The sequence below is a fragment of the Paramisgurnus dabryanus genome, chromosome 10 (genome assembly GCF_030506205.2).
Source record: "Paramisgurnus dabryanus chromosome 10, PD_genome_1.1, whole genome shotgun sequence".
Lineage (NCBI taxonomy): Eukaryota > Metazoa > Chordata > Actinopteri > Cypriniformes > Cobitidae > Paramisgurnus > Paramisgurnus dabryanus.
This window is the reverse complement of record NC_133346.1, coordinates 17,464,371-17,608,549: the sequence shown is the minus strand read 5'-3', so window position 1 is coordinate 17,608,549 and position 144,179 is coordinate 17,464,371. Positions and strand designations below refer to the sequence as shown.

General features: G+C 37.4%; 8 protein-coding genes and 1 long non-coding RNA gene across 14 annotated transcripts in view; 2 read left to right on the top strand and 7 right to left on the bottom strand.

Annotated features, from left to right (window-relative positions):
* The window catches only part of zmat4b (zinc finger, matrin-type 4b), an 18,635-nt gene extending 6,957 nt beyond the window's left edge, over positions 1-11,678 (bottom strand). The window contains exons 1-4 of one of the 2 annotated variants that reach the window (XR_010544890.2): positions 11,509-11,678; positions 8,512-8,613; positions 5,078-5,167; positions 734-890 (exon numbers count right to left, since the gene is read on the bottom strand). Coding sequence is in view for 1 of the 2 variants with exons in the window: in XM_065290771.2 (XP_065146843.1) it covers positions 734-890; positions 5,078-5,167; positions 8,512-8,613; positions 11,509-11,583 (424 nt within the window). In the remaining variant the exon portion in view is untranslated. The remainder of the gene's footprint in view (positions 1-733; positions 891-5,077; positions 5,168-8,511; positions 8,614-11,508) is intronic. The other variant, XM_065290771.2, reaches the window with a different exon arrangement.
* An 8,727-nt stretch (positions 11,679-20,405) lies between these two features.
* On the bottom strand, positions 20,406-28,699 carry sfrp1b (secreted frizzled-related protein 1b). Its single transcript, XM_065290504.2, has 3 exons — positions 28,029-28,699; positions 25,253-25,333; positions 20,406-21,273 (listed from the first exon to the last, which is right to left on the bottom strand). The coding sequence occupies exons 1-3, from the start codon at positions 28,525-28,527 to the stop codon at positions 20,948-20,950; spliced, it is 906 nt and encodes a 301-aa protein (XP_065146576.1). The 5' UTR covers positions 28,528-28,699; the 3' UTR covers positions 20,406-20,947.
* A 5,304-nt stretch (positions 28,700-34,003) lies between these two features.
* Positions 34,004-36,659, top strand: golga7 (golgin A7). The gene is made up of 6 exons (XM_065290506.1): positions 34,004-34,095; positions 34,485-34,607; positions 34,887-35,039; positions 35,139-35,240; positions 35,448-35,504; positions 35,584-36,659. Exons 1-5 carry the CDS (start codon positions 34,087-34,089, stop codon positions 35,490-35,492), a joined length of 432 nt encoding a protein of 143 aa, XP_065146578.1. The 5' UTR covers positions 34,004-34,086; the 3' UTR covers positions 35,493-35,504; positions 35,584-36,659.
* A 589-nt stretch (positions 36,660-37,248) lies between these two features.
* Positions 37,249-40,717, top strand: r3hcc1 (R3H domain and coiled-coil containing 1; the record flags this gene model as incomplete). Its single annotated transcript, XM_065290182.1, has 7 exons — positions 37,249-37,394; positions 38,187-38,324; positions 39,002-39,482; positions 39,558-39,730; positions 39,817-39,887; positions 39,961-40,056; positions 40,244-40,717. Coding segments are annotated over 7 exons (1,230 nt in total), but the record flags the coding sequence as incomplete, so codon positions are not given.
* A 12,923-nt stretch (positions 40,718-53,640) lies between these two features.
* On the bottom strand, positions 53,641-87,595 carry loxl2a (lysyl oxidase-like 2a). Its single transcript, XM_065290507.2, has 14 exons — positions 87,429-87,595; positions 84,127-84,414; positions 83,133-83,308; positions 71,191-71,399; positions 67,367-67,583; positions 66,378-66,561; positions 60,305-60,456; positions 60,032-60,199; positions 57,387-57,552; positions 55,931-56,171; positions 55,088-55,203; positions 54,667-54,803; positions 54,481-54,592; positions 53,641-54,388 (listed from the first exon to the last, which is right to left on the bottom strand). The coding sequence occupies exons 2-14, from the start codon at positions 84,392-84,394 to the stop codon at positions 54,324-54,326; spliced, it is 2,211 nt and encodes a 736-aa protein (XP_065146579.1). The 5' UTR covers positions 84,395-84,414; positions 87,429-87,595; the 3' UTR covers positions 53,641-54,323.
* Positions 87,596-88,448: 853 nt separating this feature from the next.
* On the bottom strand, positions 88,449-91,412 carry LOC135779701 (uncharacterized). The gene is made up of 3 exons (XM_065290511.2): positions 91,086-91,412; positions 90,004-90,117; positions 88,449-88,941 (listed from the first exon to the last, which is right to left on the bottom strand). The coding sequence occupies exons 1-3, from the start codon at positions 91,132-91,134 to the stop codon at positions 88,733-88,735; spliced, it is 372 nt and encodes a 123-aa protein (XP_065146583.1). The 5' UTR covers positions 91,135-91,412; the 3' UTR covers positions 88,449-88,732.
* A 141-nt stretch (positions 91,413-91,553) lies between these two features.
* On the bottom strand, positions 91,554-124,687 carry tacc1 (transforming, acidic coiled-coil containing protein 1). 3 transcript variants are annotated; one of them, XM_065290510.2, is made up of 14 exons: positions 124,498-124,687; positions 108,188-108,291; positions 101,723-102,725; positions 100,824-100,859; positions 99,943-100,003; positions 98,683-98,839; positions 96,594-96,646; positions 95,752-95,874; positions 95,328-95,404; positions 95,185-95,228; positions 94,910-95,073; positions 94,704-94,810; positions 93,057-93,177; positions 91,554-92,969 (listed from the first exon to the last, which is right to left on the bottom strand). In XM_065290510.2, the coding sequence occupies exons 1-14, from the start codon at positions 124,560-124,562 to the stop codon at positions 92,901-92,903; spliced, it is 2,184 nt and encodes a 727-aa protein (XP_065146582.1). In that variant the 5' UTR covers positions 124,563-124,687; the 3' UTR covers positions 91,554-92,900. The 3 variants fall into 3 exon arrangements, with proteins under 3 accessions (XP_065146582.1, XP_065146580.1, XP_065146581.1); XM_065290508.2 differs by lacking the exon at positions 124,498-124,687 and adding an exon at positions 110,596-111,215; XM_065290509.2 differs by lacking the exons at positions 100,824-100,859; positions 124,498-124,687 and adding an exon at positions 110,596-111,210.
* A 7,158-nt stretch (positions 124,688-131,845) lies between these two features.
* On the bottom strand, positions 131,846-139,908 carry ddhd2 (DDHD domain containing 2). 3 transcript variants are annotated; one of them, XM_065290515.1, is made up of 17 exons: positions 139,759-139,908; positions 138,455-138,597; positions 138,146-138,358; positions 137,944-138,033; positions 137,739-137,853; positions 136,373-136,462; positions 136,083-136,224; positions 135,790-135,998; positions 135,652-135,719; positions 135,261-135,380; positions 135,089-135,175; positions 134,758-134,877; positions 133,237-133,392; positions 133,041-133,146; positions 132,808-132,948; positions 132,377-132,521; positions 131,846-132,282 (listed from the first exon to the last, which is right to left on the bottom strand). In XM_065290515.1, the coding sequence occupies exons 2-17, from the start codon at positions 138,467-138,469 to the stop codon at positions 132,207-132,209; spliced, it is 1,893 nt and encodes a 630-aa protein (XP_065146587.1). In that variant the 5' UTR covers positions 138,470-138,597; positions 139,759-139,908; the 3' UTR covers positions 131,846-132,206. The 3 variants fall into 3 exon arrangements, with proteins under 3 accessions (XP_065146587.1, XP_065146586.1, XP_065146584.1); XM_065290514.1 differs by having other exon boundaries at positions 139,653-139,771; XM_065290512.1 differs by having other exon boundaries at positions 138,146-138,342; positions 139,653-139,771.
* Positions 139,909-140,212: 304 nt separating this feature from the next.
* Positions 140,213-142,542, bottom strand: LOC135779866 (uncharacterized). The gene is made up of 3 exons (XR_010544891.2): positions 141,790-142,542; positions 140,931-141,008; positions 140,213-140,375 (listed from the first exon to the last, which is right to left on the bottom strand). It is a non-coding gene; the product is annotated as an uncharacterized lncRNA (long non-coding RNA).
* Between the last annotated feature and the right edge of the window lie 1,637 nt (positions 142,543-144,179).

The following is a 144,179-nucleotide window of genomic DNA, read 5'->3' as shown; positions in this document are numbered from 1 at the left end:
GAGTTGGACCCTAACATTAACTCATTTCCTGCCAGCCTTTTTTAATTGCCCTACAGCATTTTTTGTGATTTTCACCAAATGCCTTTCAGGAAAATTTTCTTCTATAAATATATAAACAAACAAATATATAACATGAAAGAAAAGACCCTCTGCATTTAAACAAACAAACAAAACTCTAAAAAAAATTATAACCTCTTAAATATGGGTAGGTTTCTTCAAAAATACCATATTTTGAGCAAAAAGCTGAAATAATAAAAATGTTGTAAAGGAATTTTGTTAGAGATCAGATTCAGAATGATTATCAAAACATACACGTAGTTTAAAATGTTGTTAAACTCGTTTTTGCTTTAGTTTTTTATAAGTTTGGTAGGAGCGCCATCTAGTTGATAATTGCAGAATTACAGATTACCGTAAAAACTCGTCAGGAAAGCGTCAATGGCTGGGATTGTTTTCATTTAATTGACAAGATAACTCGTCAATGGCGGGAAAAGAGTTAAACTAAAATTAAACGTAATAATAATATGATTATTAATAATAAATATTCTTTATATTAATTATATTCCTATATTCTCGTATTTAAAGTCCATACATGGTTAAACATGTCACTTCTTCAATGGCTGCTTTGGACATCATTTGTGCGTTAAGCTCATTGAGAATTGACTGATCTAGGAAATTTTTTCCCCTATTTAAATATGAGATATAGTGACCATAGACCTGATCTTGGATCTCCTACCTTTGGATATGATGGCAGGTTGCTCCCCCAGCAGTAGCCTCAATCTCTTGGCGTGGATCTTGCCCTGATAGTGAGACTGGGCCACGACAGCTGAAGTGAAGGACATATTGCACAGCGTGCAACATTTGTTCTTATCTACATCTCCATCCGTACTGCCCTGGATGACACAGAGGCAGAAATGCATTTACATTTATGCATTTGGCAGACGCTTTTATCCAAAGCATCTTGCTGTGCAATGAATTTGTACATTTTTTATCAATATGTGTGTTGATCGAACACAAGACTTTCGCGTTGCTAATGCAATACTCTAGCAAGTGAGTTAAGGAACACTTATACCAATACAGACAATAAAAACAATACAGTTTATTATATAAGGTATTTATACACCACTGATAATGTAGTTATGTTGTATATTATATTGCATTTCTATCAAGAGATCCTTCTAAAAGTCCCACATTGAATCACTTTAATCACTCCATTAGAAAATAATATAAAACAACATAAGACATGATAAGGTTTACCCAGGGTTTGAAATTTACCAGATTAACAATTTTAAGGGTGATGCCCCTCCCCAGTTATTATAGGAAAAATGCTTCTGTAAGGTACATCAGCTTTGTTAGATTAATAATGATTCACTATCATCTGTCAGACCGATTTCATTAAATTCGTATTAATAATCTGAAATTCCCAACGGCTTGCAGCACTCCAGTAATCAACAATGTGAGCATTGCACTTGCAAGTCACGCACGCAATAAACATGCAAAAGTCACCAAGTAATTTGGCTGGGATTCTGTAACAACCAAAGGATGTGATGCAGCTGAGCTGAGCAGAGGTCCGTCTCACCTCTGTACCAGAAATGCCACGAGCGATTGATCTACATCCATTCGTTCGGCTTCTTGTTATTCCTCTCCTGACATGCCATAATGTCTTTATTTACTCTCCCCAAAGGGAAAGACCTCAGTGATCTGACTAAACCGTCCCTTCAGACATTGACCTTGGCAGGAAAAAGCATCACATCCAAACAACAGAGAGTCGAGCTTTAAAAATGAACACTTCTAGAAGCAGTGAATATTCAACCCAGACCTGTGTGAATCCTTAAAGGATTACTCAATTTTCTTAAAAAAAATCCCCGATAATTTACCCACCCCATGTCATCCAAAATGTTGATGTCTTTATTTGTTCAATCGAGAAGAAATTATGTTGTTGGTTTTTTTTTAAGAAAAACATTCCAGGATTTTTTCAATTTAATTTTTGACTTTATAGGACCCCAGTTTCAATGCAGTTTCAAAGAGCTCTAAACGATTCCAAACGAGTCATAAGGCTCTTATCTAGCAAAAGATTGTCATTTTTGGCAAGAAAAATAAAAAATATGTATTTTTTAACCACAACTTCTCGTCTTGCACCAACCGTGAGCTGCACCAGCGCGGCCTCACGTAATTCGTCATCACATCAAAAGGTCACGCATGACGTATGCGAAACTACCCCCCCAGTGTTTAAGTGTGAAGAAAGAAGACCGGTTTGACGTTGTTGAATGTGGAATGATACTAATTAATGTCTTTGTGTCAGTTAACCGTTTAAATGGTCCGCAAATGTGCGTTTTTACATATGTAACGCGTAACCTTTCGACGTGCTTACGCATTACGTAAGGTCGTGCTAATGCGTCACACGTACGGCTGGTGCAAGACGAAAAAAGTGGTTTAAAATAGGTTTAAAAGTGAATATTTTTATTTCCAAAAATGTCAATCGTTTTGCTAGATAAGACCCGTATGCCCCGTTTGGGATCGTTTAGAGTCCTTTGAAGCTGTGTTGAAACTGCAATTTTTAACTGCATTGAAACTGCAAACTGTTGGGGTCCAATATAGTCTATTAAATTGAGAAAAATCTTGGAATGTTTTCCTAATTTATTCTCGACTGAACAAAGAAAGACATCAACATTTTGGATGACATGAGGGTGAGTAAATTATCAGGATTTTTTTTTTAAGAAAGTGGAGTAATTCTTTAAGATCATCCTTTGATTCAATTTTGTAATACAGTTTCAATGAGTCAAACTGATGTATAAAATCTGACCCTATCAGTGAAGTCCAGACTAAAGTTATATTTTTACAGAATGTTCTTTATATATATATAGGATGATTGTATGTAGCAAATCACCAAAAATAAGATGGGTTTTCACAGGCAGGGTCACGTATTTATTTATATGCATCCAGATAGACCAAACTTTTGAGGACTGAAACTTGAAGTTGTTTGGTGACAGATGGAAATTTCTACCAGACAGGACTGAATTTACGGATGCGAGAGTGTCGTGCATTGGGCACAGTGATAATAAGCATAACAAATGAAAAACAATAAAAGACCACACACCCCGGATGCCAACTCAAGCTTTGGCAAAGCACAAAACATTTGGGATGTGAAACTGGGTAAAACCCAGGTGCAAAAAAAAATGATTGCAATTAACTTAAATAAAAAGACTTTGTTATGCCATCTGCAACCCAAAAGACCCCTCCTTCATCTGTATTCAGACATTCTTTTAGAATGCCTGTCATTAAGTTTCTGGATTAGATCCAAAATGTTTTGAACACACGATGGTGTCTCTGGCACACAACTCTTACAGACTACCAAATACTAGTCAGGATGCAAGCAGCAGGGTCTAACAGCTAGAGATTACAATTAGGTAAAGATGAATTAACTAAGGCAACTACAGTAGTCTGCATGAGATGAGTAACCTGGCTAAACTTTTGTTAAGTCTTCCATCACATTAAACTTGTACATTAAACAATGTATTTATCATTAGTAATATGTGTTGCTAAGGACTTCTTTTGGACAACTTCAAAAGGCGATTTTCTCAATATTTAATTTTTTCTGATATACAGATTTTAGATAGTTGTATCCTAAAAGAGATCAAGCCTCAGCCAAGTAAGAAAAAGTAACGCAAAAGTAACTTAAAAGTAATGTAAGCATTACTTTCCATGAAAAGTAACTATGTAACGCAATTAGTTACTTTTTTGGGGAGTAACTTAAAGGAATATTCCATTTCCTTAAAAGAAAAATCCAGATAATTTACTCACCACCATGTCATCCAAAATGTTTATGTCTTTCTTTGTTCAGTCCAGAAGAAATTATGTTTTTTGAAGAAAACATTGCAGGATTTTTCTCATTTTAATGGAATTTAATAGACACCAACAATTAATACTTAAATCAACACGTAACAGTTTTTTTCAACGGAGTTTCAAAGGACTATAAACAATCCCAAACGAGGCATAAGGGTCTTATCTAGCAAAACGATTGTCATTTTTTACAATAAAAATAACAAATATACACTTTTAAAGCACAACTTCTCGTCCAGATCCGGTCGTGATGCGTCAGCGTGACCCCACGCAATACGTCATGACGTCAAGAGGTCACAGAGGATGAACGCGAAACTCTGCCCCAGTGTTTACAAGTTTTGAGAAAGAGGACCGTTCCTACGTTGTTGTATGTCAACTGATAATAATTAATGTCTTTGTGGCAGTTTATTGTTTAAAATGGTCCCCAAATGTGCGTTTTATATATGTAACACGTGACCTCATTACGTCACTACTACGCATTTACGTTAGGTCGCGCTGGACCGGATTTAGACGAGAAGTTGTGCTTTAAAAGTGTATATTTGTTATTTTTATTGTCAAAAATGACAATAGTTTTGCTAGATAAGACCCTTATGCCTCATTTGGGATCGTTTATAGACCTTTGAAACTCCGTTGAAAAAAACTGTTACGTGTTGAGTTAAGTGTTAATTGTTGGTGTCTATTAAAGTCCATTAAAATAAGAAAAAATCCTGCAATGTTTTCCTCAAAAAACATAATTTCTTCTCGACTGAACAAAGAAAGACATCAACATTTTGGATGACATGGTGGTGAGTAAATTATCTGGATTTTTCTTTTAAGAAAATGGAATATTCCTTTAATATTGTAATGCATTACTTTTAAAAGTAACTTTCCCCAACACTGTATAAATCTCAAATTCAAAAAACTAACCCTTATGACACAAATTTGGTCGTTCTTTTTACAGTACTTCTAAAAGCTTGACTTTATCACTTGATCCCAGTAATGTGAGAGACATAAGACTGGACAGCAGTGATCAGCTTAGATGAGCAGGTCGTCCTTGTCAATCAATACCTTGTGGACATAAATCCATTATTCTTGGGTAGCTCTATCAGTATTTCTCACTGCAGTAATAAAACTGTCTGCTTCAGTTTCTAAGAAGGACAGTGGTATTTTTGTCTGTAATGTAGTTCTATGTCTGTGCAAATTGATGTTTTGTGATAGACCAAGACAACTTTAAAGATCATACAGAGTATAAGAGACTTACGTTATCTGTCCGGAGTTTCTTTGCAGGACAGCCGCCATCCGTCGGGTGTAACATGTAATAAAGCCGAACTTTGTTTGCATGCTTTCGACTCTGCAAGTGAAGGAGGATATATAGAGATGATTTCACAAATATCCTTTTTTGTATTTGTATAAAAATATTATTCTATATTTATAAGAGATTTCAGACATCAAACAATTCTCATCTGTGCTACAGGAACAAGATTATGGACCACTGCTTTCATTTCTCAAAGCAACAGCAGTGCAGCCTGTAAATGATTGTTTTGGTCGGTGGAAAAAGGTCTTTATTGATTGTTGTGTAACAGAAGAAAGCCCAGCCTTATGAAGAGGCAAAGTTAAAGTCATTTTTACAGAGGACTGGACTCATAATCCCATTTTCAACCATGCAGGGAGATATTTGACCCAAAACAGTATACTCAGTAAATCTCCATAAAGCATATGATAAAGATTTGTTATTAATGATCGGATACAAAATTCTGAAAAAAAAAGGCTAAAAATGCCAGACAATGACCTTTAAAGAGTCAATACAGCACAAGTCTATTTGATGGCTTTAAGTCGACAACAGAACAAAATTTAAATCAATATTCACTGAAAATGTTGCTCTCTACGTACATTAGTTTGACATGTACAAAAACAGCATCAATATTATCCATCAACTTTTTGTGTGCCACAGAGGAGAGAAAATAACATGAGGGTGACAAATGAAAAATGAATGAATTATGGATCAGCTCTCATTTTAAGCGTGAGCTATTCTTTTTAGGGCTGGCAGTAAATGTTTACATTATTATACAAACATACTGGCAATAAATGTGGTAAAGTTTTATGTGTTTAGTCAGGCGATACTTGTGGCAGTTTCCCTAAACTCCCAATATTCCTCCTGTCCCATTTTCATCTCTAAATTGCTTTAAAATAGAGCTATAAGGTGCTAACTTATCTTGATCTCAGTTACTCACCTGTACCATGACGACATTAGGGTTTAAAACTGAAAATCTTACTGTATGCCTCTTTAAAACAACACTGAATAAAGTGCTATTAACATAGTCATTAAACTGAGTTTGGGCATTTCAAGCAACAGTAGGTGTTGCAATCTATGTGTGGGCATTGCCAACACCCTCTGCATTTGTATAAAGTTTAACTTTATGAGATATTTGCCCCAAAATAGTACAGTAAATCTCCATAATTGTGACTCTGGACCACAAAAACAGTCATGATGGTATTTTTTTATTGAGATTTATACATCTGAAAGTATAAATAAGCTTTCATTAATGTATGGTTTGTTGGATATAACAATATTTGGCAAAGATAAAACTATTTGAAAATCTGGAATTTAAGGGTGCAAAAAATGTAAATATTGCCATTTAAATGTAAAATTTAAAATTGCCACTTTGTAGGTGTGAGCAAAAATCTGCAGTTTTTGGGTCTGTCCCTTTAAATGCAAATGAGCTGAGCTCTGCAATAAATGGCAGTGACGATGTTGGATAGTGCAGATTGGGGGGGGGGGTATTTTCCCCTTCTGACATCACAAAGGGAGCCAAATTTCAATGAGCAATTTTTTCACATGCTTGCATAGAATGGTTTACTAAAACTAAGTTACATGGGTTGATCTTTTTCACATTTTCTAGGTTGATAGAAGCACTGGGCACCCAATTATAGCACTTAAACATGGAAAAAGTCAGACTTTCATTATGTGTCCCCTTTAAAGTTGTCCAAATAGTAGTAAGTTCTTACATCCACTCATGAAAATGAAGTTTTGATATACTAATTGTAGGAAATTTACAAAATATCTACATGAAACATGATCTTTACATAATATCCTAATGATTTTGGGCATAAAAGAAAAATTTATAATTTTGCCTCAAAACATGTATTGTTGTAATTGGCAAAAAATAGACACATGGAAGTTCGTGGCCCAGGATGACAAATGTGAAATGAAGCAGTGTAAACTACATGCTTGATGAAGATTTGCAAGTTATGATAGTTGCAATATTTTGAAAATATGAATTATGAGGCACAAACATGGATAAATACTAAAAAGTTCGTCTTTATGCAAATTAGGACTAGCTATGGGAGTGAGGGCCACAGAGCTCACACGACCCGTCTCCTGTTTGCTAGTAAATGGAGAAACTAGTCTAAGCTATAAGCAATTTACCCATTTTAAATTAGGTTTCTGGCCACATACAGGGAAGAAATGTCTAAAAATCAAGTGCAAATGGTCCCAAAGTCATCATTTCTTTCAAAACACAGCATATGTTTGTGACCATTTAGCAATAATGCATAAACACAAGACCACAAATTCCCAGTTAGACAGTTCTGACAAATATTTCGCATTGGCCTTAATGTCAGTTCTCTCTGAGAAGTGAAAGAGTCAAGGCTAACGTTGACTTTGTTTACTTCTAAGTTGATATTTCTCAGTAGAGTAGTGGTGTGGGGATCGGCCTCATTAAATGCATGACCACACCATCGCTCTGCCTCCTGCAAATTTCTATCGTCCTCATTACCGCACCAACCAGCTGACAATAACAACCCTCCACCTCAGGGCTTGTTTTTTTCACATTATGAGATTTCAACTGTTAAAGAGAAGCAATGCTGAGAGGATGTCTCTCTGGTGACTTTAATAAAGAACACATTTCTGATGAGGAATTTTGAGGAATGTTTGTAACAAAACGTTTGTGAGTCCCATTCACTTTCATAGTTGGAAAAGAATATATTCTAGGGGGGCATTGCCCTCCCAAAATTGGCAACTATAAAAAAATTAAACGATGACCACGTCTTATTTAGATTGTCTATTAAAATGTGATGGTAATATAGATGTCTCCATTAAATGTTGATGTAATGACACAACAATGTGCAACCAACGATCCATACGCGTCCTGATAATGACTTTTCCTGCTGGGGTCTAATAAATAAACTGCCACAAATAAATAAAAGCCGTTAGCTGCTTTAAAATGCTCACACAAAGATTGCAGTTTGTGTAATACACTTGCTCTGTCAGCGGTTTATTCAAGTTAAAAATAGTTGTAAAGATGCTCGATAAAAGATTACATACTGCTAGAAACTTTCAAGATGAAGTTTGTGCCTTGATGACTTCCATCCTTCTTACACTAGCCGTCAGCTTTCAGACCACTGATTTGAAAAAAATACCAAGTGGGATTTATCATTTATACGACTGACCTACTCGCACACCGTGCTTGATATTATCTGAAACACATTTATGTGCCGTGATGTGTGGCAGGTGAAATTTTACACCCCTTTTTTAATTGCATATGAATATTAGCAGCCAAAATCTAATTAACCTACTTATCTGCCCTCATTTAAGAAAGCGTGCAGCAAACCGCGGGAAATTATTGACAGCAGATCAAATTAACGTGTATAAGTAAATGTTTATGCTGGTGTGTGTATGTGTGTAGCGTTTCTCACCTCATAGTGGGCGACTCTCTGTGACTCAGAGATAAGCTGTGCGCTGCATACTTTGCAGTAGATGTCTGTGAAGAGCCCTGGGTCCACATCTGTAGACTTCATCTTAAGAAAAGCATCATATTCAGCATTAATATGCAGAATTTTAGTAATTAACTATTATTTATGACACATTACTAAGGAGAATCCAAATTAAAAAAGATATACTGGAGAACTTTGAAACTCTGATTATTTTAACTGATCATTATTAGCTTCACCATTTTATTACAGTTTTATGTACAAAATAAGCAAATGACAGTGGACACAGATAAACCACTGAATATCCCTTTACAGTCTAAAAAATGATGGGTTATTTTCAACCCAGCGCTGGGCCAAAAAATGGTCGAGCCCAGCTTTTGGGTTAAATTAAACCAGAAAGTGTTTATATTTGACCCAACATTGGATTAAAACAAATCCAGTATTGGTTAAATGGGCTGGGGTTTTGACCCAGCAATGGGTTGAAAATAACCCAGCATTTTTTAATGTGTAAGATGTCATCACTGTGACATTTTGGGTTTTTCATATGGTGACACTCTCCATGCAAACTGAGGAAATCTGTGACATTTGCATTTGGCTAAAGAAGATGGATGTTGGTGGGCTTATAATATAGACAAGATGAGAGATAAATCTGGCACCACTACGTATCAGATAGTCTCCAGCTTGCTACCATGCTGGATGAGAAGGAAACGGTGGAGACATGTTTTATAATAATATGATACCAGCTGATGCCACCATATTGTGAGCTTTAATATCACAGTCTGTGAAACTGATATAAGATCATCAGCATTTTATAATGACTGAAGCAAGAGATTACATCCATATATACAGGAAAAACAAAGTTATGATGACAACTATTGCAGTTTTTGTCGCAAATGTGATCCTGGACCACAAAACCAATCATAAGTATGGATATATTTGTAGCAATAGCCAACAATACATTGTATGGGTCAAAATTATTGATTTTTAATGCCAAAATTCATTAGGATATTAAGTAAAGACCATGTTTTATGAAGATATTTACACTGTAAAAAATACTTTGCTGCCTTAAAATTTTTTGTTAAATCAACTCAGATTTACAAGTCATATCAACAGAGATGAGTTGTCACAACTTATAAAATATAGTTGAGAAAAGTCAACTTAGTTTTATAAGTTATAACAACTCGCCTGTAGTTATAACAACTCATCTCTAGTCAAGATAAATAATAGTAAGTTGAAATAACTTGTAAATCCCAGTTGATTCAACAAAAAAATTTAAGGCAGCAAAGTATTTTTTACTTCCTCCCATAAATATATGTAAAAAATTTATTTATCATTAGTAATATTGCTAAAGACTTCATGTGAACACCTTTGATTTTTCTCAATATTTTGATTTTTTGTTTTTTTTTTTGCACCTTCGGATTACAGATAAAATGAACTAATTTAAAAATATTTTTTTCTTTAAAAAAAAATCTATAATTCTGTAGTTTTAGTGCACCATTTCTAACATTTTGAAACTGCATCATGTGAGATATTGGTCTTGATATATATTGAAATGTCAGATCTGAAAATAAAATGCTTAGGGCTCATGTGTGATTCAATTAAAATTTGCATTATGATGAAAGAGTTTTACATCTCTTTCCTCGAAAAAGTAGGGTTACCCAAGGAGTAACTTCATACCATCTACAAGTTCCAAACCTATTTTTCAAAATACGTTTTACTCACCATCTGTGACACTCTGAAATCTTTTAAAACTAAATTACACCCACCAGCAACCTGCAGTACATGACTTTACACTTAAAACGTCATTACTTTTATATGTAAAACAAGCCATCTGTCTATCTAGCGACACATTCCTGCTGTACCAAAGGTATTTCCCTTCCTCAATAATAAATAATTACTGAAATTAATTAAATTATGGATTGAATTGAAGCATTTGTCACAACAAAGCCCTTCTAAATGAGAATCAATGGGTCAAATAAAGTTCAGAATAACATCTGGTCCTTCCAGTTCCTCTGAATGAAACCTTTCATTTAGATGTGCAGCTTGTGAAATCAACCGGGAATGATCCAATGATTAATCTGACAACGTGTATGTTAAACTTTAATTTAAATTGTAAGTAATGGCGTTATGATACATTTACGAAAGATGCCACTTAAAACTTTCAAACTGGCAGTCAATAAATGTTAACACGCTTTTGTCAAATCTTTGTTCCAAATGTTCAAAATTTGTGTCATTTAAACTACAGCAGCAGGAAGGAAAGGAAATAGTCCTGATCCTGATCATTTTTTATTTTTACAAGATGTTATCAGAGACCGTTCTGTCAAAGTTAATCTTCATCTAACAAAGGCCCAAGCAGATGAGCATAACAGCCTTCTTTCATGTGAGAAAAAATGATTGCTTGCTTTGAGATAGCCTCATGGCCAGATATTGATTTTTCTTGTGGTGAGCTCAACTTAGTAAAAATGCTATTGAATTATTTCAATAAATGTTACAATAGAGAATAAAACTACAAAAGAAAGTTACATTATATTTCCTTTATTTTTTATGTAACCAAACGATGCAGACTAAACAACTGACGTACACCAGCATTATAGTGAAGTTTTAGAATCAGACAGGTGAAAGAGTATTGACTAAGGTGAAAAAAATAAACACAAATACACATTTTGTTACATGTATGATATTTCACTTTGAAAAAACACTTTTGTTGACTCTGCAAAGCAATATTTTTGTTTTACATATAGCTAATTTTACAGTTCAGCAACATCTCACATCCACTTGTAGCCTACATATTTATAATATTACAGATTAATTCATACAGATGAATGAAAAAAGAAAGGAAAAAGTGAAAGAAACATCAAATTAAAATAAAAACACTTGTATGAATCCCGAAACACTATCCAACACTTTTCTTTTATCTTTCATTTCGTTTAAGTTCATGATTTTGAATAAATGAGAAATGTAAAAGTGAAAACAACAGCTTACCTGTAATTTCAGACTGTAACTCTGGTGCATGTGATCGGGATGTACAGTAAGATGAGAGCTGATCGTACAGTCCATCTGTGTCTGTGTGATGTTTGGTGATGCTGACTGACGCGTGCTGGTACTGCATCACCATCAGTTATTCAGCGGCACGTTACACTATGAGGCTCCGCCCCGCGCCGCGCTCATTGGCTGCTGCCTTCACAAACATCAACACCGAATTTACGATATTATTCATTAGATGATTATTAAATGTCATTTATTTCAATGCCTGCGTTGATGGAGAAATTTAAATCGCATTTTGAACACTTCTACGTCAGTCTGTTGTTATTCATTCGTCTGTGACAAACATTTGATTTGTTAATGGAAAAAAAAAACGTCGTCTTACGTTTATGAGGTAGGCCTATGTGTGGGTCAGTTCAACTATGCAGCATATTTTTTATGTAATGTTATTTTGCAAAATAACACCCTACATGCAAAAACAATGTAGAATACGTTACTATTAACTATATAATAGTAAAATTCATGGATAGTGTTTTTGAACCTTATCATAGCATATATTAAAATATACTGTGGTATTTACTGCAGTTTATTAGTTTACTGTAGTGTCCTGCAACACTACATTATAATTAAAATTATAATATTATTGATTCGTTTTTAACCATGCCTCAATGAAATAATATATGGATTGATTTTAAATAATTACTTATATATATAATTGTTTCTGTCTTTATTAAAATGTTTAAAATATGCAGTCATCTGATCAAGTAGGTGCTGCCCTCTATTGGGCATTTGGTGTAAGTGCACAGATGGAGATCACTGATACAGCTGTATAGGAACAGTATTGGCTTGCAAAATTGTATTGGCTATACATCCTTTTTTGCATTAACCCCTTCAAACCCTGCGTCCAATGAAATGGACTTCACATGTCAAAAAAATAAATAAATGCTGATCAACCAATCAAAATAAGGCACACTGATTAAACACTTGAAAAATTAGGTCTGAAAAGGTTAATGGCATACATCATGGCATACAATGTTGTTCTTTAGTTCACCTTTTTGCACATCTATTCAATTTCTTTTTAGGTATTGTATAGTTTTTTTTTCTTTAATCTTATCAATTTATTCTCAATTTATTTTATAGCTTTTTTATGAAATGTCTTTGTGATGTTTGTAATGTCGTATATTTATTGTTTGTTTGTTCATGTTTTGTGAGACTTGCAATATTGACCACACCAATTTCCCCTTGGGGATAATAAACTTTACCTTGACCTTGACATCATATAATGCATTCGTGACACTGATATGTCTATTAGGATTTACAGACATCACATTTAAGTTTTTCAGTATAAAGGTCAATGCCTGTTTATTGAAATGGGAGGCAGATAATCTCATGACTATAGAATTACACTGAAAAGCACATCGGTCATAATTTTGGTCAAACTGTTTTTGTATTACACATATTTCTTGTGGTGAAAAAAACAATCTGAGATTTAGAGCTTGATTTATTCATTATTTGGGGGTTTGTTATTCCCAAACTGTAGCATATGCAGAAGAAACTGTAGTTTTTCACTTCTCTTAATCTCTAAACCAACTGTAATTAAAGAACAATACAAAACGTTCAAGAGCAGATGAGGTAAAGTCTATTAAATTCAAATATTTACTTCTCTTGTTAGTGCGTAACTGTAACACAACTCCACAGCATTACTTCACTTTAAATTTGTCAGTGTCATAAACGAGACACATGCAAAAGATGTGTTTATATCCGAGAGGTTTGCAAGGTCATCGGCTGATTTATGAATCGCAACCGTGTTGCCAAAATCTGCTTCTTTCAGCTCACAGTAGGGTCCAGGCCTACAGCAACTCGAGTTCAGTATACAGCTCCAGTTTCTGCCAAATCCATGATGCATAACCCCCAAGCCAGATATCATCTACCCTGGTTGTGTTTAAATGGAGATGCATGCTGTCCATTTTTAAATGGACCCGGTTCAACACTGATTGTCTGCCTAATTATGACATGCGGGTACAGATATGATTATTGTGTTCTTGAATATATCTAAATAAATCTTTCTTCTGTCACTTTGATTACTCGAGGTAGTCCAAGTTTGTGCAGCAGTTTGCTTGCTACAGACAGTAGTTTGTTTGACGTGGATGTTAAACAAACTAGAGTTGTTTTTCAGCCAAGCTTCTGATCAAAAAGGGATTTGGACCCATGAAGATTTGGTTTATAATCTAGATCACGCATATTGTGCAAGCAGAACATTCGTTTGGATAATTTCACAAAAAATCTAAACATAAAAATCAAACCAAAACTCTTGATGTTGATATGAAAACAGTAAAGGCTCATTTACTGTAGCTCATTTATGTATTCAACTCAACGAGGATTTATGTTTGGCAAGTGTGAAATTTTCCCTCCCATGCGAAACTGAGCTGATCGTACTTCAAATGCTGTCCGGTGAGAGCATCATATTATTTATGGCTTTTAGATGCACTTTTCTCCCGCCAGACCGAAGGCAAAAAGCAATGCTTTATCATTCAGTGAAGCTGAGAAATATGCAGCAGCCAAGCCAACAGCTGCTTTTAATGATCATCCCATAGACTTTGGCAGTCAGTGTCATCCCAGTGCATTAAACATAGCTGTTTGCTTAATCTGCATAAACCATTACTAAAGTTATGCGTTGAGCCGTCCGTCGACTTTCCTTGAAGGTGACGCATGCATGTGTGTTTTTTTTCACTTTATATAAGTTTACTTTATTTAAAAAAAGTTCTCCATAGCAGATGTCTTAATTAAACCTTGAACAGACCCCAAAGGAAGACAAAACAAAAGGTTCGGGGGGTCTCGAATGTAACTAAACAGTTTCAAAGGAATGTTTCGGGTTCAGTACAAGTTAAGCTCTATCGACAACATCTGTGGCATGCTGTCTGTTACCAGAAAATAATGCACGCTTTTTCCTCGGTTTGTAAAGCCATACAAATTCTCTTACAAGTACATGACTGTTTGAAGGCATTACACTGTATGTAGCCTGTACTTTTGTATACTGTGTCATGCAAAAGTGAGTGCTAGACAACTTTGCTATTGTTTTATTAATTTTTGTAAATTAAGTCATTTACATGCACTTGGCAGATGTTTTGAAGCCATACACATTATGTGTGATCTCTTGGATCTTTGCTGCTAATGCAATACATAAAGTGAAATGCAGTATCCCATATTCATACACTGTAAAAAAAATTTGATTTGTTACCTGCTTGCCTTATAGAGCTCATTCAACTTAAAAATATTTGTCCTAAAAAAAAAAGTAATCAACTAATATTTTAAGTAGAATCATGTAACTTACTTTATTTGAACCAACTTTTATTTACAGTAGACGGTTTGATCGGACGCACGTGCGTTGTCACGGTTCCGCGTCTGGTCGGAACTTTACTTCCGGTTTGTTTAATGGCTAAAATGAACTCTGGAACAAATACCTCGTCGAAAATAACAAATGTTTTGGTTTCCTAAAGACAGGGGGAGACTGCCATCATGAATCACCACCATGTGAATGGAGGTAAGGTGGCCGGTTTGTAGTTAACATTGTATATATATTATAGTACACATTTTACACAGCAACGTGAGCTCAGTGTCGTTTTTATACGCTTTAGCTATGAAATGTTAACTAAGGTAATCTACTTGTTGTTTATTTTGCTTGTTATCAGAAATAAATGTAAAAATGACTTTGTTGTTATTGATTCTTAGCAGAGTTTACCGGAAGTTGTGTTCCACAAAAGCCTTGTTTATGTTTGTGTTGTTACTGCCGTCTCTTTAAGAAATGTTTAAATTGTTTTCAACATAATTATTCAACATAATCATAATTACCTTGATACACTGTCATAAATGTTAAACATAAGGCTGTCACTAGGGGAGTACTTTTTTAAAGGTCCCATTATGTAACACTTAGGTACAGATACCGGTATGTATACTTGGGTATCAATGCTGTGACAGCTAGTGACCATTTTTGGCAATTTTTTTCTGATATACAGTATACATGGCACAGAAAAACTATATACCATGAATTTTACACAACAATGAAGCTGTTGTTTATTTTTTCACATATAAACACAGTTACGCTGTGCTCTTCAAAAGCAGCACCTGTGCGTTCTGTCTAGAATAATTTCATGCCATTCGCACAGCCATCTTGTCAACACCCACACTATCTGAATCTGATGTTATCTCTACTGCACACTTTATGATCTCTGGAATGTAAACAGCTGTTGCGCCAAAGGCAACACGAGATACTCGCTTTCACAGACTTGTGTATCATGAAGGTCGTGCACATGCGAGTGGTCAACATCATTCAACAGTGCTTGCGTAACATATTACCATCTTCTGCATGACTTCCTTTATGGCCAGATAACACAAGCAACGCTTTACCGGCGTAACGAAAATGTAGAGTAATTGCACATAAATCAGGTGGATGAAAGCAAAGACCAAACAACTTTTTGGGAGCAGTATGCATTATTATTGCACACTCTGGTAATTTGAAAGCAAGGCCTGTTTTGGCATGATAGTAAGATAACACTACTACAACAGCTTATCAGCAGAAGATATGAACCCATATGATAGACATTACATCACATATGTTTCCATGAGAAAAGCAATAAGGGTTAGTTAAATAAATCATACAAGTCATTCGATTTCAGCATCTTTCAAGTTAGCTGAAACATTGCTACAGAGTTCCCACGGGTTCTTGAAATCCTTGAAAGTTTCAAGGCCCTGGGAAGTTTTTGAAAATATAGAAAGATACAGGTTATAGAAAGTATTTGAATCTATTTTACGCAAAAGGTTTTCTGGAAAAAATTAATATTGTTCCCTGTGTAGTTTAGGAAAATATCATAACAATTCTAGACTTTTTAACCCTTAAGTTAGAGGGACATTTTGATTTTTAAACCATCTTGACTGTGATGATTGAATATTGCCCAAATTTGCCAAAGGTTAATCATTTTTGATACATTTTAGAATTTTGGTGTCAGTTTTTTAAATTAGCTTAAAATGGCTAAGCTATGCAAAAAACGACTAATGTGTTCCTAAGGACAAAAAATGCCCCATTGAAAACCATTATGACTACCATTTTTGACCCCCCCATTTATCTTAACATAAACTAATACATACCTTTATGTCAATATATCATTTTGAACTACTGGCCTTGAAGTTTTAATTTTTATACTTGTCCACCAGGTGGCGCTACTTTTTACCATTTCATGCATTCATCAAAATGTCACAATTTTTGCTGTTTTCTGTGGATCGCATATCTACTGAAAAGATAAACCTTAAATGTTGAAAATTGGTGTGTGTGTGTGTGTGTGTGTGTGTGTGTGTGTGTGTGTGTGTGTGTGTGTGTGTGTGTGTGTGTGTGTGTGTGTGTGTGTGTGTGTGTGTGTAAAAAGTGTGTCTGAGTGGTAAGGGAGTGGGGGTGTTGTCGGGGTGGAGTAGGTGTTGGTCAGGGGGGCATATTCAACATATCCAAATTCTTCTCTCTTTGAAGGGCACAATTTGCATTATAAACTAATTCAGTAATAAAAACGATAAGAGGCCAGAACCGTAACAAAATCAATCTTCATTTTGGTTCTCGCTCATGTTGTTTATGCAAGTACACTGCTATAAGTATGAACAGTATAGCAGAAGTAGTGAAAATAGCAAGGCATTATATAATAATCATGCACTTCAAGAGCAAGGATGGCTCCTCATCTTCCTCCGAGGATTCTGAGATCGACACGGAGGCCTCAGAGGTGGGAATAGACCAGCTGGAGTCTAATTCATTAGAGGGATCTTCAGAAGACTTGTCAGAAGGTGAGAGCGGAAAGGAGATGGATGAAGTGGCGGCAGGATGGACGTCAAAAATTGAAAAGTCTTCTGGTCTCCCACAAACACGGAGACCCTCCGGTACTTCCCAGCAGCCACAGATTTGATCCCAGGGCTCACACACTATGCCACTTCCCGAATCAGTGCCCTGACTTCAAGCTTTTCATTGATGCTGATGCATGAAATCCTGCAGCATATTGGGGCCATGACAAACCTACATGGGAGACAATCACAGACTGGAGAGATCTTGAGACAGAGAAACTGCAGGCTCATTCTGACCGGTGTTTACAGATAAAAAAAATGAATCAGCCCTCAGTCTCTGGAGTGAGAAATCAGGACAGGTCACTATCCGGGCTACGATGTCCCACAAAAGGTTTCACAACATCAGCCGAACACTGTGGTTCGATTAATGTTAACATATTGGCATATAAAGGGTTCAAATTTAAACCAAATGTAATTAATATTTGATTTGTATGTTTCAGGAAGAAGTAGTGTTAAAAGATTTAATAGTTTAAAGTGGAATATTTTTTTTGATGTATGATATTTTTAGAGCAGTTTTTGGGAAGGTGTCATTTTGGCCTTAGGATCACCAGTGTGAGTTTTGTATAAAATCTGACCCTGTTCAAAAAATAACAATGCATCAAAATCAATGTTGCTACCAATCTTTGACCCATCCTAGGGTCTAATGATAATTATAATCAAATGGTAGTTCAAATGGTTTTTGGGGGGGGTAGTTTAGTTTAGTAAATTTTCTTTTAAAAAAACATGGGTTAATGTAAACAAACTGGCATGTAAAGGGTTAAAATTTCCACAAATTTAATTAATATTTGATATGTATGTTTCAGGTAAGACTGAATTGTTTAAAGTGGAAAAAATATTAACATATGATATTTTTAGAGCAATTTTTAGGAAGGTGTCATTTTGTGGCCTTAGGAACACTTAAGGAAGTATTTTATAAAATCTGACCTTGTTCAAAAAATAACAATGCATGAAAATCAATGTTGCTACCTATCTTTGACCCATCCCAGCGTATAATAATAATAATAATAATAATCACATGGTGGTTCAAATATGTTTTTTGGAAATATTTAGTTTTTTGTTTTTTCTGTTAAAAAACATGGGCTAATGTAAACAAAAGGCCTATAAAGGGTTAAAATTTCCACAAATTATATTAATATTTGATATGTATGTTTCAGGCAGAAGTAGTTCTAAAAGACTGCATCGTTTAAAATGAAAAAAATATATGGACGTATGATATTTTTTTAGCAGTTTTTGGGAAGCTGTCATTTTGTGGCCTTTAACACTTAAGGACGTTTTTTTATAAAATCTGACCTTGTTCAAAAAAACAATGCATGAAAATCAATGTTGCAACGAATCTTTGACCCATCTCAGGGTATAATAATAATAATAATCACATGGTGGTTCAAATGTGTTTTTTGGAAAATATTTAGTTTTTTTTCTTTAAAAAAAACATTGGCTAATGTAAACAAACAGGCATATAAAGGGTTAAAATTTCCACAAATTTAATTAATATTTGATATGTATGTTTCAGGCAGAAGTAGTTCTAAAAGACTTCATCGTTTAAAATTAAAAAAAATATTGACGTATGATATTTTTAGAGCAGTTTTTGGAAAAGTGTCATTTTGTGGCCTTAGTTTTTTTAAGGAACTCTTGAGGGTTAAGCACACATGCTAAACTGTTCGCTTTAAATGCTTAAATCTTCTGTATGCGAATGTTGATTCATACCAAAATGCTTTTTTGCATAATTTAAGTTTGACGCATGGAAAAGTCTCGGGTTACGTATGTAACCCTAAGCCCGGAACGTGACGCTGCGTCTCCCTTGCCATACTTCCTGCGTCCCTGTTATGCCGTCTTTGGCAATATTACAGATAACGATACTCTTCCTGGCTCCCGCGTCACCCTGTCTTTCTTGTTAAGCCTCACCATTGGTTGAATTTGATATACACATTCAGACGCATTTACCCTGGAGGGGTCCCTAAAGTGTCACCGCAGTGACGCTGCATGAGTTCCCTTGAGGAAACTGTAACAATGTATCTTAAAGGTGCTCTAAGCGAATTCAGGCATTTTAGACCATAAAACATTTTGTTGTTACATACAGCAAACATCTCCTCACTATCTGCTTGCTGCCTGCCCGCTGATCAAACTGTAAAAAACACGATCTCTGTAGACAACCTAGGCTTCACAAACTGCAATAACAACAAAGTGGCCAAACCTACCATCAGAAACGATAACAAAGTGTTCCAGCCAATGAACGACAGGAAGGAATTGGGAGTGGGGGTTAGGCGCGTTCATGGAAGCACGGAAGGGAGGGGGAGGAGTTAGCTACGCTTCGTTTGTTTGAAAACAGTTCAAACATCAACAAAAATTTATGTCACACAGATTCGCTTAGAGCGCCTTTAAAAGGTAACACAATGTAACCTTGCTCTCACTTGAAATGTGTCCCCACATTTAGTCCTTGAATTTGAGGGTATTGGACCTGGAAAGTCCTTTGACAGGTCCTTAAATTTGAAGTTAACTAAGGTGTGGGAACCCTGTTGCTAGCAAATGAATACCTTTCATTAATATATTTTTGGCCTCATCTTTCCATAGATTATAAACGGACGGTGTTGTGAGCCTCTTTAATCCAAAATAATAATAAATTGTATGAGATTTATATACAGTGCACTTTTGTACGTTTGCTCACAGCAGGTGAAGAATAAAAAAATCTTCGATCCACATTTTAAGTAGTGTTGCATGTTCACCCACTTATACACTGTCAAAAAATAATGATCAAAAAATGGTCCCAGTCTGTCACTGGGCAATACCCTTTACAAAGGTCTGGTAGAGGTTTGTATACATAAGCTACCAATTTTGTACTATTTTGCACTCTTTGTTACTGGTATGTACCTCTGATGTACTAATATGAACTCTTTAGGTGCAAATGTATACTTTTTGAAAGGGTACCGTACCGGCACAGCTGGGGTTTTTTGTTTGTAACTCTGTACAGAAGTCACTATTTCTGTAACAAACCACAATTGTGATTAAAACTCAAATATAGTCAAAGATAGTAAAAATATGTTTTGTTTTAATGTTCATTTTATGAGTACAGTCCATCAGGCATACCACATCTTTCACTTCATGATGAAGCCAAACTAACAAACTGTCAAACAAAGTGTGTCCAATGATTAATGCATGTGTTATGATTGAATCGAAACGGCAGACAGCTGTTTATGAAACATAAAACAACAGATTGCCTAAAATATAATTAATCCAACATGAAAGCGTCAAAACATATAAAGACCGTGTTCGCAAAGCAGAAATCACACTATATAGACACGGATAATGACCTGAAATGTATGAATGAATAATGAGTGCATTTTGCAGCATAATGGATGATTATATTTTTTATGGTAAATGTTGTTTGTTTCTTGTATTGGCTATAAATGTTCAAGCTTGAAATTGCATAAACATATTCAGGTATTTCTTAGGCAAACTCCAAAGCCTATTTTTTGTTTGTATACTGTACAGTAATAAAAAAGATCATAAAATGCTATAATCACAAAAGAGGACTACAATTCAATATCAATATTATCATTTAAAAAACTGCTCATTTAAACACTCCTTCAAATTCTGGACATTTATGGCTTTTAAGTTTTTTAAGGACCTTCTTAAATTCTTGACTTGATTTGTCCCACTTGTGAATTCCAGTCAGAATATGCTGTTTTCCAACCAAGCGACCCATAATTAAGTAGAATTTTCCATGGTTGTCAAGTTGTTGGCAATTACAGTTTGCCCCATTTTTCAGGTAAAGAACAAGCTTCTTCAGTTCCTCCTTTTTCAGGGTTACAGGTCTCAACGGCTTCCTCCTTTTCTGCAGAATGACTTTTCTGTCCAAGTTCTCTATTTTCACCTCCTTAATCTTCGCCTTGATTGCTGCAAGAGAAAATACACAGATTGCATATTTTATATATTAACAACAAGGCTACTACATACAATACGATACAAAACTATCTGGTAACATCTTAAACAGTTATGTAAGTTAAAAAACTTGTGTTGAATACTCAAAAGTATTTTTGCTTAAGGCCCTTGTTGTAGTTTTCTTTTTTTTTTTGCCGTGGAGATGCTGAACACTCTGTTTTTGATCTGTTTTCACATTTGAGCCAAGAACTCACTCCAGCTTATTTCTTTCAGATGCTTTGTTGAGGTAATTGAGCAAAGCTGTGTGGTGCAATGTGTTGTATCGGAATATCATCAAGAGTGCGTGAGGATACGATTGTTGGGTACGGACCAAATTCGAAATCCCGCTAAGATCAATAGAGAGACAACACATTTCTTCTCAAGTTTAGTCTATTAGTAATGTCTAAAACTGGAGGGGGCTTATTACTAACCCCAGGGGCATTCCTTATATTTTTGGCAATCTGAAGACTGCCATAAGGAGGAATATGAGCGTTTTAAATGTATTATGTGTGTATAAAATACATTGTTAAGCCTGACAGCTCTATACTAAAATATACTGCTGACTACTACTTAAATTTGGACTTATATTTCTAGTATTGGAGCCAGTATTAGATTCCAAAAATGTTTCAATTTTTGGAGCTTTACTCCCGTCATCCGTTATGCTATCATCGCCATCGTGATCTGTTATGATGTAAAAACCATACACCGTTGTAATGGATGGGAAATGGTAAAAGAAAGCCCTTAAATGACTTAAAGGAGACATTTCTCAAGACTTTTTAAGATGTCAAATAAATTGTTGGTGTCCCCAGAGTACATATGTGAAGTTCTAGCTCAAAATAACATATAGATAATTTATTATAGCATTTATTTTATTAAAATTGCCAGTTTGTAGATGTGGGCAAAAATGTGCTGTTTTGGGTGTGTCTTTTAAAGTGCAAATGAGTTGATCTCTGCACTAAAGGGCAGTGATGTTGGATAGTGCAGATTAAGGGGCAATATTATCCCCTTCTGACATCACAAGGGGAGCCAAATTTCAATGACCCTTTTTTCACATGTTTGCAGATAATGGTTTACCAAAACTAAGTTACCGGGTTGATCTTTTTCACATTTTCTAGGTTTGTAGAAGCACTGGGGACCCAATTATAGCACTTAAACATGGAACAAGTCCGATTTTCATGATATGTCCCCTTAAAAGCAACACTTTGTAGTTTTTTATCTTAAAATAATGTCTCTAAAATGATTTCAGTGGTAGAACTCTTAGGGGTTGTCCACACGGAGACGTGTATCACCGTATACGTATACATTTTTTATCGTATTGGCGTTTCGTACACACGGATCCGGCGTTTTGGGAGATTAAAACCACTATTTTTTGAAACCAGGTCCTAAAGTGGATAAATCTGAAATCGACACCCTTGCGGTTTTGTGTGTACAGCCAATCCGTATATTTTGTGAAGCGAAAACGTCATCACATCACGTGTCGGCAGCGTCACACATAACAGCAACAACAATAATGGCGGACTACATGATTGTGTTCGTGCTACAGAAGCTACTAAGCCTACTAGCTTTATTACAGCAAAATCTATTGCATAACAACATTTTCGTCATCAGGAGGGTCAGTGGTTGTCTGCGCGCACCGTCAGTGTACAGCCCAAAATTTAAGACTGTGCAGATATTCTCTCGAGCGCTTGCAGGACACTCCACTATAAACAATTACACTAAGGCAATAGCCAGCGTTTGCACACACACAATGGTCTTTTCTTCTTTTATTTTTACTTCTTCCAAGAACCGAAAGCTGTGGAGTGTTTTCTTCACCATAATGTTTTATTCCTGTTCTTTGTTTTTTGTTGTTTATTCTAAAGTTTGTTTATGTACTGTAATGTCGCGAATCATTGCTGCCCTGATGGCCTGGTAGAGTATTAATTTGAATAAGAAATCATTTGTATTGCATACGTGTCGAACACGGCCATCCGATCTTTCAGATCCGATCAAATCTTTTATAGTGAAGGTTAGACATTTTTTATCGCATCCGGTGAATCTTACTAGTGGGGTTCCTCAGGGGTCCATCTTGGGTCCAATTTTGTTTTTAATATATATGCTCCCATTGGGTACGATTTTTAACAAATATGGCATCTCCTATCATTTAATTGCAGATGATACGCAGATATACTTGCCTTTATTGCCCAACTGTTCTGATCCCTGTGCCTGTTCAGTTAAATAAGCGCAAAACAGAAATTATGATTTTTGGTCGTACATTTATTTTATTTTTAACGTTTATTTTGCTTGTTATATAAATAAACTATGTTTAAATTACTTTATTGTTATTTATTCTTAGCAGAGTTTACCGGAAGTTAAGTGTGGACCACAGACGCCGCTTGTTTATGTTGTTACTGCTGAAACCGTCTATACAATGACAGTATTTACGACACTAGTAACCGACAATTGCGCTTATCAATCACATGGGGGAAACGTGAGCCAGAGTTACATATTGTTGCTTTAAAGCCAAGCGGTTCATCTGTTTTATCACAGATGATTATCACCAAAGCCCGGCAAGTTTCCTATTTATTTTAAAGTGGTCTTATGCAGATTAAATAAAAGTGTTCTGCTAATCTCTGTGGTAATCTTATTCATGTGCTGCTTTTCTACCTTTACCGTAAAACAAATGATTATTACAAATGTTTTTCAAGCATGCAGTGCTTTAAACTTTTACAAAACCACAAGTTTCGAGTGTGGGGGATACGTGCATAGCTTGAGACGTAGTCATCCTGTAATGGCTACAAAAAGCCTTTATTGGGTTGGTGCTTGATAGCTTGCCATAAAAATAAAAGGTCCAATGAAGTTATTGCCACCGGCAAGCTTCCTGCCTTTGACGACATCTCAGATCTTGAAAATAGAAGCCTGCCAGATACTGACCACATCACTGGCTCTTAGAAACTGCAATGGGAGAAGTAGCTCTGCTTTTTGTATATTCGAAATATCTCAATTTGTGGTTGAAATCCAATAATTCACTGTCATGGCTCTACAAAGATGGGGAAAATAAATCTAGACTGAAATATGAAATCTAATGAAATATGAATACAAAGCGGACAACATTTGAGTCGAGAATTTAAAAAAAAAATGAAAATGAAAGAGTAGAAAATAGTAAAGTGAGAATAGACAATACTGAAAAATGTGGACACACATGCTGTACTGTTTAAACACCACCATTAGTTTCATACCCCGTCCTATATTGTCTCATGAGATAAACATACAGCAATTATGGAGTAAAAAGCCATGATGTAATGTTTAAAATGTTTGGGCAAAAATATTATTGGAAACAAATGTGTGGGCCAGAAACCTGGATGTGTGCAGAATCACAATGATTTGTTCTCTTGAAATCATTAAAGTCCGGACGATGATTCAATCGTTTTAAAATCGCTTGCATTAGTAGCAGCATCTTGAAACTGGAGCTTGGAGCAAGAAATGGTTTCCATTGGTTAAGATTATAAAAGATCAGCTCCAAAAGCCTTCACATCTGAATGTCGTTATATGATTTTATTAATTTTTAATTTCTTTTGTTTAGTTGCATTTCATTCTAGAACGATTTCCGTAATAGTCTAGGCAATTTTAGGTATTCATTTTCAGATTCATATGGAAAAAACACCATTCCAAACTGATTTAAACTGTAGGGCCTTACAGATCAATATACTTGTAGTCTTGATGAAAAAAATAGACTTTCAAAGGTAAACACAGTGTGTCAGTAAATGATTTTACTTGCATGTTGTTTATAGGAAACATTAGCCTCATGTCTTAGCAATGTAGTTAAAAAAATCCCACTTATTGAGTTTTGTCTTTATTTATCTAATAGTTATATATATATATATCAGTCTTTTTGGAAAAAAAACATATACTGCTTTTTAAAAATGATATAATAGTAATTGTATTTGACCATTTTATATGACAGAAATAATTTTTTTACCGAATTCACTGGCACACATGTGCTCCAGAATTGCATCTGCATTCATTTCGTTGTCACATGGTGGACACACAGAAGGCTGGCCTGAGAAAAAAAAAAGAGAAAATATGAATATCCTCTAATATGAAATACAATTCATTTCACGGGACTTTTTAAGAGGTAAAATTAAAAAGTTAAAAATGCCACTTTGTAGGTGTGAGCAATAACGTGCAGTTTTTGGTTGTTTCCTTTTAAATACAAATGAGCTGATCTCTGCACTAAATGGCAGTGGCGTGGTTGGATAGTACAGATTAAGGGGCAGTATTATCCCCTTCTGACATCACAAGGGAAGCCAAATTTCATATTTTTGCAGAGAATGGTTTACCAAAACTAAGTTACTGGGTTGATCTTTACAAGTCAGATTTTCATGATATGTCCCCTTTAAATGAATATTTATGCTATTTATTTTAATAAAAAAGCCTTATTATTGAAATTGTATAATTAAATAATATATGTGGCCCTGTCTGTGAAAACCAGTCTTAAATCTAATGATCTTACTGTATTATGAGACTAGCAGCATCAAAGTTTGATTCCGAACATTGAACTGGGCAATAATGGCCTAATGAGTTGGCTTGTAACCCAAAAATTTCCAGTTTGCTTCTAACGGATGACTGAGATGCCCTTTAGCAAGGCACCATTTGCCCAGTTGCTATCCGGGAACTGCAGTAATATATCTGCCCACTGCTCCAGGTGTGTGTGTGTTCACTATACTCAAAACCATACGTATAATCATGCTTTCAAAATGCAATTAAAGGGATATCATGAAATCTGGCTTTCTCCATGTTTAAGTGCTATTATTGGTCCCCAGTGCTTCAATCAACCTATGAAATGTGAAAAACAACAACCCAGTAACTTAGTTTTGGTAAACCATTCTCTGCAAGCATGTGATAGAATAGGTTATTGTAATTTGGCACCCCTTCTGATGTCAGATGGGGATAATACTGCCCCATAATCTGCACTATCCAAGCATGGCACTGCCATTTAGTGCAGAGATCACCTCATTTGCATTTAAAAGGACACACCCAAAAACGATTTATTTGACATCTGAAAAAAGTTTTGTGAAATGTCCTCTTTAAAAACGAACTTCCCGAAACATCTTAAAACAATCATGTACTTCATAAAATAAAATAAACATTAGCGTTAAAGGAGACATTTCACAAGACTTTTAAAAATGTCACATAAATCTTTGGTGTCCCCAGAGTACATATGTGAAGTTTTAACTCAATATACCACATAGAAAATTTATTATAGCATGTTAAAATTGCCACGTTGTAGGTGTGAGCCGAAATGTGACTTTTTGGGTGTGTCCTTTTAAATGCAAATGAGCTGATCTCTGCACTAAATGACAGTGGCGTGGTTGGATAGTGTAGATTAAGGGGCGGTATTATCCCCTTCTGACATCACAAGCCAAATTTCAATGACCTGTTTTTTCACATGCTTGCAGAAAATGGTTTACCAAAACTAAGTTACTGGGTTGTTCTTTGATATTTTATCTAGATTGATACAAGCACTGGAGACCAAATTATAGCACTTAAAACATGAAAGTGAGATTTTCAGAATATGTCACATTTCTGTATGATATCACACTGTATGTAATCTTGATCAGCTGCACATTTAAACATTTTGTTATTGTTGTCTAGTCTCACCCCATGGCGTCAATATTTGACGACACTTGACCATGCGTCAATATGTTGACGCGGAGGGTATACCTTTCGCGTCACTTTTTGACGAACTGGGGACTTCAATACTATCAGGTACGCGAAATTCTCTTTCCTATTTTCTTACCATTTTCTACCATTTTCGCGTCGGTTTAGGGTTAGATTTACATAATGACATCCCTACCCAAACCTATCCCTAACCCCAATGTCAGTTGACAACTGTTTAATTTCGCGTACCTAATAGTATTGAAGTCCCCAGTTCGTCAAAAAGTGACGCGAAAGGTATACCCTCCGCGTCAACATATTGACGCATGGTCAAGTGTCGTCAAATATTGACGCCATGGGTGTGAGACTGTGTTGTTGTCTATGATAAAACCAGTTTAGATACACCTCACAGTTTATTATTTGTTTCCCAAAATTAAGAATAACAGTACAATAATCTAAACTGACAATTTTTTGCTAATTTAAAGTTGCTTCCACTTTCTGCTTTAGATTCATATTAATAAACGTGCTGAAAAAGATTATTTGCAGTGATGCCAATAGAAGAAGTAGTTTCTGGTTCCCCAAAAAAACTTCCAGTCAAGGGTACTTAAAGAACCATTTCTTTCACACCCTTTTATTGTTTAAAGAGCATTTCCCCTATACAAAGAATCTGTGGATGTTAAAAGTTCTTAATGGAACCACACAGCCCGACAAAAAAAAAAAAAACTTTAAGAAACCATTATTTTTAAAAGTATAAAATCCTTGTATTCTCTATATCAAATTGACTAAAAAGGTAAATAAACAGCACTGAGTGCCCATGTATGCTGGACACCTGTTGTCTTTTTAATAACATGGTCTATGTGTACAATAATAATCAGAAGTTAACCTAAAGAAATGTATATCTACACTGTCAGAAAAATGGTCCCTAGCTATTACAAAGGTACATATCAGTACCAAATGTATACATATTTGATACTGCAGCAGTGACAACTTTGAAATTTCTTTCTGACACTGTAAGCACAATTTTAATATATCGACTGTTCACGAGTAGCTCACACAACATCGTTTTATCAGATACAGATTTATCAGCCTATACACACCTGCGGGTTTGGAGATATTGCTGCTGGTCTCGTTCATGGAAATGCACAAATCGTCCTGGGGGAACTTGTCACAATTCAGCATTTCAGGCCACGCGAACCCAAATGACTCCATTAAAGGCGCGCACTTGTCCCGGACAGCCTCACAGAGCCATCGGCACGGATATAAGGGTCTCTCCAGGCATACGGGCGCAAAGAGCGAGCACAGTAACAATTGCGTGCTTGGGTGACAGGCTTTGTGTACCAGAGGAACCCAGCCGATTGCTTGCATCTTCACATCCATTATGCTTTCGTGATCCAGTAAATTGGGAAGCATCATTTTGTTGTAGCCCACATCATAACATAATCTCAGGTCCTTGGGAATGTCCATACACGCTGGGGTTTTGCCGTTACCGTGGCTCTCCATATCCAGTTTCCAATTGAAGTCATCATCATAGTCGACAGCTTTAAGCGAAGGAAGGAGAACCAAAACGATCCACAGGTTGGGGATAAAGTTCTTCATTGCACGGGGAACAAAATAGTCAATCACTGCACTGTTTAGAAGTAAAACTCTCACGTTTTGGTATTGTAGGTCACTAACTAAGTTGTCCTTGTTTAATGAGAGATCCGCGCACTGCCGTTCGGGTGCGGGCGCGACAGTAAATGAACGCGCTCGAAAGAACCAATAGCAGTGCAACCACCGCACGCGCATTTTGGCTTGGCAAACTGTGAAGAGATTGCTCAATTATTTTCGGGAAGCAAAACTAAAAAGTTTAACCCCTAGTGGGTATTCCTAAAGATCTTTAGCACGTGTCACCTCAGAGATTGTTTATTGTTTATGCTATATATTTTGCGCATTAGCCTCTGCTAAAACTGTAAATGCAAGGGCAGTGTCACTAGATATTACTTAACCCAATAAAATTATTACCAAAATTGCTTATACTCATTTGCCCAGATTATCACTTTTTCAGTAACCACATTCATTTGATAATTAAGCTAAAGTTAAATCTAAATCACTCAATGCACATAGAAAACTAAGCCAATTCCAATATTTTGCCATAAATTTGTGGCTTCCCACCATTCAACATAAAATTACATGAGCAATTTTGTCTCTGTTGTAGGCTTCCCTGTTTTATTTACAACCATAGAAGCAGTAAAAACTGACATCCAAGTGCACAGCTTTTAAAGGTTAATGCCTAAGTGAAAATGAGACTGTGCATGGTCTTTGTCACTGGTGCATCTGTAAAACGTCTTATCCAGTTCTATAAAAGTTTCACAGCTTGATATATAGTGTTTGTCATGTTGGTCAAACCGAGCCAGAGGGCTCCTCTGCAACGACACATAATTTACAATGCATAATGATGAAGCATCTGCGATTTTTGGCTTCGTTTTTGCAACTGGGATGCAGATGCTTGTGAGATATCCAGTGCTGCTTGATATGTGCTGTTCACACTCATCTGATAGCTTCTAACCTCAGTCATTATAAGAAACATTACAGCTGATCCCTGATCAGTGAAAGTTTTGCAGCTGTGTTCTGGCTTTCACAATCACAGATTTCAATGAAGTGTTATCTGAATAAAGACTTTGTCATGTCACATCATCACTTATTATTAGGCAGTGTAGGAGTGTTATTGAATTACATTACATTCAGATTTTTGTCAGGATGAATTGGCCCTTCAATGTTTCACACTATGCAAATGAATAATTAAGGGAAAGTCAGTGGTGTTGTGCTGACATCCACCTCTCCTGTGAGAGCATCTGCACTAAGAAGCTTAGAGATATAAATGGAAGTCATTCAAAGTTTTATGAAAGTCTCCACTTATGTTTCTGTTGGAATATTTTTTTTGACAGTCCTTAAATGAATTAGACATTTTCTATTTTGCAAATGGAAATAAAATTGGATAACACATAAGATAGCTTTTTATGCTTCTTTTTTGGACCAAATGTTCTGGGGGTATTCGATACAGGCTTATGTAGTTTTGGGAAAGCTATTGTACATTGAGGGGAAATCACTGGTGTTGAACTGACATGTATCCCTCCTCTGAGACCACCCGTTGTAAGAAGCTTAGAGATATAAATGAGAGTCATTCAAAGTAGTCTCCACTCATGTGTTTGCTGGAATCAGATTTTTTTTTAAAGATATGGGCTTACATGGTTTTGGGCTCTATCTCTAAACAAAATATCTTTATTATACTGAAACAGCCTCAGCTCATACATTAGGTGCATGTCTGACATACTGTATCTTGCTGACATTGTAGATCACTTAGATTACTTTATATGTAGTAAACTCTTTCGATAATTCATTGATACAACATTAACTGCAGGGTTTTGACCATATTGGTTTCTTTAGGTCAATGTATGCACATCAAAATGGCCATCCAAATTCTTTCACTGTCACAAAAAAATATCAAAAATCCCAAGATCCCAAGGCAAAGGGGCAGTACCCTTTAAAATGCCCTATATTTAAATCCTTTAGTTACAGATATGTATACATAGGTACCATTATGTACCTTTGAATTATATGCACTCTTTGGTACCAATATGTGCCTCTCAGGTATCAACTCTTTAGGTACCAAAACTAGTGATTTTTTTCTGACAGCGTACAAGATAAAAATGATTAATAAAAGACTGCATGAGTATTGTGAAGAATATAAAAGAAAAATGTGAGTATAGTTGGGATAGCTCAAAGCTAAGTGCACCTATTTTATTGCTAAAAATAACTTTATTTTGTGTATTTGGTATAATGCAATGTGTTTGTGTGGTTTATGGATAAAAAAACACATTATTTTCCACATACCGTACATTTTTGTAGCTCCAGATTTCCCTCTCTTTCTAAAAAACGCTAATTTTAATTTGAAAAGCGCTGTGTCCCTGATTGGCCAGCTAATCTGTACATTATGATTGGCCTGAATACCTCTGACGTGAGCCGGAAATGTGACGCTTCTTACCATGTTTGAAAGATTCGGTCACAATGCAATGCTAACAGGAGTTAACTTAAAGGCTGTGAGTCAAAGTGGGAGGAATTATGATAATGTCGGTCGTGTCCACGTCAATAGACCCAGGAAGTAAACAATCTGTTGCCTACAATCTGTGTGTTTGTTGCAGTCCAAGAAAAGAGATTTACGTTGGAAACGATACCTCACATCATTGTTTACTTTGAGGTTTGTACCTTTTGCATATTGTTATCATGTACTAATACACACTTACATACCAAAGGAAATGTAAAATCGTGAATCGGACGATAGGTGCTCTTTAACTGGATTTCTTAAACAGCACTTGTATGGAGGAGTTCAAATGATTCAAAACAAAATGTTTTACAGACTTTGCATGATTGTTAGATTCTTGTTTTAATTACAGTGCTAAAGTTACCTCAGTTGAAACTTTTAGGAAAACTTCGGCTGATCATAAAGGCCACATGTGGAGGGAGCAAACTTTGAAACAAATAAACTGCAGATGAAGTAAAAAAATTTTAGTAAAGTAAATACAGATAAAGTGATGTGTGGTTACCCTCTACATAAAAAATAACACTCTTCCAATTTTTGTAAAACTAAAACATTACTGCAGTCCCTACCAATATGCTTTTAATCATGTAAATAACATAATATTGCCAATTGTAACATTGTCAGTGTATGAAAAAACCCACTGCAGGTTGCAATCATATTTTATGTACTAAAACAGTGGTTCCCAAACTTTTTCAGCGTGCGGCCCCCCTTGTGTACACTGCATTTTTTCGCGGCCCCCCGAAAGAAAATTTATGACAAAAACAGTTTTAAAATGTAATATTTTAATTAAACAAAACACATAAACTTATACCTAGTAGTGCTGTTGGTTAGTTGACTTATTATTATTTAGGTTTAAGTACACAGAATTTAAGATAAATGAATGTATTTTATAAAATGTCATAAAACTGGGTCCCCCCTGGCACCATCTCGCGGCCCCCAGTTTGAAAACCACTGTACTAAAACATACCGAAAATGTCTGAAAGGAGGTAAGTAATGGTAAATATTGAATGCTGGAGCCTATTTTGTATCATGAAATATGTACTAGGTGTCTCTTTAGAGATTGCATATAAAACTTCCTGCATTCTCCTGATAAATAATTATCTGCTGAATGTCACCTAGAAGTAAAATTTGGATTTCAAATAGATGAATGAAAAAACGAGAATTGATGCAGTGCTGTACGCTTTAACGGTAAGCTGTAAGCATTTTAAAGAAGGCTGAGATTGCTTTTCAAATGTTAGTACCAGCTGGACAATTAGGGCTGTTTTTTTGGGAATTAAAAACATACTTTTCCATGTTCTCATTCCATTTCCTGATTTCCGAAATGTTGTGACAGTATTGTCTGAATGCTGGCAAACAAATACCTATTTACTATCCAAAGTATGTGGTGAGATCATGTCTGTTTTAAATTAATTCAGTCTGTCATTACTTTCAGATTTTAATTATGCGGGGCTTATCTAGCACCTCTCTGTTTATTGTAGGGGAAACAAAAATGATACAAAGCTTCTGCTAAATATTTCCAAGTTACGTTACATGTTATATAATTCCTGTTTTTTTATTTCTTTTTGAGACATTTAATATGATATGTATAATTGAGTCCTCTCTCTTTCCTAACATTTAATGTGATTTAACACAGATGCCTTACTTCTTTATACGAGTGAATACAGAACTTGACCACCTACCTTAACCCTACTGAAATAAAAGCAAAGTTTAATTGGCCATTTGTGCACCCACCCATTTCCCTCCATTGGACTCCATCTTCAGCAATACACCCCTAAAGGGCTCATTATAGTTGTGCGTACGTCTAATGAGGTCAAATTGCAGCTCACACCTATAATGATCTCTGTGGGTCTCTACTGGTAATGTGTGGAAACCAATAGGGCACCACTAAATCCTACTGAAATAAGTCCCAAAACACACTACATTACAAATAATTTTTTAATGGATAAACTGTTAAACAGCTGATGGCATATGTTAGAATTAAATAAATTAAATTACTATTATTTTGATTATTTTTACAGTATATTATTAGAATTGTTATAATAACAGTAATTTAGTGAAATAAGTGGGGGGTCTAATTTTAAACAGCGTTTATGTGTTGTCAAAATAGTCTTAAAGGGGTCATAGCTTGAAAATCTGACTTTTTCATATTTAAGTGCTATCATCATGTCCCCTGTGCTTCTAGAAAATGTGAAAAAGATCACCCCAATAACTTAGTTTTGGTAAACCATTCTCTGCAAGCATGTGAAAAAATAGGTCATTTGGCTCCCCTTGTGATGTCAGAAGGGGATAATCCCACCCCTTAATCTGCACTATCCTACCACAGCACTGCCATTAAATGCAGAGATTAGCTCATTTGCATTTAAAAGGACACACCCAAAACAGCTCATTTTTGCTCACACCTGCAAAGTGTCAATTTTAACATGCTATAAGTATCAGTAACTTTGTTTAAGTAAATCATTCTCTGCAGGTACGCGAGAAATTAGATTTAGCCTGTTTTGTGAGGTAGGTAGCAAGGCAAATTACAATAATGCCATCCCTTAATCTGCACTATCCAACCATGGCACTGCCATTTAGTGCAGAGAGAAAGAGAGAGAGAGAGAGAAAAAAATAATTGACAGCACAATTGAGTTTCAATTTCAACAAAACACCATCACTGCAATCAGTGTTTGCAATTCAATCAAATCAGCTCATTTGCATTATAAAGGACACACCAAAAACAGCACATTTTTGTTCTCACATACAAAGTGGCAATTTTAACATGCTTTAATAAATTATATGTGGGGTATTTTGAGCTAAAACTTCACATAAGCACTCTGGGGACACCAAAGACTTATTTTACATCTTAACAAAATCTCATAATATGACCCCTTTAAATAACTCAAAACGAATCCGTGTCGATGACACTAATAAGAAATTAATAAAGGGCTTTTTTTAAATTTCACAGTATGGCAAAACCTTGACATTTCTATTTTTAGGACATTAGTGAAACGCGGAATTCATAAACAAGGCAGAGGTTTCTGCCGGACTGTATTTTCAGGAGTACAGGAGGTTGAACAACAGGAAGTGGAGCAGCAGCCACTATGGCGGAGGTACGAAGATAAAAAAATAAAACAACATTTTGTCACTATTTCCACACGTTTATTGGCATTTGTTAAGTACAGAAGTAAAACGTTATATTAGACTAACCTTTATTCTTATAAATTAGATATTTATTTATCTGTGTTAGCGTTCATCTGTGTCCGTCAAATATAATTCGTCGATCATTAACTTTCGCAATATCCAGTTTTCATCTTGCTTTATATCAGTGTGTTTTTATTACATTCAATCACAGTCCTGATTTTAAACGAGCTGTGTGTTGTCGACAGATTTGAGTGGTATTATTTTGATATATTTGGCTGTGATATGCGGGCGTTTGTGCCTGTTTACTGTATGTGTTTATGCGTATTGTATTGAGTAAGTATTATGTTTATTTATACAGACGCACAGCTTGCAAGACCTACGGCAAGCCGCCGTCGCCTCCAAGGTTTTCGTTCAGAGAGATTACACCTCTGGCACCATCTGCAAGTTTCAGACCAAGTTTCCATCAGAGCTGGAAAGCAGGGTGTGTAAAAACGGATTTTTCTGATAGTCAGTATAATAAGACACAGGACTGGTACATGCCCACTTTTTAGTTGAAATAAATATGTAAATGCTAATTTAAATTGAGGATTATCACACATTTATGATGGAAATTGCACCTACTACACTATAAATGGCTTGGTCACTATTTTCTCATTTGACAATTATGTTAGAGAAGTTGTGAAAATTAATATGACAATTATTATTGAGATGTACACTGCACTTTTTTTATCCATGAATTATATGTATGTTTGATTGATAGATTGATAAGCAACAGTTTGAAGAGACCATGCAGACGCTGAATAATCTGTATGCCGAGGCAGAGAAACTGGGAGGAAGGTCATATATGGAGGGCTGTCTGGCCTGCCTCACTGCGTACACAATCTTTCTTTGCATGGAGACCCATTATGAAAAGGTGAATTTGCATGTATTTGACACATTTGATACATTACACTACATCTACATACTTATTATCTATGTATCTGTAATTTGTTACCATGTTCATTTTATTCAGGTGCTGAAAAAGATCGCCAAGTACATCCAGGAGCAAAATGAGAAGATATATGCTCCTCTTGGGCTTCTCTTGACTGACCCTATAGAGAGAGGACTCAGAGTTGTATCCTTTTTGTATACATGTCTCTTAAAAAGTGTTTGCAATTGAGAATATTTTCTTAATATATGGTAGCACAATTACTTTTGTAAATCTTCATCGTGATATTTCAATAATTTATCTTAAATAAATGTTTTATTAGGAGTACTTTTGATCAAAAGGTGACTTGGTAATGGAAAATCCTTGTTCATTTTCTTAACTCAAATTTTAAAGGTGGAGATTACTATTTTTGAGGATAGAAGTATTGGCTCAAGATAAAACACACCCAAGGTGAGTGTTATTAAAATTAGATTTTTCTAAATAATGGTACTTATTGAAGTGAACTACAAAACGTGATTTTTATTTACAGGATCATGTGTGGAACGTGATTATTGGTCTGCTGGACTCAGTACCTGCTTCTCCATCCCAATATGTCCTTACCCTGTTGCTTTAAATGTAGATAGTGTATGCTAACTTTATTTTCAGTTTATTATTATTATTTTTTAAGAAAGTGATTCTATAATGTATCTTACAGAAACTCACCCAATCAGATTTCTGTCATTTAGCAGCCCTCTGATGTCTTATTTTGAATTTATTGTAAATTTATGTTGTCATTTTTTTATAATGCTTATGTTTACTGTATATACTTGTCTTGATTGAGGAGTATAGATTAAGTGCACAGTGTTCTGTCACAAAGTAGTTGCATCATAAATGTTGAAATCGTTTGTGATTTTTACAATCTTGTTTCGGAGAGATCTGATCAGTTATGGTTTTGTTAAAACTGTTTTTCTTACAATACTGAATTTGCTTTGATTTTGTATACACGAAAGTCTGGAAATTTATTGTATTTAATGAATTTTTTATTGTAATCAGGTTATTCCCTACTGAAAAATCCAGCATAAGATGGTGAGCTGGTTTAAGATGGTCTCCCAGCTTGGTTTTAGCTGGTATTGCTGGTGTAGCAAGCTGGTCTAGCTGTCTTTTGATCACTTTTTAGGATTGGTTAGCTGGACTTAGCTTGTAAGGCTGGAAGACCAGCTGACCCACCAGCCATTTTAAACCAGCTACTTATGCTGGTCTTAGCTAGATTTTTCAATAGGGATACCATTATAATCTTTTCCAGTGCTTCATAATGTAGTGCCCCTCTATAGCATACTGTGTTTAATTCCTCCTTCAAGCATTTTAACACTACACTTGTCCAGTGGACTGCTGTACTTTTATCAGGGTCTGCAAAATAATCCTGAAAACACACAAATGCCATAAATAGGTCCTTAAATAGCATGGTTTAATATTGCATAACCTCCTTGTAGTCCTTACTGCTGTCCGTTTAACCTACTTCTTGCGTAAATCTTTTTATCTGTCTTGCATCTGTGTCATTTTTTGAAAATCTTTTGACACTTATTTAAACTATGTATCGTTCAATAAAGTGTTTTCATGAACAAGTTATCTCATTTCTTGAACGTTATTCCGCTCCTGACCACTAGAGTGCGCCACTCACCAATCTCGCCGTCGGTGACGTCTGTCTGTTTGTTTATTCTTAACAGATAATCGTTGTAGTGTTTCTGTCTAAGTTACGTTTTTAACACATTTTTAATAGTTACCGGTGTTGCTAACAGATTTACTACAGACGTGAGTTAATTATTTGTCTATTACATTTGTAGTTTTATGTGACATTTGAGAGATATGCTAGCTGGCTAATGCTAAAGATAAGTAACGTTAAACTGTAAGGGGTGTTCATATTTAAGTAACTTCCCTTCCCTGAAATGCGATTCTTCTCTCATTATTTTTTATTTAATCATACTTAAAAATAAAATAACATTTAAAAGCTGCTTCGTCAGAACGACGGCCTATTTTGGGTAAGTTAGGGAAATGTATTTTGATTTAATTAACAGTTATGTTACAATCTGTCCTATAACTTGCATAACTCGTATAGCTGTTACAGTTTGAGATATCACTTGTAAGTTGCTAATCTGTTTAATATATTTGTAACATCTTATCGTATGACACCAGGAACCACTAAAACCTCCTTGTGTAAATCTTGTGTGGAGAAAGATCCCCTTTTTTAAACACCCTGGCTCTTCCCTGCATTGATGGCTGTTACCTCCCAAAACAAGAGGCTGCTTTTATTCACACAGTCCTTGAGGAAATCTATACATTTCAGAAGAGGAATGAGCAGAAAAGGTAATATCACACACATAAATACTATACCAAGTTTATTAAAACGAGTATTATATGTGACCCAGTCTGGGAAAACACAGTAATTTTTGATTTGCTGTTTTCTACATAAAATCATCCTATATAATGTAAAGATCATTCTGTGAAAATATAACTTCATTATCTTTAATATAGTCATGTCAAAGATTGAAATCAATGTGACATCATCCTTTGATGCTCCAAATCTATGAGACTTCCTAAATTTCACAGGGTCACATTTTATAAATGAGTTAAATTTGTAGTTTAAACAAACAAGACACCATTGGTGTCTGTCTGCATTGTTACATACCTTTCAATAGTAATATTTTTAAGTGTGAAAATACTGTGAAAATTCGTGCTATAATTCGGTCCCCAGTGATTCCATCAATTTAGAAAATGTGAAAAAGATCAATTGATAGGTAATTGAAATTTGGCTCCCCTTGTGATGTCAGAAGGGGATAATACCGCCCCTTAATCTGCACTTTACAACCACGGCACTGCCATTTAGTGCAGAGATCAAATCATTTGCATTGTAAAGGACACACCCAAAATGGCACATTTTTGCTCACACCTACAAAGTGTAAATTTTAACATGCTATAATAAATTATATATATGGTATTTTGAGCTAAAACTTCACACATGTGCTCTGGGGACACCAAAGATTTATTTGACATCTTAAAAAGTCTTGTGAAATGGCCCCTTTAAATATTCTTACATTTAAAATTCCAAAACCCATTTCTCCTCGGATGTTGTCTCATTAAATTTTTTCTCTGTTGTAGCGTCCTACTTTTCCCACCTCTTCCAAGTCGACTCCGCTTCTTGATTCACAAAACCATAGAGGACCACACCGACCTCAGCACCTTTTCTGTGGGTGGTGGCTGGGCCCGCAGAACCGTTCTCTGCTATTCTCATCTCAGGTAAAGCTAGCAGAGCTTATATAATCAGGGTTCCCACGGGTCCTTGAAATCCTTGAAAGTTTGTGAATCTGGGGGATTAAAAAAGGCCCTGGGAAGTTTTTGAAAATATACATGCATAGATAAAGGTCATTGAAAGTGCTTGAATCTATTTTATGCAAGAAGTTTTCTTTTTTAATATTTCATGGGGAGTGTAGGATAATATCATAAAAATTCTAGACTTTTTAAGCACACGTGCTAAACTGTTCTCTTTAAATGTTTGTATCTTCTGCTTGCGAATGTTGATTCATACCAAAATGCTTTTTTGCATTGTTGTGTTTGATACATGAAAACGTCTTGGGTTACGTATGTAACTGTTGTTTCTTAAGAAGGGAACGAGACGCTGTCTCTCCCTTGCCATACTTCCTGCGTCCCTGTAACTCTGTCTTTGGAGGCGTCCCCACAGTGTCACCGCGCGAGTTCCCTCAAAAGGAACTGTAAAAATATATCTTAAAGGGAAACACGATGTAACTTTGCTCTCACTTGAAATGTGTCCCCACATTTAGTCCATGAAATTGAGGGTATTGTACCTGGAAAGTCATTGAAAGGTCCTTGAATTTGACGTTAACTAAGGTGTGGAGACCCTGATAATGTTAATACCTTTACATTGTGATGTCTCATCGTTGTAATCATTCTGACAGGTTACATTCAGAAGAGGATTGCAGAGATGCCGAGCAAATTTCCTATGAGCCACCACATCATCGGAGCAACAGAATGGGAGACAGATTCAACAACCGACCGCCAGAAAACAAGTCTAACGACAGAAGAGCAGCCAGACGGCCAGACAAGCCTATTTACGTCCCACGTGTCTTGCGGCAGAAGGTGTCTGAAAACTCAGCAGATTTCGAACAACAGAATCTCAACCCTTTTGGCAACAGATCAGAGGATTCCACGAAGGAAACGCTTGTGGCCAATCCCGAGCCAGAAGTGAACGGCACTGACCAATCACTGGATGATCAGGAATTTGTGTTGCTTTCGAGCTCTGGGTCTTCATATTTTCCTCCTGCTTGGGACCAGACTGTGTCTTTATTTACATCCATGACATTAGACGACCAAGAAGATTGTGGCAATCACTCGCTCCAGGAACCTGACAGTGAAGACGATGAAAAATTGTATTCTGAGGTGAGTAACTAGATTTTTTTACAAGAATAACTCAATAAAACATATTTTGTGTTTCATTTTTTCTGCATTTGTTAGATCAAAGCCAACCTGAAAGATGAAGACGTTGTCATAAAGGATGCCTGTAATAATTACTCCGGTTATGTAACCATCTGGCTCAACCAAAATGAGTTTTCCCACGTCATCGAGATCTACGACTTTCCCAGCATGTTTAAAACGGACGACCTCCTCGATGCTTTTGCAAGCTACAGGTAATGCGTCACATCCGCTTCTGCATTTGGACAGAAATCGATCTGAAGAAATAAATGACGCTCTTCTGTTTTGTGTGTGTTTATAGTGAGGGGGGCATGAAGATCAAGTGGATAGATAACACTCATGCACTCGGTATATTTTCAAGTCCGTCAGCAGGTATTATTTTAAACTACATGTCATTATTCAGCATATCATGTTTATATATTTGACTCATTTCGGTTCTGTTTAGCTACACAGGCGCTCTCCCTTAAGCATCCATTACTAAAGGCACGTCCTCTATCAGAGGGGAGCCAGAAAGCAAAGTGGAAAGCTAACAGACGAGCAGGTATGATTATTGAGCTATTGCACAATTTGTCATTTTCACCGCTAGAGGTTGTTAAACAACAGTACTAACAGTCTTGCTTGATAATGCCGTGAAAGTGCATGGAATTATGGGAGTTGTAGTCTTCATAGATTTGGAATAACATGATTTTACATTATGTATTTTCTTGACATTTATACTTGCTAAACAGAATTTATCCAACCGGTGAAGGAGAGGCCGCGAACAGACACACAAGTGGCTCGCAGGATGGTGACCAGGGCACTGGGTTTAAGAGGAGGATCAAGAGGCCGAGGAGGATCAAGAGGGCAAATATAAAACACCTATAGGGTTTACAAGTTTTTAGCTTCGACAACATCTAATAAAACACAAGCTGCACATTTTGCCTTGCTCCCAACGGAGATGTGTGTGTGTGTATGAAGTGTAATAAATATGAATCTGTGAATAAGCTATGAATGTTTTTTTTGTGGTTATACATTAAGTTCCACTTTTAAATTTACTCTGAATACATGGCATGAGCCTCGATCGAGCTACAATACAAATTTCAAAGCGTCCAGAAATGTTTGGTGTACTAAAATATAATCAGTTCTTTACTGAAAGGACCTGCGGCTCGGCTCTCCACAAACATTTATTTTTGCCTCGCTGCTTCCTTTTTGGGTGAATGTCACCTGTAGCAGCCAAATTTTACTGCTGCTATTGAGATGCTATGTTGTCTTTATTGCACTAGGTGTCGCTGTGTATCTGTGAATGCATCAGGTATATAGATAGGAAATGTATTGTTGAGGTCAAGGTGTTAACCCGGAAGGGCAAAGGGTTTTTGACCGTTCCACCGTATAGATATGTTTGTCATGCTGTTTTAATGTTTTGGAATAAATGGATTACACTCTAAAGCAAGGACAACGCTTGGACTCTTCTTAACGGTAATTAAAGTTTAAACGCGTCAACCAACTCATTCCGGGAATAACATCGTAGAAGATTAATAACGGTTAGATCTTCTACAACATTAGTCAAAAACCTGCCAGCAGTTGGGACTGTGTCGGTGAACTTATCTTTGGATCGTTTACACATTGGAATTACGAGTGCTGTTGGAAATCGCTTGGATGATAAGATCTAATGAAACTGGATTACACGGCGCCCAACGAGCAAAGGTAATGTAGCGCTATACTGTTTAATGGCCATTAACTGTGTGCACACATAAAGGGTAAATCCAATGCATTGGTAGCCGAACATTTAAATTGACTGTTGCGTTGAGCATCGTTGCTACGGACTATCGTTGATTGACTGATTATCATGGAAATTAATGTACAAACCGCTAGTAAATCTAACGTAACTAGCGATGCTAAAATACCGACTCCAAAACGAGAAATTAAGCTCACTGCAAAGGCTTTCGCTTGTAAACTGGACAAGTTACAAACTGATAGAAAGGCCAAGCTAAATAAAGCAAGCCTCATAAGGAAGTTAATTCAAGATTTAATGGTAAAAAATGATAAAACCCAGGTCGAGAAAGCCCTTAAAGAATTGATTGAATTGTGTAATGAAATACAGTGTATACATGAATCTCTGTTGGAACTGTTACCAGATGTTGAAAGGGACAAACATATAACATGGTTTAAAGCAAAAATGATGTTTAATGATGAATGTATTACTGATGCAAAGTTGTGGGTTTCTCACTATGATACAGAATGTGGGTATGTTCATCCAATTCAGAATGTTGATTTAACTAATGACAAGGATGATGTTAATCCAAATGATAGTATTTCCAATGTTGACACGAGTAGTAAATGTTCAAGTCGAAGGAGTGGTATGAGTGGAGTAAGTACCACATCTTCAGCAAGGGTAAAAGCTGAAGCAGAAAGAGCTGCGCTTATAGCTCGTGCAGGGGCTTTGAAGGAAAAACATGCTTTGGAGGAACAGGAGCAACTGCTTAGGAGAAGAAGGGAAGAGCTGGATTTAGAAACTGAATTGGCTGCATCTACTGCCAAGTTGGCCGTATTACAAGCTGCAGACCTGAAAGATTCTCTCCAAGCACCCTCTGATGGCATGAATTCCTACTTGGAAAGTGAAAAACGGAAAGCGCAATCTGTTAATATCTTGAATCCTACAGTACAGGAGTATAAACCTGGATCCAGGAAACCAACGCAAAATATTGAGTCGTCAAAGGAACTGCTACCATCTATCGACCCATTACCATTAGATGTACGGAGAAAGGAAACAGAGCGGTGGTGTAAAGCTACGTCAAGGCATTGGTATAACCACAAAGAACAGCAACAGGAAAATAATATGATGGGAACATCTCAGCATTTTCATCACCAGTCAATAATAGCACCATTGGAGGATGAGCAAAGGCAAGTCTTATACTATCCAAGCGGTCAAGACTCATCCAGGGACCTTCTTACCATCATGCACAGGCAAAATGATATAACTGCGGCGTTGGTACGACAGCAGCAATCATCATCTCTGCCACCTCGAGAAATTCCAACCTTTGAAGGCGATCCACTTCAGTATAGAGCATTCATTAAGGCCTTCGAGCAAGGAGTGGAGGATAAAACGGGAAAGGCAGACTGCTTATACTATTTGGAGCAGTTTACAAGAGGACGACCACGAGAATTGGTGCGTAGTTGTCAACATATGGCTCCAGATCGTGGTTATACAGTGGCAAAGGATCTTCTACAGGAACACTTTGGAAATCCTTATAAAATTGCAACCGCTTATATGGAAAGGGCTCTGGCATGGGAAACAATTAAATCTGAGGACATTAAGTCACTTCAAGCTTATTCCCTATTTTTGCATGGTTGCTGTAATGTAATGGAGGAGCTTCCGTATATACAGGAATTAGATATGCCAGTGAATATGAGAACTATCATTTCAAAGTTACCCTTTAAGATGAGGGAGCAGTGGAGGACCAAAGCACACGACATTATGGAAAAAAACGGTCACCGAGCTCATTTTAAAGATCTAACCACATTCATTGAACGGTGGGTCAAAATTCTCTCAGATCCTCTGTTTGGTGACATACAGGACCCATTATTGGGTGCTACAGGGATTAAGGGTCTCATCAGGTCTAGACCACAGCCCAGGGATAGAGTAAAGGGAAATGTCGTTGCCACTACAGTAACATCTATGGATTTGCCTGGAGGAATGTCTGACACAATTTTAGATCCAGAGATTGTGGAGAAAGCAGAGTGTCCCTTTTGTTATACACGTAATCATACCCTGGAGGAATGCAACCAATTCCAGAGAAAGAAGCACAAAGAAAAGATCAGCTATTTAAGGGAGAATGGAATATGCTTTGCATGTCTATGTTTTGGTCATATAAGCCGAGATTGTGAGCAGCGCTTGACATGTAAAGTGTGTGGTCGAAGCCACCCTACCTTGCTTCATATTAAAGGCCAAGCTGCAATGTTGGAGCAAGTAGAGGGATCTTCTAATAGCCAGTCAACCTTGTTTAAAACATGTGGCCGTACTAGGGCCGGAGAAGACCGATGTGCTCTGTCCATTTTACCCGTAAAGGTGAAATCCACAAAAGGGAATCGCATTATAAGAACATATGCCTTCTTAGATGCTGGTAGCTCAGCTACATTTTGCTCAGAAAGTCTAATGCAAAAGCTGAATATAACAGGCAGGAGAACTAACTTCCTGTTGAGGACTATGGGGCAAGAAAAGATTGTTCCAGCTTACTCTTTGACTGGTTTAGAGATATCTGATCCGAATAGTGATGAATTCCACAGCCTTCCAGAGGTTCTAACACAGAAAGAAATGCCTGTCACTGTTAATGACATGGTAACATCTGCAGATTTACTTAAATGGCCATACCTGCCAAAGGTGCACATCCCAAGTACAAAGGCAAATGTGGAGCTGCTAATAGGAACCAATGCACCCAAGATACTAGAACCTTGGGAGGTCATCAACAGCCATGGGCAAGGTCCATATGCTGTTAGGACAAAGTTGGGATGGGTCATTAATGGACCGTTGACTGAAAATGGTGGAACCTCAGAGAGGCAACTCCCTTCTGCTACAGTGAATAGGATCTCTCTGTGTAAGTTAGAAAACATGCTGAATGCTCAATATAACCATGATTTCTGTGAGAAATTCAGTGAGGAGAAGGAAATGTCAAGAGAAGACCATAAATTTCTGGAAATAATGGAACATTCAACTAATCTTCAGGAAGGAAGGTATTGTTTGAAACTCCCCTTAAGAAGGAAAGAAGTCTCATTGCCAAACAACTTTACAGTGGCCAAGCAAAGGATGCAGGGTTTAAAACGAAGGTTTCTGAACAACAAGGACTTGCATCAGGAATATGCAGAGTATATGAATAATCTCATCAGTAAAACCTATGCAGAACAAGTATCACAACAACAGCTACCCGGCCAAAGTGGGAAGGTGTGGTACATTCCCCATCATGCAGTACACCATCCAAAAAAGGGATCACTTCGAGTGGTGTTCGATTGTGGGGTCACCTTCCGAGGAGCATGCTTAAACAACGAGCTGTTACAGGGTCCTAACTTAACTAGCTCATTGCTTGGAGTCCTTACCCGGTTTAGAGAAGAAACTGTGGCATTCATGGGTGACATTCAAGCCATGTTCCACCAAGTAAAGGTCGCTGAAGAGGACAGAGATTTTCTTCGATTTCTCTGGTGGCCAAATGGAGATATCACTAAAGATCTAGTGGAATATAGGATGACTGTGCATTTGTTTGGCGCAGTATCTTCTCCCAGTTGTGCTGCCTTTGCACTAAAAAAAAACTGCTGATGATAACCAGTCCAAGTGTTCAGTGGAAGCAGTTCGATCTATTAATCAAAATTTCTATGTCGATGATTGTCTGAAGAGTTCTGCCACGGCTCAGGAAGCTATCCAGATGATTAAAGAATTAACTGCTTTATGTTCAAAGGGAGGCTTCCTCTTGGAAAAGTGGATTAGCAACAGTCGTGTTGTTTTACAAGCCATCGCCGAAGATCAAAGGGCCCAAGACCTAAAGGAGTTGGACCTAGATCGAGATAAGCTTCCAGTGGAAAGGGCGTTAGGCCTACAGTGGTGCGTGGAGACTGATACATTTAAGTTCAAGATGGAGATGAAGAAACAGCCTCTTACTAGACGTGGCATGCTGTCAATCACCAGTTCAGTTTATGATCCTATAGGCTTCCTGGCACCAGTCACCTTACTCGCCAAAATGTTACAGCAAGAACTTTGTAGGAGGAGATGTGGATGGGATGATGATTTGCCACCTGGTATTCTGCATCAATGGAAAGGATGGTTGGAGGATCTGGATTTGCTGGCAACATTTAATGTGACTAGGTGCATTAAGCCGGCAAATTTTGGGAAAATTATGTTTGCCCAATTACATCACTTTGCGGATGCAAGCGAAGGTGGTTATGGAACTGCAACATATATTCGCATGTTAAACCCATTGGGCGACATTCAGGTTTCCTTTCTCTTGGGCAAGGCCAGAGTGACTCCACTAAAGGCCGTAACTATTCCCCGGCTGGAGTTGACAGCTGCGGTTCTTGCTGTCAGAGTGGATTCAATGTTAAGAGCAGAGCTGAAACTTCAATTGAGTCATTCTGTTTTCTGGACTGATAGTACTTCAGTGTTGAAGTACATCAACAATGAGGATAGGCGTTTTCATACATTCGTTGCAAATAGAATTGCAGCTATCAGAGACGCATCTGAGCCATCACAGTGGCGACATGTTCCTACTCAAGATAATCCAGCAGACGATGCGTCAAGGGGACTTAAGGTGGCAGATTTATTGAAGAATGACAGGTGGCTGGAAGGGCCTGCATTTCTCTGGAAGAATGAGGAGGACTGGCCTAAAGTTGTACTAGACACCCGCGTGGACCCCAGTGACATGGAGATTAAAAGGGAGACGACTGTAAATGCTATTAATGTGTGTGATGAGTTGAAGCCTACTGACTACCTCATGATATATTTTTCTGACTGGAGGCGGCTTAAGACCACAGTTGCTTGGTTTCTCAGAATAAAGTCTATGTTGTTGGATCAGAGTCGCTTGAGAAAGCGGTTGGAGACTTCTGTGACTGGTAAACTGAGGACAAGCAAACAAAATAAGATGACATCCTGGCACGGGATTTTAACGCTGGATGAGCTGTCAAGAGCAGAGGTGACTATCATTCGCTATTGCCAGCAACAACGATTCAACGAAGAGATTGCCGCACTATCAGCCCAAGCTACCATTAGGCGTCAGAGTCCTTTATACAGGTTGGACCCAGTTCTGGATAATGGACTCTTGAGAGTTGGAGGGAGATTGAGTAAAGGAGCAATGCCTGAGGAGGCCAAACATCCGTTCATTCTCTCAAAGGATCAGCATGTTTCTTTTCTCATTCTCAAGCATGTTCACCAGAGTTTGGGCCATAGTGGACGCGCACACACATTGTCTACAGTGAGGAAAAGGTTCTGGATTACAAATGCTAATTCTGCTGTACGTAAGGTCATCACTGAATGCAGCTTTTGTAAACGCTATAATGGTAGACCAATGGAACAAAAGATGGCAGACCTTCCAAAGGAGAGAGTCCTCCCTGATTTACCACCATTCACTAATACGGGAGTTGATTATTTTGGTCCAATTGAAGTAAAGAGGGGAAGATCGACCTGCAAGCGATATGGAGTTATATTTAGCTGTATGGCAAGCAGGGCTGTCCATATAGAAGTAGCAGGGTCATTGGAAACAGACGCTTGTATTAATGCTTTGCGGCGTTTCATCAGCAGAAGAGGACAAGTGTTACAACTAAGGTCTGATAATGGCACCAACTTCATTGGAGCAGAAAGAGAACTGAGGGAGGCTGTTGCTGCTTTGAACCATGTCCAAATTCAAGGAAAACTTTCTCAAGTTGGAATTCGCTGGAATTTTAATCCGCCAGCAGGCTCACATCATGGAGGGGTGTGGGAGCGAATGATCCGCCTGATAAGAAGGGTTCTAAGCTCCGTGCTACGACAACAGAGATTGGATGATGATGGGTTGCATACAGTGCTCTGTGAAGTGGAAGCCATTTTAAATGATCGTCCAATCACCCAGCTTTCAGATAATCCAAATGATTTGGAGCCACTCACTCCCAACCATCTTTTGCTTCTGAAGGGTCAACCAGCTTTACCACCTGGAGTGTTTGGGCCCCATGATCAGTACACGAAAAGACGATGGAAACAGGTTCAGTACATTTCGGACCTTTTTTGGAAAAGATGGGTACGAGAATATTTGCCATTGCTCCAGGAGCGTCAAAAATGGAATCAGAAGAAAAAAAGTCTGAGTACTGGCGATATTGTGGTGATAATGGATCCATCAGCCCCACGGGGTTCTTGGCCCTTGGGCAAAGTTCTTAAGGTCTTTCCAGATAAGCAAGGTCATGTACGCTCTGTGAGGTTACAGACCAAGTCCAGTATAATTGAAAGACCTATAACAAAGTTGTGTTTGGTGCATGAGGTTTAATCATTTGTTATGTCTGTATGGCCTTAACAAATAGGGGCCGGTATGTAGCAGCCAAATTTTACTGCTGCTATTGAGATGCTATGTTGTCTTTATTGCACTAGGTGTCGCTGTGTATCTGTGAATGCATCAGGTATATAGATAGGAAATGTATTGTTGAGGTCAAGGTGTTAACCCGGAAGGGCAAAGGGTTTTTGACCGTTCCACCGTATAGATATGTTTGTCATGCTGTTTTAATGTTTTGGAATAAATGGATTACACTCTAAAGCAAGGACAACGCTTGGACTCTTCTTAACGGTAATTAAAGTTTAAACGCGTCAACCAACTCATTCCGGGAATAACATCGTAGAAGATTAATAACGGTTAGATCTTCTACAACATCACCTTTATCTGAACATCTGAGGGTTTATGAGTGTGTTCTTGTAAGAATTTACTTTTTCTTGGGATTTTTAAGCAGGAAATGTGGTCTTGTTTGTTTTAGCCTGCTTGATTTTCTTACTAACATGCCTGGCATCTCTTAGCATCTGATCCAACTATTACAAATAGACCGTTTCATAAACAGTGACTCTTATTTAGTCATTTTTGTTACGATTGGCGTTGCTTCACAGGAAGCTGTTTAAGTTTCTTAGTTACTTTATGTTGGTAAAGTTTGGCTTTCAAACATGGGTCATGTATGGGCTGTGTATATTTTGGAGATCAGATAGGAAACAACGTGGCAATTTTGGCACATCTGTTTTGTTTATTAATCATATGTGCAGATAGCCAAATCTAGATGTTTTATTTATTGTGTAAATGTCATTTTTTTTGTCTTAAGAGTTGATTTGTTTAAATTTAAGAAAGTTTCTTTCTGCACTACAATAAAGAAAGTAAACGAAAGTAAAATAGTTAAAATGTGGTAAAGTTGTTTTTACCTAAACCTGTTGTTTTTATATTTGAATTAAAATATGTGTGTTTTTTCTAAATTGGCGTCTCTGTAATTATTTCTTATCCCAGGTAGGTATACTTAAATGTACTAAAATATACTATAAATACCAACAAGTACAAGGATTTTGTGTGTTAAATAATAGTGTAAAAGTTATACACTTTATAATTATACTACGCAGCATTAATACTTTTTTAGTCATTTTTAGAGTATTAAAATAATGTCTCATATTAGCAAAGTCGAGTACACTTTGATCCTGATTTGATCCAGAAACATTTTATAACATAGTTATGCTTTTTAAAAGTCTCCTCACATCCTGATAGCAATCTCTGTTAAATTGTTTAAATGTATTTTTATAAATATATGCTATCTGTGAAAGGCGTAGGTCCAAAAAAAGTTCAACAAATCACTGAACTCGGACCAAACGCAATAATTGGAGACATTTAATTTTTGCTCCTCTTCTGTGAACGTGAATTTCCACTGCGCAACCTGTTCACGCAGACGCCATACGTCATCAGCGCGTTCCCACGCGCTCAACTCCCGTGTGTAAACGGAGGCAAACAAACTTTCCTGACGAATTGACAACCTGCACAGGAACCACAAACGAAAGATTTCTTTTGAAACAACAACGACAAAAACCGTCTGGATCAGCAAAGAGCAAAAACCTGAATTAACATTGGTAACTTTACTGTTTTACCACGAGATGGAAAGAGCTGCGGCAAAGGGTCTAAAAGGGTCGTTGCAGTGTTACTTTTGGAAAGGTAGGTACGCGATATGATTGTATTTTGTTGGATTCGGATATTCTACTTTGATGAAATTCTACTTTTGATGTGTTGCTTAAGAAGTTTGTTAGGGCTGTCACAATAATGACATTTCGCTGACAGTTAATTGTGTAATTGTGACGATTAATTGTCTGTTTGAGGGCTTTGACGAATTGTCTGTTTTATTTCTTTGACATTTGATTTGTTTATGAAATCATTTTTACACATTTTTTGTGATATTTAAATATTTTGCAAGATTTACCTGGCAGTAAATATTTACACAGATAACACCAGTGGCGGCGTTTCACGAAAACCTAGGGTATGGCAAAAATTCTTCATACAAGAAGGCCATTCAAATAACGAATCTATGAAACCACATTATATCCATATGTGTACATACTCCACCAACCTGTATAAAATCATACTATTATTGCACGGTTGTACACTTACTGACAACAATGCGGAAGCAATACAAATGAAAAACAAAAATAGAAATCATGGTTGTTTAAAATGATTTTCAAATGTTGTCATTCTTAACTAAGTGCAACTCCAGCAACAGATAAACTAAAACAAGATAATATCAAAACATACTGTAACATCCCTTCACAAATCTTGTCATTACAGCCGCCAATAAACACTTATAAAAACACAATAAAGACTTTTAATGATGTGATAGAGCACACGTAGTTAACCCAGCCAACCAACTAGACTAAAACACTAAATAAAACTTAGTAAAACAGGGCTAAATGCAAAAATAAGTCTTACCTTTTGTCGTCGTGCAGTTTTTATTCCACAAGTCGCCATATTCAAAAACGCGCGCAAATAATTAATACAATTCACTTCGACTGCGATACAATTTCCCAGTGTAAGAGAACATGTTTATTTATCCACAGAGAACAAATAATTTTACTTCTGGAATAATGTATGCAATATGCATTGCGCGAGTGTGGGGGAGAACCATGAGTCTGTTTGAATGTAAAAAAAAAAGGAGTTTACTTGCGAAAATAAAGATTATAACAACAGCGGTCATTATGAGACCTCCTGCACAATTCAAGCTGCGCTGCAAGAACGACAGGTTGATGACATCAAAGTACCGCGAGGGTGAGGCGAGAAATCATCGGAAGAGTTTGCTTTCAAACCGCTCTCGCGGCACGTTGATGTCATCCACATGTCGGTTCCTATATTATAGCATGAAGTCGCGCACACGCGTAAATTATCCATATTAGTGATGTACCAATGTTCAAATATGTTCTACTGAAAATATTTAACATTATTTTTAATAAGCTTCATTATAGCCTGTTAATTTCTGGTGTTTTGTCTGAATGCTAGGGTATGGCAACTGCCATACCCTGCCATACGCAAACGCCGCCCCTGGATAACACATATTTAAAAGTAATCTGATACTGTCTCGTTTATACAAGCGCTGCAGCTCCCCCTTGTGTTTCCTAGAGAGATGTGCAATCATTGCGGTGAGCTGAAATTATCGCGATGAGGTCAAACAATTTCGATGAGACGATTATTTAATCATTGTGGCAGCCCTTGTTTGTGTAAGCTACATTTACAAATTAGCATAACGATATTTATGTTTTCAAAATTACAAGCAAACTAATGTCTACACAACCGAAAATGTGCCGTATCTAATTCCGATTTAAAAGTTGTTCATGTTGGTTATTTTGGTAATGTTATTCCCTTTGTAATGCAAAATGTTCTCACTGGTGAATGAGATGGGAATGGGCTTGTGGCAGGGGCGTCAGTTTGTGCTGAAAAGTGGTGGGGACAAAAGATCAGATAAAAAAACATTACAGCAGAATGTTTTAAGAAATGTTAAATAACGGCGCATCAAAAATGTGCAGGCTGGTCAACAACACAAAAATACTCAGAATAAAACCCTCAACAATGTCAACTGCATATATAACAGTCCCTGCAACACCAGCTCAACCAAACAGTGCCAAAGCACCATACTGTAGAAAACAGCAGCACGTTAAGTCAATGATTACAATGAAATTCATTACATATGTAAAAGAAAACACACTATAAGCACACGACGCAACATATGTGACCCTGGACCACAAAACAAGTAGTATACTGCAAAAAATTACTTTCAAGAAAAATGTTCTTAGTATTTTTGTGTTGTTTTCAGTAAAAATATATAACAATTCTTAAATTAAGATGATTTTTCTTGATGAGAAAAAAATCAAGTTTTTAGACCAAAAATACCAAATGTAAGTGATTTTGTGCATAAAACAAGCAAAACAACCTGCCAATGGGGAAAGCAAAAAAATCTTGAATATTTTTCTTAAACACTTAATTCAAGAAAATATCAAGAAAAAAATGCTTACCCCATGCAGATTTTTTTTGCTTGTTTTATTTACAAAATCACTTAAATTTGATATTTTTGGTCTAAAAACTTGATTTTTTTCTCATCAAGAAAAATCATCTTAATTTAAGAATTTTTAGATATTTTTACTGAAAACAACACAAAAATTCTAAGAATTTCTGCCAATGGAGTGATTAAGTGTTTAAGAAAAAAGAAATCTTATTTTTAGATTTTTTTCTCACCCCATTGGCAGATATTTTTGCTTGTTTTAATCAAAAATTCACTTAAATTGTATATATTTTTTGTTTGAAAACAAGACAAAAATACTAAGTAAGAAAGTCATTTTTGCAGTGTAAGTCGAACAGGTATTGCTTGATTTTTCAGAACATTTTAACCAAATGCTTTCAACAAGTGGTGGGGACAAAATTAACCATTTCAAAAAGTGGTGGGGACATGTCCCCAGCGTCCCCAGTGTAAATGACACCTATGGCTTGTGGTCTGTGCATGTTCATGTGTTTTGGAGGACGCGTGGCTTTGGATGGCAATTTGAACGGAGGGTGGGATCGTGTCGTCAGTGCTAGTAGGCTAAAGTTAGCATTTTTCAAAATCAGATACCCTGACTCTAAGTTTATCTTAATTGCTAAAGACACATTTTTGTTCATTAGGTACAAAATTAGTGCATGAAAAGGGTTCATTTACTACGTGTACTTAAAGTGTATTTTATTTCACCTGGGACAGGCCATACATTTAGATTTGAAAACTTGTTTGCTGCCTACTAAGTGTACTTAAAGGGCGCCTATTATGGCCTTTTTACAAGATGTAATATAAGTCTCAGGTGTGTCTAGAATGTGTCTGTGAAGTTTCAGCTCAAAATACCCCGGAGATCATTATTATGTTGAAAATGCCCCATTTGGATGGGAGCAAAAACTCGCTGTTTTAATATCTGTTCCTTTAAATGCAAATGAGCTACTGCTCCTCACTTCCCTACAAACAGATCTGATTAATACCGTCTAAGACAATAGTATCTAGTGGACAGAGTACAACTTGCTGAGGGTGGAAACTAATGCAGGACTGTAAGTGGGCGGGGCTTTATCAATGTGACCTCACATTGATAAGAATATCAAAACGGCATGTCTAATGAGGCTTTAAAAAACAAGGAGCAGGGTGGTTTTCATCGTAGGGTGGTTCTTTTAATTACTGCCAACACACATTATGTCCAAACTCCTTGTAAAAGTGGATTTTGCGTAATATGTGCCCTTTAACGGTGCAATGTGGGACTTTAAGAAGGATCTTTTGACAGAAATGCAATATGATATACATAACTATATTATCAGTGGTGTAAAAAGACCTTACATAATGAACTGTATTGTTTTATTTTGATCTCCATACAGTACAGCGCGGGTCCCCTTACATGGAAGTTGGCGTCATGTTTCTACAGTAGCCCTAAAGGGACAAACTGTTCTACAGAGCGCATTTCGTCCCTACGTTGGCTGTGTCCAATTGCATTTCTAGTGAAAAATTTGTGTTGTATTTTTCAAATATGGGATTAGTTATCACAAAGGCGATCTATGTTTATATTTCAAACAGAATTCCATGACGCTGCCTATGAAGTGTGTCCGAATGCGTTGCTCGGAGCTGCCTTCATGCCACCGAAATCATTGCCTCATGCAGCGAGGCAACAAGTCAGCTGCCCAAAAGCTTTAGCCGTTGTCTTCGATATTGACATGTTTGTTCTGTGCCAGCCACTGTACTGTAGCTTCTCATTGAGGTTCAGGTTGATTGCAATTCACAATCTCACCACCAGATGCCGCTAAAACCATACTGTACCTTTATCTACAAGCAAGTGCAATTTTAGTATTGTTTTCTTTTGTGCTAAAAAATAGTTTAATATTTATATACTACATATAATAATTAAAAGTATAGTTCTTCAGTAGTACCTTAGTGCAGTTAAAAAAGTATGCTAAGTACCAATAATACTTAAAACTGATTTTTAGTGTATTGAAATAATGGCACTGTTTGAGTACGTAATTTTCTTAAGTTTATCTTAAATAAAGACTTCTTATATATAAAGTGCTAAAGACTAAAATATAAAATATTAAAAATACTTTTTTGTATATTAAGTACAAAATTAGTGCAATGATACTAAGCGTACCTCAAGTGTATTTTAGTGCACTTTATTTCACCTGGCACAGGTCATACATTTAGATATGAAAACTCATACATTGCTTACGCCATTCTTTTTATTACAGAAAACAATGCAATGGTTTCACAATGATTGTTGTTCTACTCAGCCATAAACACACGGTATATGTTAAAACCATTGAACTGGTCATATATACCCTCATAAAACGGAGGGAGCTTTTTTTTAAAGGCGCTTTACAAATACCCATCAAATTCTCACAGTTTCACATTGCATATGCATAACAAAATATCATAATCCCTGACTGAATGTAATAAATAATTTGACATGCTTGATGAATTAACCACTAAAGTGTCAGAGAGAGCTGTATCGAAATGTAGAAGTAACAGTATTGTTTATGCAACTTATAATATAGTAAAACACGTGAAAAATATCCCAGTTTGTGTTACCGTTACATAACCTATCTATCTATCGAAAAGCAACAGTACAGTACAATTGAATTTAAATACTTTTTGTTCAAAAGCTTGCAAGCTTGATATAAGAAGCTAAACGTCTACACATGGAGGTCGATCAACAGAGCAGAAGTCAGTGTCTGCCCTTGAAGTGCTGGAGTCTCTCTAGTGGTCAGTTTTATATGAATCACGAGTCATGATTGACAGTTTACAGCATCCTCCACTTGAGAGATTTTGGTTTTCCGGTCTCTATCTATGGTACAACTGGTTGCTCATTCCTGGATATTCAGCCATGTCTGAACTCCGTGAGCCACCTGGAGAAAAAGCGCATTAATGAAAATATGAGATGATTATAATACAATTATGATTTCAATTCAATTGTATTGTTTTATTATGTCAGACTCACCTATTTGGCAGTTATAAGTCCATATTCTGTGTCCATCATAGCGACAATTGCACTTCATAACATTGTTGGTGTAATCTGACTCTGCTACATCATAGTTAGGATTGATAACAACCTATAAAACACAGATTCAGTAAGAAATCAAGGTAAATTTGATATTTGATTTCAGTGGAGGGGTGTAAATTGTACCTGGAAGATGTAATCTCCTGGTTTCACATCTGTGATATCGACCCACTGACAGTCAATGTCGTGTCTGTAGGTGTCCCAGCAGCCGACTGTGATTCCCTGTTCACCAAAGTTGGCACAGAGATATCGTTTGTGAATACCTGCATAAAAAACAGTAATGGTTTATTGTGGGAAAAACTTTATATATCATTCAAACAATAGTTTCATTGTTGTTAAAGAATAAAGATAATGAGAAATTATCACGTAGTTTGCAACAAAAGTGTATTACTTTGGATATTTTTTTTGTAAATGCATAAAGGCAACGTTACAAATTAAAAGATGATATTGGAAAATGGTCAGATTTTAAATATGCTAATGTTGATTATCACTGATGCAGAATAACTTGAACTGTTTAGCAGAATGCAAAAGTCCCATGAGTTCTCACCCTCGTCACATTGTGTGTCCTCCAAACAAAAGCTGGCTTTGTGACCTTCTGCCACTTTGGTACCATTTAAACTGAGAAGATCATAGTGTGTGAAGACCTCCATACTGTGATAATGCCTGTACAAATAAACACCATAAACAAAGACATCACACACCTGTATTTCAGAATGAGCTCCCAGTTTCTCAGACAAGGCTTAAGCATAGTCCGAGTCTCAATTGAAAATCATTATTTGCACTAATAGATCTTAAAATAAGCCAGTGCCATTGATTTGTCTCAAGATACACACTAGTAACGTCTTAAGGCATGTTCATAAAAGATGCTTAAAAATTTTAATTTAAAGGCATACACCACCGTTTTTCAATATTTTACTGTGTCCTTACCTAAACTCTTACCTCATCTTTTTCAATGCGTGCACTTTTAATCTTTGTATAGCGCCTTGTGAATGTGTTAGCATTTAGTCTAGCCCCATCCATTCCTTAGGATCCAAACAGGGATGAATTTAGAAGCTACCAAACACTTCCATGTTTTCCCTATTTAAAGACTCTTACATGAGTAGTTATACAAGTATGGTGGCACAAAATAAAACTTTTGTTTGGAGCCATAGGAATGAATTGGGCTAGGCTAAATGCTAACACATTCAAGAAGCGCTGTACAAGGATTAAAAGTGCACCCATTGAAAAAAGATAGGTATGTATTCATTCATCTACGTTGAGGTAAAAACATAGTAAAATATTGAAAAACGGTGGTGTTTTCCTTTAACTAAAGCCTAGTCCTGGCTTAAGTTAATCCTTGTGGGTAAACCAGGCCATGCATAGTTTTGGATTGAATCTAATATATTCTTGCCTGTGACACTCGTGCCAGGTCCAGGCATGGTATCCCAGTTTGGGTCTGAAGTCGGATTGGCCGACGTTGTGGATCTGCGAGGAGAAGCGGAACAGGCGGCGGTACGCGCTGTGGTCGCCTTTCTTTGCCGTGCTGGAGAGACAGTTCTCCTCGAGGGCACACTCCAGAGCATACATGGGCCTGTCCTCCAGATAGGTGGTCTGCTCCACCAGCTGAGCGTTTAGCACCAGGTCAGGGGCCGCTGTGAATTATGCGTTCAGAGGTCAGAAAGAGCAAATTCCTCTATGCTTACTGAATCTAGGTTAATAGGTCAGTCGATCACCAGAACACACTAACTGGTGGGATGTTGACATTGTTAATTAAAGCTGTGATCAATCATGCTTCTGCTTGTATAGAGCATAAAAAGACCACCAGGATATATTATGCTTCGCTGGTTGGTGACCAAACCAGGTCTAACTAGCTTAACCACCCTTAAAGGGACACTCCACTTTTTTGAAATTAGTCTAATTTGCCGGGTCCCCTAGAGTTAAACATTTGATTTTTACCATTTTGGAATCCATTCAGCTGATCTCCAGGTCACTTTTAGCATAACTTAGCATAATATACTTCGATCTGGCTAGGAACTATACCTTATTCTGGCGTGATAATCAAAGACTTTGCTGCTGTACCATGGCTGCAGCAGGCGTAATGATATGACGCAGCACCTTAAAATAGTCCCCTTGGTAACTTTCAATAGCTGGGGACTATTTTCGGGCACTGTGTAATATCATTGCGCCTGCTGCAGCCATGTTACGGCAGCAAAGTCTTTGATTATCACGCCAGAATAAGAGTATAGTTCCTAGCCAGATCGACATAGAAAATCGCAACTTTCAATTTTCTGTCGGTCTTAGTACACAATGTAACAACAGAAGAGTCAAGTTTTAAATAGAAAAAATATTGAAACTTTGATTATTTTTTAGCGTGTGGCTAATGGTCTAATCAGATTCAATGGATTGTGCTAAGCTATGCTAAAAGTGGTAGCGCCAGACCCGGAGATCAGCTAAATGGATTCCAAAAACGGTAAAAATCAAATGTTTAACTCTAGGGGAGCTGGAAAATGAGCATATTTTCATATATTATAGTGTAGTGTCCCTTTAACCAAGATTTCATTAGACGTCACCCTACAATTACTTTCACGTCTTTAATAGCTTTTAAGTGTACAATTATATCATACAATGTATACCCATAGTTCAAATGGTAGATCATTAGCAATGCAAAGGCCAAGGGTTCGATCCCAGGGAAGCCATAAGTTTTTATTGATTAGGTGTATTGCTAGTATTGCACCTTGGATAAAATTGTCTACCAAATGCATATGAATGTAGCATAATAAAGACAAAGCAAAAATAACTTCTATTAGCATGCTGACTGATAACTGAGGGTCATGAATCTGCCAGATGCACAAATATAAATGTCTTACTCTCTGCGCATGAGACTCCAGCAGCGAAGCGTCCACCTCCTTTTGGGCATTCGACATGTCTCCCATGATGGAGACATTGAGTGAGACTCATCTCTGTGCCTGAACATCTCACTCCACTCATCACTACGTTATCAGCACTGCTATCTCCAGCCCAGTACCATGTCTCCTATACAAACACACAATTATTCACATTATTTGTATTTTTCAATGAAACCCAGATTCCCTAATACACTGTAGTTGGACTCTTTGCATGAGTTGTCTTGATATATCCTAAAATATATCAGTGCCACTGGTTTGTCTCAAGATGCACACCAGTTATGTTTTTTAAAAAGTATATATTTTTTTAAATTGTCTTAAAGGGATAGTTCGGCCAAAAATGATATTAAACCCATGATTTACTCACCCCCAAGCTGTCGGAGTTGCATATGTCCATTGTTTTTCAGACAAACACATTTTCAGATATTTTATAAAATGTTTTAGATCTTTCAGTTGATTAAATGTAATGTTACGGGGTCCACGACCTTCAATTCCAAAAAAAGTGCGTCCATCCTTCACAAATTAAATCCAAACGGCTCCAGGATGATAAACAAAGGTCTTCTGAGGGTAATCAGCACGGTGTTGTTGTAGAAATATCCATATTTAAAACTTTATTAACCTTCCGGTAGCGCCGCCATCTTAGACTCCTCTGTATTCAGGCGAGAGTATTAGCGTAGTGTATGCACTTTTCTTAGTGACGTATGACAAATTCGGAGGGCGGGGGCACAGAGCAGCAGCAGAGTAGCCTCCGTAGGCTGCGTAAGCTCTCATCCTGAATGCGGACGCGACTAAGATGGCGGCACTACCGGAAGGTATTTATTTTCGTTAATAAAGTTTTAAATATGGATATTTCTACAACAACACTGCGCGGATTACCCTCAGAAGACCTTTGTTTATCATCCTGGAGCCGTTTGGATTTAATTTGTGAAGGATGGACGCACTTTTTTGGACTTGAAGGTCGTGGACTATGGGTGGACCCCGTAACATTACATTTAATCAACTGAAAGATCTAAAACATTTTATAAAATATCCGAAAATGTGTTTGTCTGAAAAACGATGGACATATGCAACTCTGACAGCTTGGGTGTGAGTAAATCATGGGTTTAATATCATTTTTGGCCATACTATCCCTTTAATATAACTAAGGATTCATCCTATCTTAACTTAAACCCTGTTAAAATTTTGGCCACTACTGTACATGCAAACCCTGGGAGAAATGAAATACGTGGATGCAATTACACCTTCCTACCAAATGACGGCGCTGTATAAACATTTTTACTCGAGCTTGAACGTGACCTGGGCATCTGCTTTTGAGATCCTTTCTGATTAGAGTGTATAGATTCCCCTAATCGCACAAATGCTGTACTTCGTGGAAAGTTTATCTCAATGCGTATTACTGTACAAACATATGTTGATGATGAGTAATCATTCAGTTTTCCATGTGTTATGTCTTTGGCTTTGCGGAGCTGACTCATAGCCTCCCTCGCTCTTCTGAAAGATAAGCTTGCTGGACTCCCACCACTGGGTGAGTGGGCACATTGTGTCAAATTTTCCAGACGCGCACTCTCTCTCTCTTTTCCTTGCACCACCTCCGTTTTTCCTTTTTTCCACACATGGTGTCTGGAAAGACCCACCGGTCCAGACTGTCAGATAAATCTTGTTTAACGACCACCCTGACATCTGGAAGTTGTATCTTGCAGTTTTCGAGCTTTGGTGACGGTCTGAAAACGTGACCGAAGTTACCCAAACAAATTCACAAACATCCTCTGCTTCTCGATGGGTTGGTTACATAACTTAAATTCTCTCGCTCCTGATGGTTTCTGGGAACATATTTTATCATTAGACTAATAAACAAGTGACTTTACATTGAAGTGGTTTGTGAGGTCGATGCCATTTAGGTCCATAATCCCTTGACACGCGGCCATACGCCTCAATTAGAGCCAATCATAGTAATAACATTTAATCATAGCATTAGCCTGCAGAAGCATTTCCCGACGTTTATAATTTCCACTCATAAAAGCACCTATCAAACTAGTCCTTCCATAGGATTTTTAATGTATAAATAGTTTCAAGATGTGCATCTTTGTAAAATTGTCACCAGGCTGTCAATGATAATTTTTGAGCTATCAGCTAAAGCTGATGGGCGGCTCGATCTAACCTACACATTTAAATGTGATTCAAATGAAAATTATTTAATAAGACTATATGGAAATCCAGCCAGGCCATGGGTGGTTGAAATGGTGACGCCACACAAAGATATAAGATGGAAAAACAAATGAAGACTTTTGCTTAAAGGGATGATTCGTAGAAAAAATTTTATTCTGTCGTCATTTACTCACCCTCAATTTGCTTCAAACCTGTTTAAATGTGAGGCACCGTTCACTTCCATAGTATTATTCTTTCTACAGTATAGAAGTCAATGGTGCCCCAGATCTGCTTGGTTACAATTTTTTGTATTTAGCGGAACAAAGAAAATTTTACTAGGTTGAAACAATTTGTGGGTGAGTAAATGATGACAGAATTGTCATTTATCGGTGAACTATCCCTTTAAGATCAACATCTGTGCTTAGATACCTAATCTAAAAAGTTAACTCTTAAGGTAGATTTACCTGAAATGCGTGGCTGGCAAAGCCTAATCCCAGTTGTCTGCAGACCACCATCGCCTCTATGATACCCCAATTTTCACTGCACACAGTTCCCCACGCCGGGGAACCATTCTTCTCAGCTAGAACCTCCACACGCCCCTCATATGGGTTTCTTCCTCCGCTCAGACGAATCTGTTGTGGTGGAATCAAACCGTGTTTAGCATAGACATAGTTTTCATCTATGATGCATCTTACTGATACGTCAATTTAATTTTTTTTAATTTTCAAAGTTCTCACCCTGTTCTGGAAACCCATGGCAGGAATATTGCAGCGTACACCAGCATCTTCCTCATGGCTGCAGCCCAGCGCATCATTATTGAAATAGCAGTCAGTGAGTGACTTCTCGAATCCAGAGCACTCCACTTCGTTCATATGGACCGGACCCATGCCTAATAAAACACACACATTCCTGGTCAATGATGTTTTGCTCAATTCCACAATGATGAGAATTTATAGATCGTCCCTTACTGGTTTAACTACAACTTATTACCCAGATACCAACAGACTCTGGGCTGGATTCATACCAGATCCACACCAGAGCCACAGACTTAAGCTTATCTGGTGTGGATCCACAGTCTATTGATATCTCGGTAGTAACTTCTGTATGGTGGTATAAGCAGTTTTGATAATAAATCTTTCATTTTTCTTTCCGCCATAAGCAACTCGGAGCCCAAAGGATATTTAAGAGTGAATTCTCAATAAAAATCAACCAGCTGTCATATTTGAAACATTAGTCATTTGCATATCAAAATCAGTAGGATTTGCCAAAAAGATCTTTGCAGATGACAGGAACTGGGTCTCCCTTCAGGATGTGTGTTGTATCTTGGGAGAGCTGAAGAGTGTTTGTATTTGTTTAGTCTGTACAAAAAGCAAAGAGTCATGGTGATGTTCCATCCCTGTCTGTTATTGACAAGAGTATTGAGCACATGAGAAAATAAGGACTTAAAGTCCTGGAAAAAGCCTTGGGAAGTGAATGGGAAGAACAACTTGTAAAATGAATCCAAGCAGTTTTGGAACTGCTCTGAAGTTTTTATACTCATAGCTGAGCATAACAGTGAAGTTGAAGATTGATTATGCCAGTTTGCACTCAAACAGGCAATAAATCATCAAAATATCCCTTGTGGAGCAATGCAATATGATTCCTATGATATTTGGTACCATAACTTCTTGTTGTTAGATAGCCACTGCATTGCATAGACATAGACACACCGATCACCTGACTGACAGACACACATAGATAGACAGATAGATGGATGGATGGATGGATGGATGGATGGATGGATGGATGGAGAGATAGAGAGATAGATAGAGGGATAGGTAGAGGGATAGATAGATAGAGGGATAGATAGATAGATGGATGGATGGATGGATGGATAGATAGAGAGATAGAGAGATAGAGAGATAGGTAGAGGGATGGATAGATAGATGGATGGATAGATAGATGGATGGATAGATAGATGGATAGATGGAAAGATGGATAGATAGATAGAGGGATAGATAGATAGATAGATAGATAGATAGATAGAGGGATGGATGGATGGATGGATGGATGGATAGATGGATGGATAGATGGATGGATAGATGGAGGGATAGATGGAGGGATAGATGGAGGGATAGATGGAGGGATAGATACAGGGATGGATGGATGGAGGGATGGATGGATGGAGGGATAGATAGATAGAGGGATAGATGGATGAATGGATGGATAGAGGGATGGATGGATGGATGGATAGAGGGATGGATGGATGGATGGATGGATGGATAGATAGACAGACAGACAGACAGATTGAAAGACAGACGGATAGATAGAGAGACAGACAGACCAACAGAGATAGATAGATTCATTGCAGCGAGCGCTCAGCGTGCCTCCATCCTCCCTCTCTCGTTGTGTGCAGCGCCAACAGCGCGCGCCTCCGCCCCCCTCACCTCTCTTTGCTACGCGCCTGCGCCTCTCTCACATAACAGTGAAAAGTATTTAACTCCGTGTTCCTCCGTGTTCTTTCTCTTTTTCGAGTAAACGTCAACAGTCACGGATGTTACGGCTCATCAAGTTCTTTGTGAGAGTAACTTAACAAAAGGTTAGCAGTAGTGTTTCCCACACATACCCATTCTGATGTGAGTCTGTGTCCGAGCTCTCTCCCGACCGCGGCATGCCCATGCACGTGTTCTGTAGTAACAGCAACCGTTTATTCTCTCATATTTCTGAATTTGCAACAAATTGTTTGCGCTATACGCGATATACAATAAAACTACCACTCGTATTTCAAATAAAAAAGCGCTCATAACACAACAACACTGATGAGAAGAGCAACATCAGTACACCCTCAATGTAAATGTATGATGATTTTTTCAGACAATGTCGCGTTTTTAGCAGCAGTTAAAGAAAGAGCTGATTGGATTCAACAAAGAGTTACTGAGTCGTGGGTCGTTACTGGGTCCTGTTTAGTCACTATTTTTATAGACAACAGAATAGAAACTATGTAAAAATAGCATTCAGTTGTGTTAAAATGCAATATAATGTGACGGATCAAAGAGTAAAACATGACACAATGACGTCACATATATGCTAATCAGTGTGTGACGTCATCACCGCCACAGTATCTCAAAATCCTGTGGGAAACACTGTAGATGGACGGATGGATGGATCGACAGATTTAGAAAGATAGACAGACAAATAAAGAAAGTTAAACAGATAGATAGACAGACGGACAGACAGACAGACAGACATAGACAAATATACAGGCAGATAGATGGATGGATGGACAGACGGACAAATAGATAGACAGAGATTGATAGACTGACGGACGGACAGACAGACAGAGATATAGACAGATATAGAGGCAGATGGATGGATGGATCAATGGACAGACAGATAGATAGACAGAGGTTGATTAAAGGATGGACAGACAGACAGACAGAGACAGATAGATGGATGGATGGATGGATGGACGGACAGACAGACAGATAGACAGATGAAAAAGATAGATGGATGGACGGACGGACGGATGGACAGATAGACAGATGAAAAAGATAGATGGACGGACGGACGGACGGACAGATAGATAGACAGATGAAAAAGATAGATGGATAGATGGATGGATGGACGGACGGACGGACAGACAGACAGATAAAAAAATTAGATAGATAGATAGATAGATAGACAGACAGACAGACAGACAGATAAAAAAGATGGATGGATGGACGGACGGACGGACAGATAGATACAGTAGATAGATAGATGGATGGACGGACGGACAGACAGACAGATAGATAGAAAGACAGACAGAGAGAGAGAGAGAGAGAGAGAGAGAGAGACAGACAGACAGAGAAATAGACAGACAGACAGAGAAATAGACACATAGACAAACAGATAAGGCAGATATATAGAAAGATAGATAGACTGATATAAAAAGATAGATGGATGGATGGATGGATGGACGGACAGACAGACAGACAGATAGATAGACAGAGACTGTTAGACGGACGGACAGATAGACAGACAGACAGATAGATAGAAAGACAGACAGACAGAGAGAGAGAGAGACAGACAGACAGACATACAGAGAAATAGACATATAGACAAACAGATAAGGCAGATATATAGAAAGATAGACAGACAGAGATATAGACATATAGACAAGGCAGATATATAGATATAGAAAGATAGATAGATGGACAGACAGACAGACGCACCATTCACGCAATGTAAACAAACAATGGCGGCGCGGAATCCTAGTTTTCCTCATCTACTATGTACTTCCTGATCAGCAAACAAACAAAAACAAAATAATACTTTAATGGCATTGATAAACCTGTGATGGCTTTCTGTGACGGGAAAGAAACGTAAGCCATCAACATCTAATAATTTTCGCAAGAGACGGGTGCTTGTTTGTCCGGGCCGACAGCATCAAGTTTCTGTCATGATAACACATTGACCCCAGGGGATCTTATGAAAATCTTTCCATAATTTTACTCAAAGTCAATGAAAATTGAGCAGGACCAAAACATTTTACAGCTGATCGCTGTGAAAAACGTTAAGCCATGACGTCAAGTATAACCGCAGCAATGACAGTGTTCTTCTTAATATGACAAAGTAAGTGTTTTGATTAATGACATTAATGTTTATATTTTTAATTAGTGTGTACAACTAGTCAACTAAATGAATATAACATGGCAAAGATGAATGCACATTTATATAGGCTATTGATTCAATAGATTTATAGCATTTTGAATAAAAACGATTTATTGCATTTTGTGGAAAAAATTATCAGTTTTTATAATAAATCTTTGAAAATCAAGTTATGGATTTGAATTTTTTATGTTTTTATAACCTAAAGATGCTATGTGAAAGTTTGTAACAGAAAATAGGGGTTTTCATCTTGTCACTTTCTTGGTATAGAAAACACGTTTTTACCAAAATTTGTCAAAATGGATTTATTGCGTTTTGGAACCAAACTCTTCATATATATATATATATATATATATATATATATATATATATATATATATATTAGAAAATAGACAGATAGAAAGGCAGTACAAGAGATAGACAGACAGACAGAAAGGCAGTACGAAATTGAGTATGTATGGATATTCATGGCATCTCACGATAAATCCACTAAATTTTGAACATTTATTATAAGAACCTGTCCAAACTTTAGAAAATTTGTTATTTAAGGTGGTAGGGTTGGGCTGGTGGGCAGGGCCAAGGGCGTGTCAATCAAAGAGGCGGGGCGTATGCGTCATGATGAAGCTTAAAATATTTTAATAAAATTAATAAATAAAATATTTATTTTTAAAACACTCAAATAAAACTTAATTTTGAAGAAACTATGACAAAAATGAACACATAATAGATTATTAATGAATTTAAATGTTTTTAACATTTAACATGGGAATAGCTGTGTGATGAAGTGAAACTAAAGGGTTAATAAACACAAACTAAACCAGATGTTGTAGAACGTCTGGCAAACGATGATAGATAGCGCAAAAATTGTAAAAACTGATTATTTCCCACTATTAATTACATTATCTTAAAGGAGTGTAACTACTGTAGCATGTAAATAATGTACATAAATAACGTGGGCAGAGCGCTCAACAATTATATCTAATCAACAGGCACGTGAAACCTAGCTAGCAGTTGCTCAAACAACAAAATCACAAGCTAACTTACTTTAACTCTTTCACCGCCATTGACGAGATATCTCGTCAATTAAGAGAAAACGTTCCCCGCCAATGACGAGATTTTCTGTCTTTCCGCAATTCCGCAACTTTTTAAACCCGGAAGTATTGCCCTATGGCAAGTGGCTGCATGTCCGTGTCTGTTTTAAAGATCGCTCTGAATGGGATCTCTATGAAAAGTCAGTCACAAAAATGGAATTATCTCTGCTTTTTGCTCAAAATGTGGTGTTTTTGCAGAAACCTACCCATATTCAAAAGCTGATTACAAAAGAACCACTGATGAAACTGTTTTTTTTTGTTTGAAAGCAGAGGGTCTGTTCTTTCATTTGGTATATTGTATGTTTATATATTTAAAGAAGAACATTTTCTGGAAGGCATTAAACTTTGGTGAAAATCATGAAAAACGCTGGCGCTGGCTGGCAACTTTTTTAAAAAAACGCTGGCGGTGAAAGAGTTAAATTAGTTAGAACTATAGACTAATACAATAACAGGCTTAAATAAACCCAAAGCATAAGTCCACTTACAGTTCTCACGGACACGTGTTATCAACTGGCTATCCTCCAGACAATGACGGACCACGTCTTTCTCATTTCGGCTGTGTGGCGCGCGTCCCCGCATGCGGTGTGATGCGCGTATACGCGCTATTCTCTGAGATGCACTTGACGGCCTTTTGTGCAGCGATTTTTTTTTTTTTTGGGTAGAGCTAGTTAAGGCGGTAGGGTTTCCAAGCTTAGGCGGGCTGCCTTAACTGAAATATTCTGCGGGAAACCCTGCTGTTGTTCAGCTCTTTGCTCACGTCTACAGTTGGAGAACAGATGTTTCAGGACACTGAAGACCAGGAATGCTCTTATGCATCTGATCAAAGATATTTTTAAAGGCTGTGATCCATGACCATCTGGTGAATGCCAGAGACAAAGGCTGCTGCTGGTGCTGTCATTTTATTTCAAGTGTTTAGAAAAGAAAAACATGCATGATTAATGTACATGTTTTGTAAATGATTTGCAATAACAATACACCCTGGCAATGGGTGTACCATTATAGAATTTAGAGTTCTGCAGTTATAAACCAATACAGTCATTGTTTTAACATAACTTCATTTTTGATGTAACGTGTGGAGAAGCACACTGACCTTGTCCTAACTTCGCTCCAGTAAAAGCCTCTTTGGCGCTGCCATATCCCAGCTCTCGACACACAACAGTGGCGGCCTTCAGGTTCCAGTTATCATCACACACCGTCCCCCAGACTCCATTCTTCAGTACCTCCACTCTCCCCTCACCGGTGTTCGCACCTCCTCGCAAACGCACCAAGGGTTCCTGGGATATCAGACGTAAGGGAAATAAATCCGTTGAATCAAATTACATGACAATAACAGCAACATTGTATAATGAATGTAAAGTAAGAAAAGTTTAGTACAAAAAGTAACCTGCAGTTTTATCTTTTAAACAGAGATGGCGATATAGAGTCTATAAAATGACTGATTGCAGCTTTAAACAACACTGACAATGGCCGTTTAAGGTGATCACAGATAAATGCAGAGGGTGCCAGGTCTCATCCTCAACAAATACATGTACAGCAAGCCGGAAAAAATCCTTAATCACTCTTGTGTTTGTTCAGTCTGGTCGTCTGCTTATGGATCTGTTTAAGGTAATTGGCATTGACTGACTGTTGTTCCATTGCCTGTATAAACACGCTCACATCAGCGCTCTGCAATTGTGTTCAACATTATGTAATCTCTCTTTCATCCCAATAGGAAATGTGTGATTTATTGTACTACATGACTTTGCATGTGCTTTTTCCAGGCTGAATGAGTGTAATGATTCCAAGGAAAAAAGGATGAATTCTTTCCTGAAATCAACATATGATTTTCACACCCTCATTGAAATACAAAATGGAAAGTGAATTGCAACAACAAAAACACTAGCTAGGTGACACTATTACTAATCGGAAAGCATGCGACTGAAGACATCAAAAACGTTTTTCCTTCGTGATGTAATTGTAGATTCCTAGCCGAGGTATTTTTATTGCGCTGTCACTTTAAATAGCCTTTGAGCAGCGTTAGTAACCAAGGCCAATTAAATCATGAGGCTGATGTCATTTGTTTAGATGCATGCGACTAACCGCCGGTCTGTAGGCCTTTCGGAAACCAACAGAGGACGAGGGGGCAAAAGCTCTTCCAGGCACACAGCTCACTACCACAGGTAGACCACGTCCACAGGTGTCATTTCTCTTTGGCCCCAGGGGTTTGCCCAACTTACAGCTCGACAGTTGGGCTTCATTTCCTGTACAGTTCACAGAAAAACCCCAGTAGTTTTTTTTCCTCCGCATGGAAATGGATCTGAAACGCAACAAAGAGACGCTTCAGTTTTGCTATAAAATAATTATAACACACATGTCATTTCAAATTATTAATAAAGCTATACATTGGTGTTAATAATGCATTCTGCACCTTATAGAATCTGTTTTTGCATCTCTAACAACATAATACTGAATATTATAGGGATTGGACATCGCCTGTGGCAGCTACGCTACATTAACAGTAAGCCTGAAAAAACTCCTCTCATATGTTACTGTATGTACAGAGCCCAGAGAAAGTCCTAGGTCAGCAATGGTCACTAACCATCTTGATTCAAACAATCTGTGCACCCAGCAGGTTTCTTCAGATCAGCAGACCAGATAATAAGTCCAGCATGTCCAACTTGAAACTCTTTGTGCTTTATACCTCAACAAAAAGCGTGCAAAACTTCTGTCCTGTCTTCCGAGCTGATTAAACGAATATTCTGCATTCAAAGATTAAAGGAAAAGTTCAACTGAAACCTTTTTTTGCTTTGGTAGAATATTTTTTTTTAGCTTAAACCGTGGTGAAATTTTCTATATTGTTCTATTGAGTACAGAATTGTCACCTGCATCTCCAATGGCCTGAGGTTGAGTAAATTAACTTTATTAACACTTTCCCTGCCATTGACAAGTTAACTCGTCAATTAAGAGAAAAAGAGAAACTGTTCTTTCATTTGATATATTGTATATTTACATATTCAAAGAAGAACATTTTCTGGAAGGCATTAAACTTTTGCGAAAAATTATAAAAAATGCTGCCACTGGCTGGCAACTTTTTGAAAAAATTAAAACGCTTGTGGGGAAAGAGTTAATAAGCAAACTTTTAGTTTTGCATGAACTATTGTTTTACAGGTCCACTAAATGATTTTTAGCAGCATCTAGGGGTGAAACTGAAGGGGGTCGCACACCAGACACGCAGCTCAAATCGAACGCATTGTTTTCTATGAGTATATGCACACTGGCGCCAACCGGTGGCGCCTGTCCGCGTTGTCCAGCTATGACTCAGAAAGTTGCTCAAATCCCTGTCGCGCCACAGAGCGCCACTCACATAGTTTAACATTAAATAACATCATATTTGTCCCAAATCGTTAGTGATTAACATTGGCTGCTAACGTATATTTTGCATTTTGAAGTAGACGCTATTTGATTTGAAGCTTGCGCTATTTAATGTGCACTTTCGGTGTACGATACCTCAGAGTTGTTCTAGACGCGACGCGACGCTTCTCGTCCGGTGTACGACCCCCTTGAATTGCAACCAATGCCCCAGTGACACCTTTTGTGCTTATTATGGATGTATAGATGGTTTCATCGGACGCACATGCAATGACACGATATGCGTCTGATGGCCGAACTTTACTTCGGGTTTCAGTTTTTTTATGGTCTGACTAGTTACTAAACTGAACTCGTGAACAAATACCTCGTTGAAAATAACAAATGTTTTGGTTTCCTATGTAATCTATGTGTTGTTTGCTGTGCTGAGTTTACTGGAAGTTACGTGTTGACCATGAAAGCCGCTTGTTTATGTTGTTACTGCTGAAACCGTCTATTGTAAGTGAAACAGGTTACTGTTTGCACAATTTTTTACTGTTTTGTAGTTTTTACAAACTGAGAATCTTAGTCAAAATTCTTGTTAATTGCTGTTAACTGCCACACTGTAAAAAAATCTACATATATATTTATGTTACTTTAGCTTAACAAATTAAGTTAAACAATTTCAACTTGTTCAACTTTTCACCAGTCAAAATTTTAAATAGTAAAACTGACTTGCAAAACCAAGTTATTTTTACTTTATGCTGCATTTTTATTTTTTTTGTTACAGATGTTCCTGGAAATCATTACATATTTTGCAGATTCCTTGCTTGTTTTACAGTTTTGGTAAATGCTATAAACTAACAGAGAAACCTTTCAATACGGCAGCTAAAAGAAGCACTTCACCGGTCAAACCTGCCAATGGACAACCACACCTCATGTGTTTGAGGGTGGGCAAAAAAAGAAACCATTTCATTTTAAGGGTGTGATTAAACAAGCTGTCGGAGGAAAGGGGAAGAGAAAACAAGTGTATATTGAAATGTTTGTGCCTCGGGATGTTTCTAAAAGAAAAGGCCCAGAGATTTAACCACCCCCCCTTGTTTCAGCAAACACACATACCTCACCTTAGTTTAAATATCATTCTTTCTTTAGTACGTGGCTTGATGTATAAATAAATGCATAAATAGGAAAACACAGAAAAATGAGATAAACATTTTAAATTTATTTTCAGGAATGTTCAGTTTCTATAAATATGTGACCCTGTCTGTGAAAGCCACACTGTAAAAAATACTTTGCTGCCTTAAAATGTTTTGTTGAATCAACTCGGATTAATAAGTCATTTCAACTTACTATTATTTATCTTGACTAGAGATGAGTTGTTATAACTACAGGTGAGTTGTTATAACTTATAAAATATAGTTAAGAAAAGTAAACTTAATTTTATAAGTTGTGACAACTCATCTCTGTTGACATGACTTGTAAATCTGAGTTGATTTAACAAAAAATTTTAAGGCAGCAAAGTATTTTTTTACAGTGCAGGCTAAAGTCTCATAATCTAATTAGTTCCGATTTCAATATTTAAGTCAATATTAAAGTTATCAAGGTTATATTTTACATAATTTTCTTGCACTCTCAGAAATACATTTACAAAACTGTACCTTTTCTGTCACTGGGGCTGTAGCCTTTCAAAAAGTACAGCTTTGCACCAAAGGATTTCATTTTAGTACCTCAGAAGTACATGCTGGGACCAAAGAGAGGTTATTAGTACCTCAAAAATACATATTAGTATCTCAAAGGTACATATTGGTACTAAATGTTTACATATCTGTACCTAATGGTCCATACAATTCCCTTTTTAAAGGGTGCTGCCCCACTGACAGCTAGGGTACATATTTGGACTTTTTCTAACAATGTTGGTCCTTAAGGTACGGTAATCTACCCGAAATTGTATTCTGTTTTGTATTCCTGTAAAGGTACCAAACGGAAACTAAGGGTACAGCCCCAGTGACAGAAAATGTTCAGTTTTGTACCTTTATTTCTGACAGTGTAGTATGTAGCATGATTTTATGTAGAAAACAGTAAATCACAAAAAATTACTTTTGCTAGGTTTTTATAGACTGGGTCACATACATGAACATGATATGGCTTTTAATTTAGTGGGTTAATATTGCATATTTGTATAAGTTTTTTACAATAGGAAAACTTTTATGTAAATAATTTATCCTAGGAAAACTTTACAGTGTCCCTAACAGGGAAAACACAATGTTCTCTTCTGAATGGAAAGCAGCCAAGAAGTATGTTGGGAAACATTCTGGCAATCTGGACATGATTCACTAGAAAAGGGAGTTCACATGCATCTGAGGACAACTGCTAAACTCATGAAACAATCACTTCCATGGTTTAATACTTTAGTATGTTTTCTTCAACTATATTTTTTTCCTAATAGGAAAAAAGTTCATGCATGGCTCATGGTCCCTCTTTTCCTACAAAGCAGAACAATGCATGCAGCAGATTTGATCTGAAATTATTTTTGTGATTCCGTGCTGGAGTTCACTATGAGAAAAGGGACTTTTCCTTACTTGTAGATTTTGTTGCTGTATTTCTTCTCTCCGGGGAATCCGTACATCCCACAGACAACTCGGCTGTTCATTGGTGTCCACTGTTCATCACAGATCTGCCTCCACTTTCCTCGTTCCTTCACCTCCACGTACCCCTCCGTGACGGGGATCCGCTTAAGGTGGGACGATATGGGTCGCATACGGATTTCTTCTACCCTTTCTTCAATGGTCTGTGGTGAAAGCAAAAGAGTGCTTAATGAACTTCCAGAATTCCCACAATGCATCAGTGTGAAGATTAATAGTTTACTTGGGAACTTTGGGAAAGTTTTAGTCATTTTAATAAGATTTATCTGGCTGTCTTCCACCCCTCCAGGGTGGAATTTGAGGGACATATTGAGGAGCCAGACCCACAACTGAGAATGTTGACCAGATATGATGTAAAAAACTGGGTCAATATAGGAATTTGACCAGCAAATGTTGTCACTTTAGTTGAAATGCATCATTATAAATGCTCTCAATACATTGCAGTGGTTGACTTAGATTCTGTTGTGTATTTAACCTCAGTGAACTTGAATTAAAATAGCACATGAATCAGTCATCCATTTCATTCACACTCTTTAGACCACAGAACATAGCGTAAAAAGGATATGAGACGTTAAATTCGTAAAATTGAAAAAGTATTTTTGTTAGCTGAAGAAAAATATCACTCACATGGACCCATAATGTAAGGGCTTTCTGTTATGATATCAACTAAAAGGAATGTTTCAGATGTGTAGTATTAATATCGCTGTTCTGTCTAGGAGGAGGTTATTGGACAAAGATTTAAAGATTTAAATGATCATGGTAACCATAATACAGGAAAGTGGGGAGACAAGGTCTTTCATATCTAATTTAACTCATGTGGTAATGTTTAATATGGATAGTGTGTGTGTGTGTGTGTGTGTGTGTGTGTGTGTGTGTGTGTGTGTGTGTGTGTGTGTGTGTGTGTGTGTGAGAGAGAGAGAGAGAAATAGAGGTTGGCCGGCAAAGCGGAGCTAAAGGAATGTCGAGGCCTCAAAGACCATGAAACAACGCAATGCTCTAGACGCACAGTGAGCAAGATCTGATTTTAATGTAAATATTACTATATAAAGTCCAGACTAATGGGTTGGGTTTGGTTGAAGTGGGCACTCAGTTCAGACACATCACTGTTTGCTTTACTTCTGAAATGCTGTAGGAAACCAAAGAGCTGAGTGTTGATGTTGAGAGGCGTGAGTAGGGTTCATCCTGCAAGCTACGAGGAAGAGCGCACGTATGTTCCCTTACAGCGTGACCTCCGCCTAAAGTCCAGACCAAACACCTTTCATTATATATTTTTACACCCAAGACATCCTGTTTGATCGCGCTCAGGTTTTTCCCACATAAGTCTTTCAACAGGTTGATCTGCTGTGACAAGTGAAATACAATGCATCTTATATAAACAAGCTGTGCTGATGGAAAATCCAGGTGGAAAAATGTAATTAATATTTATATGAACAGAGTTGTGTTTACATCAATAAAATAAATCACTAAAACTATAATGTGATAAACAAATAATGGTTATGGGGTGTCTAAAAAATAAATTAAGAGTCATTAACACATAAATACGAGACCAAGACCAGAATTTGTTGAGACCAAAAACAAGACCAAGACCAAAGTGTGTTAAGACTAACACAAGAAAGACCAGAGTGTGTTGAGGCCAAAACAAGAACAAAGTGTGTGGAGACTAAGACAAGACCAAGAACAGAGTGTGTTGAGATCAAGATAAGACCAAGACCAGAGTGTGTCAGGGGCAAGACAAGAGCAAGACTTAGAGGGGCTGAGATCAAGACAAGATCAAAGTGTATTAAGACTAACACAAGACCAAAACCAGAGTGTGTTGAGGCCCAAACAAGATCAAAGTGTGTGGAGACTTAGACAAGACCAAAATCCAGAGTGTGTTAAGACCAAAACAAGGCCAAGACCAGAGTGTGTCAGGGGCAAGACAAGAGCAAGACAAGATCAAGACCAAAGTGTGTTGAGACCAAAACAAGACGAAGACTAAAGTGTGTTCAGACTAAAACAAGACCCATAACAAAGTGTGTTGAGACTAAGATTAAATCAAGACTTTGAGGGGTTAAGACCAAAAACAAGACCAAGACCAAAGTGTGTTAAGACTAACACAAGAAAGACCAGAGTGTGTTGAGGCCAAAACAAGAACAAAGTGTGTGGAGACTAAGACAAGACCAAGAACAGAGTGTGTTGAGATCAAGATAAGACCAAGACCAGAGTGTGTCAGGGGCAAGACAAGAGCAAGTCTTAAGGGCGATTTATAGTCGTGCGTAGGTCCTACGCCGTAGTTCTGCGTAGCCTGACGCGCACCTCACAAAATTTCTAACAGCGCGTCGGCTCTACGCGGACCGCAAGCTCTGTGATTGGTCCACCAGAACCCCTCCCGTCAGGTAAAAAAAATGCGTCATAGGTATTTCCGTTTGAGACGGTGAAAACAAAGATGAGCCAAGTTGAGGAGTGATTTAACTCAAACTGCAACATAAGTCGCTGTTTATTTACTTCCATCTTTGCTGGTCTCCTCAAATTATACACAACAAGTTGCTATTTCTTCTTCGTTTGTGGGTTAACTTGCTTAGCTTCTTCTTCTGTGACAACTTCTACTGCTACTGTGGTTACACGCGTGATTACTGCCAACCAGCGGTTTCGCGTGTGTTTGCACGTCGACGCGGACGGCGACGCACAAGTATAAATGAAAACCGACGTGGAACCTACGCCGTCGCTGCTACGCCGTAGGACCTACGCACAACTATAAATCGCCCTTTAGAGGGGCTGAGATCAAGACAAGATCAAGACCAAACTGTGTTAAGACTAACACAAGACCAAGACCAGAATTTGTTGAGACCAAAACAAGATCAAGACCAAAGTGTGTTAAGACTAACACAAGACCAGAGTGTGTTGAGCCCAAAACAAGATCAAAGTGTGTGGAGACTAAGACAAGACCAAGATCCAGAGTGTGTTAATACCAAAACAAGGCCAAGACCAGAGTGTGTCAGGGGCAAGACAAGAGCAAGACTTAGAGGGGCTGAGATTAAGACAAGATCAAGACATAAGTGTGTTAAGACTAACACAAGACCAGAGTGTGTTGAGGCCAAAACAAGACCAAAGTGTGTAAAAACTAAGACAAGACCAAGGCCTGAGTGTGTTCAGACTAAAACAAGACCCATAACATAGTGTGTTGAGACTAAGACAAGACCAGAGTGTGTTGAGACCAAGACGATAGTTTGTTGAGACTAAAACAAGACCCATAACAAAGTGTGTTGAGACTAAGACAAGACCCAGATCCAGAGTGTGTTAAGACCAAAACAAGGCCAAGACCAGAGTGTGTTGAGACCAAGACCAGAGTATCTTGAAACCAAGACATGACGAAGACCAGAAAGTGTTGAGACCAAAACAAGACCAAAGTGTATTGAGACTAAAAAAAATACAGAGACCAGAGTGTGTTGAAGCCAAGACATGACCAAGACCAGAGTGTTTGGAGACCAAACCCAGAGTGTGTTGAGACCAAGACAAGACCAAGGTAAAGCAAAACCAAGACAAGACTGAGACATTGAGAAATAATCTAACATACAAAAACCAACAAACTGTGAAGTTTGAAGAATGTCTGGTCCAAGACGTGACATGCGTTGATCATCAATAATGGATTACTGAAAGATGTCATCTGACCGACAAGATGACAATTTAAGAAGATCAGACCTCAAGTCCAAGGTTTTGTTTTGGGGGAATTTCTTTGTTAATCCAAAACAAAACTGCCTCTTTTGAAACTGAATTTACTGCCCCTGGCTTTATATGCACCATGGTCCACCATTGCTGTATTAAACTAACCTGGGAAGTTATTAACCAGCTTTAAATAAACTCAATGTGTATTACTGTACACATGCTTTAGAAATGAGATTCCACAGTAAGGTCTTTGAGACTCTTACTGTATATGTCATCTTGTCAGCTCATATACATTCATGTATCCAAAACATAAGCACAAGTGGGTTACAGTCATTCATATAAGTGAGAAACCATGTGCATATATGACTGCATTTAAGAGCAGACGGTCAATGTGTGAGCAATGGAAACAGTAGCAGCAGGACTGCATTGGATGGGGGTGGAAAGGGAAGCAAGACCTTCATGATCCAGACGTTCCTCACTTGCTGACGTGCCAGCTGGGACAAAACCACCTTCATTAGACGTTCACAGAATCCAGATATGAAAATATTTACATGCCGCTAGTGTTGCTCAGCAGGGCTTCGAGATGTGGATGAGAGAGAGGCGATGGCATCTGGTGCAGACGTGCGGTGGAAATCAAGTGAGCGTTTCTGCCCTCTTATTCACTTCCTTTCCACGTGTTTAACATCGATCCTCCACGTGCTTGTCCTGTAGACTTTGCGTGAAGACGTCTGATGATTGTACAAGTTTGTGGTTTTGGGGAAATCTGAGAGGAGGGTCTTCCTTCACATTCACAAGCCCCAGACATATGCACACACACATGCACTGAATCATTCACAGCCACCAGAATAAGAAGGAAGCTTCTACATTTTAGTTGTCACACCAACACGCTCAAACACAACCACAAAATCACACCAACACTCCAAAGCCAGGATGTCTACAGATGTCTACGAGGAATGCTATTTGAAGACAGTCTCTTGTCTTCAGGGTCATCGTTGTGTCGGACAACACTTACACTGAGAATGAGATTAAGTGAAACGCAACTATTGTGAACTCTTACACATTAGTGAAGGGTCACAAGGGTCTCCGTGAAAGAGTCAGATCCATGGAAATGCTCTAGGTTTGAGAATCTTTGAGAATGTTAACTATTGGTCCAAACAAGTCTTGGAATTAAAAGGATAGTTCAGTGAAAAATTAAAATTATCACAGGATTTACTCATCTTCAAGCCATTCAAGATGCAGATGACTATCATCTTTCAGATGAACACAATCTGAGTTATATTAGAAAATTTCCTGGCTCTTCCAAGCTTAATAATGGTAGTAAATGATGCTAGCGATGACGAAACATCTTAATGCGTGGATATAATTCAATATTAACGCATATGCAAGGGTCTGTGTACAGTACGCAAATTTCGTAATCAGAATAGTACGAACTAGGATGCGCAGGTCGTCTCATAACCCGCGGGCCCCCCAGGTAAACTGCGTGTCGGGTAAAGAAATTGTCACTTAGGCAGGTCATTTAAAACAAACTTTAAAAAAACACAGGAATGTTGCGTGCAATTCCCTATAGCCTATATAAAATATTTGGGAATATACATTTTCATATTTAATTAGGTTCTTTGATACGGTTACAATACGTAGGCCAATGGCGTAGTGGGCAGTGCTCTGACATATAGTGCAGACGCACTTTCGGGGACCCGAGTTCGAATCCTGGCACAAGGTAATTTGCCGATCCCGTATCCCTCTCTCCACCATATACTTTCCTGTCCTATCCTACTATCTATCTAATAAAGGCAAAAACGCCCCCCCCCCCAAAAAAAAGATTGTACTGCTAAATCTAATGTTCGGGACAGGTTCTCAGAAATATGACCATGCTGGTTTCCAGTGGCGGCCGGTGCGAAGTTCGTCACAAAATGTATGTAGCCCATCATTGTGTGGTTCGTAATTTCAAAATATGTGTTCTGCGCGTCAAGTAATCCTACGTGCACTTGTCTAGTCAAAATAAGTGCCTGCTGCAGACGCGTCTAAAGGGTTTATGATAAAAGAGACGCTCGTGTTTGCCAGATACTCGCATAATCTCATGCATAAACATGTTTACTGTTAAGAGAGTGTCTTGCGTGAATTTTGTGAACGTGAGCATCTCTTATCATTAACGGTTTTGACACGTGTGCAGCAGGTACTTATTTTGACAAAACACGTGATGCACATAGGATCACATGTCGCAACAAACACATATTTTGAAAACACAAGCAACACACATGACACTCCTAACACATATTTTGAATTTGCACCCACGAGCCACCACTGCTGGTTTCTATGGTTCATAAGCGTATGTTGTTGCCAGTGTACAATGTTTCCAAGCACTTTAAGGCTGAAATAAAGCCTGTCTACATTTACATTACAATGTATATTATGTCTATTTAATATTCGCGGGTGCGGGCGAGTTGTAAAAATAGATAAACTGGTGCCGGGTGGCCAAATAGTTTCATAAAAGTGGGACCTGTGCTTCACCAGTACGCCCTTACTCCAGATTTTTTTAACCACGCATACTTTGTATATGCAGGTTGCACGCGCATTTTATTTTCTTGCTGTATTTGGTTAATCCACAAGGTGGCAACCGTGTCCTGAGGGGCCTTGATTCACAAGGTGGTCTACATCGACATCAACAATGGAGGCAATATATGAGAAATGGTGCGAAGAGGTCAAGAAGTGCCCGGATTTATACAACTGCACCATAAAAGAGTACAAAGATGTTGTTTACATAAGTTTTCACCCCTTTAAGGCCTGCTTACAGACCCCTGTAGTCCAGAAGTAGTATTGCATGTGTTCAACGCCTATTTCAACGTTCTTAGCGCTATAAATGTTATTTCTCAATAATACTGTCCAGTTTAGCTTTCAAAACATCATAGTTTCACACCTGACCTCTTCATCTTTACTTCCTGGTTTGCGGATTTTAAATCTGACAGCATTCATTGTCTAGAAATCACTAAGTATATCCAGTTTCCCACTTTTGTGGAACTAGAATGTGAAGGAAATCCAAAACCTTTTACCCTTGAGGAAAATCGTGAACTTTGACCTGTTCCGGCTACATTTACAACAAAGACCTGCTAGCTGTGCATTCTGTCCAGACAACCGGTCGAGACCTGGCACTGAATTGTTGATTTAAGAGCGTGCTTTTAGGCGATGGTGACTAGACATTCTAATCCATCACTGTGACAGAGTACAATGTATTACAAGCATTTACTCTTACGTATCTATGAACAAGACAAGACTCAATGTTTTAAAGTTCATTACTGAAAATCTGTTGATCTAAAGATTCGTCAACTTGCATTATATCTTCTGTTTTTAGAGGCTTCATAGGGATTAAGGTTTAGTTTAGCAAACAATACATACTTTCAGCTTTTCAGTCTCCTCTCTGCCAAAGAATGCAGACCTGCAGACTGTGTTATATTTTAATTTGGCAATAAAAAAGAATTTGTTAGAAACAAATATATAAATTAATAACCATTAACTGATTAATAGCTACTATTGCACGAATCCAATCCGAGCAGGCAGTTTTTACTGTCTGAACATTTTGTAAACAGTCCTCATGTGCGCGATTGTTTCCATGTGTTGTGTATGGTGGTGATTCATTTGATTACCCAACGATAAACTGTACCTAATTTCACTAAATGTTTACAAGAATACAAAGCATACCATTTTTTATTTTCTTTGTTCATTTCCCTCTGCTGGAGAAGCTTTTTCGGTTCTCATCTTTATTCTGTCTTAAAGTTAAAAACAATGAAAAGCAACCAGTTGCAATGCAATGCCACGTGGCATTTATATTTCAAACGCATATAATATGGTGGGAACACGAAGTAAAAGGCTAAAATAAATTTTTCTTTGACTAAACATTATTACAGCAAAATACCTTTTTTTTTCAAGAAAATTTTAAAAAGGGCATCAATATGTGGTTTTGTGTTTGCTAAGGTATTGCTAGGTGTTGAATTATGGACCATGTCAAAGACGTCACTTTAAAAGCTTTATGGTATGCTGATATGGTTAAGCATCCTCTGCCAGGAGAATATCAAGTAAAAAGCAAAAAGCATTAGTGATTTGTGGGTTAAAAAACAAAATTAAATAAAAAAAAAAAAATTATAATAAAATGTGGGTTACTGATTTTTGCCAAATGTTTTCAGGAGCATAAAAATGTTACATAAAAATTCAATTCTATTTGTGAAATTCCGATTTCAAGCCCAAGCCAGGAATGTCTTGCTGTTTGATCTAATGGAAACGTATCCTTGTTCGTGCGTAAAACCGTTTGCATCTAAATTTAGTTGAACGCTACCGGTCTCTCTGAAAGACATTCATTAGGTTAAAACATGCTGAGTTTTTGCTAGAGGTCCTACAAAACAGCCTTTGATCGACTCGAAACTAAGCTAAACTAATGTTTCACAAGCCATTAACCACAGCTAGTCAAATACAGTGACCTCACTCATGGGCTCAGTAATTACAGCGATGAAAGCTCACCACTACATGCTTTCAGTTTAATGGAGTGTATCTCTACATGCAAGTTATACGGGATAATAGTGTGATCATTGAGACAGATCCTGGGGTTAGTTATGACAGAATGGGCACATTAATATCATCTGTCTGTCACATTTACAAGCAACTCTATAGGAGGCAGGGTGTTGCGCGTACACTGGCCAGCTGCATTGACACCAAGGAGATGTAAATAAAAGCAAGCAAACAAACATTAAAACAGGGCTGTTCGTATGTGTATGAGGAAGAAAAACCTCTATGTAGTAACTTGGCAGAGCTTGATCATATTTATGGAAGTATTTTGTAATGCACTTTTGTGGTGGCACAAAAACTATTTAGTCTGTTTGTGAGTGATGCGCTAAGTCATCGTTTGACTCAAAGTGTCCAAGACATTCAGTTGCTCGTTGATGAGAAAAATACACAAAAAGACTGACTCTGGCTTGCAAAAACATTGCTGTCAAACCTTGGAAGGTTGCCTGAGGAATCTGGTCTTAGCTTACCCTGCTGCTCTGGTGTATAACCAACCTTTGAGAATCCCCCAAAGGATTCACAGAGAAACGCCAGTGTTCCTGACTTGTGGTATGTACGTGCTGGAAAGTTCACAATGACACCTACAAATAGCTAACAAACTCTCACAGTCACTCGTAGACGTGCCCTGTCACCTGACTGGTGATGTCACAAGAAGTTGAGGTGACCTACAACTGAGAGCTAAGCAGTTGTCGAACACAACATGTGCAATTTTGTCTCCCTCAAACGTGTGAAAAAGGCTTGTACTGTATTACCTTTTATTTATTTTGTTCAACCTACAAAAATAACTCCGTAGTTCATACGGCCAAGCAGCTTATTACAGCCTATTTACTTACTATATACATACATATAAAGTGAAAGTTGAATCTACTTACTTTTATTGGTAAGTTTTATAAACTTAACATTTTTCCCTTTAGGTGAAAATTTTAAGGTGAATTTAAAAAATATATATTTCAATTGGTAACACCTATACAATTAAGCTTTTTCAACTTAAATCTTCTCACTTTAAGTGAAAATATAAGTTGAAAAAGTGTTTATATGTAATGCCGGTACTTTTTACACGGTCCCTTACTCACCATTTTTCCAACATCTATTTGCAAAAATTTACACTTACGCATTTGACAGATGTTTTTATTTAAAGTGCATAATCTGTACATGGGTGATTCTAACAAAATCCAGATTTAGAAGGTGTACGGCATCAGATTTTTTAAAAAGCCCTTGAAGCCAATTTTTTTGCACATATAAGATTAAGGTCTAAACTTACTATAATCATTATTTTTAGAGGATTTAAAAAATATTTCCTGTAGAATTATAAAATTTTTTTTAGATTATCATTATCAAAAATTATCATTACCGCAACATGATATTACATTAAATATATGCATTTACAAACTTATGTTTCGGTAATAAGAACTAAAAAGTCTCAACTTTTATCTGGAGAGAAAAAATAAGAAACTGCTTACCTGGTAGCCATCATGAGTGTCACAGTCAATTATGTCCCTTCCAACAATTTTTTTTTGGAATATTTTAGTTACTTGAGGGTTTAAACAATGATTGAAAACTATTGCGGAGGATGAGAAAATTGGTCTTTGAGACATTTTTATTCATTATTATTGTCTCTATGTTTACCAATGATCACCAAATACCGCATGTTTCTTTACTGTAAATGTTTATAGTATAACATGCACTGAAGATTTTTATTGTTAAGATTTTTTAATTATAAATTTTCCATGTCAAAAAAACCCAAATCCAATCATGGACCTGTTGCGGTAATGAAAATGTTCCCCTAAAATGTGGAAAAAAACAACAATATTGTTTTGTATGATTTCATTTGAAATCATGTGCAAAATAGTACATGAAGAGATGTTTGTAACTGTATGCTTCTTATTTTTATACTCTTAATTTGCATTTACTTTTTTTATCAAACTGTTTCATGACACCTCAAAAGTCTAATTTCGAGAGAATCACCCATATGTGAATGTGTGACTGAACCAATTACTTTTTGTGCTATTAACACAATGTTTTACCAGCTGAGATACAGGAATCGGCAATTACCATGCAGACTAAACCCACACTGGATTGAGGAAAAGTTTTCTGTGGCATCACCTGCTACCTTTAGGGGCACAAATGTAGTAATAGCTCCTATTGGTCATACTTGAGGGAAGTGACAAACAACTTGTTGTATGGATTAGACGATATGTTGTTGTTATTTAGACATAAACAAAACAAAATGGAAATTAATTTTGTTTCTATGTTTTTTTCTTTTTCATCATTGAGAGTTTTGTAGCGTTTTGAACATAAAGATTAGCACCATTTATTTCTGTGCTTCAGTCTTGTGCATGCGCTTCACAACAGACACATAAGAGAAGACACTGCTGAATAAAGTCATAATTTTTGTTATTTTTATGTATTTTCGATGCTTCAACACATTCTAACTGAACCACTGATGTCACATGGAATACCTTGATGATGTTTTTTTACCATTCTGGACATGGACTTTATATCGTACATAGATTTTCAATGAAGGGTCAGCAAGATCTCGGACTACATCTAAAATATCTTAAACTGTGTTTCCAAGATGAACGGAGGTCTTACGAGTTTGGAACGACATGAGGTTGAGTCATTAATGACATTATTTTCATTTTTGGGTGAACTATTTCTTTAAGCCCAAGTTACACAATTATAGACTAAATAAAGGAAATTTCTAGAATAACATCATTAAATTCACTTTCTAGAAGCACATTGATTTTTTTAGCTTGAAATGCAATTCATTAACACGTAAGCACATTATTCATCTGACAGAATATTTCAAATCCTACAAAATTACTGTGACCATCTCATAAAATGTCCAAGTGTCCCTGCACTCTCCCATTCGACTCAAACCATCCCATTTTTCTTCTTCTCATGAATAGAAAGCTCTCATCTGACAGGCGGGATTCCACGCTGCCGTAATTCATTCCGTTAGTCAGCAACTCCGTAGTGTTTAACCACATTAACATTCTCAGAGAAGTCATTGGAGGACCAGGGGAATATCGGAGGGGAGCAGGAAGGATCTTGGGGGAGACGCACAGTGTGGTAAAGTCATTACAGCTCAGGTCATGGAAAAGCATACCATGGGCTCTTTGATCGCTCTCATGAGCCCATCTTTAAACCTGCCCTTGGTTTCCATACCAACATGGCAAATATACAAATATCGGTTAATAAGTCAACGAATCCTGATTGCACAGGAGACACGGGGGTGTGTAGACAGCTGGCGCGTCATAAAAGGAGAATTTAACGGTAATAAACTATTCTTAAGTTGCAAGCATTGGGTAGGAATGTGTGACCTGCGGTAACAGACCTTCACTTCCTTTTACCCAGGAGATGAACTGAAAATATTCACTGAGATAATTTTTTTAAACACGTCTGCTGTAATTTCTCAACCATTACGCATTTGAGGGGGATTCGCTTTTTGGCTTTACTGTTTGATGGAAAGACTGTGGTTTTTTGATGATACATTGTGGTGCATGGATCACTTTAGCAATCTTTACCCCCAAACTCTTAAAAAGACATTTCAAAGGCAGAACTGTTCTGCTTTAACTCGATCACCAACAACAGTCCCTCAGGCTTGCTTATTCACATCTGCGTTGCATTTGAGTCAATTTCCCATCGCTGTCAACCATATGCTAAAAAAAGCAAATGTGAGTGTGTACCTCAACATCATTGCTCATCGTGTTGATGAATCTGTGGCCTGGGATTCGCTTATGATTGCACACCACCCCTACATCCTCGGTGTGCCTGCAGTCCGACACCCCAAACCCATTGGAGGGACAATCAGCTAAAGACTTCTCTCTTCCTGTGCAATGGACATTGTCCAGCCAAATGCGACCTAGGAGGGAAGAAAACACATTTAGGGTTTCTTAAATGCTTTCTTGGATGAACCTTTTTTTAACTAGACTGATCTCCTGTGTCAACCTGGTTCACTACAAAGCCTATGGTGGTTCACCAGCTGATCTAATACTTCAGCAGACATCTCATTTCTATATGTATGATTTTGCTTAGGGAAATAAAAATAAGAACGGTGGTTATTGTTTCACAGGGCTCTATAACCACCCACTGATCTGCAGATTATGATTTATAATGTCTGGACAGATTTATACATGATCATCATGTTCCCAAAATAAGGGGAGAAAAACATGAGATTATGTCTGTTCCAGATATTGAATCCTGTTTTCCATTTTCTTGTTGTAAAAATAGTAACGGCTCGCTGATTGGTATTAATTACCCTTAATAGGTAACACATGCCTTTTCAGACATTATGTGTAATAAAGAAACACATAAGTGTGTCTGACATGTTTTCTTGAAATGGACATTTTTTAATCACACTCTTAATGGACCAACAAACCGGTATTTCCAAATGACCTGAGGCTGGGATTAAGCAGATTTGAAGTGAAAGTATTCGATGAACGAACTTGAATATGTGCAAAGAGCATTTGGTTATTATAATTATCTCATTTTTGATTGAGATGGCATTTAGCGGCTTTTGAGCTCCTCATGCTCATAGAAGATCTTTAACAGCTGTAACAGGCTATCAGAATGATAATGAATGCTTTTCTAGGTGTCATCCTACATTCCTGTACTAATACTGTATGTATTTACTGCTTACTATGATGCAAAATTGTGAAATGAATTCAACTTCTTGTCTACCTTCTCCTTGTCCAAGCTTGGCAGATGGTAACCAAGACATAGCGCCAATGAAGCCAAGCTCCCTGCACACAACATGAGCGGCTTCGATTGAGAAGTCATCATCACAGACAGTTCCCCATTCATTGTTGTAGAAGACCTCCACGCGGCCCTCGTTATTCTTGCGCTTGTTTCCGGCCAGGCGGAGCTGAATCTTTGGTTGCTGGGCTTCAACCGAGATTAGCAGGATCATCAGACCGAGTAAGATATGCAATGCAGAAGAGATCACCATGACTATGCTTTCAAATTGACCTGCGGGAGATCAACACAAACTCTGTGATGACAACATAACATAAGTAACCGTCATGTTTACCCCAGGCCATGAAACCACAAGCTTTTATCTACACATTTATAAACCCCAGAGCATGCATGCACGTGTGACATGTTTAATGCAATGATCTGCAGCAGATGTATAGCATATGTATGACCACCCTAAGTTTTATGTCTACATGGTAGAGACACTACTGAGTCCACCCTTTTTCAACAATCTATCAATCAAAGTGTCAATTAACGTATGAACAAGCCCCATAAAAATGTATATTTATGTTTCAGAAGGGTGTGAATGTATATAGATCAAAAAGCAGAGAACAAATGCATGGTTAAATCTCTTATGTGTTGAAATAAAAGAAATTAAAAAAACCTTTGTGTCAAAGCCAAATTTAATACAACTTGAAACACAAGTTCTTAAACACATCTGGCCTAAACATGTCAAGTTTGTGATATATTACACTGTGAAATTGATTGGGTCAAATATGGACATTTTCAAGGTTAATGTAAACCACCGGTTGGGTACATTCATATTTTACACAATCAACATTTTTTAGAGTTTATAAATGACTTTAAACGTACATGAATGAATGAATGAATGAAGGGAGCTTGGGTGCAGGGGTCTCCAACCTTTTTGTAAACAAGGGCTACCACAATAGATAAAACAGTCTGCATGGAGTCTACTCAAACTTTTTTGCTTTAACTTGTTCATTTCATTTTTACTTGTTGATATAATTGTTTTAAAATGTTAAAGGGACACATGGCTGCAGCAGGCGCAATGATATTACACAGCGCCTGAAAATAGACCCCTGCTACACAGTGCACAGCTTTATAACCTTATAACCTTAAAACCACACCCACCGGGGGGAAAACAATCCATCCGTCTCCATTTACTTTGTATTGCGAGAGGCTGCCTACAGTACTTGTCATTTCGGGCTTATAACAAAAAGCTGAATAATGCCCAAAAGCCGCTGTGTGACAGGATGTACAGCTAACAAGTAAAAAAAACTAAGTCTTTATAAGCTGTCGACCCCAACAAACGAGCGTTTAAAGACACAAAAGTCGATACAGGCAACTTTTCATAGTACTACTATTATTAGAACTAAGCCCCCTGGAGGGAAACGTAGTCAGCGATCCACTTTTGTGTCTTTAAATGCTCGTTTTTTGGGGTTGACAGCTTCTAAAAACTTATTTCTGTTTTTTTTAGCTTGTTAGCTGTACAACTTGTCCCACAGCAGCATTTAGGCATTATTTTGTTTTTGTTTTAAGCCAGAAATGACAAGGAGGCAGCCTCATGTAATGCAAAGTGAATATAGGCCCTGTCCCAAATGTCGCACTTCATGTGGACTTTCGGTCTCGTGGGCTTAAATTGCGCGTTCTCGCTTAGTCTACGAGTCCGTAGGGTGTCCCATCTGTCATTTGAAGTGTGCTCATCAGCGCCTCCTTTGCCCCTTGATGCGGTCTTCAGCGAAGCCCGCACTGCAGCAGGCTTCGCGCACTTTTTATTGGCAATCAGACCAATCAGACGACGGAAGGGAGGAGTTCACACTGACGGGCAACTTCTCTACCTATTTCCGGTGTGATGCTCGAGTCTGTCCCAAAATATGACTCCGGTGCACCCACGTGGACTCGCATCAAGGGTCCCTAAAGTCTATACTACATGATGTCATCAAAGTGTGGACTCTGAGGAGGACCACAAGTCCGGAGTGTGCCATTTGGGACAGGGCAAAAGACAGTTGGATTAGCATAACTGCGCTCTGTCTCTATTGAAAGTGACCAAGGGCACTATTTTCGGCAGTGCGTAATATCACTACGCCTGCTGCAGCCATGTTACAGCAGCAAAGTCCTTGATTATTACGCCAGAATGAGAGTATAGTTCCTAGCCATATCTGCCTAGAAAATCGAAACTTTTAATTTTCCGTCTGTCTTAGTACACGATGTAACTACAGAAGAGTCAAGTTTTAAATAGGAAAAATATTGAAACTCTTTGGTGATTGTTTAGCGCAATGCTAACGGTCTAATCAGATTCAATGGATTGTGCTAAGCTATGCTAAAAGTGGTACCGCCAGACCCTGAAATCAGCTGAATGGATTCCAAAACTGTAAAAATCTAATGTTTAACTCTAGGGAAGCTGGAAAATGAGCATATTTTCAAAAAAATAGGAGTGTCCCTTTGAACAAAGCCAAGCTTATACAAAATATGTAATAAATAAATATTAAAATTGAGGCTATTAATAGAATGTGCTTTGGTGGGGAACTCACAGACTGCTTTAGACCCTCCAGTATAAATAACAACTTCCTTCATATATACACATCTCGAAGATAAAAGCACAAAAGACAAAATGCATTCACCTAAATGATGTAGTACTTAGTATGACCTAGATACTATAGTATTTTTGAACCTTACTATAGTAAAAGTAATTGACACTACAGTATTTACTCAATTTTTATAAATTAATTATGGTTAATACTACAAATACTGTAATGGGTAATCACTATAGTATATTACAGTGGTTAAATCCTGTTCTTATGGACCCTGCTCTGCAAATTTGGAAAAAGTGTCTCTACCCGACACACCTTGCCTCAGTTCATTTAGCTATCACCCAATGAGCGTCGTGTATGTGATAAGAAAAGCAGTTGGTCCCAAGCAACAAGATTGAAAATGTACTACAGCATACTACAGTTTAACATAGTAAAAATAAGTATATAACAGTATTTTATGTGAGGTAATATAAAGTTAGTTTAGATCCAAAAGGCAAATTAAATCATGTTTATTGGTGTTTGAGCGTTTGTTGCTGACGTCTGACGAAGTTGTGTCAGTCAACTGATTCATTTGAATGAGCGTTTTATCTACCACCATGCAATCTTAAAAATGAACTAGTTTTACTAAAACATTAACGAAAACAAGTATTCATTTATCGTTTAAGACCCGTGCATTTAATTATTACATTGTTGCTAAATAAATATTTTCCAAAAGCAACATAGTTGTCATGCACTTACCTTTCAAACTTTGCTGTTTTGTTCTGCAGTGAAAGTATTCTGTGGTGTTACGCGCGCGCAGTTGGATGCAGCAGCCCTGAGTTACATCTGTCTCTGTATCCAGCAACACTTTTAAACGAGCTTTCACCCCTAACACAGGCTTTCACCTCCTCCCACTATCACTGCAATATGAAACCATCCTTGACTGAGACATTATGAAAGTTACAGACACCCCAATGTGTCTCCCGCGCGCCCATTACGTCATACAGCTGGGTATGCCCTGATGTGCGCGAGGTGATGTTCTCAATGCACGTGTAATGTGAGCAGTGGGAAGCAGACGGCTGGACATCAGGAAGGAAACATACAGTCAGACAGACAAAAAGACAGAAAGTAAAGGAAAGCCCCCCCCCCCAAAAAAAAAAATTACTGGAATAATATAGTATTTATTATTGTAAGTATTATATTATTATTATTATTGTAGTAAAATTATTAAAATTATAGTGGTTTTGAACCTTACCATAGTAAATATTTAAGTACACAGTATTTACTACAATTTATCGAAAGTCACACAATTGTCAGTATACTTCACTCAAAGTGTACGCTAACAAGTAATTACTACAATATCTACTGTTTACTATAGTAAATACTAATATATACTACAATATTATTTACATGGGGATATGCAATCATACACGATAGACATCCAGACAGTCGGGCACATATTCTAACAGATAAACGTAGTGAATAGCAAACAGATATGGAGACAGACAAACAGGCAGACAGAAAAGCAGACAACATTCATACATGATAGATTGACATACAAATACTGACAGGTGAGAAGCAGACACACAGGCAGATATATAGACAGACAGACAGGTACTTATTCAGGTTGATAAACAAGTAAAAAGCAGACAGACAGATATATGGAGGACAAATAACGTTTTATTTCTTTATTGAATAGTTTGCAGATGCTCATGACCGACAGTAAACTATAGATCAGCCATAGCAGACAAAATGTAAGTTACGTAAGTCTTGCAAATTTTTGCCTGCTGGAAATCCAGCATACCAGCAAGACCAGCATATCTTGTGTTTTGATGCTGGTATGCTGGTGACCACCAGCTAAACCAGCATGGGAATTATGCCAGTCTATGCTTTTTCAGCAGGGTTGCTTTTGATGAAATCATCCTCTAAATAAATGTAAGTAGCACATGGATTATGTGGCCATCCTATAGATAAAAGCTTATCTATGAGTTACATTAAAATGTTAAATCCATCAGATGAGGATTTATTGATTCTGTACATGACTATAGAGAGTAAAGGATGAATTACAGTGATCTGAGAGCTACTGTAAAGAGCAGGATGCCCAGGAGCAGAGCAGGACTGGAGCTCAGGGTCACAGCAGTGTTGTTTTCCCCGTGACTGTGAGAGCGATGGGGTCCATTACAGTCATCACTGAAGCAGCACTTCAGTTCACCGTTACTCATGTGAGACTTGTCACAGAAAGACTTATAAGAGCATGACTTCAGAACAGTGTCTGTGGTGGAAGAAACACAGAGAAGGACACCACAAAATGACACATCAAGATTTCAAATGGAAACCATAGGGATAGTTCACCCAAAAATTAAAATTCTGTCATCATGTTGTTACAAACATGTATACATTTCTTTGTTCAGGTGAACACAAATTAAAATAGTTGGAGGACTGTTTAAAACCAAACCAATCAAAAGCCCCATTGACTTTCATAGTATTCTTTATTCCTACTATATGGAAGTCAATGGGGCTTTTGATTGGTATGGTTACAAACATTGCTCAAAATATGTTCTATTGTTGTGTTCAACAGAATAAAGAAATGTATACGGGTTTGTAACAACATGAGAGTGAGTACATTTTTGAAAATTAATAAATAAATAAATAGGGTGAACTATCCCTTTAAGGCATGGGGCCACAATAAATTCTAAGGTTGCCTCAAAATTAAAATCATTTAAAATAAGACAAAACAAACATAAAAATAAGCTTAAACCATTAAAAATCAATAAGTCTTTGTGTTTAGTTAAATTAAACAAGTAGTGTAGAAGGGATAGTAGGGATTCAAATATTGTTGTCAAAAAGCTTGACTTGGATCAGTAAATGTTTATTTATTTATTTTTTATTTCAATTTATTAAAAATGAAGGTTAAAATCTGTTCAATTTCTGTAGTGCCTTACAAAACTTTGCAAGACCGTAGATGCATGACAAAACAAAAAACGAATATAATACATTACAAACGTCAACTTTCAGGTCACTTTAATGGTACTGACAATAAAATAATTTCAATTTTATGGAACTGACAATTAAATAATTATGTACCTATTAGTATATATAGAAATAATTATTAATCACTAATAAAACAATAATAATCATAATATATGGTATGCACGATATGAAATTAATTTGTAGGTTAATAATTCTGTTACATTTGCATTCCTTTTTGTTATTTTTTAGCATATACTGTAGCTACATTTAGCATGTATAAAATCTGAACACAAGTTCAGAGTGATGCCCCTCTCTTGTGGCCATCAAGTGAACTGCAGGTCTGTATGTACATGCGTGTACTCACGTGCCCCTGTGATGGTGGAGCAGGCATCTGCATTAGCAGGACACACAGTTGAGCCCTGTCTGTCACACTCATCCTGGTTATGAGCCACACAGGTGAAACACTTCAACCCCTCACCTTTACATACCGAACAAGACAACACAGCTGATCTGAGATTAAACTGATGAGCCGCACACCTACAAATTCTATAGGGAAACTTTTACGCATATATGTTTTGTAATACACAGTATATAGTTTTATTTAAAAATGAGTATAGGCTAATACAGCTAGGAGACAGCATATAATTTATATAGCTGGAGTATGTAATAATCATAATTATACATTTTAAGCCATATTTTTATTTGATATATTTCTGCTAATTATAACAGGATCCAATAATGTATAGCTTGATATATTATTAATAAGCTTTTTAATATACAGTACTGTGCAAAAGTCTTAGGCCCCCACCACCAGACTTGTTGTTTTAGAAATTTTAATGTCCATCCATATTTATTTTTCAATCTTAAGATACAAACAGAAAATACAGGAAATATGAAAATAAAAATAAAAAAATAAAATTTTCAGGACTAAATGTCTTCTTTAGGCATCTCCTGTGTTTAGTGTGACCTCTCTTGGCATTTCTTGAGCGTTTTTGAACAGAATAAAGTAAAAAGACTAATTTCTTTAAAATTAGAAATTAGGATTTAATTTTATTTAGGTTTAAGAGATCCTGCAGTTTCCTGCTACTGCTCAAGTAGAAGGGGGGTTTACCCTAAAAACTTGACACATCGGTTTACATTTTTATACAGTTTTTAACACTATATACACATTTCTTATTTTCTGGATGTATTGTATTAAAGAGACTGAGAAACAATTATATATGATCACTATAACATTGCAAAAACAACAAATGTAATTCTGGCATGGTGGCCTAAGACTTTTGCACAACTGTATATATATATTTCAATAAAATGTCAGCAATGTTACATTATTACCGTGTTTTAGTATGAAACCATTTTGTATCAAATCTTTTCATAGAGTATATCAACAACAATTTCTAATTGTAGTTAATAAATGTATGTCTGGATTCTTATATAATTACTTACTGTGTATCACAGAGACAAACAGAATCAATGCAGCGAGGAAAGTCTTCATGTTGAACAGAAAAGCTTTGGGACAATGTGGAGGTCTTATCTAAAACACTTCAGCACCTCTCTGTAATCCTGCAGTGCATTACATCGGCTTAACACATGCAACAGATCTGCATAATCAACATCACACATTAACACTCATCAACACATGTTCACATTTCACCAAATATCCACTAGCTTTGTGCATTTTGAATTTAAGCATTAGAGATATTTTGAAAATTTTGTTATGGTTGACTTCTGTATAGGCTATTGAATGTCCTCAACACAAAGAAAATCCCTATTAATACCCGTGTCACCAGATTTCCCACTTAAAGGATTAGCTATGAAACAAGCTATTCCTTTGAAAAAGTGGCCACATATACTGCAATACTGTAACAGTGCTGGTTTGTTTACTGAAAGGGTTAAGCACACAACAACAGATCAAACTATTTATAACTTTTATTTAGGGAATGCATTATGCACAAAATATATATTAGTCAATGGCATTTCTGTGCTCTTTCTTCCACTTTACAAACATTAATGACACAATAAAGGAACAATCTTATTTTCATAAAAATATACACAGGACAGATTTCAGTGAGTAATGTCATGAACATCGAAAAGCTCCTTAAACAACAACAACAACGTGGCAATTCACCAGGCTAGTTTAGATATCTCCACACAAACCATTAATGTTTGGCACACAGATAGCGGTTTCATTTGGCATTTGGTTAGTTACTCTGAAAAAATGTACTGTATTGCTTAAAAAAGCAGGAAGTGTGGGTAAAAACAACAGCCAATAGAACGTATCGCTTTAGCATTAGGCACAGCAAGATTGTCAGCTCTTGTAAAGACTTCATTGAACATCTACAAGTACGTTTGTTGCATCCAAAGACCTCTGATAGGCTCCCTGCACTCGCAATAAAATAAAAATAGAGAGTATAAACAACAAAACAAGTCCTTCTTGATGTATACAAAACCAAAGTATTTAATGTATAAAGGCCAGTTTAAGTGCTCTCGGTTTGTTTCAAAATTTGTGCTATGGAAGTCATCATTTGATTGGATAAAAACCTTTATATCATAAATGATAATACATTTGCACTGAAACAACTAGTGAATATAAAGCACAGAACTACAACCTGCTTCCAAATTCTTAAAACAGAAGTTTTGAATATGCTAAAATAACTTTTTTCATTTGTGTAATGAGCTAAATAATAATAATTCATGTTACAGTACTATCCATGATCAAGGTAAGTAATGTAAAAAAAGTTGCAAATAATAAAATTTGCTTCCTCTGTAACATATAGCAGCACTGCGATCATGTAAACTATGAACAAGACCCTCTTTCCCACATTCATAAAAACCTCTTTGTTCTTTACATGGACATTAAATCATAAACACACACGTCTAGAGGAAAACCCCAAGTCGCACCGTTACACACCCAGCTGCAATAACAGCCGCATATGAACTTTACACACATCTCCAGAGAAATGACAGCAGTCATCAGAAAAAGATATGTGGGTGGTTTTCTTCTCACACCGTTACACAATCCAAAGGTGGATTATGGCCATATGGAAAGTCATACATTAGCAATTTTAAATCTGCTTCCACTGTTTCATTTAATATCCTGTTTTTTTTTTCTTTCCAGACACTGAGTCAGACAAAAGGAAAAGTAAGTGACTCTTTCCAAAAAAATGTAAATGCAACTGCAGATTCAGACGTGCTAGGCTGGGTCAACAGTGGGGTTGGGTCAGACAAGGCATGTGTGTGGGGGAAAATAAGCATAGCTTTTCAGTCTGTTGTGCCCAACTTGGCTATGAGCTCATCACAAATCTTGGTGAGTTCTTCAGTCTCTTGATTCTGAAAGAAATAGAGAATAGATATTTTATAACTGTGTCTCATCGAATTGATCTGAAATGTTTGCGTTCTGATAGTGTGAGATGTTACCTTATGCTCGAGCGCCCGCTCCAGTGATTCCACCTTCATCTGCTCTTTTCTCAGACAGGCATTGAGTGCCACGCTCTCCGCATCGGCCTTGGCACGAACCTGTGCGATCTCCTCATTCGCTCTGTAGATGAGATGGCATTGCATTAAAATGTGAGAAACTTGATGAAATAAATTTGAAAATGTACATATGGAATAGTCATGAAAAGTATATAGCGGAACTTTGATTTGTTTTAAATGTTTTTTGGGTCTGCATTCAGATTGAAAGGGTTTGACATCGCTTGCAACAAATAAAGTAGATTCTTGTGTGAAAAAGACTTTGATTCGATTTCAGGTTAGTTTATACTCAATGCTATCGTATGACTTTTACTCAAGACTTGAGCCTCAATGCGCATGAAGCATGCAGACTTATGATGCTTACTATAAGATATACTGTATGTGGTCCTGTATGTAAAGAAGCCCTGTGAAGATTTTAGAAAATTGAACAATCTTAACACAAAGATTACGGAAAATACACAGAAAAAGCTTCAGTGTGGAAAGTGACAAGTTCCGTAAACTCTGCTTTAGTCCAGTTTGCAGACATTTTTTTCCCTGCCAGCCATTTTTTGAAAAGTTGCCCGGCAGCATTTTTTGTGATTTTCAAAAAAACTTTCTTCTAAAAACATACAAATATATCAGATGAAAGAACAGCCCCTCTGCTTTCAAACAAACAATAAACAAACAAAACGGAAAAAAACACTTTTAATCCTATTTATATTTTTACTCTGTTTATAAACTCTTAAATATAGGTATTTATTTTTCTTTAAAAATATTTTTTTACCAAAAAGTTGAAATAATTGCAATTTTTTTTTGAAGGAATTTTGTTAGTGATCAGATTCAGAACGATTGCCAAAACATACACAGAGTTTAAAATTAGTAAATAACGTTTTGGCCTCAGTTTTTTTATAAATTGCACATCTAGTGGATAATCGTGGTATTGCAGATACACATAAAAATTCATCAGGAACACTTTTTTATGCAAATGTTTTCTCTTAATTGACGAGATAACTTTTGAGGGTCTGATAATGCTGTTCCTCCAGCCTCACGCATGCGAGGTAGTCTTGAGCACATTTATTCAGCATTTCTTTATTCTGACACAACATGAAAAAGCCACCAATCAGAATACGATACTTAAATAAGTACCACATCTCTATATATCAAGGTTGTTTTATATATAAGGTGTTTCTATTAGCAATTATCTGTTACCTTTTAATTGACGAGATAAATCGTCAATGGCGGGGAAAGAGTTAAATCCCTGTGCCAAAGAGCTTAACCATAACTTTTGGTTGCGATGACATAAGTCCATACTACGGCACACCCCTTATGGCATTGTTTCTTCGTTTTGTGTAAACAGAATGCTTTCTTTGAATGTTATGGCAATGGTACTAGGTGCACTTTACGGAAATGATCCCAGAACATTTGCATTCACACAGAAGCCTCTCTGCCAATTTTACAGAAATTTTCTGGGAACAAAGTGTTGCGTGAATGAGGTTTTACATTTACATGTATGCATTTGGCAGATTTTTCCCCTGAGAATCGAACCCACAACCTTGCTTTACCAATTTAGCTATAGCAGGAACACTACAGGACCTTAATGCTACAGGGTCTTACTTGTCGAGTTTCTCCTCTGCGTGGATTTTGAGGGTCTGATAACGCTGTTCCTCCTGCCTCACGCGTGCAAGATAGTCCTGAGCACATTTCTTTAGCACTTCCTCATTCTGACAAAACATAAAAAGTATATTTGAAAAACGTACCACATTTTTATATATCAAGGTCGTTTTAATTATAAAGTGTTTCTATTAGCAAATATCTGTTACCTTTTTATAGCCCTCAAGGACAGTTTTCATATTTTCATAGCGTCTGAACAGGTCAGACAGTGAGCGCTCTACAGAGTTGAGGTCGGCAAGGGCCTGATCTCTCTCCATGGTTAACTGCTGGATGCTCTTCTGAGATCCAATGTTCTTACGCTGCTCTTCCTCCGCTTTTGTGAGATAACGAAAGATTTCAAATCAGCACAACATTGGAGAAATACGATACCAAAATGCAGTTGAATATCTATGAATCATTCTGTAATACAGGCATGGCTCCTTACCTATCATCTGGGCTACTGTCTTCTCATACTCATCCACTATTTTCCTATGATGAGATTGGTAAAAAGTTTTGTTTAATGCTCAGGTCTGTACTTTAACACGGTGCATTCTGGGACAGGTTATACTGTAGATAAATATGAGTCACCTCATTTCAACGACCTCAAGTTTGCTTTCCTCATATTTCCTCTTCCATTCGTTGGCTTCAATCTCTTTTGTGATTATCTGCAGATACAAAAACACAATGAAACACCCTGTCTCATTCGCTTTAAATTTCGACATAAAAGCTCAGAAGCAAAACCTAGCATGTTTTCTTTTAAATGAGCAGTTTATAATAATCTGAATGACCCGAGGCCGGGATTTAGCAGATTTTAAGCGAAAGTATTTGTATAATGTTGAGCATTTGATTAATATTATTATCTTATTTTTGCAGGAGGTGACATCTGAGCTCCTCAATTGCTTTCAATTTAGAAATTGTTACAATACATGTGTTGACGCATTCAATCATGTTGGATTAAGAGTTTCAGATCACAGAACAGTGTATCTGGACTTGTATGTTTTTTTTTTGTTACCTCTTCTCTGATCAGTGTGAGTACTGCAGCTTTATCCATTTCATTGAGATGAATTGAATTCAGCCCTGGACTCATCTTCTCTATAGCATCACTTTCTGATGAACTCTTACACAGCTCATCACTCTGTAGAGAACACATACAATAAAGATAATATAGATAATAATAATGATGCTATCATCATCATCATCTTCATCATATTAATAGCATATGACAAATTTATTTTAAATGATTAAAAATTTTGATGATACTGTAATATCCCTACACTCATTAATATGTAAAATCAGGTGAAGTCTCTTAAATATCTCCATTAGACATCAGTGAGATGAAATGGAGAGAAAATATATACTTTATTTTAGTTTATTGGCATTAGTTTCATCTCAATGTCACAGACTGAGCTCCAATCTAACAAGTTTGCAATCAAAATTCAATATTATTGAAGCTCAAACATTTCTCATCAATTTACCCAAATCTACAATATTTTTTTCCTGTACAATCTCATTTGTTTCTATTTTTAGATCTTCTAACCATTTTTATGAGAAACATCTGAGACTAAGTTAAAACTTAAACTGAAAACACCATCAAATCTCCTAAGATATGAAAGCAAACTATGAGTGATAACATTTTCCTATGGTATCTCTGACCCGGTCATTAGCTGATGTAAATGTCCTTGTCCTTGGACAGATTTTGGCCTATGGAGATCACTAATCCTCCTAATAGGATATAATTATGACTCTCTTACAGACAGAGAGATATTATACCTTTGTTAGAAGCTCATGTGCTAATGTATATTGGATGCATCCATGTAATATCTAATAGATATATACTCATGAATGAAAACTTACTGGAGAGGAGAGATCATTTCCATCAAACTCTTCTGTAATACCCACTGGCAGATCTGATCATAAAAAAACACATGGTTACTTTCATATTATTATCCAAACCTCCTTGAGTATCTACTGGCTAACCTTATACACAAATATTTTATTTAAACTGCATATTTATTTTCATTGTCAGTGATGATAGTGTATTGAAGCATACGCATACGTTTGTTACAGCCTATTATTCAAATGGATTATTTGATGTAATACTTGTGGTAACCGGTAGAGGGCAGCACAAGCTTTCATCAGAGGAATGAGATTCAAGTCTTCGTTTATTTAGCGTCGTGTTTGATTTTTTTTATACAGTTAAATTCTTCTTTTTCAATATATATATTTTGAGCGCACAGTCAACATTTAAATAAAATAAACAATACAAGTTAAAGTGAACTACACGTCGAGTAATTTGAGAAAAGCTCATCTGTATGCAGGTAAGACAACATGAACCTCATTTGTATGTAATGATCGTAATATAACATTGAGTGAGTGCAATACTGAGAAGAATTATGCATTTTAGAGTTATAGGGCCACATTTCTATTAAATATACTTTTTTTTTTTTTCAAAAATAAGATTTATAATTTCAGTCTAAGTTATGTACCTCTCAAGCATATTACTTCTAACTGTTAAACGTTCAAATAAACATAATGTTACTTGACTTACTTTGAGAGAATAGCCTTACTTGTTGTTTGTTTTGCTTGTAATTTAGAAATATAATAACTTTACTGTAAAAGGACTGTTGTTTTGTTTTTTCTTTTCTCAAAGTTTACCGGAAGTTACGTTTGATTCACGAAAGCAATCTGTTTATTGTTGTTCCAGTTACGTTTATTCTTTTTATGGAGTTAGTATGCGATGTAATACTTGTTTTACACACTCTTAACTTAAGTCTTATAAACTTACATTATCTAAATGGGGAACATACTGTGTATGCTTAAATCTTTACAGTTTACTTAAAAGAAAACTAACTAGTACATACTTGTAAAAAAATGTATAAAAATTACCAGAGAGTATACTTCAGAGTTCAAAGTGTACTTTAATAAAATGAAAATGTGCTACAAGTATTGCATTAGTATACTATTCGTATAGCCTACATAAAACATACTTGTAAACTACTACTGTTATATCTTTATGAACTAAAAAATGTCTCAATTCACAGTAGTAGGGCAGGCTAACAAATAGTATTGAAATAGTCCATAAAAGTATACTACTTGTACAACAAAAGTATATTTACTAAACAAAGTAAACTTGAACTTTACTTTAGTATACTTAATAAAACAAACTTCAAGTATAGGCCTACTATTTTTGTAAGGGTGAATGAGAGATTAAGAGAATTAAGATATTTTACTTATAAATATTGTGGGCTGATTTATTTTTACCCGTAGGTGCCATTCATGACAGAGAAATCGCCCATTCTTCCCCAGTCAGAGCGGCACGTGAGTAAACACAGTCCTGTCAAAATACTGCTCTCTGGTTGCTTCTGTTTTAAAACCAACGGGGCATTTGGATTGTCTGGATCTGTTTTTGTTTACCGAGCAAATTAAAATGAGATTTGCACCAGGTGTTCTTTGCCAACACCACAGAGTGCTGTTCTTTGTCTCGGTAAGCTTTTTTCTTATTCATAATAGTACTGTGTGTTTGCACAATGCCTAGAACTGTCTCACCAAACAGAGCAGTGTTTGTTAAACCTCATTAATGACAAATTTCTCTAATGATTATTGACTTGTTATTATATGAGAATAAACACTGGTATAGTACAACTACAGTAGGACAGACCATTTGAGCTGTAACAAACACACAACTGCTGATAACCTGTCTCCAGTTATATTGATAAATCCATTTATAAATGTTGGGTCAAATATAAACATTTTCTGTGTTTTGTGTTTGCCCCTTTTCACCCAACACAATAAATAACCCAGCATTTTTTTTTTAGAGTGCAACTAACCCTAAAACAAACCCTTCTCCTAACCCTAAGTAGATGTTGTCAATTATTCGTAACCTCGCATAACTATAATTTTATGGAGGAGCATCTGTTATCTTAAGGTAGTGGAAATCCCTCACCGTCTTTCTTAGTACATGTGGTTGTTTTAGTGCAGTCTGAAATCTCCTCCACCCCATCTTTTTGGCCCATGACAGTGGAGGCTAACTTCTCCTCATCAGTGGCATGCTGAACACGGTGGGGAAGCTCTGATGCAGGATCCTCCTCCATTCCTTTCTCCTGATAAAATATTATACCATGCAGACTTAACACATTAACTGTAATACATTGTACATCAATAGCTTTGAAATACAGTATAAACTTATGTTATACATTTGTTATTCATTGTATACATAAGAACAGAGCATTAAGTGGCAAAGCATAAAGAATGATTTAACATCATGCTACTGTATACTGTATGTATCCTAAAAAAATTGTCAGACTTATTCAAGATCTTAACTCATTGGGAAAACAGCACATGCGCACACAATTACGTGCTTTGGGTGCTTTTTGAGTTCACATGTGCAAATACACTGACTCACATGAATGATGAATACAAGCACATGAGACCCATTTAAAAAAAGTTGATGCCCTGAAGACTTTTATGAGTTTGTATGGGTGAGAGATGTACAGAGTGTTTTCTCAGAGATGGATAGAGAGAGAGAGAGAGAGAGAGAGAGAGAGAGAGAGAGAGAGAGAGAGAGAGAGAGAGAGAGAAGGATGATTGCTGAGTCACTGCAGTAACCATATAAATCTCGGACAGTAAAGCAAGTCTAGAAGCTCTGTAAAGACGATATGAGACTTAAAGGGACAATTTACAGTAAAAAATGAACATTTTGTCATCATTTACTAATCCTCAAGTTGAATGAATATATTTTGAAAAATCTTAATACCGTAACCAAACAGATTTGGGATATCATTCACCATAATATTATTTTATCATACTATGCAAGTCAATGGTGCCCCAGATCTTCTTGGTTCTTCAAAATTCAATTCTTCAAAATATCTTTCTTTGTATTTAGCAAAACAAATACATTTATACAGGGTTGAAAGGACTTGTGGGTGAGTAATTGATGAGAGAATTTAAATTTTTCGGTAAACTAACCTATCCCTTTAAATCTATATACAATACAGTTGTAAACAACAAGTCTGCAAGAAATGCATAATATATAAAATAATAACGCCTTATAAAAATGTAATCATGAACATCCCTAGAATGAATGCCTTTGAGATCAATATAGGATTTAAGATCAACAGAAGGATTTAAAATTTGACATGAATTAATGCACATAAATACACGAGTGCACGCATGCTGTGTTTGCAAGGCAATGCTGAGAGTTTACCTGATTGCAGACATCCAAGACAAGGGACTGGTTATCAAACGTCTTCACTTTACATGTGTTCCTGCAGAAAGGATTATTGCAATATCAGAATATTAGATCAAAAAAACATCGGATGAGATAGTAGTCTATACATTTGCAGAAACAAAGGTACAAAAGCTGTCATTGGGGCGGTACCCTAAAGAGTGCATATTAGTACTTCAGAGGTACATACTGGTACCGCATAAAATGGTACCCGTAATGGTAATGGTACTTTTTAAATGGTACCCATTGTAAAAATAAAACTTGGATCAACTTAAAAAATGAATTCAATTGGTAACACCTAAAAAAAGGAAGTTGTTTCAGCTTACATGTTTAAGTGAAAAAAAACAACTTTTAATTGATCAAACTTTTCACTTTTTACATTGTACATAAATTAAGGGAAGTTTAATATATAGCCATTAAAGTGTCACAGTAGCTGTTTATATAATTGGATAAACTAGATTTTTTACAACGTAAAATATTGTTTTCTGCCAACTTGTTTTTTTTAAGTATTCATTGAACACTAACAAAAATGTACAAATTTAAGATTATTCAAAGTCATAGCATACATAACTAAAATACAAGCATTGTTACAAAGTGTTAAACTGGTGCTTGCTCTTTGGAAAAAGAAACCATCTGTATATTGAACACCATGATCAAATCTGGGTTGAATCTGAAAATCTGTACCAACAGCCCACGGACCGAATCAATTCTGTCTGCCTGGACAGTTAGAAAATAATAAATAAGTACACCTCCTGCCCTTGTTAGTTTGTACAATGATTTGGAGCCAGAAGACAATTCAACTTAACGAATGCAATGGGACAGAGAAAGTGCAGGAAAGTAGGGCAGGAGAGGATACTTACAATAGAACACAGAGAAACCGCACTTGCTCAGTGGTCCTGAGGACAGTATGAGATAAAGGGAAAAAGGAAGCAGACACAGGGATAAGGGGATATGGAGAGGGAGACATGCCATAAGACATTAGAGCTCAAGAATGAGAATGAGACAACAGGCAGGGTCCACACACAAATCGGAGTTAATTTGGCAGAAGCAAGGTGTGGGAATTGTTCAAACATGGACAGTGAAGAAAGGCTGCATACTTCAGAGCTACTTAGTACTCCAAGTATCTAACATGGGTGCCTAAATGATTATACAGTACCCTACCTAAACGTGCAATGCAAAACTGGCGTTAGTGGGTAAAACTCTGTTTCCATTACCTATAAAATCATGCAAATTAAAATAGCGAATTAAAAATGTGACCAATGGAAACAAAGCAATTTCACATGAACTCCCATGTATACATTTTGTACGCTCGGGTGAGGTGTTTTTTAGGTAGTTCGAAAAAGGAATATTTTGCAAAACTGCAACAGAAACAGTTTGATCATTCTTTAAATATGGCGTATGATTGGTTAGAGGACTAAACAGAAGAGGTGTGTTCGACTTCATGTGTTGTCACAAGAACCGTCAAGCACATGACCTCAAAATACCCCGAGAGAGATTCAAGAGTCTGCTTTGTATGCTTTCGAGTCCCTCTCACAGTATTACGATGTCATCCACATCTTGGTCTGCGCAGTGCTGTATGAAATCAACTCATCGCGAGACAACAAAATTATGATTTAGTCGCATAAAATTTGTTAATGGAAATCGCATCATTTCGCAATAGTTTAGAATAATAACGCTAAAGTTTTGTGCTAAACACAGCTACTGTTTTGTATGGTTAGTTTTAGATGAAACAGGAAGAGAGCAATACACATCTACTTACGTGATGATCCTGTCTTTGTTTATCTTCGGAGACTGTCCTGATTTCTTCTTTCGCTCTGGAGTGCCCTCTGGTTTGGATTTATCCATTATCTTCTCAGATGCTGGTTTAATTGTGTCATCACCCGCTAAGGTCTTTGATGGCTTAAAGGGATCAATAGAGTCATCAAAGTTATCAGGGTCAAAAACATACGACCCCTTGGGCTGTGTTGGCGAGCTGCTTATTTTAGTGCCCCCTCCAAAAGGATCAAAGTTAGGATCATCCCACTGATTTGGATCAAAGTTGTAAGATTTTTTAGGAATAGGAATATCGTCAATGTCCGTAGGGGCTGTGGTCTGAAGGGATTGTTGTTCTTGCTCTGATGCTGTCTCTGATGGCAAAGCTGCTGTCTCTGCAGGTTTTGGTCTTTGCTTTTTTGGGGCAGTCAACTTGCTGCCTGTCTTCTTTCCAAGCTTCTTGGGTGGAGGTCTCTTGGCTTCCCCATCATCAAGTCCTAACTCCATCTTAACTGGTTGCGTAGATATTTCCTCTGTCAAATCTGATTTGGGAACAGGCTGAGAGTTCTGCACAATAGAATCTCCAGTGACAAAAGGATCAACGCTGTCGTCGAACTGATCAGGGTTGAAGTTGTAGCTTCCCTTTGGAAGTATTGGCGGCTCGTCGTCCACCTCATTGGGGTCTACGCCATTAAGAGGGGCCTTCACCTCGAGGGAAGGAGGTCTAGGCTTGAGGGACTTCGTTTGTGGTTCAGGTGAAGGTTCTTTAACGTGACCATTGCAGATGGGCTCCGTGTCATCTGTCAGAGGTTTTTCAGTAGGATCGGGTTGGTCCGCATCCATCTCGGCAGAGGAAGGCCGGTTCTTCTGTTTCAGTGTCGGGCTGGGGTCAACACTGGTCTGTAACACGACCGGGGCAGGTGCATCCTGAGGAAAGCTCTCAGCCAGGGTGAGGTTCTGGGTTTTGTCTGTGATCAAGGTCAACTGATTTACATCGTCTTCTGGGAAACCTGTACGAAACATAAGAAGTATTTAGTGGTCCCTTTTAAACACCTAACCCCTAAATAGTAAATTCCAGTGTGTTAATAGTATCAGTAGCAAATTTTTATTTTTACAGACCTTCAAATTTAACAGATAAATAAAAACTTTTGACTCCTGAGTTTTGCCAAAGACCAGCTAACGTCCAGCCAAGCTTACGCACTACCACTCACATTTTCTTCATTTTCTGGTGTAATTGGCAATAGGGTATCATATTACTTTAAGTCTTTTTGTATTGTGTTTTTTTTTAGCGTGTTTACATTTTTCCTTATACATCTTTCCTAGAGCACATATGCTCTATTGTTCAACTTATGGTGGATATTTGAAAGACAGACTTCCTTACGACAGAAAAAGCAGGAAATGCTTCAATCAGGATGCACAAACTTTAACAATAGTCCTCTTTCTCCTGCCTGCAATATGTATAAAAACTGACCAACATTCAACCATAAAAGCAGGCTGGGACATGCATTGGTTTTGAATGTACTGGAAGAAGACTTGCTCTTTCGGACCCGTAATGGAGAAAACTGCATCAAATGCTAAAACTAGACCGCAACTGCTGAACACATCACACGTGGGCAAGCATCTAACATGTAAACACTGTTAAAGTAGCCATTTTAAACTCTTCCTATTGAGTGATTAACTTGCAGTCATCTTCAAGTTTATATGCAACAGCTTGTTGCTAAGAGACATGAGACAGAATATTTATAAATGGGTCTGACTTCACGCTGACCTCTGATTGAGACATCTTTGAAAAGTGCTGCTTGCAATTTGTTCAAAATATTTACATATTTCAAATGCAAGGATGAACATGTCCAGTGGTCACTGAAGGTCCATTTCCAAAACTCTTAAAGGGGACATTTCACAAGACTTTTTAAGATGTCAAATAAATCGTTGGTGTCCAGAGTATGTATGTGAAGTTCAAGCTCAAAATATCATATAGATAATTTATTATAACATGTTAAAATTGGCACTTTGTAGGTATAAGCAAAAATGTGCTGTTTTGGGGTGTGTTTTTAAATGCAAATGAGTTGATCTCTGGACTAAATGGCAGTTCCATGGTTGGAAATTGCAGATTAAGGGCCGTTATTATCCCCTTCTGACATCACAAGGGGAGCAAGATTTCAATGACCTATTTTTTCACATGCTTGCAGAGAATGGTTTACAAAAACTAAGATACTGCGTTGATCTTTTTCACATTTTCTACGTTGATACAAGCCATGGGGACCCAATTATAGCACTTAAACATGGAAAAAGTAAGATTTTATATTATATTTCCCTCTAAAAGGGACAGTTTACCCAAAAATACAAATTCTGTCATCATTTACTGACCCTCATGCTGTATGAATATTTTTTTCTAATGAACACAAAATAAACTATTTTGAGAAATGATGGTAAGCACACAGAAATGAAAGGGCGGGGCGTACACGTCATGAGGAAAATGAAAATATCTTTATTAAAAAACTTGATTTTGAAGAAACTATGACAGAAAATGAACACATACCAGATTATTAATGAATTGAATGTTTTTAACAGATACTTCTAATGGGAATAGCTGTGTGATGAAGTGAAACTAAAGGGTTAATAAACACAAACCGAAGCAGATGTTGTAGAACGTCTGGCGAACGATGATAGATAGCGTGGAGATTGTAAAAACTGATTATTTCCCACTATTGATTACATTATCTTAAAGGAGTGTAACTACTGTAGCATGTAAATAATGTACATAAATAACATGAGAAAGAGCGCTCAACAAATATATCGAATCAACAGGCACGTGCAGCAACCTTTTTGTTGTAGACTAATACAATAACAGGCTTAAATTATCCCAAAACATAAGTCAACTGGCTATCTTCTCTTATTTCGGCCGTGTGAACGCGTCTGCGCTTTTTTCCGAGATGCACTTGACGGCCTTTTGTGCAGCGAATTTATTTATTTATTTATTTTTGACGACCTAGTTAAGGCGGTAAGGTATCCCAGCTTAGGCGGGCCGCCCGAACTGCAAAGTGCTGGGGGAAACCCTGGTATTTGTTTTTCCTACTATGGAAGTCTATGGTTTCCCCTAGCTGTGTGCTTATCATCATTTATACAAATTTCTTCATCAGAAAAAAGAAATTCATACAGGTCTAAAACTACATGAGGCTGAGTAATTGATGACACAATTTTTTTAATTTGGGGTAAACTATCCCTTTAAGTAGTCCAACAAAGCAATGTACTCTTTAATATTACAAGCTCTTCTCGTGTAATATTTTGGTCCTGGTTGTGCATTGAGAAATAGCTAATGGTTCTCCAATGACCTAAAAATCAGATTTATCACATGCAAAGCAGCACTTAGTAGCATATGTAGTCAAGTATATTTGAATTATGATAATTTAAAAACAGGAACTTTACCAACTAGCCTTTTAGGGAACTAGCCATAAATGTACAAAAGAGACACAGCTGCAGCCTTCAGCATTGTAATAACAACAATATTCCACCCACAGACCTTCTAAAGAGTCCTCTCTCATGTCCATGTCCAATCCTCCTCCTTTTCCTCCTGCCAAAATCAAACTTTCTCTTCCTTTTTATGACTTTCTCCACACATCCGTTTCTTTATCGTCTTTCACTCTTAACTGAGCCAGCCCTTTTCATCAAGGACACCACGAAACACTGTGATCAGCACTTTGAATGTTTCTGCAACCGTTTATGTCATCACTTACAGAGGTCACTTTCCTCCTCTACACTTTATTTCTGAAGTGGCTAAACTTTTTTGGCAAATATGTATATGTGGGATACATGCTGTCAGCCAATACATCGTCTAAAAGATTACTTTAGTATTATTTGGCCTTGTCACTGAAAGATTATTGGTTCGAGTCGGGTCATCGAAAGATGATGCAAATATGATCAGTGAGGTATTATGAGCTGATAAGTGTCTAGTTAATAAATGTATGTTGAATAATGTAAAGCATCTAATTTATTGTTTGTCCGTGACACAATGCATTAAACTTTTTTCTTGTTCTTTTGTTGCCATTTGCAGAGCATGCCTCAGCAACGACTGAAAATCTACTGTGATTGGTTATGCAACCAGCGCTAGTGACCGTGCATTTAGCTTCCTCTTTGTGGTGCAAGTGTGATGTCTCGACAATGTTTGTTTCATCGAAATAAAAAAGGCGTTGCTTTGGACTGCATTTCAGACACAAATGCTTGATCTCCACCCAGTGGGGAGACAATTCAGTGCATTTGTGATTGTGTAATATACAAATAATGAAAAACACTCATCACAGGCATATGTGCTATGCTACAGTATCACAATGCATTTCATTCAAATGCTAAAATGGCATACCATAAGAGAAGTAAAAATTACCATAATTATATTCATATTCTTTGCTCAGCTTAAAGGGCAGCAGTAAGCAGTGGTTTGTCTATACAATTACAGGATTTAATGCCTGGGGTGTAGGGGACACATAAAGACTAAAATATGCACCAGACGGCCACCTTTGGTCCTGTGCGTGTACAGCTGTGAGATGGTACGAGGATGTCTGTGATGGTAACTGGATTGTGCTTTCGGCTGGAGACATACTTTTACTGCCTGTCTGTGTATGCAATCCAAACCATGACACGTAGACGAACTAGCGCTGCTAGTTAGCCCATCGCATCATTTCTCAAACAGCCTTTTCAGAAAAATCATTCAGTAATAGGATTGATTTATGCTAGTGAGTCCAGTTACATAATAAGGGTGTGATACAGTATAGCAAGCATGCTAGTTGGGATGTGCAATTTGAATGTGTGCAAATTTGTCCATGCGCTGTGTTTTGAAGAGAAAAGGACTAATCGCGTGATGTTCTCACTGCTGCAGGCCTTTGACCTTGCCTATTGATAAGCTTGTTTAGTGAAGAGAAAATGCTTTTGTTACACACCAATTCCCTGAATTCCAAGCCGTGTGTTGTTCCCACACTGGATCAGGAGCATGTCTTTAGCCAAACCTCAAGTTTCCAACCTCATAACCACCTCCACTCCTTAAGTAAAATACTGCCTCACTGTTTTGAGCAAAAATGCTTTTTTATTGTTAAACATCTATAATGTAAAACTCTTTCTTACAAAAATTTATAGGAAAATCAGAGCTTCATCTGTAGAAAAAAATCAGACACGTGTGTTTTTATGGTAGCGACTAGTCTGGGATTTTACAGCATTTATGAGGTTTAAATGGGTGGATAAATCCTTCAAAAATATGCAGGGGAAGCAGCTGTTTTTAGTTATAGCGATATGGCAGACTTCTCTTGATCTGGACACGTGTACGACAACGGAGAGGAAACACTAAAGAAAACTTTCCAGTTTTTCTTAAGTAAAAATCTATTCGACAGATTAAAAATCTGTCACGGGTGCTGTCACCTCAGACCCTTTTAAAAACTACATCTTTACACCTAAAGAATAGTTCATATTAGTACTTCAGAGGTACATATGGTGCCAAATTTATACATATCTGTACCTAAATGGTATATATTTGGACCTTTCAAACACCCAACAAGTTATAAGGTAGACCACTTTAGCCATGTTTCCATCACCATGATTTTATGTGCATTTTTAAGTATTGCATCAAAAACTAATGAAGGAAATGCCAAATTTTGAATACAAATCTCTTAATTCGCAAAAATGTTTTTACGCTCGCTAGAGGTGAATGCGAATAATGGGAGATGGAAACACATTTGCCGAATAAATTCTGACGTAGTGAACATTAAACCCACCATCTAGCTGTTTCCGCTATCGTTGTCTTTACCATTTATGGGGCTCGATGTTGTCGCAATGCCCTTGCTGCTAGTGCCTGCATCAAAAATGCTGCATTCCTTCTTCTGTGCACGGCATTCAATTTGGCAATTACAAGCTGCACTGCTTATAATTTAATAACTAGTCCCATCGTCACTACATGCAGTCCTGTCTCCATTTTCCAAGTGTGCACCTTATTCTAGGGCTGGGTAACAATATCGATTCATCAATGCATTGCAATTATTGCAATATCAATTTATCAATCGAATCGAATTGTGAAATTCCTAACAATATCCAGGCCTACCTTATTCACAGTTGTTTGTTTTGCTTTTTTTGCGAATTTCGAAAAGATTCGCTTCACGTTTGGATTGAAACCCAGCTATAGATCACAGTTGACTGCTGCAGTGCTCGTCTATCAAATAAGGTCTACAAAAAAATCATTCACTCAACTAAATCAGACTTTCCCAACACTGCTTTTATCAACAATTACATATAACCTGTATTGAAAAAGATCAGCTCAATACACACACGTATACCAACACACATCACATCATTAAGAGACATCCTCTCTTCCTGTTGCTATGGTAACATCGTATCGTATGTGAGGAAGAGAGACACGTTGCTTTGTGGCATCTGTGATTTCACTGTTTCTATATCTGTCTCTTGGCCATTATGAGCTATAGTAAGTGTTGTTTACCTATGCTCGATGTGATTGGTTGATCCAGTGGTGATGGTTCTTTAAGTGGTTGATGGACTGGTGTCTCAGCTTCAGGCGTATCAAACTGTCCCTCTGAATCGGAACTGATGGAAAGAGCAGAGAAACAGTAGTTAGTAACAGCACAGTTTTTGGATGTGTACTATGTTGACAAAGGCAGGATTGCACTTGAATTTGCCCGTGGTGATCTTGAATCTTATGATACAAACTGAATTAGTTTCTTTCATTTTGCATAAAATGCCATTAGTAATTAAAAAGGCATTTTGTTTATGTGGCAAAAAATTAGCATTGGGTAAAACCCTTAGTCTGAGCAAAACTCATGTCCTCATAAAATAATAACAATGTATCTTTAGCTGCTACACAACTACAGATCAAATTCAGCAGCATAAAATATGTGAGATTTCTAGATGAACACACTCACAGCAAAGCATAAAGGCCATGGTTCTGATCTAATAGAGAAGAATTGTATACCGTGTGTGTGTGTGTGTGTGTGTGTGTGTGTGTGTGTGTGTGTGTGTGTGTGTGTGTGTGTGTGTGTGTGTGTGTGTGTGTGTGTGTGTGTGTGTGTGTGTGTTTCTGTCCCCACTTCTGGGAGAGCTGCCCAGTCCTGTTTCACTGGGCCACCTGCGGTCCAATGCTACTGTTAGGGAAGTAATCGCTACTAGATCAGCAAACATAAACAATAGACAAGGCCACAGAGAAGCTTCCCAAAAACACAAATTAAATCTTGATTTAGTGCCTTTAGAAATTTAAAGCAACAGTTCACCCAACAAATGAAAATCTATCTAATTCATTCAGCTGAAGAAAGGAAGTCATACTCAACTGGGAATGTTTTTTGGGTGCTTTATTCCTTTAGGAACAAAATGGAGGAAAACATTTTTTGGAAAATGTTCATTCCCCCTCCACCCAACAACCGCCTACTGTATTTCTCAACCCAAACCGAAAACAAACTGCTATATTAAATCACTGTGGTTTTCATACTTCTGGTCTTGACTCAGCTAGCTCCATAGAAATGAGCAACATCCTACCAAACGTCTGGGCTTATTGTGTGCATTTCTCAGTGCGTTTACAACTCTCATTCAAAGACATGATCTTACAAATCTTTCGGGCCATTGTTCACATTGTGTAGTGATTAATTTGCGGTAGTCTCTCAGGCTTCGAGGCGTGAGGACAAGAAAGGAATCTTTCAGGAAAGGAATGCTAGCAGACAGCATTAACACAACACGGGGTGTCAACAACACAAGCTTAAGCGAAACAAAGCAAACCATATTTCAAACCAAAGTGATACATATGAACCGAATTATTTAGATTTGTACATTTTGTCAATAAAATATGTGTTGCTTGCTTAAAACTGGTATGAAACTGGTTGACATGATTTGGGTGTTGTGGGTAGCTACTAGATAAATAGTTGCTGTATGGTTGGTTTTTGGGGCGGTTGCTAAGGTATTGCTATGTGCAAAGTGTTGTCGCGTCAGTGCGCCACCATATTTGCAAAGCCTCCAGGTATCTTGTCAGAGTCAAGCACAAAGTCGCTCATCATTTTTCAATGGTTGATGTCAGCTTATTTTACTGGACGGAGATCCCAACCACCAATTCATATCAATATCAGTGGTTGCTATTCTTATTGGTCGAGATCAAGAGTTTTAACCAACTTAGAGAAGTAATATCACACTTCTTTTTAACAACCCATATGATTTGAGGAACTACACATGTACGCACAAATGGATTAAATATTAATACTTTGCGTTAGAGATTTGTTCAGAATGATCTAAATACAGTTCAAATGCAAGACACCAGCGAATACTAAGACAGCATTATCAGTGGCAAGGAAATTAACCGTGACACATTAGGGGGGTTGGGAGAAGAGAACAGTAACATTCTGATCTTTATCTGAGCGTAGGGACACATTAGTCTTACAGCTAAACCCTGACCCATACACACTTCCTAAGGAAATCCCCCAATGCAGCTGAAAACACCCACAAATAAACCTAAATGAGGTACAAACATTTAGGGAGTACTTTCACAAACCGTTACAAGACACATCCAGCATTCACTGCCTCTGATCTTTCACTCCTTTAATTCATGTGGCTGACGGTTAAGCTGTGGCTGTCTGCACAGCATTCAGAAGACTTAGCGCCTCCATCCGACTCAAACAGGTGGCCATGGAGACAGCATTTTTAAAGGTTTTCTTCTAGTGCTGAACTTAGATCTGTCTTTGTTATGTTGAGATGGGATCGTGATCATTTAATTGAAGAGAAAGACTTAAAGGGCATTAAAGAACAGATACCCCCTCACTTCCTTTCTCAAAAGCAATCTGAAACCCAATCGTTGTACCCCTCATCATCATTTCCTTGCTGAAAACTTTACAAGGCAGAAGTTTCTAGACTTGCCTGCAGCCATGAGACCTTTCATCTTCCTCTTGATCTCCTTCTTGCGCTTCTTCTGTGAGAGGCTCGTCGTCCATCTCTGAATCCATCTCGCCGTCTTCCTCCCCTGCTCCTCTAACGGCCGACCAGGTCCATTTGGCCCATTGTACGGGTGACAGCCAAGACATCTCGAACCTTTCGCTCTGACGTCTACAGGAACAACTTTAGCCCAAATCAAAACAAGTGAGTCACTCTGTCCTTCCCTCGTTCTTTTTCTCTCCGTGCAGATGTTTGTCTCTCGGGCAGGCAGTGCTTCACGTGGCCTCAAAGCCGAGCTTCATGTTTATGTCGCAAAGCCTCAACGCTTCCTGCTGTGTGCGGAACGACCGCTGATGTTAAGCTTCCTCTATCTGAGTACAGAAGAGTTTCCAGTCACCTCCTCACTCGCTCGGCTCTCAGAGCGCAGAATGCCACAGCAAAGATCAGCTGGCTGCCAGATAGCTCCCCGTCACCCCTCCTTTTTAGGATCAGACTATTGAAATGCAAACACAGGGGGAGGAGAATCGAGAATGTTTGCTTTTCTGGACTGGCTAACCCGCCAACCCCCGTGATGTAGGAATGGTAGCGTCCTTCCCAAGCTGAACTGCCTCTCTCATGTGAAAAGCAGAAATAGGGAACACAAACTGAGGTTTGATAGGAGGGGGAGCTCCATGGTTTTAGTTGGGAGACTGTGGAATGCAGGGCTGAACTCCTCCTTGGTCTATTTTCTATTAACCATCTCTAGCCTTGAGCTCCGGCTCACAACCAGGAAAACCTGTTTTCTCACTCTTGCTTTTACACACACACACACACAGACGTGCACACGCACACAGCTACTTGTTTGAAATGCCTTCGCTAAGAGCCTGGGGAACTTTAAGTCGCCATGAGGAACTTTGAACCACATCTTTTTCCAGAAGGAATACAAAACAAAAAAGCAGAACAGGATAGAAATGCAGATTTCTTCTGCAAAAATATATGTATTTATAGGGATGCCCAAATATATCTGCCTATAATCGGGAGGTAAAAGATTTCCCCCCTATATATCAGACATAATAACAAGGCGAAAAAAGCAAAAGTATCTGTCGGAATTTGTCGGAAGATGTCATTCTAGGTAATCAAATATCAGTATCAGCACAGAAATGTGGTATCGGTTGTATGACAGTGACAACTGAATTGCAGTTTGTATGGCACTATGATTTCTCAACATAATACTTAAAAAAAGGAGCAAAAAGCAAAACAATCAGTATCTATCGGTAGATGTTGTTCCAGGTAATCGAATATCGGCATCGGCCCAGATATTTGATATCGGTTAGGTAACAGTGACACCAAAATTGCAGTGTGTATTGCATTTTTAGGATTTAACAACATAATACTTTTAAAAAGTAGCTAAAAGCAAAACTATCTGTATCTATCGGTAGATGTCATTCCAAGTAATAGAATATCGGCATCGGCCCAAATATTTGGTATCGGTTGGGTGACAGTGACAACAAAATTGCAGTTTGTATGGCATATCTAGCATCTAACAACATAATACTTAAAAAAAGAGCAAAACTATCGGTACCTATCGTAGATGTTGTTCCAGGTAATCGAATTTCGGCATCAGCCCAGATATTTGGTATCGGTTGGGTGACAGTGACAACAAATTCCAGTTTGTATGGCATTTCTAGGATTTAACAACATAATGCTTAAAAAAACGGAGCAAAAAGCAAAACTATCTGTATCTATCGGTAGATGTCATTCCAAGTAATCGATTATCTGTAACGGACCAGATATTTGGTATCGGTTGGGTGACAGTGACAACAAAATTCCAGTTTGTATGGCATTTCTAGGATTTAACAACATAATGCTTAAAAAAACGGAGCAAAAAGCAAAACTATCTGTATCTATTGGTAGATGTCACCCCAAGTAATCGAATATTGGTATCGACCCAGATATTTGGTATCGGTTGGGTGACAGTGACAACAAAATTGCAGTTTGTATGGCATTTCTAAGATTTAACAACATAATGCTTAAAAAAACGGAGCAAAAAGCAAAACTATCTGTATCTATTGGTAGATGTCATCCCAAGTAATCGAATATTGGTATCGACCCAGATATTTGGTATCGGTTGGGTGACAGTGACAACAAAATTGCAGTTTGTATGGCATTTCTAGGATTTAACAACATAATACTTTAAAAAAGGAGCAAAAAGCAAAACTATCTGTATCTATTGGTAGATGTAATCCCAAGTAATCGAATATCGGTATCGACCCAGATATTTGGTATCGGTTGGGTGACAGTGACAACAAAATTCCAGTTTGTATGGCATTTCTAGGATTTAACAACATAATACTTTAAAAAAGGAGCAAAAAGCTGAACTATCTGTATCTATCGGTAGATGTCATTCCAAGTAATCGAATATCGGCATCGGCCCAGATATTTCGTATCGGTTGGGTGACAGTGACAACAAAATTGAAGTTTGTATGGCATTTCTAGGATTTAACAACTAATACTTTAAAAAAGGAGCCAAAAGCGGAACTATCTGTATCTATTGGTAGATGTAATCCCAAGTAATCGAATATCGGTATCGACCCAGATATTTGGTATCGGTTGGGTGACAGTGACAACAAAATTCCAGTTTGTATGGCATTTCTAGGATTTAACAACATAATACTTTAAAAAAGGAGCAAAAAGCTGAACTATCTGTATCTATCGGTAGATGTCATTCCAAGTAATCGATTATCTGTATCGGCCCAGATATTTGGTATCGGTTGGGTGACAGTGACAACAAAATTGCAGTGTGTATTGCATTTCAAGGATTTAACAACATAATACTTTTAAAAAGTAGCTAAAAGCAAAACTATCTGTATCTATCGGTAGATGTCATTCCAAGTAATCGAATATCGGCATCGGCCCAGATATTTCGTATCGGTTGGGTGACAGTGACAACAAAATTGAAGTTTGTATGGCATTTCTAGGATTTAACAACTAATACTTTAAAAAAGGAGCCAAAAGCGGAACTATCTGTATCTATCGGTAGATGTCATTCCAAGTAATCGATTATCTGTATCGGCCCAGATATTTGGTATCGGTTGGGTGACAGTGACAACAAAATTCCAGTTTATATGGCATTTCTAGGATTTAACAACACAATGCTTAAAAAAAAGGAGCAAAAAGCAAAACTATCTGTATCTATTGGTAGATGTCATCCCAAGTAATCGAATATCGGTATCGGCCCAGATATTTGGTATAGGTTAGGTGACAGTGACAGTGACAACAAAATCGCAGTTTGTATGGCATTTCTAGGATTTAACAACATAATGCTTAAAAAAAGGAGCAAAAAGCAAAACTATCTGTATCTATCGGTAGATGTGATTCCAAGTAATCGAATATCGGTATCGACCCAGATATTTGCTATCGGTTTGGTGACAGTGACAACAAAATTGCAGTGTGTATTGCATTTCAAGGATTTAACAACATAATACTTTTAAAAAGTAGCTAAAAGCAAAACTATCTGTATCTATCGGTAGATGTCATTCCAAGTAATCGAATATCGGCATCGGCCCAGATATTTCGTATCGGTTGGGTGACAGTGACAACAAAATTGAAGTTTGTATGGCATTTCTAGGATTTAACAACTAATACTTTAAAAAAGGAGCCAAAAGCGGAACTATCTGTATCTATTGGTAGATGTAATCCCAAGTAATCGAATATCGGTATCGACCCAGATATTTGGTATCGGTTGGGTGACAGTGACAACAAAATTCCAGTTTGTATGGCATTTCTAGGATTTAACAACATAATACTTTAAAAAAGGAGCAAAAAGCTGAACTATCTGTATCTATCGGTAGATGTCATTCCAAGTAATCGATTATCTGTATCGGCCCAGATATTTGGTATCGGTTGGGTGACAGTGACAACAAAATTGCAGTGTGTATTGCATTTCAAGGATTTAACAACATAATACTTTTAAAAAGTAGCTAAAAGCAAAACTATCTGTATCTATCGGTAGATGTCATTCCAAGTAATCGAATATCGGCATCGGCCCAGATATTTCGTATCGGTTGGGTGACAGTGACAACAAAATTGAAGTTTGTATGGCATTTCTAGGATTTAACAACTAATACTTTAAAAAAGGAGCCAAAAGCGGAACTATCTGTATCTATCGGTAGATGTCATTCCAAGTAATCGATTATCTGTATCGGCCCAGATATTTGGTATCGGTTGGGTGACAGTGACAACAAAATTCCAGTTTATATGGCATTTCTAGGATTTAACAACACAATGCTTAAAAAAAAGGAGCAAAAAGCAAAACTATCTGTATCTATTGGTAGATGTCATCCCAAGTAATCGAATATCGGTATCGGCCCAGATATTTGGTATAGGTTAGGTGACAGTGACAGTGACAACAAAATCGCAGTTTGTATGGCATTTCTAGGATTTAACAACATAATGCTTAAAAAAAGGAGCAAAAAGCAAAACTATCTGTATCTATCGGTAGATGTGATTCCAAGTAATCGAATATCGGTATCGACCCAGATATTTGCTATCGGTTTGGTGACAGTGACAACAAAATAGCAGTTTGTATGGCATTTTATGTTTTTTCAACATAATACTTTAAAAAAGGAGCAAAAAATTATTGGTATCTATCGGTAGATGTCATTTTAAGTAATCAAATATTAGTGTCGGCACAGAAATTTTGTATCAGTACATCCCTAGTATTTTGTATATTCAGTCTAAGCTTTTAGGGTATGATGTTGTAATTACAAATAAAATTCAACTAATTGTGAAAGGACCTGGTCTTGAAACGCAAATAAATACATATTTTTAAAATTTGGAATCCATTGTATCCATGATTAAATGAACTGCACTAAACAGAATCTGTTGAACCAAATATCTCCATCATGCACCAGCACCACATCCTCTGATCATTGTCAACAGTCTAAAAATAAAACCCCAGTAAGAATGTGTTGCTAGTTGTTGCCATCACAAAGTCTATCCACACACCTTAGCCTCACATGGACTGAACTTTCACAAAAGAAAAGGTGGCGCACTATAAACATTAAGATGGACACTTTTAACAAATATTCTTAATTCAAATAATTAAAATCCTGATTATATAATTGCATTGTTTGTGGGCACTGAAAGTTCAAGTGAACTCAAAGATCTACAAAAAGGTTCCTTGTGGTTTTTCTTGGTTCTTCTGGAGCATTAAAACAGATGTTTCTCTTGGCTATCTTAACTGATCTCTGTGGATGAGTTGGTTCATCCCACATCAGTTGATATTTCAAGCAGAACTTATTCTGTGAATCAGTTACTGTAAATGGAAAAACTTGTTTGAACTGGTCAAAACTGCACAATATTTGAGATTTGTCTTTAAAGCCTGGGAAAACTTTCATTAACCAATTGCATGTCACTCAAACCCACACCTAAATGAGAATTTGACGCCTTGGCTAAGAGAATAAATATGTTTGAAAGAAATGGGTGGGTTTCCATTGGTGGAGTCTTTTTTTATGAAAGACCACCCAGATACATTACAGAGCATTTGAAAGGTTTTTAATACCAAAAGTTTTGGATATCAAGCTAAGTGGAACGCTAAGAAGAACGGCACAAAGAGATCTCACATTTCAAGCGCATGCGGGAAACTTGGAAGGAGACAAAACAGAAGCTTGAATAAAAAATATGTGAAACAAAAGAAAAACAGGCCACTGAAGAAACCCAGACTAAGAATAACTTCAAGAAAGTCTCCCTCTTGCCCCTAAACAATGACTGTATTTCCTGCTAATAAGACATTACAAGGCAGGCAGAGCTAAATAAAGTAGTTTTTCAGACCAGAGGAAAATCCTAAGGGAGTGTATGTCTGTGTTTGTAATTACAGAGCATATATTTAGAAAGCCGAACAGATTGAAGTTGTCGAAGCTCTCGGTTGGATCCACCCAGCAGCCTGTGAACAAACTGCCATTATCGGAAAAATACAGTTTCCTTGTATATCAGCAAGGAGAAGAGACACTAAGCCGTAAAAGTTGGAGAAAATTTGAAGAATTCCAATCAGTTGAGTCCTGGGTTCAGGGTGTGCCCTGGGCGGCGCCTTTCACAGATTTACTGAATAAAGGCGCCTGAATTTTACATAAAGAGGTAAAGCAAGACTGATTCACAATAACCAACTGTGATGTTCGGAAATCTTGATGAAAGAATGAAAACAACGTATGAATACATGGGACTTATAAAATCTTATTAAAGTTGTCGCTTTGTTGAAATATCTTTGCAGTTCACAAGGAAAGCATGAGTTTATCAAATGTGTATGATTTTGATAAAGCTTCCAAATGCATTAATATATAGTGGTCAACCGACATGTTTTTTTTTCATGGCCGTTGCCAATATTGAGAAAGCAATGTGGCCAATTGGCCACTATGAGGCAAATATAATACAAATTTACAGTAATTACAGTAACTGAGATACAAACAGAAATTGGTGAAACTAAATAAACATTTGCCATGAATATTATTTACAATAAAAAATATTTTTACTGCAGATCTGAAACTCATGGTACTGTTTGAATAAAGCAAGAAGTATATTTCCGTTTTACGCATGTTTGTGTACAGTGCGTGTGATACACATTTCGTCTTCAGAATAGTACGCGCGCACTGTATGCACACCACCGGGTATTTTTGTAACTGCACATACTTCGTACGCATAGGTCACGCATGCTCGTACATGAGAATGCAGTATGTAGCCCAGATACGTTGGACGTCTGCGTACACGAACGAGTCAAATAAACTATGCTTTGCAAGGCTGTGCATTCGACCGTGCGGAAAAAACAGACTACAACCAAGGCTTAGGACTTTGGTGCTAACCAGAGTGTTGTTGTGTAACACAACGTAACATCACGTTACAAAGTGAATAATGATTGCTTTGATGATTACATTTTGCTTTACATCCGAGTGTATTTTTATTACGAACAACACATTTAAGGAACAGAAAGACTTATTGGCAAATCAAAAAGATGTGTGGGCTAATTCCTATATTGGGAAATGTTTTATATTGTATATATCGCTATAAATGAACACTAACAATTTAAGAGTTTGGTTCCAAAATGAGATAAGTCTGTTTTTTTAATTTTTGTCAAAACATGTTTATTATTATGTTATCATGTTTTTATTGTGTTTTATTGTACTACTTAGCTGTATGTATGTTGAGGCTTAAAGGCGGGGTGCATGATCTCTGAAAGCCAATGTTGACACTTGACATTTGAAATCACCCAAACAAACACGTCCCCTTTTGATAGACCCACCCCACACATACGCAACCCAGGCAACGATGTTGGTTACTAGACACGGCCCTTACTGCTGATTGGCTACAAGTGTGTTTTGGTACTTGGTACTGGTTTTGGTATACTCCCTTTTCCAAAGCGTTTTTCAGAAATTGTGCACTCTGCCTTTACATCAAAACAAACCAAGTGAAGTTTGATTGGTTTTAATTGAAATGCACAATCGAAAAAAAAAATAGATTTTTATCTGAGTTATCTCTTTTTGATACCAAACTCTTCAATTAGAGAAAACCAGAGAAATTGTTCAAGCTTTAGGACGAATTTGACTAGGGCAAAAAAGCCAATAAACAGCTATTTTTCAGGCTATGGTTTTTCAATTCCTGGACACAGGTATCTGCACCTGTGAACTTGTGATGTCCAACCAGCTTAACACATCACAACAATCCCGCTCTCACACAGCCTTGAGAGCATCATATTCCTTTTTGTAACGCCACGCTTAGCACGAGATCTCCCAAGCTCCCAGCATCCAATCTTAGCTGAGCGTGAATGATGACATCTGCTGCTAGGGAGATTTCAGCAGGGTAACAAAGATTGCATAATTTGCGACATTAATTTAGTTTTTGCTATATGCAAGTGGAAAAAGAGGGTGATAATATGAGGTGCACTTGAATCTTTCATCAGTAGTCAGATATGTCATGCATTACTACATAAGGACACAATGAGGGGGCAAAGCTGTTATGTAACAAACTGTTCTTGATAAATAGCAACAGTACAGACAGTTGTGTCAGAACTGAGCATGTCTCATTCAAAGATTTCAATAAGCATCACTCTATTGTGCTTTAATTGGATCCATCCAAAGAATGGATAACAGCAAATTTCCAAAGTACAAAAATGTGTCATGAATTATAACTCATTCACTACTCATAACAGAATGCTATGACTTTCCTAATCTTTATGTAAAGCCATACAGAGCCGCAGTCTATTTGTAGCAAGCAACAATCAATGTTATTTATAATTTAGTCACAAGGCAAAGACAACAGCTGTCCGAAGAAACTCATAACATGAGAGTTATGACAATCTATGTCAACATGAGTCCTTTTATATCTCAAATTTAATGTTTATTCTTGGTATGAAACTTGAAGTTAACACTGTATGTGCTGATAGTTGCACATATACCACATAATAAATAATAGCAAATAAAAGGCAGTTGGAATTAAACTAAACTTTTGTGTCGGATTAGTGCTGCCATGTTTTTTTTAACAGTGAAACGTCGAGATTGAAAAATAAACATGACAGTGGAGGTGATGAAACTGTTGCCATGGAGACAGGAAATAAATGTTTACTATCAGTTGTCTTTGAGATATTCACGTGTCAGAAGGAAAACAAGCACGCTTTGTAAAGCACACTGAGGTTATTGAACTTCAGCCAAACAAATGGGTGTCAAAAATCACGCAAGGACAAGCTAGTTAAGGTCACTGTCAGATCAATGAGTATACCAAAGATGTCAATTTTACAATATGTTCTTATACTAGGCATAGATGCATTAAAACTCCAAGATGAAGGCTAAAAGTTTTAATTTTTTGCATGATTTATTAATTCCAATACCTTAAAGACCTAAAAAAAGTATAAGCACTCAATACCATAGCATAGGCCTTGTGCACCGCTCTCCTTATGGTTACAGAGCCACCTTGTGGTTAAAAAACTACAACAACATTACTGTGGGCCATCCTGGACAGGGTTTAGATTAAGCCAAGACTAGGCCTTAGTTATATAAGGACATTTTAGTACGTTTTTCTTGAGACAAAACAATAGCACTGAAATATTTGATATGTCAGTGCGAACTGTTATCAGGTAAGACAACTGAAACATGCATTTTAGTGTTGGACTAGACTTAAGCCCTGTCTAGGAAACCATCACTGTATGTTGAGTATTTTAATAAAGAAAAGCACATGCGATTAAGGACAAACATCATGTTATATTCATCGCTTTTTTATTGCTTTTTGCCATCTTGGAATTTCAAAGCCTTGTAGTTTTTAATACACTGTAAGAAATTACAGTATTACTGGGTATTACTGGCAACTTGCTGCCAGTAACTTACTGTAAATTTTACATTTATGTTATTTACTGGCAACAGTTTGTTCAAAGTTAAATGAACATGAAACATTTCCAGTCTTTATCTTCTACAGTAAGTTACTGGCAACCATCTGCAAAATTACAGCAATTTTTTTACAGTGTAAAATAGTTGCACTTCTTGTTTTTTCAGCACCTGTTTTAGGTCCTGACATACCATTTGTAGTATTATGGTAGTAAATATATAGAAGATTTGAGCGCATTTTAGTTTTTATATACATATTTCAGTGGTTCTCAAACTGGGGGCCCTGAGATGGTGCAAGGGGGCCCCAGTTTAATGACATTTTATAAAATACATTAATTTATCATTAATTCTGTGTAATTAAACCTTTAAAAAATAAGGCTACTAACCAACAGCACTAAATGAGTACATTGAATAAATTAATATGTTTTGCTTCATTCAAATTTGAAGTTTTGCAATGTTTTATGTCATACATTTTCTTTGGGGGGGGGGGGCACGAGGGGATGCACCGTAAACAAGGGGGGCTGCACCACCTAATAGTTTGAGAACCACTGACATTTTCCACTTGAATGTATGAAAAGGCACTCTGGCGACATCTGCTGGTCAAATGCATTTAAATACATCCAAACATGACTAGGTCATTTACAATATCCAATTTCATTTTCACATCTAGATGGTTCTTTAATATGATGGCTACGTCCGAAAGCTATAAAGTGCGGCATTTCAGAGGCTGTATTCCAAGAAGGCATCAAGGCATTTCCGAAACCACTGTTTGCCCTGTCTCCTGAGATACCTTCATCTCATCGATTTTTACAGGCAGCATCCTTCTTTGCCTTAAATGTCCTTCAATGCTATCCTACCAAGATCAAGCATTTGGAGCACAGTTTTGTATAAAAAAAAAGTAAAATCCACTTCTGATAGCATTTCTGTTAAGAAATTATTTTTTAAATACAGTATGTGATTGGTAATTGTAAAGACGCAGATACCTAAACTTTTGGATGAAACCGATGTTTAAAATGAAAAGCATATAAAGTATAACTAAAAAACACTAGCATACTTATTTACACACACAAAAAAAAGCTGGGTAATTTTCAACCCAAGGTTGGGTAAAAAAGGGACAAACCAGCCATTTTTTGGTCCCTTTTTTGACCCAGCACTGGGAAGAAAATAACCCAGATTTTTTGTAATAGACCTTTATGTATATAAGTGTATAAGATTATTTTTATATATCCTACCTAATTGGGCATTTATATATAGACTATTTTGTAGTGTCAATAAAAATCCTTCTGAGGCACTTCACACTATTACATCCTAATAATACACAAACTTTACACAAGTATGCATTGTCCATAGATGTGCAGCCTTAATCACATGCACACAAATGCAGAATACAATTTCATCTGTGACCCTCAAACCCACAACCCCAAGCAACTCCTCCGCCTTCTCTGACCCCAACTCAAAACAGAAACAAACATTAATGAACAAGAATGCCCTGATTAGCATTTCTTTTTAAGAGAGAGGTCTGTTTACTCTTACTCTGAGAAATAAAACAATATTGCTAATGTAAAGCCAATAAAAATGACCCAGTTACATACAATGACTGTCTGATTATTTTGTCCTGCAGTCTGGGAATGGGTTAAAACCAGCCTGATCTCACCAGAATTTGTAAATATTTTACGAGTTGGCTAATATGCATGAATTCATACAAAGGTAATTGTGCAAAAACGTACGATTCTCATTTAAAACAATGAAAAGAAACCCCGCACCTATCCCCAACGTCACAGGGGTCAAGGCAAATCGTACAAAAGCTTACGAATGTGATAATAAGAATTAGCAATCTCGTAAAATATCTACGAATTCTCGTGAGATAGCGTTGATTCAAATATACCACTGAGAAACACTGTCAGTATGAAAGCAGTTATTTATAGTTTGTGTGTACAAAAAGCGATGTTGTAAAAAGTAAATATTTACAGTATATTCAAACCCTCCCGGATATGAATCTGAAGTTTACTGTAACTGAGATGTATAATATGTCACATTTTCTGATCCAAATTTAACAACTACTTAAAAGTCACATAATGAGAACTTCCTACAGTACAAACACCATGCATATATTAATATGCAAAATGTTAGTGTTCTTTACAACACACAACATTCACATGAAGATATTATGAATTAACCTTTCATTTGAATATGTAAATAAAATACACAAATGATACCACATAACCCCATGCTTCGCAAAGACAGGAAATTGTTGCTTGGCCCGGCATGTAAATCCAGCTTAAAGGGACAGTTCACACAAAAATGAAACTTTTGTCATTATTTACTCACCCTCAAGTAGTTCCAAAACCTGAACACAAAGGAATATATCAAATAGGAAACATGAGCACCATTGCCTTCCATAGTAGAAAAGAAAAATACCATGGAAATTAAATGGTGCTCAAAAACGGTTTGGTTACAAACATTCCTCAAAATATCTCCCTTTGTGTTCAACAGAACAAAGAAATTTATACAGGTCTGTAACAACATGAGAGTGAGTAAATGATGACAAAAATTTCATTTTTGGGTAAACTATCCATTTAAAGGAACAGTGTGTAAGAAATTTATATCAATGAATCATGAAATGGCCCTGATATGTCACTAGACATTAAGAAATAATTTTCATTTCAAATACTTATATCACTCAGAACAGTGGTCTGGCCAGGATATTGTCATTTAAAAAGTGAACTTGCAGCCCTCAACTGATGTTTATGTTGTCATTTTGTGTATTGGCCACCAGTTGTGTGACTGCAGTACCAGTTTTAGCCACAAGTTTTGTGATTGCAATACCAGTTTTGGCCACAATCCTACATACTGTTCCTTTAAGCCACTAGCCCTGCTTTTGGAACGCATTAGTTGGTTACCTAGTATATCAATTTGGTAGACCATCTTGGACCACCCAAAACCTAGCTAACACCAGCTAATCACACCAGCATAATGGCCGTTTCACACGGTACGCGACAAGCGGCGAAATTGTCGCGCGGCTACAGCTTTTCTCATGTAGTGGATGCGTTTTGTGCAGCATTTAGTGCCAATTTGTTTATCTTCAATGGCGCCTGCTGAAGAGCAGTATCCGCAAAAGGAATAGGATTTTAGGGCGTGTGGACCAACTCTGCTTCACTTCTGTAACCGCCCCTGTTTTGCCGCTTTCCGCACGTTTCCTATTGAAAAAGAACGAAACACGTTTGCCGCGTACCGTGTGAAACGCCCAAGCTGGTTTTTGAACTTAGTAGCTGATGGATCAGCCAATGACCAGCTAGAGTCAAGCTACCCCTGTCCAAAAACATTGCTATGAGCCTTTACCAGCAAGAGTTTAAGACTGTACATTAAGGGGTGGTTTCCCGGACAGGGATTAGCTTAAACCAGGACTAGGCCTTAGTTTAATTAGGAAATATTACTAGTTTTAACAAACATGCCTCATCAAAAACATCACTTGTGTGCATTTTCAGGCAAATGAAGGGCACTGTTGTATTTTAAGATATGACAGTGCAATACGTTTTCAGTTTGGACAGCTCTTATTTATTTTAGGCTAGGACTAGTCTAATCCCTGTCCGGGAAACCGCCCCATAATGATTAATCTAAACTGATGACTATGTAACATCATTGTACATCTTTACAGGCCACAAATATGGTGACGTAATCTGTCCAAAAGTTTAGGGATGGTTTTTAGTATAAAGAAATGCAGTGAGACAACACTAAAGACTGTATCGATACTTGCATGGATGAGCTGATTGTGAGGAAACTGCCATAACATCAGACCAGACACACAATAACTGCCCAGCAAATAAAGCCTTTTTATATGATTTGTTATTGAGAAAATAAAGGCCTGAAGGTGTGGGTTGTTTGACAAGAGACATTGTTTGGTTTAAATAGGCAACGTATTATGTTACATAAAGATGACAATTACACGTAATACTTCCTGAACCCAGACACTTTATGTGATTAAAATGTGTTTATTTATATTTTATATTAAGTGTCTTTAACTACCATGTACTTACATAAAAATGTACACAGTGTAACGATTGTGTACTTACATTGTATTTAAATACACACAAGTAGACAATTAATATTTATTACACAGTATTAAATGCTTTTTCTTGTAAGTGTAAAGTTTTCAGTCTAACATTATATTCATAGTCTTCATAGTACAGAGTACTTAAAGACAACGGATATAAAGTTAAACCGAAAACTTTATATACAAAACCAGTGCAGAAAAGCAACTTCTACCCCCTACGTATCCATTTCCCACAATTCATTTCACACAAGGAGAAACTTCAGAAAGGCCACACCTTTGCTGCTACTGTACACAGTATGCTGGGAAGTGTTAGCAAACACAACCTATACGACACGATCATTCTGGCACACAGCCTGCTTTTTTTAGACAAACAGGTACTCGGATATCAAGGTTTCACTGACTGCACATATCTGATCTCAGATAAATGCTACATATAATGACAACTCAACTGAATCGCATTACTCAATAAAACAAAAGTAAAACTTTGACACTTACGTGCTAATGCTTTTCTGCTTTAAAGAGTTTGTCCCACTGTCCTTCTTGCTTTGGGATCCCCCCATGATGTCAGATGTGTTTGATGTTGTGTATGTTTTTATCTAAGAGTGAGGTGGTCCTAATAGGTAAGATGGACACATGTCGGCTCCTGTCAGTCTGAATCATACGGTCCAGAGATACTGCAGTGACAAGTGTCTGTACAGAAATGCTGAAACACTGCTTGTTTCTGCGTTGTACGCCACCCCGCCTCTCTCTGTCGGCCCATCCCACTAGCTCTCACACACACACACACACACACACACACACACACACACACACACACACACACACACACACACACACACACACACACACACACACACACACACACACACACACACACACACACACACACACACACACACACACACACACACACATACACACACACACACACACACACACACACATTTACTTAGATAGCTGTCTAAATGAGGACATACTGTAGATGTTTATTGTATTCAAATAACTGTTAGACTTATCCTAAGATACAATCCTAAGTTTAGGGGCACGGGAAACACATTATTTATTTCAAATGATATTTAAAAATGAGGATATCCCAGAGGTCCCCAAATGGAAACTTTGACTAATTTAGATCTCCTCCAAATCTGTCCCTAAAGTATAGATAAGTATGTGCCTGTACACAGCTACTTTTTACTGTTTTAACCCTGATATCTTAAAAAATGACTGAAGGTCACATCAAATATTAAAATGAATGAAAAATGTATTGAAGTCAAACTTAAAGTTAGATTTTACAGACAGGGTCACATATTAGATGGGACTTCTTATAGACTTTTCATTCCCTGTTTTCATAAAAGGCCAAAGCCATGATATTGTCTTGTAATCCTGCCCCCCAAATAAATCTATACTTTTTATATTTGACCCAACAAACCCAGCATTTAGGGTTGAAACAACCCAGCATGGGTTAAATTACAACCCAGTGGGCTGGGCTTGTCCATTTTGACCCAATGCCACATTAAAGTGTATGCATCTGCATTTGCTAATATATATGCATTTACATAGCTTATATAGTCTGTCCTTACTATATTTATAATATTAATGTGTTTAATTTCTATAGTGCATTTTTCCATGCTCAAGGACACTTTACAAAGACAGACACTTTCCAAACTTTAGCCCTCACAAGTATAGCCAAACGTGCAAGCCTGTATTTGCTAATGCACTGCTACTACACCAAACACACACAAACTGTGATTCAGATGTGGGACATTCCACAGGCCGCTGGGAGGGAGGGATACGCACCAGGCATCCATCCCGACAGGTTTATTTCATTGTGCTCTGTATGATCTGTAATGATGATCTAAAGAGATCATGAACAAAGAGCAGCAAAATGACCTGGCTAAAGATCAGTACTGTCAGCCACTCCTCGCACAAAACTAAAGCAAAGCAGGAACATTTGCTGTGATCTCCTGAGATCGAGTCTAATTCAGGGTTAACCTCATATGTGGGTCAAATCATATGAGCTGTTCTTTTTAGATCATATCAAGCTAATGTTTGAACAATAATATGCAGTGAATAAGATAGTGACTGGAGATTAAAGGAAAGACAGAAGTACTTGAGTCAGATTAGCATGCAAAAGTAGTTACAATAAGTAATAGTTTTAAACATGCAGAGTATATGAGCTTCGTGTCAAAACCTCTCTCTCTCTCTCTCTCTCTCTCTCTCTCTCTCTCTCTCTCTCTCTCTCTCTCTCTCTCTCTCTCTCTCTCTCTATCTCTCTCTCTCTCTCTCTCTCTCTCATCTAAAACAACTTGATAGTGAGTAAATGACGACTTATTTTTTCAAGTTTCAAGCTTGAGTAGGTTACTAACTTCATGGGACTTATCATACACTCGGCGCAATGTGTTTTTGCTAGTTTCAGCCCGGTACAGTTATAATTTTCACGTTCAGCGTCACATTGTTTAAATAGCAAAAGTGGATTCGGACACGCCCTAAGTGCACTTGCGCCGTGCGCTTTAGACCACGCGCTTAGAGCGTAAAATAGGACTCTATATCTTTATGATGCACAAATAAGGTCTTAATCTCAAAACTGGTTCATAAACGTTATAAAGCACGGGTAATGAAAGCTACACTAAACATATTAGCAACCTAAGTGGATGGTAAAATATGACTGGATACAAATTGCATTACATAATAACAAGCATTATATAATATTGTCAAACATTTCCTTTAAACTATCTTCAAAAGACATAACATTTGGGGTAAATCTTTGTCTTTAGACGAAAAGGAAGTTAAAAAGGCATGAGTAAAGTTTACCTACGTTTGCTTCACATGCACCTGATACATTTTTACCCACATCTGCTGATTTCACACTGCCGCTGACACTCAAACTGTTCTGAGGTAAGCTTGTGTTGCTTTAGGATTTATTTCTAGCATTTTCAAAGCAGATAATGTCTCAGTATTGCCTCAGGAATTAAATGCCTATCAATATATACCTTACTTTTGTACATGATGTCTATATACTAAACATGACTGTTTTGCTTTGATTTATTTTGGTCAAATTTTGTTATTTTTGGCAAACCAAATAATACCATTCTGGGAACGTTCATTTTAGGTTTTAATTTTGCAACCATAAAATAACATTCTGGGAACGTTCTTCTGGGAATGGGTGGTTGTAAAAGGACCGAAAGTAGGATTTTAATGGCGCTTTTCCATGGCATAGTACTCCACGGTTTGGTTTAGTTTGGGTCGGGTCAGCTTTCTTTTGGGAGCTTTTCCATTGGGTGCAGTACGTAGTACCCAATACTTTTTTTTGTACCACCTCGGTTGGGGTTCCAAGCGACCCGAGCTGATACCTAACGTGACGCGAAAACACTGTAGGTCACTGATTGGTCTGAGAGAATCGTCACAACAGCGTCATCGCTATAATGTAGATTAGCTTTACCTGTGCTAGGCTTGAGCAAAAATTTTGTCATCTGTGCTCTGCTATAAGTTCCCAAACTCACGAAAAACATCCACAGGTTGAGAATCAGAGACACCATAACAGTTTTTTCCAAACTTGCAGTTTGTGGTGGAACATTCGCGACGAGCACATTAGCATTATATGCTTAAATGCAACTTCAATGAGCCTCAGCGGAGCGCCGTCGACTGACGCCGCGGTGTTTGAACAGAAACTGTCATGTGAAACTAAAGTAACGTTAGTGAAAAACGCGATGTGCAAACATCTATTTGTGGTGGCCAATTTTAATTTTGTGGTGGACTGAGAAATAAATAAATGTATGGGAATGTACAGCGACGCTCTCACTCGCAGCGCAAATATAACGACATGCCTATAATCCCTCCCACTGCGAAGTGTTACTAAACTCGATGGAAAAGCTAACCACGCCAAAGTGAGGTGAGCTGACCCGACCCAAATTTAACTTAACCATGGGGTACTATGAACCGGAAAAGCGCCATAAGTGTTTTATTAATCAAAACTAATGTCTTTATTCATAAATATGCCCTCATTGGTGTCAAATAACCTGATCTGATCTGACTTTTCTTTGTAAGCTTAGAATTTCTTCTCTTTATTCACATTGAACGAGTAAGGCTTCAATTTCGTTCAGCAATATTGATAAACTATAATAGCAGAGAGGGACAAAAAGCACTAGCCTACCAACGTGTTTCCACAACGCGTTTTCATTCAAAACACGTGAACTAGCTGAAACGGACAAGGAGATCAGTGATTACATAACGGCTACCGTAGTTGCAACACGCATTTGGAAAAGCGAGGTGCTAGAGAGCACTATTCGTTTGAATGCAAAATACATTTTCACCACTAGATGGGGGAAAATCCTACTTATTGTCCCTTTAAAAGACCTAAAAGATAACTTATAAGGGTTATTTTCTTGTAACCATAAAATAATGTTCCCAGAACATTGCATTGTTTTTATTTTTTTAACATAGTGATTACATAACAGCTACCCTAGTTGCAACACGCATTTGGAAAGCGAGGCGCTAGAGAGCACTATTCGTTTGAATGCAAAATACAATTTCACCACTAGATGGGGGAAAATCCTACTTATTGTTCCTTTAAAAGACCTAAAAGATAACTTATAAGGGTTATTTTCTTGTAACCATAAAATAATGTTCCCAGAACATTGCATTGTTTTTATTTTTTTAACCTAAAAAAATTAAAATCACTTTACAACATACAATGTTGCCTAATTGTTACTTTTAGGGTTTTTTTGTGAAGCCATACAATAACAGTCAAAACTTTGCAGGGTGGTTATTTTTGGATTTTTACATGATATGCTTTATGTCACAGTGTAGTAATAAAAGTGTTTACCGTTTACCAAGTGCTTTTGGACATTTTATTACATTTGCCCAGCTTTCACTTATATAATAAATGCTTTGACACTTTATACAGAGGTAAATGGTAGTTTATAGAAGGGTGAGGCATCACTAAAATATTGTAAAGACTGCCCTCTTGTGGTGAGAGTAAGCAAGTATGACATAATTGCATTAAAGGGATAGTTCACCCAAAAATAAAAATCAGTCATCATTTACTCATTCTCATGTTGTTACCAACCTGTAAAATTTCTTTGTTCTGATGAACACAAAAATATTTTGAGAAATGTTTGTAAACGAACTATTCATGGACCCCGTTTACATCCATAGTATTTGTTTTCCTACTATGGAAGTCAATGGGGTCCATGAACGGTTGAGTTAAAAATATCCTCAAAATATTTTCCTTTATGTTCATCAGAACAAAGAAATTTATACAGGTTTGTAACAACATGAGAGTGAATAAATGATGACAGAATTTTCATTTTTGGGTGCCTTTAAGTCAAAAAAGTTTATAGTTTGCCGTAGAAGTGAATGTGGTGAATAATCCAATAGTTTAAAATAATCAAACTTTAACACTCATATAATCTCACAAAGTATGGTCTTAAGCAGTAACTCTGGGGCATAAAGTACACGAAACATGACAAATTCTGTTCGGTCATGTCTCAGTAAGAATTAGGTACATCAGGCTGGGAAACTTTTCCTTGTTGACTCAACATCTTCCATATCCTGCTTCCACAAATGATTATTATACAGTTCCATCGCACAGGACAGTAAAGGTTGGGATCCAAGTATCTGTGTGTGACAGATAACCCACTTATGAGATGCAGGGCAAGGCTAGAATTTACGTTTCACCCTCCAGTATTGTAACTCAGATGACAGGCATACGACTTCATATTTCCCATGAGCGTGACCTCATCCTTTTGCTACTGGCTTCGAAACACATGGAAATACCAGAAAGAAAGAAAAACAAGCCAAGATGACGCAATGCACATGCAAGGCTTGTTCTTTTAAGCCAGATGGACACCTAAAAGTAGATATTGTTTTCGACAAGAACTAAGAGTTATGCCACTTAAATTCCATATGGATATGCTTGCAGGTTACATGAAAGGAAGAGAAAATCAGCCAACAGTGAGCATTTTTATACAGATAAGAGGATGGGCTGTTCAGAGACTCATGTATGTGCCTCTTTGTATGAATCTACTGTAGCAAATTCACCTCTGTGTGTGGATGAAGTGGAAACACAATTGCAGTATTAACAAGAATGGACGGTTTTCATGTGGTTGTGACTCATGAAATTATTCAGCTCCCAATTTCCTTTGATGTAGTTTGAATCGCCAATCTTGTTGATCAAATATGATGGTATTTACATTTCTCAGGCATTCATGTGACTATGAAAGGAATGCCAGATTTACAGTAGACTTCAAAAGGATTGTGCACTGAAGTGTGTAAGTCCTACCAACCTTCCAAAGCTTTGAATGTTTTGGCGAGGGGAACAAATATGGCATTAGTGGAAAAACAACAGCACCCATTTTGTGCAGCACATAAAGTTATTGGATTGTGATCAAAGAGGGATCCTTACAAGACAGGGCGTGAAAACAAATTTGTTCCCATGACAGTGGAATACTGAGAGATTTTTATGAGTTTCAAGTAAAGCAGCTGTTAAATGAAGACCTAATATGAACCAGAAAGCCATAAAGGCACGCGCCTGATAACGCACCCCCTTATCAGAGGACTTTCAGCACCACCAGAAGATTAAAAATATCCCACATCAGCACTTACCAAATCAAAAACGTGTTGTTTAATCGCGCAGTTCACAAACAAGACACGTTCATGCGCTCAAAAGCTAGACAGTGTGTAATAAAATGACGCGTGAACAAGTTTTAACTTGAGACATGGTAGCGCATTATTTTATTATAAGTGCACTATATACTTACCTACCCAATAACTGCAAACTTCTGGTACATATATTTACTGTATCTCACGATAGTTTTATACAGTTAAACTATAAGAAAATGTTTCTTGGTGCGTTGATTACAGATTAGATTATATTAGCCTGTCACAGCCAGACAATGGTGAATTTGTAGTTACTATGGCTACTAAACGGTCTTGTATAAACTACGGTTACTGTAGTAAAACAATGATTAATTTTCGCAATGTGTTGTTTTGGGGCTGGTACCCAGTCATAGCAGAACAAAAGAACGTGTACATTAAGGCTCTATCCGCAAATATAAGTGTGCGAGACGTTAAACACATTCTGACGCGAATGTACAGCAACAAATAAAAACAGCGCAATGAAAGAACGCGTCATTTAAATGACCACAATGTTTGAAAAACTAATAAAAAATGTTTAAAACACTAAATTTGAGTAAATTACAGATGTCATGAATGCGCAAACTCCGTGCCCTTACTAATCGCAAACTTTTTGAAGTTGCTAGAGTATGGGAATGGATACGTAATGCATAAAACCTCACTTGAAAAACGCTTTACGCGTAACTTAATAAATCGGTTTGCGTTAATATTCTATCTGTATTAAGACATTTAACAGAGTATTTTTTTTTTTTAATATCACGTCTCTACATTAAGACATATTTCGCGTCATCACCGGCTTCATGTTCGGCATGAGTGTTACTTCCCTCCGGTCAAGTACAAAAATGAGACAGTTGTGTAAACTCCTCTGGAATTAAAGCTGGGTTTCCTTACCTCAGATTCCAAAAGCTGTGAGTTTGACTTCGTTTACAGGTCTTTTCTCAGTGTTAACAGTGTATTTAAAGGTCCTGAAGGTACACATTTAAAGGAGGCTGTCTGAATGACTTCACTAAAGTAATGCCGTTGTGTTCGTTGTGTGGGAGGGCAGTTCTGCATGACTCTGTATGGAAACGGGATGTTTTGTAATCTGTGGCGCATTATTCCAGACGGATAAATGGGAAATGAACTTCCCCGTGGCTATGATTAGAAATTTGTTTTAAAGTCATAGTGTTGATATTTGAGGAATGTCATATGTGAGGAACAGGAAGCACAAAACTTTAGGTTAAGAATTTAATTTTAATAAAAACATCACAAACACCTACATTTAGAATACAATATTAAGGAAATAATCTCAAAATTAGAAAAGCACTGACCAAAGTCACAATAAATTAGAATATATAAGGTTCTAGTATGCCCATTGGTGTACAGAGAGACATTTAGTGTATCAGGTGTCTCAAAGCCTGCCTTGAAATTAGTGCAAAATCCTTAAATACTTGGCAACAGTTCAGGTGAAATTCAGATTTTAAATATATATATATTTTTAAGTAGTTTACTGTTAAATTATGTATTCAATTTACGGTTGACTGGACTTTAAACTGTGTAAGTACAACAGGTTTATAAAAATGAGGACAGGACATCTAAGACTGAGGAGAGCCCACTGGAAAATTTTTATAAATTTCCTTCAGAACCAACAGAGCCGTATCTTCTGATTCCCTGCAATACATATGAAAAAAAACATTATTTCCGTCCCCAATTAGTTGCAATAAGACATATAAATAATTACTTATTTATAAAAGATTTTCCTTACCAATAGCACAAATGGCTCTGTATGGCAAACAGGTATTCATTAAAACTCTCTATTGGCGTCTCCTGAAGGACATGATCAATGCGTCGGCCACGATTCATCATCCCGACCTTTGTGATCTTTCCTTCTTCATGTTCCATTGGTGAGGCTGTAACATAAAAAAACAAAAAAAGTGAGGTTGTAACATAAAAAAATGTGAAACACCACACAAATGTTGATTTTTTTATTACAGAATATTAAATGACTACTTAAATAATATAATTAAGGCCTAGTCGTGGATTGATCTAAACTCTGTGCTGGAAACCGACCCTACTAGAATTACTATGAATGGGATAATGCAATGCTCAATATGACCGCTTTGACCTTTGCTTTACTAACACAATGCTCTACCAACTGAGCAGCAATACCATACTGTAGTATAGGTTTATAGATACCTTCTGGTTCCTCTGTAGGGGACACTGAATTGACCCCACCCTCTGCAAGTGCTGGTGTAGGCACCTGAGAAAAGGTCTGCCAGACCATGCGCAGGGAACCCATAAAGTCAGAGCTGACTCGAGTCAAACCCTCTTTAAGCTCTGTGGACATCAAAATGGTTTCATAAAATGACAATAAATATTTTCAGAATGTATTTGAACAATTTTGCTGTGTGCAGTGCTTTGCGAAATACCAAGATGCATTCTTTTTCTGCCTTTGTGATGGGGCATCAACATAGGTGGTAGGTTTACATCCGAAGGCAAAATCATGGGCTCGATCCGATATGCCACTGGGTCGAACTGCATAGATTTTATATATAGGTGTAAGAGCACAGTTATGTGATGCACATTACATAATGCACGTGTACATTGTGTTAGTTGAAGCCTTACTGGATGAAAGATGTTGTAGAAACTCTTGCAGGTTGGGAAGCTGTAATTTGGGTCAATCCTCTTTAGACCTCTGACGGTCAAAAACATTCCTATGGGTGAGCCTAAGGCAAAAAATGCCTGAGGATGAAATGCTAACTGAGGATAATCGATGGATACCTGGAGAACAGAACAGAGATTGGTTCGCAAACATTAAAGAATTCAAACTTAAGATATTTGTGTTTGCATAGTTTATGGTTAAAAACACATTATTTTCTACATACTGTACATTTTTGTAGCTCAAGATTTCACTAAATGCACCGATTTGAAAATCAGTGTCCCTGATTGGCCTGTTCGCTGTGATTGGCCTGAATACCGCAGCCGGAAATGTGACACTCCTTACCATGTTTGAAAGATTCGGTTGCTAATACGAGTTAACTTACAGGTTATGAGTCCAAAGCGGGAGGAATTATGATAATGTCGGTCTTGTCTACATTACCAATCCCAGGAAGTAAACTGTTGTCCTACAATCCGTGTGTTTGTTGTAGTCCAAGAAAAGAGATTTACGTTGGAGACAATAACTCGCTTCCTGTAATCACGTCACTACTAGAGCAAGCTCCTGATTGGTTAACGCGACACGTTTTCCTGCCAAAGTTGAGACTTTTCAAGTTGCGCGTTTCCCGTGGCAATGCTCAATTCACGGCATTTGCGGGAATGAGGCGGAATCCCGTCTCACGCCCCACGCTAAATGCCTCATTCGTGCCGCGAGACCTCCAGACGCGCGTCAACTGTCTTTACATTGACTTAACATTGAAAGCACTTGCGCTTGACGCCTCTACCGTGGCTGGTGTGCACGCAGCATAACACGCACCTGTTGTGCCTTGCAGCTTATTCATTACGATGTGATAAAATAATGTCATCAAACGTACAATTTATAAAACAATAATTCATAACCTCGTTCCACTCTCCTTCATAACGTCATAAAGCTTCACCATTGTTATTGTTTTATTGTGAAATAGCGACCTCTAGTGGTTAAAATCTTACATATTGTGCCTTTAAATTGTATTTATAGCATGCAACATTTCATAAGAAATAAAATTTTGATATTTTGGTGTAAATAAAAATGTTTGTATATGACAGCGATCCATCCCTTTTTCAAAACCTGTTTATCCACTGCAGGCTTGCGGTAGAGCCGGAGCCTATCCTAGCATTTTGGGCTGTCCATTAATACTCCATTTAAACCACACAGGGAAGATTTATTATAAGCCTACTTTTTAACCTTATTAAAGGTGGGGTGCATGATTTTTGAAAAACACTTTGGAAAAGGGAGTCGGGCCGAGTACCAAAATACACTTGTGGCCAATCAGCAGTAAGCGGCATGTCCACTAACCGACAATGTTGCCTGGGTGGGCGTATGTGTGGGGTGGGTCTATCAAAAAAAGGCCAAGATTCTATTGGGGTAGAAGCGTGTTTGTTTAGGTGAATTCAAATGTCAACATTGGCTTTTCAGAGAGCCTTTAAGTTCCTTCCGAAACACTTTGTTACCTGTCCAATGCCAACATCAAAATGCTGATAATCCACTGCACTAGTGGTGGGATGTTCATTAGTACTTCTCATGCCCAGAGCTGGTGAATGGGTTGCATGTCCACTTCCAGTTTTGGAGCGCTGTTGGTTATTCAAGAAGTTGATATTAGAAAGTGTCAAAACAGTCGGACATTCCGATCTAAAACAATGGACTCTTATCCGTCCGCTCTTCCACTTTGATGGGTGTGGATAGGAAACCACAAACAATTAAGCCCACAAGTATGTCTGCCAACCCTTGCTATTTTTCCCTGAGTCATTAAGTTTCAACTAGCACAGGGCTAGCAGGAATTACCTTCAATGTCTTCACACAGTTCATAATTTTTTTTCGGGGACCAAGAGGTATTCCAATGTCTTTCAGGTCTTTGTCTGAGCAGAGCATCTGAAAGGGATAAATACAAATACATCATGTAAAAAACGATTTAAGATTTGGGCCCTGTGTGCTTTGCAAAATATGTAAAACTGACCAGTGACTCCATGTCTAGTTGTTCCCTTTGCAGTACTCCGAGATGCTCCTCCAATCCCTGACCCCTTAGCGCCTCCTCTAGGCTCCCAAAGGATAGGCATGATGTCTCAATGTCATGGTTCTGTGAAGGCCAAACATTTTTTATAAAATCTTAGCAAATCAATAGCTTAAAAGACAATAGGGTGCATAAATGCTAAATTAGATGGACGTGTTTCGGGCAGGATGCTGCTACTGCTATAGACAGTGCAAGGAGGGTGAATTATATGAAACTAGTACTTCACTAATATGTCTAGAGATTTAGATTTTATACATCTTGGACATTAATAATTCAAAGAGTTTTAAGTAATATAACTTTAATAGGTTTTTTATGACAAAGACATCATCTGACAAACCTCATCATGAGTAGTGGCCCTTGAATCTGTCTCCTGATTGGTCAGGAGATCAAAAAGGATCAATGAACCTGCAAAAAAACAGGATGTCATTTGTAAAATGTTTACAATAACAATATCAATATAGTTCTAGGTATATACCTAGACTGTGTCCTGCCAATGATACGTTTCCTGTGAAGTGCTGATGTCTCTCCAGGAAGAGGCTGTGCAGACGGTTGATCTCAGAGGCTACTGTATCTACAATGGTCTGGCAGTATGTAGCGCTATTGTAAAAGAAAAGGTCCAGCACTGTGTCATTGCTGAACTGACGCAGGCGGCTGATGCTAGGTAGTGTGATTCTCTCAATGTCTCTGTTACGGATAAAACATAAAAGAGGTAATGCAGTTTAATCTAAACATAAACAATCTTTTTATAGTGCGTGTCAAGCATCTTACTTGTCGACTCCTGTACTTTCTCCATGTAAGACTCTGTGCCAGTTGACAGGAAGGTACTCTACTCTTCCGGCAGTGCTTGTGTTGTCACCCTGTCTGAAATGACTGTTTATAAGGCCGTTGGAGGCATTACGAAACTCATTTACTGTAACGACAGAAACATAAATACTCTCAAAAAGTATAAACGTGAAATTAGTTAGCGCATGATATTGGCATACATACATAACCAAATTTAACTTAAAGTGATGTCTGTATGTAGTTTTAGATGATAAGAGGTACAAAGCACAGCTCACCACAATGAACAATGCTTCGTAGGCGAATGTCACAGGCCGGACCGATACCGTGAACCATGAAAACAAGGTGGTCTACAATCTCTGGCTCTCCTTTGAAAACAAGCACAATGACACCTTATCACACTTCAGCGAGCATTAAGATATAAGGGTCAGTGACAAAAACGGTTTGGCAAGATGAGAATTTCAATTTAAAAAATAAAAATAATGGTTTATGTTAATTTTATGCAATAAAAATAACTTTTGCATTATTTTTATGAAAGTTAAGACTGAATGGACCTGAAAATGTCAAATGGTGTAACAGCCAATTGCGCCAAAGATTGAGAAATATTCAATATTTTATCCACATTGATGGCATGTAAGCGTCATAAAAAAAAACTTTTTTAAATATAATTTTATTAGTTATTTCTAAATGTACATTTTAATGCGTTTTTGTAATTGTCCTGACGTATGCTGAAAACAGCAATGTTTTCTAAATAATCTTTGACAAATAATGTAAAAATGTATTTAATAAAAAATCATATTACACTAAACTAGATGATTATATTTTTTCATGAACATATTTATATTTTAATTTTAAAAAAAAAATACTAGTTACACCAATTGACACAGACCGGTTACACAGCATTGACATTTTGGCAATTATCCCCCAAATATTATTTCAAAATGAAATAAAACCAGAAATTTTAGACTTGGTCCTCAAAAAAGAATGTATGCAAGTAATCTGCAAATTTATTTTGAAATTTTAACCCTTTTACATGTAATTTATGTGTTAGAGTGGGATTCTGTTAGGTGGTCCTCAGAAAAAAATGGAAGATAAAGTGGGCCTTGGGCTGAAAAAGTTTGAGAAACACTGCTTTAAGATATAAGATCTGACTCAATTATTTCCAATCGAGTTTGATGTTAGCGCATGTTGCTAAGCAACAAGGTGATGCTCTGACTCGCATAAGAAATGCACAGTACACAAAAACTGCACAAAGCCATTTTTTAATAATGCTTGGTGTTAGGTGTGAACTTTATTCTTTATAAATCGTGGTGTTAGGTGTTGTGGTTGAATCAGTCTCTCTTTAATTTCACTGAGCTTGCTGCAATGCATTTTGGGATTGTATCATCTATAAGAACTCATAATCCTGCCTTAAAAGAGGATGCACACTGACGATAAGCCATGCACCGTGTATCTAAAAATCGAACACATTATTTTCTATGAAAACACATTATTTCCTCGCCCGGTGTGTGACCTCCTTTAGACTTTCAAGCAAAACTTCTTTTAAAACTTCGGAAACATTGGGAACATGTCTATGATACCTTAAAATGTTGTCTCGATAGGGAGCTCACTAGGTTTTAGATCAAAGCTCTAGTCTAGACTCACCTTCTGGTATCTCTACTGAAATATTCTCAATTCCTCTCTTTAGTGTTGTGGGTTGTGCCCGTTCACTCGGGGAAGGAGGGAAGTCCTTACAGCTGTTTGGATGCTGTGTCATTAACTGGTATTATGCAGAGAAAAAGACAAAATGTTACTTGCTAAAAATACTTTTTATCTTGTTTTTATGGGGATTAGGTTTTCTGAACAATACCTTGGGATTGTGAAGGATCACAATTTCTCCCGTCGGAAGCTCCAGATTTGTTTTCCATTCGTTCAGGGTAAGTGCAATCATGTAGGCGTCCTGTGTTTCAAAGAAGAAATGGGATTTTAATTAAAATTGATTTAATTCTAGATTTAGGAATGAAGTTTCACTAGAAAATAAAAAATGAAATCTGTTCTTCTCCGTGACGCACCTCGAGGATATCACTGAGTTCTTCCGTATAAGGAGAAAAGTGCACGTCCTTGCTGCCTTTGTAAAACCATGAGCAGCGTCTGACCTCTGTAGGCTTTTGTTCCCAGTACACAGCATAGCGTTTTCTTTCATGTAATTGAACATCATACCTTCTTCCTTCAGTAGCCACCACCACTTCTTCTGTTTCACTTCTCCCAACTGAAGACAACCAGAGCTTAATGATATCATTCAGATGAAGAATGATATGTTATATGAATTTATGCTATGGCCTAACAAATCAGCTATACGTATAGAAATAAAAAGTAGAAACCTCGACTGTGAGCATCCTCTAGTCGCTGTGAGTCCTCAATGCTGAAGGGTTGCCAGGAATCCCTAGAGTCCACCTGCTGGTTGTAAAACCAGTGGTACTGGACGGGTTCATATGGCTCAGCGGTGGTCATGCTGAGCATTTAACTGCAAATGTAATGTTTCCAGTCAGTGGCTTGCAGGATGAAAAATTATTAGCTGTACTGTAGCCTACTTCAACAATGATCTTTTTGCTTTAAAATATTAAACTAGTTTATTTCACGCTACAGTGATAAGGCGTCACTCAAACTCTTATGTCATCATCCTTTTCATTCATAATAAAAACAATGAATGCAAACGTACCATTTATAATTTGTAAAAAGGTTCAATAAGAACTATCAGTTATAGATATAAATAAAAGTACACAGTAAGTTTTACTTAAAAAAAGTTGCAAATCCAAATGACACGTACCCGGGCTCGAATCGATAAAAGTACATTAAGAGTGCATCTGGGGAAGTAGGGAGGGGAGACAATCGTGCTGGGGCATGGTTGGTTTGGATAGTATGAGTGTGCCCTTATTTAAAGCATTCAAACCCCATTCAAAAAACCCATTGACTAGGGGATGATGGAACCGAAAGTGCTAAAATGCCCCCGTTTGGTTTTTGCTTACAAACATGCGTCATCCCTGCGTCACCCTATACACCATAATACGGAAGTAAAGTCGAACGCGACTTCCTGTTCACGGGGACTTTAAGAGCTTTAGTTCTAGAAGATGAAATAGCTTAAATGCATTGCTGAATAAAAAGTAGCAATAAAAGACAACAATAACAATGAAGTACTCATGCTCCACGTCATCACTGCGATGGTTACATTACGTAACGATGGATGATGGGCACCGCAAATGATAAACAACTAGAATCAAACTACTAACGTAGCCAAATGTAAAATATCAATATAAACATAAAGAGAACAACGACACAATCTAACAATGTTTATTTTTAATCACCATCATGTGAACCAAACACGGTATAGCGCAAGAATGTTGTAAGTTAAGCTGATAATGGGACATAAACTGTATTTGTTAAATTGTGTTATTTTATATTTCTACAAGAGAATATGAAATTGCCTTGCGTTGTTTCCAAAGCAAAAAACTGGTAAAACACATCGAAATATATAAACAATACCATGCTCATTTCATAATAAGGCATTAATTCAGTTGTCACCTTTTAATGTCTTTTTACAAATCGCGATGTTAAGCCATATTGAGGACGTTTAACCTCTAAACACGGGGGAAAGAATAAAAACAAGAGCGTATCGCCATCTACTCACCGGCAGGTCGTACGGATGCTCGTTTGGGACAAAATGACTTCTGACAGAGCAAAAGCTCACAGTGCTGTTCAGCTCAGTACGGCGACTAAAAATCTAAAAGTAAATCTGCCGACAAGCAGCTTAAAATGTATTCGTCTTTAAAAGGTTTAAAGGTCGAAAATGAGAAACACAATGCATGACAACACAAGAAATGTAGCGATGCCTCTTAAAGGCGGACACTACTTGAGTATTTTACGTACATTTTCCGAGCATCTGTGCTCTTCTGTGCTTTATCAGAGTTGGGAAAAAATACTTTACAAAAAATCTGAAAAACTGATTTTTTCATTTAAATTTTAAAGATGGCAATCTTCCACTCCAGTTAAAAAATGAACCACACAGTCAAAACCTTTGTGATCTTAAGTTTTTTTTATTTAGAAATGTAGGGTTTTTAAGATCAGCATTCAGTGTTGTTTTGAATCTTTTCAGTCGCTGTCTTCACAGTTCAGCACAGTGAATGTGCAGCATCCTCTCAGGTGTTCTGAATGACTGATTCCTGTATGTAGAGCTTTCCATCAGTCATGGAGCATGCATGTCCCCCCTGCTTCATCTCTGTCTTTCCCTCACCTACAGCTTCCTACCTGTTTGAATGACAGTTATTATTGGGAAAAGTCTTTGGTGTCCAGTGTCAAAACCAACACCCACTTCTGTTATAATGTGTTTGACTCATGCAGCACAGAGTGTGAGGAATGTGTGTAACCGAACCGATCAGAGGCCCCATTGACTTCCACAGTAGAAAAAAATACTATGGGGTAAATGGGGCCTCTGATCGGTTTGGTTACAAACATTCTTCCAAAATATCTTCCTTTGTGTTCATCAGAACAAAGAAATGTATACAGGTTTGTAACAACATGAGTAAATATTTTGAAAAAAATTCTCTTTGCATGTTTGATTGCCACATTGAGGGTTATATAAGTATTTAAATATTATATGGTAAATAATTACTAATATACATATATATATATATATATATATATATATATATATATATATATATATATATATATATATATATATATATATATATATATATATATATATATATATATATATATATATATATATTTGGTGTGTGCCGGGCTTTAGTCTAGTTTAGATTTGGTAAGAATTAAAGAGAACTGTAAGTGAAACCATACCTCATATTGTCCAGCTGCATGTTTTGGGATGTGCTCTTCTGCACAGCCTGCCACTCCTCAAGTGCCTCATCATTGATGCTAAAACAAAAACAATAAAAAAATACACAGACTATGATTACAATGAATTTATTACAATTTCTTTTTCTGCCCCATTGAAATAAAAAGGACACTCATTTTGTTTACTGTATGGTTGGTTGCTTGGTAACAGATCTAAGAGTTAATAGCCTAACATGATAGAGCGCTCTAAGATTTAGAGATGAGATAAGGTGAGAATCCTAAATCAACTTTATTTGCTTCTTCAAATTCAAATTTAACATATCATATCTTAAGTTAAGACCTAAGATAGAAAGTTTCTGCAATATGCCCCCTGGATCACAAAAACAGTAATAAGGGTACATTTTTAAATTGAGATTTACATATCATCTGAAAGTTGAAAAATAGGCTTTCCATTGATTCCATTGGTTTTTGTTAGGAAAGATCAAAATATTGGCCCAAAATACAACTATTTGAAAATCTGGAAACTGAGGGTGGCCAAAAAAAATATGTAGATTATTGCATTGAAAGATGTCCAAATGAAGTCCTTAGCAACTTCATCCACTTTTAAAAATAAAGTTTTAATATATGTACAGTATGGAATTTACAAATATCTTCATTAAACATGATCTTTACTTAATATCCTAAGGATTTTCAGCAATACAATAATTTTGACTCACACAATGTATTGTTGGCTATTGCTATAGATATACCTGTGCGTCTTATGACTGGTTTTGTGGTCAAGGGTAACATTTGTTATTGACAACTGCGGTCAGGAAAAATTAGACAAGACAAAGTGCAGGAAAAACAACAGAGATCTACTTACATGAGTTGGTCATCTAACAACATTCCATCAAGTGTTTTTACTATCTGTAAAACAAATTGAACTCACAGAAGAGGTTAGAGACAAAAATATGACAATTTCACCATATGTCACGATCCTGCCTCTATCATTAATGCTTTTCTAGTCTTGTGTCAGGATCGTGACAACGTTACTTGTTTTGTGTGGAAGCATATTGCCATTGTTTGCTTTGGTGTTAATTGGGTTAATTATCTTGCTATTGTTATATGCCCCACCACCTGTTGCCCCCATGATAAGCTGTCCTGTGCTGATTCGTTTGAATGTTTCCTGAGTGAAGTCTATTAAGTCTAGCTATTTAAAGTTTAGTTTACTGTGAAGTTTATATTTAATTTTAGGCTAGTATGTTTAGTGTTTGTCTAGCTTTACGTTCAACGTTACTGACGCTATGCGAGCTCCTACCTCTTACGATTTTTATAAAGCTTTATTTCACAACGCCAATGTAATGTGCAATGGGTGAAATATAGGGGTGAGACCTCTCCTTGGGCTCGGGAGTCTGGAGGTCCAAGACTTCCAGGACGTCAGGCAGCCCTGTCCCACCTGCGTGTCCACTTCTGAGTCCTTGCTTCGGGCTCAGCCGGAAGGGTCAGACACCCTGGAAGTCCAAGACTTCTCATTGGGCTTAGCCGGTAGGGTCACAGTCACTGAAAGTTCAAAACTTCCAGGATGGCATGTGGCCCTGTCGTCAATATTGGGCAGTAAGTTCAGAGACCCAGGAAGTTCAAGACTTCCAGAAGCCCAAGACTTCTTGTTGGGCACTGCCGGTAGGGTCAGAGACCCCAGAAGTCCAAGACTTGCAGAGCAGCAAGCAGCCTTGTCCCACTTGCGCGTATGCTCTGGACATTTCTCGTCAAAATTGGCCAGTAAGTTCAGAGACCCAGGAAGTTCAAGACTTCCAGAAGTCCAAGACTTCTCGTTGGGCTTAGCCGGTAGGGTCACAGTCACTGGAAGTTCAAAACTTCCAGGATGGCATGTGGCCCTGTCTTCAAGATTGACCAGAAAGTTCAGAGACGCAGGAAGTTCAAGACTTCCAGAAGTCCAAGACTTCTTGTTGGGCTCTGCCGGTAAGGTCGGAGACCCCAGAAGTCCAAGACTTGCAGAGCGGCAAGCAGCCCTGTCCCGCTTGCGCATATGCTCTGGACATCTCTCGTCAAAATTGGCCAGTAAGTTCAGAGACCCAGGAAGTTCAAGACTTCCAGAAGTCCAAGACTTCTTGTTGGGCTCTGCTGGTAGGGTCGGAGACCCAAGAAGTCCAAGAGTTGCAGAGCAGCAAGCGGCTCTGTCCCGCTTGAGTGTATGCTCTGGAATATTCTCATCAAGATTGGCCAGTAAGTTCAGAGAAGCAGGAAGTTCAAGACATCTTGTTGGGCTCTGCCGGTAGGGTCGGAGACCCCAGAAGTCCAAGACTTGCAGAGCGGCAAGCGGCCCTGTCCCACTTGCGCGTATGCTCTGGACATTTCTTGTTAAGATTGGCCAGTAATTCAGAGATGCAGGAAGTTCAAGACTTCTTGTTGGGCTCTGCCGGTAGGATCGGAGACCCCAGAAGTCCAAGACTTGCAAAGTGGCAAGCGGCCCTGTCCCACTTGCGCGTATGCTCTGGGCATTTCTCATCAAGATTGGCCAGTAAGTTCAGAGACACAGGAAGTTCAAGACTTCCAGAAGTCCAAGACTTCTTGTTGGGCTCTGCCGGTATGGTCGGAGACCCCAGAAGTCCAAGACTTGCAGAACGGCAAGCGGCCCCTTGTCAAGATTGCCCAGTAAGTTCAGAGACGCAGGATGCTCTGGACATTTCTCATCAAGATTGGCCAGTAAGTTCAGAAACCCAGGAAGTTCAAGACTTCCAGAAGTCCAAGACTTCTTGTTGGGCTTAGCCAGTAGGGTCACAGTCACTGGAAGTTCAAAACTTACAGGATGGCATGTGGCCCTGTCGTCAAGATTGCCCAGTAAGTTCAGAGACCCAGGAAGTTCAAGACTTCCAGAAGTCCGAGACTTGCAGAACGGCAAGCGGCCCTGTCCCGCTTGCCCGTATGCTCTGGACATTTCCCGTTAGGATTGGCCAGTAAGTTCAGAGACCCAGGAAGTTCAAGACTTCCAGAATTTCAAGACTTCCAGAAGTCTAAGACTTCCAGAAGTCCAAGACTTCTTGTTGGGCTCTGCCGGTAGGGTCGGAGACCCCAGAAGTCCCAAGACTTGTAGAGCAGCAAGTGGCCATGTCCCGTGTGCGCATATGCTCTGGACATTTCTCATCAAGATTGGCCAGTAAGTTCAGAAACCCAGGAAGTTTAAAACTTCCAGAAGTCCAAGACTTCTTGTTGGGCTTAGCCAGTAGGGTCACAGTCACTGGAAGTTAAAAACTT

What these genes read in the sequence shown, in the direction of transcription:
- tacc1 (XM_065290508.2), bottom strand. Translation starts at nt 110,759, where the DNA reads ATGTCTTGGCTGTCACCCGTACAATGGGCCAAATGGACCTGGTCGGCC. An exon ending in TCTTGGATGTCTGCAATCAG is followed by an intron (nt 98,840 to 99,942) that starts GTAAACTCTCAG and finishes ATATTTTATCAG; the next exon opens with GAGAAAGGAATGGAGGAGGA. An exon ending in CACATGTACTAAGAAAGACG is followed by an intron (nt 96,647 to 98,682) that starts GTGAGGGATTTC and finishes TTTTATGATCAG; the next exon opens with ATCTGCCAGTGGGTATTACA.
- LOC135779701 (XM_065290511.2), bottom strand. Translation starts at nt 91,134, where the DNA reads ATGAAGACTTTCCTCGCTGCATTGATTCTGTTTGTCTCTGTGATACAC. An exon ending in GTTTGTCTCTGTGATACACA is followed by an intron (nt 90,118 to 91,085) that starts GTAAGTAATTAT and finishes CGGTATGTAAAG; the next exon opens with GTGAGGGGTTGAAGTGTTTC. An exon ending in CTCCACCATCACAGGGGCAC is followed by an intron (nt 88,942 to 90,003) that starts GTGAGTACACGC and finishes CTTCCACCACAG; the next exon opens with ACACTGTTCTGAAGTCATGC.
- golga7 (XM_065290506.1), top strand. An exon ending in TGGAGACCCATTATGAAAAG is followed by an intron (nt 35,040 to 35,138) that starts GTGAATTTGCAT and finishes CATTTTATTCAG; the next exon opens with GTGCTGAAAAAGATCGCCAA. An exon ending in TAGAGAGAGGACTCAGAGTT is followed by an intron (nt 35,241 to 35,447) that starts GTATCCTTTTTG and finishes CAAATTTTAAAG; the next exon opens with GTGGAGATTACTATTTTTGA.
- loxl2a (XM_065290507.2), bottom strand. Translation starts at nt 84,394, where the DNA reads ATGGTGATCTCTTCTGCATTGCATATCTTACTCGGTCTGATGATCCTG. An exon ending in TGGAGCGAAGTTAGGACAAG is followed by an intron (nt 60,457 to 66,377) that starts GTCAGTGTGCTT and finishes GTGTTTTATTAG; the next exon opens with GCATGGGTCCGGTCCATATG. An exon ending in ACCTGGCACGAGTGTCACAG is followed by an intron (nt 55,204 to 55,930) that starts GCAAGAATATAT and finishes TTATTTGTACAG; the next exon opens with GCATTATCACAGTATGGAGG.
- sfrp1b (XM_065290504.2), bottom strand. Translation starts at nt 28,527, where the DNA reads ATGAAGAACTTTATCCCCAACCTGTGGATCGTTTTGGTTCTCCTTCCT. An exon ending in CAATATCTCCAAACCCGCAG is followed by an intron (nt 25,334 to 28,028) that starts GTGTGTATAGGC and finishes TTTTTTTCTCAG; the next exon opens with GCCAGCCTTCTGTGTGTCCA. An exon ending in CATGTGTGCCAGTGAATTCG is followed by an intron (nt 21,274 to 25,252) that starts GTAAAAAAATTA and finishes TTTCTCTTGCAG; the next exon opens with CAATCAAGGCGAAGATTAAG.
- ddhd2 (XM_065290512.1), bottom strand. Translation starts at nt 138,593, where the DNA reads ATGCTCAGCATGACCACCGCTGAGCCATATGAACCCGTCCAGTACCAC. An exon ending in TGATCCTTCACAATCCCAAG is followed by an intron (nt 137,854 to 137,943) that starts GTATTGTTCAGA and finishes GCATAATACCAG; the next exon opens with TTAATGACACAGCATCCAAA. An exon ending in TTGATGTTGGCATTGGACAG is followed by an intron (nt 133,393 to 134,757) that starts GTAACAAAGTGT and finishes TCTGTTCTCCAG; the next exon opens with GTATCCATCGATTATCCTCA.